Source organism: Uloborus diversus, chromosome 2 (genome assembly GCF_026930045.1).
Source record: "Uloborus diversus isolate 005 chromosome 2, Udiv.v.3.1, whole genome shotgun sequence".
Classification (NCBI taxonomy): domain Eukaryota; kingdom Metazoa; phylum Arthropoda; class Arachnida; order Araneae; family Uloboridae; genus Uloborus; species Uloborus diversus.
Window position 1 is genome coordinate 166,162,888 of NC_072732.1, and position 144,179 is coordinate 166,307,066.

Consider the following 144,179-nt stretch of genomic DNA (forward strand, 5'->3'; position numbering starts at 1 on the left):
AGTTCAGTAATTTTCTCCCCACCTATGGCAAAAGCATCGGAGCATATACTACTCCCATTTCCAGTTGCATCGCTTTAATGTTATGCTCATGCGTTGGGCGTTCTTCAGTCGCCCTTATGGCCACAGTTTTTCATTTTCTTAATGCCTTTCGGACTCATATTTCCCGAAAGAGCTTACCTTATATGAGTTCTAAGCACGTTTATCGTAAGGACCATTTCTGTTCGCACCGGAAGGAACTATTATCGGCTTTGTGCAATTTATTATGTGTATTCTATCCATTATACATCGCTTCTCATTTTTGAACTTTATCCTTTTTCTGTTTTTTTTTTTTTTTTTTTGTTATAAATGGTATGATTCGGTTTCGTATTCAGTTTCAAAATTATTTAAACTACTGAAGGTTTTTGATATTTTGCTTGTGATGTATTTGGCAGTTTATTTTAAGTTTCCAGGCTCTCCATTACGCTTGAACAATCGGTAATAAGCGAAAAAAGTTTAAAAAATTGCAATAAAATATTTTTGGAAAAAAAAAACACTTCCGATTTTAAAATTGCAGAAAAGAGTACGGATCAATACTGTACAGAAGTGCAGAATTGCCAAGACGGCTGTACGATAACTATTTTACAACAACGTTAGCGACTAAAAACGCCATATTTCATTACTAATCGATGAATACGCTTCAAAGATTGCTAAATATTTCCGTTAACTAGAATTAAACTTTACTCAAACTGCAATTTAACTTATGGTAACAGTGATTTCGAGAACTTACGGATTTAAGGAAGCAATTTTGTTTTCCAACTCAATTAAATATCTAATAAACTAAGGTGATAATATTGAAACTCTCGCACAATTCAATCTCAATGAAATAGGGAAATATTATTCTACTTCGAGCAATGCCCAATCAGAACTAGTTCGTAAGTATTAACTAGAATAGCAAGCTAAAAAAAAAAAAAATGTAAGCGTTCCCTAATTTAATATCTAAAATTTTCCCATTATCTCTCTTTCCGCGGTATAGTTATTTGTTATGCTCTATTGAGAAATATCTCCGGCACGAACTAGCGCACGTGAAATTCAACCTGGACCCTAAATATTTCAATTTCAAGTAATTTTAATTAAACAATACCAAATTGTAAGAGTAAAAATGATCTGAAGCTATTTCAAATTTAAGAAAAGTTTTTTCCCTACTAAATTACGACGAATCAAATGAGTTTCAGTAATAATCTAAAATGATGACAAAAATTATTCGTTATGCTCTATTGAGAACAATCTCCGGTATGAATTAACACACGTCGAATTCCCGCTATCCTAAACTGAACCTTAAATATTTCCATTTCAATCAATTTTGATTCAACAGTACCAAACTTTCAATAGTAACAATGATCTGAGACGATTTCAAATTTAAGAGAACAGTTTTTCTTTTCCTTACTCAATTAGGACGAATCAACCGAGTTTCTAATAAACTAACATGACAACATCGAAGTTCTCAGTTTTATTTAATCTCATTAGAATGAGATAGTGTTATTTTACTTCAATCAATGTCCATCCTGAGCCATCCCTGGTTACGTACATGAATAAATTACACGAAAATTACACATTGTGACTTTTTTTTCTTTCTCCGCCACACTTCTCTTAATTTTTACACACCATACGTGCACGATTTTCCTCTCGTTAAAATTTCGTTCGTAAATAGCAACTCCAAAAACGAAAAAGAAAAGAGTATTGCAAAGACATTTGAACTCTCACTTCACCCGCACCTTTTCCCTCGACACCAAGCTCTTATTCTTTCTATTCCTGACTTAGGCATATTCACAATAAAGTTCTTTATTTCTGTAAAGAAAACAGATTATAAGCAATGTTCGAAATCCGCCTTTTAATTGTTGCCAAAAACGATGAAAAATAACAGCAATTATAAAGTTAATTTTTTAATAAAATTTCACAAATTAATTTCAAGGCTGAATCTAAGCAACGTTGAATTAAGCTTTTAAACTTACTAAGACATGAATCAAAGGAATCTTTGAAAACCTGCATTATTTGAAAAGTTTAAAATGACCAAATTTCTGCTTGCTTACGTTCAGTTTTCAAATTAATTCATTAAATTTATAACCAGAACAAACTTTATAATTACTATTATTTTTCATTGTTTTTGGCAATAATTAAATAGCGGAAGTATTTTAACTTTAAATTTATTTTTGGCAACAATTAAAAAACAACTAAATCACTTCCGTCACGCAAAAAAGGTTCCAGATCAGAATTTCAAAGCCCTCGCATAAAAAGTTTCACTTCAATGGCGAACTTTAAATACAAACGTTCTACAATTTAATATCCAAGAACAAAGTTTTTCGCTCTCTCTCTCTCTGTGCGCTATAGTTATTAGTTATGCTCCATTGGAGAAATACCTCCACCACGAACTAACACACGTCAAATTCTCGTTATCCTAACCTGGAAACCTGCAATCACTTTTATACCACGCCCCGAGCTTAAAAATATGACCGAAGCCGTTACGATGACCGGCACTGACCTTGCACTTACTTCTGCCTCACCTTCAATTCACACGCAATTCTACACAAGCGTAACCTACTTCTCTCACTTTGACTACCGATCCCTCCTCCTCCTCCCCCTCCCCTCCTCCCTCCTCCTCCTTAGCGCATCCTTTCTACTTCTCAAGAGATGCATTCAGTGCCTGCCCTAGTTGCGTCACCTTTCTTCAATATCTCTTTACTATTACTTCACTTCACTTCTGGTGAAAGCACTATTTTTAGCAGCGAGAGTAAGTAGTTAGGTTAAATGTGCGATTCCTCCGACCGATGAACCTTGAAATGGATACTTGAATTTATTTATTTTTTTTTATCAACACTTTCTCGTCATAATGATAGGACAGGTGTGATTCAACATAAAAAATAATAAAAATAAATAAAAAAGGTTTTCTGTCTGATAACAGCGTGAGCTTCTCGTAACAGTCGCTAACGTGTCACCTGTGATGTCAAAATTTCTGGGCTTTAAGAATTTAATCATGAAACGAAAGATTACTATCCCCATTGCTACAGATGATAAGAATATGATGTGTTGTGCATGTCGGTAAGGCTTTAAATGATGAAAGTCTCTTTTGTATTTATGGTTGTTAGCGAAAAAGCTTTTTCTTAAAATTTGTTTTAAAAGTTAGTGTGATTAAAAGGCAAACTTTCATTAAAATTATTAAAACCTCAAGATTATTTTTGAAGTGAAACTTTTAATTCGAGGGCTTTGGAATTCTGATCTGCAAGCTTTTCGTATGACGGAAATTACGTAGTTGTTTTTTAATTGTTGCCAAAAACAGTGAAAAATTATAGTAATTTTAAAATTTACCTTTAAATACTTCCGATTTTTAATTGTTGCCAAGAACAGTGAAAAATAACAGTAATTACAAAGTTACTTTTGTTAGTAATTCTGATTTACAAGCTTTTTGTGTGACGGATATTACGTAGTTGTTTTTTAATTGTTGACAAAAACAATGAAAAACATTAGTAATTATAAAATTAAAATAGATCCAATTTTTAATTGTTGCCAAAAAATGAAAAATAGCAGTAATTATAAAGATAGTTTTGTTAGTAAATTTAATAATTAATTACAGAACTGGACTGTAAGCATTTATTATGGGAATTTTAAACTTTTCGAATAGTCAAGTCATCAGTTTAAAAGCGTAATCCAAATAATCTAAGTTCAGGCTTTAAATTAGTTTGTTAACTTTTATTAACGAAATCAACTTAATAATTACTATTATTTTTTTTATTGTTTTTAGCAACAAAAAGGGAATTTCGAGAGTTGTTTAGTTTTCTTATTGTTTATAATCTATTTTCTTCTTTAAAATATACAATTTTGTTGTGAATATGCCGAAGTCAGGCGCAGAAATAACAGGAGCGTAGCATGAGAGAAATCGCGCGGGTGAGGTGACGGTTCAGAATGTAAAATAAAAGAAAAGAAGGAAGATTCGCTTCCATCGTATGTCTTTACGACACACAAGCGAAACTTTTTTTGCGAGGGCTTTGACATTCTGATTCGCAACCCTATGGTGTGACCGAAGCAACGCAGTTGTTTTGTAACTGTTGCCAAAAAAAAACAATAAAAATTAATAGTAATTATAAAGGGAAATTATTTCCGTCCGATTTTCAATTGTTTCCAAAAACAATGAAAAGCAACAGTAAATAAAGTTAGTGTTGTTAATAAATTTAACAAATTAATTTTAAGCCTGACCTTAAGCAAGTATATGTTTGGATTTTTAGCATTTTAAACTTAATCCAGGTTTTTGAAGACTTCTTTGATTCAAGTCAAGTCATCAGTTTAAATACATAATATACATTGCTTAAGTTTAGCCAACAAAATCCTCATATATGTAATAGCCGGTGATCGAGTAGCGCGCATGTTTCAACAACGAAACTCGCGCCACTGCATGATAATTTGATGATATGTTTTGGTCATGTTTAACATTCAGGAAAAGGCTTTAGTGTGACAAGACTGAACTCGATCCGGTAACTTAACTGTTTTACTCGTAAAACCATTATTTCAGGGGAATGAAGAAACGAAAAAATTTTCAACAATGAACGTTACCTACTGCAGTTTAGGGTTCATCCACTAGAGTCAGGGTTAAAATTTCAGCTATCAAAATATCACCAAACAGGCAATGGCTTCGTTCAAATGTAGAAGCAATTTTCACCCGTCATATCTTCACAGACGATTTTCTAGTGACTTTATAATTAGTTATTTCTCATTGTTTCAGCAACAATTAAAAAGCAGATTTTCGAGTACTGTTCAGTTTTCTCGTTGTTTATGATACATTTTCTTTTTTAAAGTATACAATTTTGCTGCGAATATTCCTTAGTCAGGCTCAGAAATAGTAAGAGCGTGGCGTTAGAGAAAACGTGTGGTAAAAAAAGTGACAGTTCGGAATGTAAAATAATAATAATAATAACAGTAAAGATAAAAGTTTCAATCTTTACGACATATTTTTTTTTTTTTAATTTGGGTTACCTAAAACTAAAGGGACACTAAATTATTTCTAAAATCTAGAATGAGATGTTGTTATTTGTTGTGAGAAGATTCCTGCCTTGATTTACAATTTCACTCAAAATTCGTAAATTAGAACAAAATCTTTTTTAAAATAATTTTTTTCCTAATTTATGGTGTTTTTTTTTTTTTTTTTTTCAAGGTATTATTAGTGGAGCAGGTTGATACATGCTATGCAATTGGATTCTTTCACCCCATTTCGCATGTAGCACGTTTAATTCGCATATTTGTTCAGTCAGAGCACTGTAAAGCATAGTTGCTTTCCTGCATGGCTTGTAAATGTGAATTTCCTACCGTTGAACGAGGGAAAACGAAGAAAATTTCTATCGGGGAAACTTTTTATGTTTTAACATTCACTTGTTTTCGGTATTGCATTGATACTACCCAAGTCTTTCTCTAATCTGAAAATTAATAAATTCTTTGTTAGTCTCTGATTGAAAGTTTTTTGCAAAATATTTCATAATTTAATTTGCATAAATTAGTGAGAAACATTTTCATAAGGAATTTGTAATTTAAATTTGAGAAGGTAGAGAATCTCTTTATGATAATTAACTAATTGGTGAAGTGTTTGGCTCCACGCTGGAAGTTTTTAAGGTTTAATCTTTGAGTTCACTTTGAATTAATACTTAGCTTTTGATTTTTACTTCGGGAAATGAAGACAAGAAGACTTAGTTGCGACAATGTCAAGCATCTTCCTTCAGGTACTTGATATTTTTGACCTTCATAACTCATAAGTACGCTTGAAATCCTTAACATAAGTCTATCAGAATAGATTTTTTTTTTCTGTCGCCTAACGTACCGCACTTGGTATCTGCACCACTCAATCACTCCAACAATGATTTGAATTGGTGATCTGAATCTGGCCTTAACCGATGAAAATTATCTTCAAGCATGTAAACTAGTAAGCTTTACATCAGTAAAACTTTTGCGGTGGTAAATTTCAATGGATTTCGAGGTTTTTTTTTTTTTTTTATTATTATTATTATTTTTTTTATTTTTATTATTTTTTTTTTTTTTTTTGTACGTCCGAATAATTCTGAGAAAATAACGTAAACGTCTTTCCCTTATTTAAAACAAGGATGATCAAAATATTTTTTTTTTTTTCAAATCGTTGTTGATGACTCTCCTTTCCACGTGAATGAATTCGATTTTTTTCTTTTTATTTGTCTATAACTATTTTAGTTATTTATAGCTTTTTGCGCCAACGTCATCAAGAAATCCAACGATGTTTATAGCAAATTTGCAATGAAAATTCCTTGCGCGTGTTTTGGAATTCTAATTACTTCTATGAAAAATATCGATTCTGGGGAGAATGAATACTTCTATGAAACTATGCAAGAACTATGCAAACTACTTTTCAGAAATATAATAAGAAAATATGCAAATGCCAGAAAAATACAAAATTTTAAAAAACTAATAAAGAAACAGGTTAATTAAAAAAAAATGAAACCGAAAATGTAATAAAAACGGAAAAATAAATTGTAAGGAGCGTGGAATAGTACCCCGGGTGGGGATGTAATTAGGTCCTTTTCCAAAAGGGTCAAGTCCTGGCTTTAGCACCTCTGCCCTTCGAACCAATAAAAGAATGTTTCCCTCGACGAACTCCATGTCAACACCGCAAATTAACTTCAATCTCCCCCCCCCCCCTTCCCCGTTCAACTGAAATAGTAAATATTTCGGTTTGAAAGTAATTAGAACTTAAATTACAACAGTTTTAATTGTTTTCGATAAAATAACAATATACTTCTAAAATATCGCATAGACATTGATATGAGAAAAGCTTAATGAACGTATTCTTTCGCTCTTATTGTAGTAAGTTCAAATGTAAAAGGATATTTTAAATGATATATCGAAATGAATGTGGGCTGAACCAAAATGAATGGATTATTGCTTTGGAGCAGAATATTTAATTTTGATAAAGAAAATAATATAAGGAAATATTTATTTATTTTTTTTTTAAATTTAATTTTACCTTTAAAATTGTTTGTGTACAGATAATCAACACTGAAACTCACCCTAACTCCTTATCACTTATATAATTGGAAATTCCAATTCTTAATTTAAAAAAAAAATCATTTCCTAAACCAACATCAATAGTTAATTTTCAATATAGCTTTTGAAGCCGACATAAAAATTGTACACAAAACCATGTGCAACCGTAAATAAATTACAAGTTAAAATATAAATGGACTCAGAGTATTCAACTGTTCTTTTTTTGGTTAAACCAGACGATTTATTTATTTATTTATTTTTTAAAGAAAAGTAATCTGAAGCGCAATAAATGGTGAATGTGCACACACTCTGTGTGTGACACCCTTCAAAATCAAAATTATGAAATCTAGATATTAGAATTATAGCAGTAACTTTGGTGGTAGAAACTATAAAACTGCAAAGAAGAAAAAAAAAAAAAAGAAAAAAAAAGACAAATAGCCTTTCTCTTAAAAAAAATATTTTAAGCTCATTCAGGTGAAGATCTGAGGACTGGGCGAAGTTTTTCGTGGACAAGCGATTAATTAGAGTCTGTTAAATAAATTTAACTTTTTTTAATCGGAAAATTAAGCAATAACTCTTTTAAAAAAATAAGCATCAAACGATTAGGAAAACTGATGTAATTGTGAAAATTTTTAATGTTTTTTAAGAAATAGACAATTTTCCACTAATGAAAATAGAAAGAAAATGCCCTGTAGACTTAAAATTAACCAAAGCATGAGATTGATTTTGGACGATCGCTTTTTTTCACATCAAAGAACAGCAAACAATAACATTTTTTTAATATATGTATACATACGCAAAAGATTATTGAGATGTTTTTTTAAAATTTTGTTCTAAAGCTGTTTTTTGCTTGGTAACTATTTCAAGGTAATTTAAATTTTGTTTAAAAATAGGACTGTAATTTTAAAATCATCAGCTTTTATTTCAATAATTGATGATGATTGACTTTTTTTTAAACCTCACTTTCAATATTTTATGTTGAATGTATTTTTTGTTGTCAACTAATAATAAGAGTAAGCTAGAAATAATGAATTCGATAGTATCTATATCTTTTTTATATTAACTAGTTTTCGTTTTGCGTAAGATACTAATTTTGCTTTCATAAAATCGTCTTAGTTAGACTGTGTCTATTTAAAATAAATGAAGGAGTGCCCAAGTGCACTTTAGTTCTGTTGAGAAAACTTTTTGTTTCACTAATTAAATCACGAATACTCACTAACCAAATCTTTGCTTCTTCATACAAACCAAAGTTAGTCAAAGTATGAAAAATTGCATGAAAATATATCCTGCAGTTTGTTATTCTTGCTTTTTTATCACCATCTCGAAGCGACCTTAACTGAAAGGCAGATTGAAATGAAAAGAAAATTTCTTTTTGATGTATACCAAAATCATTACATAATCGATATACATTTCTAAAATCCAAATTCTCCTCTTTTCCTGCCAAAATCAAATTCGTGAATCACCAAAGCAAAAATCGTCTCTCTATCCCCGATGCATTGAGCTTCATCACTGGAAATGTTTCAAACTCATCTTCATAAAACCGATTGCAATTGAAATCGCTCACGATAGTTTTTCCCTACGCGGGGGAAAAAATCTTGCGCATAGGGAAAATGCGACAGGGAAAAGGAGTTTACCGGAAGTAAGCTTAATTTTACCACGTGACTTTGACTTCCTCCTACTTTCAGTTTTGCTATGGTGGATTGTTGATGACCTGAGACATAAATTTTATAGAAATTTCAGTCAAATCTTGGTCATAAAGTTTGCAAATTTTCCTTTTGGATCTCTTTTAAACTATTTCGCTTACAAAAAGTGTATGAAATGACGTACTTTTTGCGAAAATAAACGCTCATTCTTACGTAACTGGAATGATCTAAAATGCTACTTGGCTCAGGTGCATATTGATTTATGAGTCACTTTAACAGAAGTTTATGTAATACTCAAAAGCTATGGGCTTTATTTGCTTTGTAACTCCCTTCTTTCTCCTATACTATAATTGCTTTTCTTTGCACATTGCTTCAATTCCTTTTTAAATTCTATTTATATTTATCCTGGTTTTTTTCTTTCTTTCAGATCTATCGAACACCCTTTTAGTATGCTATCTCAAGTATTTTATCGACATGGGCGACTCTGTGCATCCCATCCATGGGAGGTCATCATCGCTTTCTTGACCTTAATTTCCTGGAAATTGTCGATGGGCTCATCCCAAATAGGCAATTCCAAAATGTATGAAAATTCAGAGGTAAGAAATATTCAGTACTTTCATTTAACCCATTGTTTTCTTCATTGGTTTATTTCTAGTTCACAGTCATGTGTGTACATTTGAAAAGAAAAAAAAATGCATTCCTTTGTGTTGCTTTTCATTGAATTATATAAAAAATGTTCATTGCTGACATCTTCACGTTTTAAAAACGAATCATCTTTTAACTTTGTGTTTTCAAAATATATCCAAGATTTGGGTATTTTATCAAAATGAGATTTTAATGGATATTTAATCTTCTGTGAAAATAATCACTTGTTAAAAAAAAAAATCGCTTAAACAACATCTTTGAATGTTTTTGAATTAAAAGCATATAAAACTGATAATTTCATAAATCATGTACCTGATCTGAATTGAAATGGCACCTTGATTTTTCATTGTGACAAAAACTCTTACCAAGTGTCATTGTGGCATCTAGATTAAATTCATTGATTGCAGCAAAACTCATTTGTCAGAAACATTCATTAAAGAAAAAAAAAGACATTTTTATACATATTTGCCCTTTATTTCTGAAATTTTAAACTTTTGCTTGTAATGTTGATGTATTCGAACATAAGGAACCATTAAGAACCCTATACAGTTGACTCCCGCTACAACACAATTCGACTTACGCAGAATAGCTATAACATCAGTTTTTTTACGAACAACGATTTTTAGAGCTAAAGCAAATTTCTCGCTCACAGTACGAAAATATTTAGAAAGGAATCGTGATACTAAGTGTTGGCTTCGTTATTGACTACTAAATGTTTTCGGGAATGTACTTTCATCATTTTAGCATCACTGACTTATGCAAGTTCCCACACACGGCATTAGTCTAAACATCGCTTTGTTACTGTGTACATATAACCACTCCTCATTTTTGTTTATTAACTCTAAATATGAAAGGTGATAAAATATTGTGGCATCTAGGTCCGCTGTTTCATCTAAAATTTGTGAAGATGGAAACAAAAAGCAAAAATTTGAGACAATTTAAGAAAAGGTAAAGATTCTTGATACGCTTGAACAACTAAAAGTGGATCAAAGGTCGTACAACAATTAAGTATGAGTGAATCTGTGAATCTTTCATACTTACAATTATAAGTCCAGTAGGCAATCTGTGTACGTTCAGAACTTAGTTTTAATATGAAGCTCGCAGAGAAGCAAAATGCAAACAGTATGAAATTGGAATCTGCTCTTGTTTAATATGCTCTCTAGGATTATAGAGACCCTGAAAGAGGTGTGTTACCATAGATGGAAATGTTATAAAAGTAAATGCGAAGTTACTGTGTTTGAAAATATATTAGAATAACAATCAGATTGAGCAGCATAAATCATCTTCAGTTTTTAGTCTATAAATGCAACTATAATTGTATCTACTGTACAATACTATTATTGTGCAGCCTTTTCTTATTACTACATACTGTACATACCATACTGTTTTATTTACGTCGCTCTCTCCCATTGATTTTGTGCATCGTAACAGTATTTTATGTTGAATATTGCAGCTTTTTTTAAAAACACGGTAAAAATTCAGCTCTTTATGTAAGAAACGGTGATGCATAATTAAAAAATGGTCTAAAATAGTTTGAAAGTGTATTTAAAAATGTCTAAAATAATTGGGTATGTTAATAAAAAAATCATATACACACCCCTTTTCCACAACGCAAAATTTCGACTTTCGAATTCGGCGAGGGGTCTTGGAAAGCATCCCTCATGTAACTCGGGATCCCACTGTACTATGAAGTATCAACTTTCAGCATAAGTACTGCAAAAGTAGTCATTGGTCAATTTAATATTTCAATATGATATATTGATCTTTAAATTTTATGTTTTTTCATTTTAGTTAGTTACAATGTTGAATATTTTATTAAAATTGTGACAGAAGTTGTTTTTGTAGTGCAGACCAACATACCTTGGGGCACGTTTGCCCAATTGCAAATTGAACATTTTCAAAAAAAATTTAGGTTGATGAGAAATATTTAATGAAACTTAAGGACGGTTGCAAATCAAACTGCACATTTAATTTTTTGATGAAATGAAAAGTGGAAAAGCAAACTAATGTGCCCAGACTCATCCTACACTGTATACTCTTCAAAACAAGTTTATTAGTCAATAAAAGTTAAAACTTTTACCGTATTGGATGGTATTTTAAAAAGGTACCTCATAAAATATTTCAACACTTTTCATTTACTGTTTTCCAAAGGAAAAGTGTTATTGTTCAAGAATAATGTGAATTAAGTACAACTTATGATTCTTGTTTGTTACTTTTCAAAAAATTTAGCAATTAAATTCTTATTTTAGGAAAATAAGGGAGTAGAGATGGTTCTTCTTTCAATAGCCAGATGTGTAGCAATATTGTTTTGCATACAGCAGTTCATGAAACTAAATAAATTAGGATCAACATATTTAGTTGGTAAGCTATTTATTATTTAAATTTCACTTTCAGTTGTTTTGCTAAAAAGATTTTTGAATAATATGTTGAAGCAATGACTTACATGAGGGGCATTCCACGGTATTTTTGACATTCATGTAGAGTTCGTAACGTGACCTTTTTTGCCATAACTTTTTAATTTACTGTTTGATTAGCATATTATTTTATTCTGATCTTTTCCTACCAACACACCAGCTCAAACTAAAATAATTTGCAAATCAAACAGTAAATTAAAAAGTTACGGCAAAAAAGGTCACCTTACGGACTCTACATAAATGTCAAAAATACCGTGGAATGCCCCATGATTAAGGTTTCCCTGTTTGATAAAAATGTATGTTTGTAAAGGTTTTTTTTTTCTTTTTAAATCATTCTGTGACTTATGTTTATTGTTAAATTCAGTTTTCGTTCTGTGTTTTGTCATACAATCCCAGTAGCTGTGTGACAAGCTTTGCAAAAGTCTGCTGACTAGTTTTCAACTGAAAATACAGATTTATACCGTGTTTTATGAAATAAGATTCTGCAAAGCTCATGCTTTGGAATGTTTTAAAAGGTTTTCAATTGTATCATTATATGCTTATTTGTTTTGTTTGTTTGTATGAAGATTCTAAAGATTTATGCTTACCCTCACAAGGTGGCTTATATCCCGGCAGTAATACAACCCAAATTCAAAATAATAGAATATCAGAACTGTTTGAACAAAACTCGTCCCTGAGGCGGGAAAAATTACCGCATGCAAATTAAAAAGAGTAAAACTCGTTATTCACGAATGGGTATATCAGTTTAAACAACTTTTGAGATATTATTTTTACAACTTATGGATCATTCAAATTCATTATGGACATTCAATGTGAATTTTAAAAAGTAGAGAAATATTTGCATACCTGTTAACTGATAGTTTGTCCCAAGTATGGAGCTTGGCGCAAGGATAATTTTACGTTCTTTTAAAAGCCTTTTATTGCTCAAAATATGTTACCAAGGTGATAAATAGTTAAAAAACAAAGTTGCATATTGTATCATTTCTAAAAGTTAGAAAATAATTATCCAACTCTATTCAAATGAACGTTTTACAATCTATGGTATGTAAGATTTTAAAGGAATATAGAAGGACTGACCATCTAAAAAGTAACCAAAGTAAACGAGGTACAAAATTGTAACATCTGACAAATAGATGAACCCAAATGAAAGTGAATCGTCCAAAATAATTGTTTTAAAATGCTTCTTTTGACTATAAGTGTTGGAAAAAACCTACAGTTATCGTGTCCATGCGAAGTACTCTTGGATGGTTGCATAAACTGCAGTTGCAATTACGGATCTACAAAGTAAGACCAAAGATAAACATAAAGCAGAAATGTGCCCTACTCTCCTGGAGCAAAGAGAAGCTCATACAGGGGGAACAAGGTTGGAGAAGGGTTATGTTCAGTGATGAAGCTTTTTTTTTTTTTTTTTTGAAATAGCTGTAAGCAAAAGGTGTTCGGGTTTTACGTTTAAAAAGATAACCGTATGAGAAATCTTGTGTAAGACATTCTCTCCAATTTGACACATCCTTTTTGGTTTGTGGGTACATAAAGGCTGCTGGATTGGGAAGTTAAATATATCTTTAAAAAAAAAAAAGTGACTTCCGCTGCTTATCAATAGTATTGCATTATACTTCATCTGGGGCACAGCAGTTACACATTTAGTGACACATTTTATTCTTTCAGCAAGATTCTACTCTGTATCATGTCTCTAAATTGACTCATATATTTTAAACAGAAAGAGGAATTTCGGCATTAAGCTGGTCAAGCAACTTTACCAATCTCAATTCTATCAAGAATTTGTGATACTGTCAAATCTAAAGAAAGCGGTTCAAGACCAGGTGTCTGCGAAAAAATTGAGCTCGTTGCCGCATTGAAGAGGGCATGGAAACTGTCAGAAACAATTAATGTAAACAGGTGGTGGAATCCTTGTGTGAAAAGATTAAAGCATTGAGTGAATCCAGCCACAAAATGACGCATTCTAGTATTGATATTCTTTCTTTTGAAAGTGTTTTTCCCCCTTTAGTTTGAATATTCTAATTTTTTGACTCAATGTAAACCTTCATCACTATAAACTTTTGGATTATTCTGTCTAAGATTAGTTTTAATTGAGTATATTTGAAATGAAATGCACACTTTAAGGTCTAAGAAAGGTGGCACGTTCATTTAAATACCTAATTTGCACTTATATTTGGTTAGAACAAACTTTTTCCCAAAAAGTGAGAAGTATTCTATAATTTTGAATTTGGGTTGTAGTGTAGCAAGTTTTTCAAAGTTTATTGACATATAAGGCAACACAAGAAAGATTTACAACACAAAGAGAGGAAATCACAGCCAGGGCATGGGTGTGGGAATCAAATCCACAACCTTCAGCTTAGAAAACTAAGCGTCGGAGAAAACGGAGGTCCCGATGCGTCTTATTATTACTCATCATATGACCTCCCGAGCAATGCAGTAAAAACTCACACATAATGTAAAATATCTTTGCATTCTTTACCAATGCACTTAGTACTTTGTGCTGTATAATAATCATAAAACGATAAGTAATATAAACAGAAAGGAGATGCTGTAAGACTGCACACAAATACGGTAAAATGCTAGAGTTACATGTGACAAGTGGCATTGAATAACATAAAAATATGCTAAGGAATACAATGTTCGCACAGCAAATGAAAGCTGAATGCAAATTTGTTTGAAGATTTTAATCAAAACAAAAAGTCTAGCATTGAAAACTTTAACTATAAAAGTTTAAAAATAACTTTTGAACTCAATTTTATCTTACAGTGACTTATTTGTGCAAAAAAGTAACTCGGCCCTTTTTTGGCAATTAAAATAATTTTAAAATAACCATTCTGAAGTGAGATTTTAAATAATTAATGTGAAACTTTTTTCATAAACAAACAAGTATTTAAAGAATTGTCAAGTATTAGCATTTTCTCTGTTTAATGTTTCTGGAGAAATCAATGTGTGAAGCAATTTTTACATCATTACAAAATTTATCTTACCACATAATCTGCTGCTGGGTGCACTTTCCAAATTTTTTGTAGGTCTATAGTTAGTAAAATGCACAAGTACATTATTCCTTAGATAGCTCAAATGAACAAGACCCAATTCAGAAAATTTAAGTCAGTTAGCAAGGCACACCTGCAGTAGTAGTGCATTCGACAAAAGCGCTGTAGAGTTGCAACTGTACACTTTTTTCTAATTGCATATGCTACAGGCAAGGGTACACATAGCAAAAAAATAGCTGTTTTAATGTTGAAAGCCACACTGCTATACACTTCATAACTCCTTATCACTATTAAACTTTATTACACAAAAATTAAAGCCATATTTTAGTACAAATTTCTATATAGTCAGTCATTTTTGGGAAACCCTAAGCCTTGCTTCATAGGTCTACAGGTAAAACAGGCCCTGCAAATAAGGAACTTGGAAGATAAATGTCTAATCCTAAAATTGAGATATTGGGAAGCTATGCAGATTCATGCCTTATTATTTCATGGCTCTGAAACTTAATACTTGGAAAAGTAAACTTCAGAGCAGAAAAGACAGAAAATTGTGAGATGACTTTTTCCCATGTGCTTCAAGAATGAATGCAAAATGTAAACCTTGCCATAGTTAAAATTATTTCAAAGAGTATTTTGTTCATGAAAAAATCCCCATGAGTTTTACGAAACAGCTGCTGAAATCATTGACAAGAAATCCATTGAAATGCCAATGTATGATTTCAAAGATATTAATTTCCTTTATACTTCATATCTTATTTGAAAATAAAGTAAGAAACTTTTTTATTTCTGCATGAACTGTGAGTGATTGAAAGTGTTTCAACAATATAATAATAAGATAAAAAAGATAAATAAATACCTTTGTGCTGAAAAGTAAAGTAAATAATATCAATGTCAGAAAGCACAAAGTGCAGATTACTGCAGACTGGTGTTTCGGCATTACAAGGAATGCTTTTTCATCTGTAAGCTAATTTCTTTTGCATTGAAAAAGTCCTTCCTTGTACGCCGAAACAGGTCTCTCCAGTAATCCACAATTTGTGCTTTCTGACGTTGTTATTTCTATCTTACTTTAATGTTGTTTTTATGTTTCAAAATCATAATATACTAAAAATATTATTAAATATTTAATGGTAAAATAATAATTCAATCAAATGATTGCCTTGAAATTTGCATGTATATGTTCCAAACTTTTTTTTCCTTTTTCTTTTTTTCAGGAATTGGAGTGCTTTTCACAGTCTTTTGTTTAGTGCCATGTTTTGTATTCAGTACTACTATATCGAACCTCTGGGAAGGAGATTTTACTGAGCTTAAGTAAGTTTTTAATTTTTGTTCATTTTGTAATGATATTAAGTCTAAAGTTAATTTTTAACTTTATATTTATGTCAGTACAGATGTTGTACACATCTAGATTAGACTTTTTTAATTAAAAAGAAATGTATGAATAACTAACAAATACCTTGTTTATATCATTGCGTTCCGTTTAGTTTGGTATTTTCAAATATGTTTTGAACAAACATCAATGTTTAATTCAAATACAATTTAAACAATATTGATTTTTTTTCCTTTCTTTCTTTCTTTCTTTTTTTTTTTTTGTATTGTGATTTTAAAAAAAATTCTTTTAAAACTGAGCTATTGCACTATTGGGCTAAAAAAATAATTTTATGTAAAATGTTGTTTCGCAGGTTCAGGGCAGTACAGCAATTTAAATCTCTGCCTGTCGTTCACCAGAACATCCAAAACCTTATCAACGCTGCATGTATATAGCGCATTCGGAATTTTCCTTCTGTGTGTATGAGGGAAGGGAGGGAGGGGGGACAGATTCAAACTACCATAGTTGGATGAGCAATATGTTAAAAAAGAGGGCTCTGGGAGGAGCTTAATCTCCCCAAAAATGTGCCATGCCAATATTGTGTAGATTATGCAAGTGTAAATTAACGCAAGGCTTAAAATTTATATTCTAATTGTGAATTTTTTTTAAAAATTACATTCAAAAAGAAATCAGTTCTGAACATTTATTGTGCAATGAAATTTTATTTGCTGTTCTTTTTAACACTCCAATATGTTTTACTATTTGAAACATTTTTTGTAACAACTTTCAAATAAATTTTGGTGGAACAAGTTTTCTTAAATAAGAATTTTGTTGCACTAATTTAAGGCAGGGGTTGCCAATCTTTTGCACGTCACTACTCCAAATCTTTTTTTTTTTTTTTTTTGCCAATTAAACAACCTACTACCCCATATGTGTAGGTACTCTAATATACATTACACATGTTTCAAAAGATAATTCAAGGTACTTCAGACATTTTATTAATGCATAATACAGATTATGCAATTTCTTAAAAGTGTCTTGCAGTATCTGTAAGCTAGGAAACCTCTGGTGCATAAATATTTTTTTATCTTTGTAAAAAGAAACAGCAGCTCTATACTTTTTCATGTTGAATTTCATTTCTAAATGTAATTAATTTCCTTTTTTAACTTGTGTGTGACAGTAACTCCAGCACTATATTTGTTCTCTAATATTTTTCTTTTTCAGAAAGGCATTGCCCTTTTTCTTCTTACTAATGGACTTAACCAAAGCTGGACTACTTGCACAATTTGCTCTGAGCTCTTCTACACAGGTACTAAGAATTTTCAATGAAGTTTTTTGCCTGATATAAATGCAAAAATGATGACATACAACAGGTCCTGGGCTTACCTAGGCTGATTTAAGTCAATTTAAGAATTTCATATGAAAGTCAAGAATTCTCTTAAAACTGTTAACCCTAAAGTAGAATCTGATTTCCCTTCCCAGTTGCAAAAAACTGTTAACCCTAAAGTAGAATCTGATTTCCCTTCCCCTAAAGTTTCCTTCTCAAGCAGATGTTCTGCCGTGCTAAGCACAAAAGTCATATCTGCAGCTGAATTCAAAAGGAGAAACTCATTTAAAGTTTTGCCCCTCCATACATTCGATTCAGATGAAACTTCTTCAGAATTTGGAAAAAAAAAACTTCCCATCCACAAATAACCGTTAAATGTTGTATTTAGGTGAAATATATGACAAAAACCACTTGGTGAGCGTAACTCAATTTTGACAAAAAGTACAGATATGACTTTTGTGCTTAGCATGGCAGTGCTTTCTATAAATCATTTCAAATACCTACAACCCAATTAAAGTTGTAATTTTTCTTGATTTCATGATTAGTTTGAGACTTGAAGATCTTGGTTTTGCCATCTCTTTGCCTGCTTGGTTGTGCATTATTTTAGCCCATTAACATTCTCTATTAACATTCATCTAAGTAACTGGATCATGTTCTCTGTCTCCTCCTTGCTCAAGACCATACATAGTTAGTTTTTGAAACTTGAAGTCGTAATCTAAAGCTTAATATTGAATTACTAACCAAGTAGCCCTTCTTTGAACCCCTTTTCAATAAGTTAATTTATTAGTAAAATAAGGGGACCGAAATGCAAATGCAGATACATATATTACTAGAGACGTACCGAGTACTCGGTAACTACTCGGTACACGGCCTACTCGGCCAATTTGCCGAGTACTCGGTAGTCGGCTAAATTCTGATCAGATACTTGGCCAATACCGAGTAGTTACAAAAAATTGAATATTGTCCAAGACAAATACTAAAATTTATATAAAAAAAGAGCAAGCATTATATTCTGCAATCATTTACAATTAAAATTTATAAGTCAAATTTAAATTTTGAGAATAATGAAGTTTGGAATGCTTCAATGGAATAAATCTTTATTTTAATGTCCCCAAAGTTAATAAAACTTATTTATTAAAAATTATGTAAAAGAGGTAAGTATAGAAAATATGGAATTTTTATATTAAAAATGGATTTTTGCTACAAACAAAAATTAGTTATAAAAAATGTAAAAATACCTTTGCTTAAAAAATAAAGGGAAATAAAACAACCTTAAAAGCACAGTGCAGGAACTCTGCAGACACGTGTTTTGGCATTACAAGGAATTCCTTTTTCAATGCACAAAATGGGGGCTCATAGATTTAAAGGCATCCGACAAAACTATAATTGATCGGGACTAGAACTATAATTGATTGGTATACAGTGAAATCCCTCCTAAAGGACACCCCTCAAAGGTGGACAATTTTTAATTCCCCAGTTTCAATGCAAATAACATTATTAAACCCCTGTCCTGCGGACACCTCTATATTGCAGACAAAAAATTTGTCCAGTTAGTGTCTGCATTAGAGGGATTTTACTGTAATTTATTTTAATTCCAACTTGATTAATCATACCTTTTATTTATTTATTTTTAATTTTAAACATTATTTTTTTGTAAAATTTTTGACACAAACAAAATTGTATATATAATGCGTAATTAAATTTCAGCAGGAATTTAGTTTTAAAAACTATTATATGGACAAGGAGGTCTATACTACTATTCCAATAAGTTCAAAATTCATCACCTGTGTGTCGGTGGTTCTTCTTAAAACATAATTGGTACTTGGTAACTCGGCCGAGTACTTGGTAGCTCGGTACTCGGTAGACTCGTCGAGTAGTGAAAGGCCGAGTACTAGGTACTCGGCCAAAGTGCTACTCGGTACGTCTCTATATATTACGCACAATTGCTGATTCAAATTTTGGGGGAGCAAAGCAAAATTAATGTTTCCGGAAACATTAACCTAATTAATGTACCCCCTCTAAGAGCAAGGGCCCAACCCCCTAATTACCATGAAGACCCCCAAAAGAAAGACCCCCCCCCAAAATGAGAAAAATACCCCTTAAAACAACCTTTCCTAAAAGTTTCAATGGCGCAGTCTGCGTCATGACCCCCCCCCCCCCCAGGTGGGCACCCCTGCCTTTTTGCATCCCATAACTCTTGAAAGAATTTAATGATATGTGTAGCTATCTTTCATTTTATTTTTAATATTGTCTCCTCAGAGCAACATTCCCAGAAATATCATTAAGATTTCCTACAGTTGCTCTGAGGCGATGATATGCATTACCAATTCTAATTTGAATGTGACACATTGATTGAACTGGAATTAAATCTAAGGTTACTTTGTTTTACTAATTTGCTGTTCATTTCAATATTTTATCTATTTTAATAAAGTAAAATAATATGTAGGTAATTGCAATATGAAAAAATTCCACCCATTCCTTGTTAAATCTTAGATTATCTGTTTCCTGTCGAACTGGACAATGCATTGGGCTATTATATTAAGAAATAAAATGATATTTTTTTTGTTTATAAGCAAGAAGTGGCATGTTTGTTTTTCGAGTGCATAAAGATTTAATCTGATTCTTTTATGTCAAAGATGTCCAGTATTAAAATAAATATATTATGCCATGTTTACTTTTTTGTTTTTGTAATTCATTCATTTATATCACTGTCAATATTTTTCAATGAAATGTTCCGATATCTTTTTGAACTTATCCATTACTTATCTGTCTCAAAATATTATGCATTAAAGGAAGAAATGGAAAAAAAAATCAGTTTGTTGAGGCAAATTTTATGGATCTCATTTTAAATCTGTTAGAAATTTTCAAGTTTTAATTAAATGTCAAGCTTAAATTAATGTTTTTTTAAAGTTATTTTCTATTTTCTATTCGCACACTATTTAACAAATTAAAACACTATTTAGGAAGAAGTTCGAGAAAATATTGCTCAAGGCATGTCAATTTTAGGTCCAACAATTACTTTGGATACCATTGTAGAAACTCTAGTCATTGGTGTTGGAACTTTATCAGGTCAGTACTTTTTCAATAAAAACCAAGTCCCTTTCTTTTGTAAATTTTATTTTGGGTTTCGACATTGTTCTGTGACGTAAAACAATATGTTATTGTTTTGAGTTGTCAAGTTGTAACTTATATAAAAATGGCTTTGAAATTTTACATAAAAAAGATTTAATATGTTTGAGGCATCATCATTCAGCTTGTTCATTTAAATGATACACTAGCTGCGTGCACGGCATTGCATAGGCTACCTAAAAAATGAAAGAAATGTCCATTTGATGTTTTTGTAGAACTCTGACATCAATTTCAAATGCGTTAAGATTGATTACATGAAACTTAGTGATATTTGTTAAGTCTTAACCCCTTGAGGACCAGCGCATGGAAAACGAAGCGCAGCTACGGGACCGAACGTTCCGAAATGGAACGGCGCCATCGGCCCGAGCATTTACAGCAGTTAAGCCTAACTGAACAAAAATATTCATATAAAATCAGCATATCAAAATAATGACTTGAAATTTTAAATTTGCTGTAACAATGTACTACTGATTACTAATCATTAATATAAAGACTATTGCATTATTAGAAGGGAGTGAAATAAGTAGAATACTAAAACTTTAACTATGTGCACAAAGTTAAATAATATGTGCACAAAAACAAAGTTAGAGTTAGACATCTTGAGTGTGCAATCAAAGAAAAAGAAATGTAGCAAAAAAATATGTAAATTTAATTAAAACAACTTAGGTCAACGAATTTAAAATAGTTCAATTCCCACGCAACAAATCTCAAAATTGCTTCATAATTCTCTCGAAAACATTCCCTTTCACTCACTTCGCTAACCATTTTTATTGCAATGTTCCAGTCTCCAAATGAAAAAGAATAAATAAAGAAGAACAATATCAGAAAGGATTCAAAAATAATCATAAACTTCAGTGCCGCTTGAAATCATTCCTGTACTCTCATCGAACGGGGAATCCCAAAAGTCTGGAACACATAAGCAAAAATATTTTAACCATCCTCCTCTCCCCCATAATTTATTCAGCTAGATGTATATCTCTTTCAATTACTCATAACAAAAAAAGAGAAGCAAAGATATAAACAAGAGCAATTGAGACCTCATAAAACATTCGCGCAGAGCAGTGATTCACTGATGTTTACATAAAAAAAAAATCTATCCCATTGAGAGGCCCAAATAAAAAACTAAAGCCTATACATGAAGGTCAAATACCATGTGACTCGAATAAGATCAAAGTTATAGCCATTTAGCGCCATCTATTATCGTTTAAATATTCATTTAATTCGTTCCATTTCGAGAAAGCGTATATGTGACGCTGGGACGTCAGCGTCGATCAGAGCGCGTAGCGGTTACGTGCCGCTGGGCTGATAAGAGAGGAATTGTTGCGTAGCGTCCGCGTGACGCTGGGTGCGAACGGGTTAAAGCATCAAGACTTGACAAATACCACTAAGCATTAATTTAATACAAAGTCATCAGATTCCAATTAAACTTTAGTTAAAATCATTAAAAGCAATTTTTTTGTTCAACTCTGTTTCCTTAATCCAAACAATCTTAATTTAATGTGTTCTTTTAATTAAACAGGAAGAAAAAGAAGAGTTTTAATTTGAAAACTCACTCATGTGAAGGGTCCAACAAAATAAACATAATCAGTCACACATTTAAAATTTACCGAAATATAAGACTGGTAATGATAAAAGCTTACATTACCACAAACAAACATAACTAAAGAAATAACTTTCATATGCTGAAAAGACTTAAGAACGTTGACTGTAAAAAAAAAAAAGGGCAGACGATAAATAAAGGTTATTTCCGAGTAAAGCAACTGATTATCCCGGTTGATTCTATTGATGACGTCAGTCTCACTTAAACAATTATGAAAATGTTATTCATTAGCAGAAATGTAAAATGGCAACAAGAAAGAAATAAAAATCTATTGCTTAGAATAAAAGAAAAACGAAGCTAATTTTTTTACAATAAATTTCTAAATAAAAAAAAATGCTTTAAAGAGTAGTTTTCAGATTTATATATCAGAATAAAAGAGAAAGTACTAATTTGAAAAAAAATTCTCGATGGAAACGTTTTAAGATTTGGACAGCAGCCAAAAAAATCCCTTTTAAAACCATTATTAGAATTTTATTATTTGCTCACCCATATGTAAAATGGCAACAGGAAAAAAATAAAAATTCCTGAATAACGTAATGTTAATTAATGTTTTAATTAATATCTCCGCTAATTAAAGTCTAACAATTAAGAGATTAGTCCTATTGTTTTCCTTTGAAAATTTTGAATTGATCGATATCTCCTTCGACTCGCGACTCGCAGCGATTCTTAACAAGATCTATCTTCAGTTGGACATACAGACAGATGGATGCAAACAGATTTAATAGTATGGATGGCCTTTTTGCGAATGAAACATCAATTGTTTACAAAAAAAAAAAAAAAACCTGTACTAATTCCTGCAATAAAAAGAAAGGGAAGACTTCAGGTTGGAGGAAGAGTTATTCCATTAAGGGGGTCCGGGACACATTTTGAAAATTTTTTTATTATGTACTTTAGAGTTTTGAAATTTTTTGAACTGATTCATCATTTATTTAATAAGCAAAATCATAACATAAATATGAAAAAAAATTATTTTATTATTTAAATTTAATTAGTTTTTTTCAAAAAAATGGGGTTGCTTTAAATTGCTATAACTCAAAATATTGTTGGTCAATTTTATAATTTTTTTTCAAAAAGTATGCACAAATATCTAAGCTTTAATTTTTATTCGGCGATTTTAAAAATATTGATTCAATAAAAAATAAAAAATATTTGAAGAAAAATTTCGAAAAATTCAAAGATACTTTTTTTTAAAAAAATCATAATTTTTGAAGTAAACGTTTTTTTCAAATTCGCCGAATAAAAATTAAAGTAAATTGCTTGAAAAAGATATGCTCCAAGTTTCATTACTTTATCTCTATCGGTTCCTGACTTATAAGAGTTTGAATGCAAGAAATCGGGAAAAATTGCATCATGGAGAAAAACGCGTTTAAAGTTTTAAAGTTATGTACACATTCGTTAGATGCATGCAACAAAAATAACTATAACTTTCGTTCTATTTAAGGTAGAAACAAGATTCAAACGTCCTCTTAAGCAGAAAAAGACGGAGCAATTTTTCAAATTATAAAAAAAAATTGCAAAATTTGAGGATTTTTGTGTCCCGGACCCCCTTAATAGCATTAAATTACTGAAGCTATTACAAATTTTAACGATATGAATTTGCTTTTTGACAAGTCACACTTTCTGATTAGAGAACTGTCTTCATTCTGCCCACTATCTAGTATGTTGAAGTACTGTCTGGCCCACTTGACCTGGGGTGCAGACTTGATGTGAATGGTTCTATACAATGAGTTGTCAAAGATTGATTTAAAGCATGCATGTTGACTTGCCAGAACCTGCTTAGAGACATCCTGGATATTAATGGGATACCTCCTTGGCTTGTTAATTGCACTGCCAATTAACTGGGCATTAGTGTCTGAAGTGGCATTTTGATTTGCTATACTTATCGTCCACATACAATTTTTACACAATTTTTTTGTTTCATCTGATAAATCAATGTTTCTCTAATTTTATCCTTTAGAAGTTGAGGTTAAGATCCTTTTTGGTACTTTTTTTTAGAATTCAGGTTCCTTTTTCCCTAGGGACTAACTTAACCCGTTCGCACCCAGCGTCACGCGGACGCTACACAACAATTCCTCTCTTATCAGCCCAGCGGCACATATCCGCTACGTGCTCTGATCGACGCTGACGTCCCAGCGTCACATATACGCTTTCTCGAAATGGAACGATTGAATTGAATATTTAAACGATAATAGATGGCGCTAAATGGCTATAACTTTGATGATATTCGAGTCACATGGTATTTGACCTTCATGTACACGCTTTAGTTTCTTATTTGGACCTCTCAATGGGATAGATTTTTTTTTATGTAAACAGCAGTGAATCACTGCTCTGTGCATACGATTTATGAGGTCCCAATTGCTCTTGTTTATATCTTTGCTTCTCTTTTTTTGTTATGAGTAATTGAAAGAGATATACATCTAGCTGAATAAATTATGGGGGAGGGGAGGAAGGTTAAAATATTTTTGCGTATGTGTTCCAGACTTTTGGGATTCCCCGTTCGATGAGAGTACAGGAAGGATTTCAAGCGGCACTGAAGTTTATGATTATTTTTGAATCCTTTCTGATATTGTTCTTCTTTATTTATTCTTTTTTATTTGGAGACTGGAACATTGCAATAAAAATGGTTAGCGAAGTGAATGAAAGGGAATGTTTTCGAAATAATTATGAAGCAATTTTGAGACTTGTTGCGTGGGAATTTAACTAGTTTAAATTGGTTGACCTAAGTTGTTTTAATTAAAATTACATAAGGAACATATTTTTTTGCTTCATTTCTTTTTCTTTGATTGCACGGTCACGATGTCTAACTCTAACTTTGTTTTTGTGCACATATTATTTAACTTTGAACATTGTTAAAGTTTTAGTATTCTACTTATTTCACTCCCTTCTAATAATGTAATAGTCTTTATATTACTAATTAATAATCAGTAGTACATTGTTTAAGCAAATTTAAAATTTCAAGTCATTATTTTGAAATGCTGATTTTATATGAATATTTTTGTTCAGTTAGGCTTAACTGTTGTAAATGCTCGGGCCCATGGCGGCGTTCCATTTCGGAACGTTCGGTCCCGTAGCTGCGCTTCGTTTTCCATGCGCTGGTCCTCAAGGGGTTAAAAATCTGTTGGACGCCCTGCATGTCTTGAAAAGTTCAAAGACAGTTATTAGGTGCTGGTGATGTGGGAGAGTTTTGAATCCTATATAAATACTGATCTAACTGGCAAACTTGCTTCGAACAAACTTTATTCAAGCTTACAATATCTTGAAGCATAAAGCAACATATTATCCTCCCAATCATAGCAACCTCCCAATGATTACATGTTTTGCTTCACCATCCCACCAACAATTTTTGCAAATCAATGATTTGTTCGTTGACTTGTGTATCCCTTTAATAGTGAGTTATTGTTTTAAGGTGCAACTGGCAATGAAATGTTGCACTTTAAACTCACAAAAGAAGGCGACTCTCACGCATGCAGTTCTCATTTTGGGTGTATGCATTTGAGAAAATAACCATCTTATGACCAAAAATAATGAGCTTTTTTTTTAAAAAAAATTAAGTTTTATAATATTTCTTTCAGGTGATAAATTTTCAGTTTTTGCTACTTCAAGGAAAATATAAATTTTTACTTTTGTTTTAGGGGTAAAGAGGTTGGAAGAGTTATGTCGATATGCTTGCATGTCTGCTGTTGTAAATTATTTCGTCTTCATGATATTTTTTCCTGCATGTTTATCTCTAATTCTTGAGGTAAGTGTTGATTGTAATATTATTTGGCTTATATTTGACCAGTTTTGTTTTTTTTTTTTCAAAATGTAACTATTAAGTATGCAGATTTTTCAGTTTTAAAAATAATACAAATTTAAAATTTTTTTTTAATAACAATTTGATTATCTTGATGAAATCACTCCATTTTTTAAAACAAAATAAAGCAATCTGTTTCAGACCCCAGATGATTGCTTTTTAAAACCTTTAAAAACAATAAATATACAGTACTATGCTAGAAATGGATAAATAAAAATTTAACTGCACTCTACTTGTACTGAGATGAGCTGATTCCATAAATGGAATGTGACGAGGAGAAAAAGGTATATTGATGTTAATGTTTGGAAGGGGTTTGGAACCTCCCATGAAAACATCAGACAACAGTCCTTTCTTTCAGGTTCTATTTCTTTTATCTGTCTTTTTTGTAAACTAGAAGAATCATGGGGTTCCTTCTGTCCTCCTTGATGGAAGGTCATGGAGGTCACTGTGACCATCCAAAAATATTTCATCTTTGCAAATGTTGACTAACATTTCGAAAACTTTGGACACTGTATTATTACAACATTGCAATTTTTGTTTCTTTATTTTAATTAACTTTTTAATTATGTTCATTGGCATCTCGATGGGAGCTCGCTGCTACCTTCCAAAATTGTTTTAGCTTGGCAGATTTGGAGAAAACTTTTTAATTGAAAAAGAAAGAAATATGTCCAATCTCTCTTTTTGTTGGATCAAGTTATATGCATGTGAGAAAACTAGAATTTTATTTAGTAAATTTAAAAATTCCTCCTCCCAAAAATTTCAGTTTAGGGCATCCCTGGTCCCTAGTCACCCTGTATGTGTATATTACTTAAGTTTGTGAAAAATATTCCCTTCTTTCTTTCTAAATTTTTTTTTATTAATTTATTTTATTTATTTATTTTTCCCTCAGTTATCAAGAGATAGGGATGAAGGAAGACCTGTATGGCATTTAAGCACACTAACAAGAATATTGCAGCAAGAAGAGGAGCAAAAGCCTAACCCAGTCTTACAAAGGGTCAAAGTTATAATGGTAATTTTCCTTTCAAATCTAATATGTTTCAAAGGAACAAGTGTTCAATTTAGAACAGTTTAGTTTTTGTATTAAGTGTGGAACATGTGTAATTTAATTAACATACTTGTATGCTTTGATATATATTTAATACCTGAATACAGAATCATTAGCAGAGTTTAAAATAATAATAATAGTAATCATCATCATCACATACCTGCCAACTCGACTGGTTTTTCCAGTAGTATCCTGGATTTTGAGCATTTCTCCCGGTCTCCCCAATTTTAATTAATAATCTACTGGATTTTATAAATCTTTGGCAAAATCCTTTTATTTAGAGAATTCTGTGGGGGAAAAAATCCTGTAAAATTGTGCTTGTAAAAGATTGTCCAGACATATGTACTCCATGGTTTGATAGCTTCCTGCTAAAAATCAAGCTTTATACATCAAAATCTAGCAACATTATCAATGGCTTATTAAGTTTGATCAAAAATAAGTTTTAACTGTATGTTGAGCATTATTTAACTATTTTTCTTCTGTTTCTTGTTTTAATTAATTAATTTATGCATACATAAAGTTAAAAACTTCCTTAAAAGAATGGTGGTAAAAAATCTACTGGATTTTTTCCTTAAAAGGTTGGCAGATATGGATTTCATCAGAAAACAAAATACAATTCAACATTAAAAGTGTTTTGTAAATGATTTGTTTGTAAGATTTATTGATATGCTTTTTTCTATGCATTTAACGACTTTCTTTTAGTCTGCAGGTCTTGTTTTAGTTCATGCTCACAGTCGGTGGCCTTTACTTGTGGCGAGTAAAGCTCTTCAACAAGCCAGCAAAGTAAATCCTGCTGATTCTATTGGTCAACATTCAAACTGGGATTTATATATGCAAAAGTAAACTATTATCTCCATTTGCTGAAAATGTTGTGCTAAAGAAAACTTTAAATATTGAGTTTTTACATTTTATCATTTTAATCTTTTAAATATAATTCACTCAAAAAATGTAACTTCTTGTTTTATTGTTAGTAAGTTTTTTAATTTTAAATCATAAAATACAATGAAACTGTAATGGTGTCAGAAGAAGGGCATTCACTACATAGTAACTCGGTTTTGGTTAGATTACTGTTTAATGTATGAAGTTACATGTTCACTCTTCCAGTGACATTCTTCCTTTGACTCCCAGTGCAGATTCTCAGTTAACCTTGAAGGAGTTCAAGTGTTTGTGCAATCGGGGTTTCCATAATTACACAATTGGAATTTCTCCTTTGCATGCACTGATCTCATGAATTTATGGGTTTCCCCCAATACGTTATGTATCCAGTATTAATTAACAGAAATTTCTTCTGGTAGTCTTTAACTTTCGTGCCCTCAAAATTACTGATGTCATTGAAAGAGAACAAATGAAACACCATCCTATCTTCTGTTCCTCTTTGTTTCTGAAAAACTTCCTTGCGAATGAGCTAATAAATATTCAATAGTTTCAGAAGGCAGACTATAAAAAATTGAACTGAGCTTTTCCTGATGTTTTTTGTAGATTGATGCCAAACGTTGGAATAAATTTCAAGGCAACAAATTGACTGAACTATTTCCAAAAGTATCAGTAATGCTGTAGAATTTTCGATTGTTAGTATTAATCACATGGGTCAGATTCTCATTATTTTCCCTAAAATTGCTTAAGTTTTAAGACTGCCGTAAAATTCCTAATTTTTTGGATTTTGTCCTAGATATCCTAAACTTAATGCATTTAATCACAACATACATTTTAAATTTTGCATTTAAACCTCCTACTTTTCCTTTAGTTAGCATTTTTAAAGATTTTTTTTTTTTTTTAACTTTTCACTTTTAAAAAAGGTAGGAGTGTGCAGTCTGCATTGATGTTGAGAAAAATGAAAGTATATGCTTAAAGTAGCAGTGTCTGTTTTTGTTGATAGTTGATGTTTGTTATTTTAAAATTTTATCAAAGTTGGGTCCTTATTTTTAAAAGCCCCCACTCCAACTCCTATAAACATTATTTTAAACTTCTTTTACTTTTACAGGTGGTTTGGTAGTGCAGAGCAAATGGTAATGATAGCATTTGCATGCACATTTGCTGTTATGTATCACTATTTAGAATCCAGAGAAGATCTCAGTGAACATTTGGCTTCTGCTGCAATTTCATCCCCATCAAAATGCCCATCAGGATATCGAAGCAGTTTGTCTCCTCAAACAGTACAATCAGCTTATGAAAGTTAGTTATCAAATTTAGTTCCTTTGCATGCTGAAATCATTTTCACTCATTGATCTCCTATTTTTGATCAAGTTATTTAAAGGTTTCTATTTAGTGTATTTTGGTGTGGAAAGTTTAGGAGTAGTTGACTTTTAATTTAATGATTTTTGAAAAGTTAATTTTTATAGTTAAAGCAAACCTAAGCAGGTAGCGTTGTAATGCTGGGATCAGGATTTGTGCTTCCTTCTCAATGCCGCCAGGTTAGGTTTGCCCTACCTATAAAAATTCTTAGCATTTCTACTTAGTCATTGATAGGAAAATTGAAAAAGTGAGGATTTTTTTTTTTTTTTGGTTTACTAAGTCTTGCACTGTAATTTCAAATAGCCATTGAGAATTTGAATTTTCGAAAAAGATGGACACAAAATGTGTACACAAACAAAGATTTTGAAAAAAAAAAAAAAATCGGGATTAAATTAATCAAGATTCAAGCAAAAATGAGTTTACCACTCAATTATGTTTTGCCGTTTGTAATTATTTCTCCTTGTCTGCATTCTACATTTCTAAAATTCAGTGTACTATATTGGCCATATTTAATAAATGCTGAAGTGAATTATAACTTTTGTAATCAAGTAAAAGCAGACTTAAAATCTGTTGGCTGAAAATTTGAGCATTAGATATTGTTAAAGATATAACCTCTCCTTTTCTCCTAGAAATTCAACTGTACTATATTTAAAATTAAAATATTTTTTCTAAATTTTTTTCATCCAAATTTTGCAAATTGGTTTAAAAAAAAAGTAACAATGCATTTCTTGTCATGAATTTCCTGTCATGAAAATAGAACTCATGACATGTTTGGGTAGAAAAGAATCAAAGAATCTCCTTTGAAACAATTTCTGACTGTGATCTGATATGGAAAGGATGTTGACTTCAGAAATAGTAAAAAGGGAGATCGTTGCTTAAATTAATTTTGATGTTTATAACAAAATTTTCTACAGTCACAATTATTAATAAATAAAACCCATGTGTCCAGGTTTCTTTACTTGTTATTATATCTTCCTCTTTTACGTTTATCAAATGGTAATTTTTTTTATTATCCTCTTATCTCCATCTTTTAAATTCCTTTTTTAATGTTTAAGTATTATACGCAGAGCCCAATACAGGTTTATATTGCTACCGTTTTTCGGTACCTTCACAAAAATCTTGTTTTGAAATCGTTACTTTCACAAAAATCAAGTAATAAAATTACTAACTTCACAAAACATCGAAAATTTCACAAAAATTTGCATTTTAAAATAGAAAATTTGTTTCTCTGTTTAAAACAAAATTTACTCATAAAATAAAATTCTAAGCAGGTTTATATGAACAATCTCTTATATAGAAACCTTTTTGTAGTATTTTAACTAATTTTTAGCTGTTTCTCGCCAAAGTGTATTCAGCAATATTATCGCAATCTTTCAACATCTGTTTTGGGAAACCATTTTTCTCATAATTTCCTATATTGTACACAGTACATAGCCCATTAAGCTGAAATTAGGATGGTATTTTTCGTACTTCTTAGCTTTTTAGCTCCCCCCCCCCCTCCCCAAAAAACAAAACCTGTTAAAAATAATATTAGATGGCATTTACACTTTTTGAACTAAAATTTCACTTGTTCTAATTCTCTTTTACAAAAATTAGGATGCCTCTAAAATTTCACAAAAACAATGCTGATAAAAAAAAAAGCTTTCAGAAAAATAGAATGATGCAATACTTTCACAAAAATAGGTAGCGAGAAAAAAAAATCCTGGATTGGCCCCTGATACTGCTCAAACGGATAGTCTACTGGCTTTAAAAAAATCATTATTATCACTTTGGTTTAGTTCAAAAATAGGTACCATTCTGCATATTAGTTTTTCATTTGCATCAATATGAAAATTTTAATTTCAATTGTTTTTCTTTTATGAAATTTTTTTGTATTAAATTCCATGTTTTCAAATTTAGGCCCATGTTGGAAACAAGATTCCATTTCAGCAAGAAAAATGATATCCTGCAGCCAAGATACTCATTCTGTGTCTTTTACAATGGGAGGAGAAGAAATAGATAGTATAAAACGTTCTTTAACCAGCTGTTTTGATAAAATCATACAGACAGATAGTGAAAAACCTTATGATGAAATTTCAGAAGCAGTGGCTGTGGCAGAACCTCGTAGTATCGAGGAATGCAAAGAAATCCTTAAGTCAGAAGTAAGATGCTATCAAAAGTATTTTTATTCCTATTGATGATTTTTATAGTATAAATAGTATTAGTTATCATAATCCTAGAAAATTCTTAAGCACTGGTATTGTTACAGCAATGTATTTCACTTGTAATGCTGCAAGAAATATTTTAAGTACAGGCTTCCCTCATATAACACAGTACTTGTACAATACGGTTTCAATATTACATGGTACAAAACTTACATTTAATTCTTCATGGTTTTGATATAACTCGAATGTTATATTTATACTAGATAGAATTTCATTTTTGTTTAATGCATTCTGCTAATGATTGATAACTCTAATAAGTTTTTACTCTGTTTTTATGAAACTTGATTTTGATATAACACGGTACACATCCTTCGATTAATATTATTTCTAAGTCTCGTATAACACGGTTTCGGTATAACACAATACATCTTAACCTGATTGTTCTCATGCACATACATAATTAGTATTAAAAATGTTATTTTTAAAAAAGTCTTATATAACACGGTTTCAGTACTACACAGAACGAATTAACCATGTTAAATGAGGGACACAACCTGTGTGTTGAATTTGCTTGTTCTGCCTCATTTGGGAAAGCTTCAATTAAAATATCAGTATCATGTTTCTTGCAGAATAATGATACATTAGTTGATTGTTATGAAAAGCCTTTTTTTCGTAATTTTTTCGAGTTTAGGTATTTTGTGTAACACAGAAAGTTGAAAAATATATTCAAGGGGGTCTAACTAGAATTTTCCACAGGGTCCTATTTTTGTGAATTCAAAAAACATTTTTCTGAAAAATCAAATATTTTTATGAAATTTCAAAATATAAACCAAAAGAGATGTATCAATTCATTTTTGCTTTCGGATATGAATACTGCTTTATCAATCATGAAAGGCCCGATTTGATCCATAGGAATTTTGTAAAAGGTCCATTTTGATTAATCAGAATTTTGTGAACAGTTTTTAAACAGACTCAAGTTTCTTCTGATGAAACCCTTGATTCATAATTTTTCAATATTTTATTTTACTGATCAAATGAAAAATTAATAATTTAAGAATGAACTATTAGGATAATTTTGTGAACTGAGGGATTTACGTCAAATCTTTCTTTAAAGATTACTTCTACTTTTCTCAATTATAGTATCCATTGAAAGCTTTTACTTTCAAATTTTTGCCAGATGAGAAGTATGGAGTATGTAACATTAACTGTAATATTACGCTCATTTACAAGTGCAATATATTACAAGAAAACTGAGAATCATCGTTTTTTAGGCTACATGTTGGTTCTCCTTTTTTGTTTTTAGCAGTTTTGTTATTCGCTTTGTTTTTGTAGAATGTCGCAGTTGTTATGCCATACTACCACAAACAAGTAAAACTGGAGCATGATTTACCAAATCATTGAGATTCTCTTTTACAAACTATTAATTTTTTACGCAAATTGTTACCATTCTGACATTTTTTGTGTAATATATTGATTTTTTTTCCCTATAGGTAGGTGGAGCGGGCTTAACTGATAATGAAGTTTTACTCCTAGCTGAAAAGAAAATTATACAATCCCATAAACTTGAGACAATTGTTCAGAATCCAAAAAGAGGAGTTGTTTTGCGGAGAAAATTGCTTTCAAAGCTTGCTAAACGTGGCCAAATTTTAGGATCATTGCCTTATTGCAATTATGATTACAAATTGGTGAGTTTTTGGCTTCCTGTTTTCTTCTATATAGGCTATTCAATAAGTAATAAGACTAATTTTACTGCCGCGAAACCACTTATCAGAGTGTTAATGTCTGTGGCATGAAAAATGTCGGTTGTCTGTATTAACAAAAGCTACCGATAGATGCCGCATACAGACCATGTTCCTGAGTATCACATAATTGAATTGAAGCTTATTGGCGGTGCCTGCAAGATACAGCCAGTTGTCAAAATGGGCACGTCCTAGGAACAAAGTTATACGATTAAAGTCTATTTTCTCTGAAAAAATCAGCATCCGAGATCTTTGATATGATACATGAACTTTTCAGTGATAAAGCAATGCGTAGAGTCACTATTTTTTGCTGGCATAAACTTTTAAGGAAGGCAGGCAGAATATGGAAGCTATTGAACGTGAGGGGCAACCCTCAACGTCTATCACAGAGACCATGATTAACACTGCTGCTATTCTTATAAACGGGAATCTCAGAATTATTTTATATCATTGAGTTCTGGCTGTTTCCTCAGTTTAAAAAACTATTACGAGGCAAACATTTTGAAAGCAACAAAGCATGTTTAAACTCTGTGGTTTTGAAATAACTCTCACAAACTTAACATTCACAAGTTTTTAAGAATTGGACAGAACATTGGAATGAATGCATTTAGGCCCACAGAAGTTATTCTTAAATAAACCATGTAAATTATAATGATTGAATTTGTTCTTTATTTTTTATAAATTTAGTCTTATTACTTATTAAACAGCCCTTGTATGTTATTTATTATTAATTTTTTTATTATGCTACCTAATAGTTGCATGCCCCATACAAATAGTTTAAATTTTCAAGGAGCAGTTTATTAATGGCTAGCAGAAATCATAAAACCTTGTCCTAGCAACACAGATCTGATTAGGTGCATGCATAATTAAAAGGTATTTTTAATGTATTTTAAAAGAGAAAAATTAACATTTGCATACCTGCCAACTCTACTGGATTTTCCGGGAGACTCCCGGATTTTTGACATTTCTCCCGGTCTCCCGATTTTTATTGAAAATCTCCCGGTTTTTATTAATCTCTAAAAAAAATCCTTCCATCTAGGGATTTTCTTGAAAATGAAAAAAATAAACCCCTTTAAAATAAATTTTTACATCGTTTTAGCGCTTTTACTCCATTGTTTGAAAGTTTCCTACTCAATTTCAAACTTTAGCACATTGGAATCTGGCAACATCAGTTCTTGTTTACGTTTGCGATCTCTTCGTGCACTCATCGCTAAGCCTATGTTGCACAACATTTCTTCTTGTACACAAAACGACCGCTATTATCGGGCACTTTGCGGCCGGAAAAAGTAGATTAAATCTTGAAGACCTGTAAAACTTGTCTATGATTGAATTTTTACAGATAATTGAAATTCTTTTTTTCCCTAAATAACTTTTCATTGAAAAAGTATTACTTTAACTTTTATTCTTCCATTTAATATTTTCATCAATTAAACTCTGTGTATATGACTCAAGGAACTTGCATGATTGTACTTTAAGAGATAATAAAAAATCCCTATTTTCCCCTCAATAACATGGAAAAAAGCAATATTGCGCTACATTGAAAAAATCTACTGGATTTTTTTCTTTGAATGTTGGCAGGTATGCATTTGATGAGTTATTAATGTATATAAAGCTTTATTCCTTATTTCTAATTTTTCAATAACTAAATTGTAAATAATTGCATTTATCTTGTCTGAAAAAGTGTTAGTTTTTTAGTTCTTAATATTTTTGTTTCATTTCTTTAGTTTCTTTCGAGTATTACATAAATTTATTTTAGACTATTTCTCAAGATATCTCATCACTGATTTTAGGGCTTCATTTCCACAAAGCTGTTCATGAATATTCATATAAAAAAATCCGAAATTCTATTTTAACTGAAAATTCAAATGGGGGGGGGGGGAGAAAAAACTATTTGAACTGAAGTTAAATGAATACTTTTGTGCTTGAAAAGTAAAATAATTAATAACATATAATAGCTCATACTGCAGATTACTGCAGACACTTGTTTTGGGGTTACAAGGAACCCTTTTTTCAATGAAAAATATGTGAGCTTCTGACAAAATACATCTGACAAAAGGATGTCTTTTTCATCCATACGCTCACTTATTTTGCATTGTAAAAGGGGTTCCCAAAATATGTGTCTGCAGTGATCTGCAATTTGTGTTATTATACGTTATTTCTTATTTTACTATTGGAACTGAGCTTGCATAGAAATTAAGTTCCAGCTGTTTGCTTAAAAATGTGAATCCATATTTAAGTGAAATGATGCAAAAACTTGTAAAGAATTTTAAATTTTTAGGTGATGGGATCTTGTTGTGAAAATGTTATAGGCTATGTTCCTATTCCTGTTGGAGTTGCAGGACCTCTTTTCTTAGATGGAGAAATGCTGTACGTTCCAATGGCAACTACTGAAGGTTGTCTTGTAGCAAGTACTAATAGAGGTTGTCGAGCCCTGGCTGTAAGTTTCTTTACTTTAATTATACAGTTGGTTCTCTGTTTCATGACTCTCTATTTTACGATTTTCTCTATTTAAAGATGACTTTTTATGGTCCCAGATGCTCAGTTGTGATTTTAGAAGTATTCTATTTAAGGACGATTTTTTGTGGTCCCTTGAAAGTTGTTAAAAAGAGAATCAACTGTATTTCATTTAAATTTTGCTTATTATTATCTTAATAAAATATTAAAGAAAAATAAATTCAAGTATAAGTAAAGTTGATAAACTTACTGATGATTTTTTCAGCTATCAGGTGGAGTTAGAAGTAGTTTATTGGGTGATGGCATGACACGAGGTCCAGTTGTAAGAATGCCATCTGAAGTAGAAGCTGGGTATGTTGAATTCATAGTATGAAAGCTATTTTCTCTGAATCACTTTTTAAAGCAAATAATTTTGTTTCAATAAATTATTTCACAAGAGTGACTTGTACGAATACTCATAAAATTTATTTTGAGGTGCAATTTGCTTTTTAAATTATTAAAAGCATTTCACTCTCAAAAAAGCAGTTCTCATAGAATGTATATTATGTTTTGTTCTGTTTAATGAAAGAATTATTTTTAAACTCTGCTAAATGTTTAAAATATTGTTGCTAAGCATAAAGGCTTTAAAAAAGATCTACTATTAATTTTAAAAGATATGTGTCACAAGAAAAGAAGTGTTTGATGTTGCCCAGCAGGTTTGTCGTTCTTAAAATAAAATAAAAGCATAGCAAAACTGCCAATTGCATTCATTAAGTATAGATAAGTTCTGTGTTTAAACTTGAAACTGATAACAAATATGGAATTTAAATTTTAGGCCTGTCAAATAGACTACAATAAATGATTACTGAATAAATGAGACAAAAAGAATAGTGTAACAAAGAACTACCTTTTTGCAAAAAATTAGAGAAAAATAATACAAATTTATATTTTTTGAAGTTTTTATTGAAAACTTATAACTTTGAAAAATGGAGACCTAACCATTGGAAACTTATAACTTGCAGAGACCTAACATCTGTCTGCAAATTTGTGCGATTTATCGTTGTGATATTTTCTTTAATGTTATTAAATTTCTTCGTTTGAACTGTAAAAAGTTTGTAGGTTTCTTCAATGCTATTTTATTTATCATGTAAAACATTCTGCTCTAATGTTAATTTATTAATTTGAAATTATTTCTAGAGAAGTAAAAAGATGGGTTGAAAAGAGAGAAAATTTTGAAATTTTAAAAGCTGCATTTGATTCGACAAGCAGGTACTTTGCCTTTTCTTTTGGTCTACATTTCTGACATTAAATTATTCATATATGTATGGGTTATGGAAATTGTGAACTCATTTGTACTATCTTAAAATTGTACAAATCATTTTCAAGCTGTGTCTATATATATTAAAAAAAAAAAAAAAACATTGCTTGAGTCAAGTTCATCTTCAAAATAAATATTTAAAATCTTTTATAATCTCTTCATTTCAGAATTTATAAGACACTTTTGCATTTTAAACAAAAAACTTTCATTTGTTAATCAATAAAGGAATTTGTGGCTAGATGATTTAAATAAAGAAGTGATTGGTAGCAATAGTTGTATCTTCAATGAACAAAACATGCATTACTTAGAAAATGCCTTTTATGTGATAATAATAATTTTTTATTGCAGGTTTGCACGATTACAAAGTGTTGAAGTACAAACTGCTGGACCATTAGCTTTTCTCAGGTTTAGAGCAGTTACTGGTGATGCCATGGGTATGAATATGTTGTCCAAAGTAAGTTTTATTTTCAAACAAACATTTTCCCCCCAAATGAAATACATTAACTCTTTTATTTTCTTCTTAGGTTCTGCTAAACTAACTGTCATTTTCTTACATAGGGATCTGATGTTGCACTCAATAAATTACGTGAAATATTTCCAAGTGTAGAAATCCTGAGTCTCAGTGGCAACTATTGTACAGATAAAAAGCCAGCTGCTCTTAATTGGTTAGTGTTATTTTTAGTTTTGTTCAGGGTTCGCCGAAAAAAAGCAGTCAAATATTTATTTTTTCAACTACAGTATTTTCAGTATAAAAATTATTAATCATGGTAATATTGTTTATTTATTATTAAAAATAACCAAAGATATATGTACTATATTTTTATGATGTATTAATACATCATTAATATAAAAAAAATTAATATAATATTCCATTTTTATTTTATATTCATAAAAATATTAGTAATGTAATAATTTTAATTCATATTAAAAGTGCCTAGTTACTAAACTACTAATTCGCAACTCCAACAAACTATAGGGGGCACTGCAGTCACTGTCTAATGGCGGACAAAAAAACTAAAATGCACGTGGTAACGAAGAAAATGCTAATAAGCCTAGTAAATTTTGTTCGTATGCATGATTTTTTCGCTTTATTCTTTTTATATTAATTTTCAAAGTCTTGTTGATATTCTGGCCCACGTAGAAAGAAATGAGAATTCAAGAAGCATTACTAAACGTCAAACATTAATGCAAACTACGTAGTTCGTAGTTCTAAGCAGCCATTTTCACGATGTTGAATTCTTCGATATTTATCAATTCTTGATAAAACTAAATAATAATTGTGGCCTGACAAGAATAACAATTAATGCTAGAAAATTTAATATGACATTACAAATTATTATCGAAAGAAGATGATACTTTTTTGCCTTGCTTGGCTAGTGCTTATTGTTTTGCATTTGTAGCCGAGTTATTTCTCTCGAATTCCCGAATCGGTTAATTTAAAATTTTTCTGTTTCGATTTTTCTAATTTCTGAGTTACGATTTAATTGTGTCATGTTATGCAAATCATCAACAAAATTCTCACGGATATATGGTGGTAGTTTTCTTTTCAGTTTGATTGACCATTATTTCTTTTTACTTATCGAATTCTGTAATCTTACCACCATTTTATTCCACTCATGATAAAAATTAAAAATGGTTTAACTAAAACCGCGAAATCTCACCAAGGTTACTTTGCTCGCACAATACTAAAACTATAACCCTAAACAAATTTGGCGAAACCTTTCAGCTGAGAATAAAAGGAATAAAGTAAATTCTTTCTCGGTTAAACATTTTTCATTTTGTTCTACGATAATATATTCAAGAAAATATTTTGCATACTGTCCATTCCAACTAAATGCTGCTGTAAAATATGGTTAGTTAAATTAATTTAAGATTAAAAAAACTTATATTCTTACAAATTCATACAAAACAATAAATTTTTTTACCTTGTATAACGTTATCCAAGTTTGTTAATCCAGAGTTTTCGCTTTCACCATTCATATTTTAGAAGGAAATAAGGAAAACTAACATTATTTTGAGAAGCTCGAGAATACTACTAAGAGACGAATTAATTTCTGTAGCTGAAAGCAAAAAGTGGCGGATTGGTTGAAAAAATCGGCCCTGGCATTACGAGATGTAGCGGCCCCATAGCTCTTATAGATATTAAATTTTACTTAATGATTGGGATATCACTTAAATATGAGGACTTAGCTTTCTGGCTTCTGGGAGTCATTAAAGTATTAGCAACATAAACTTAATGGAAAGATTAACATTGTCTGAAATAGGGGGGTCCGGGGGGCCTCTATAGCAAAAATTTTTGAAATTGTAGTCTTAAAAGCTCAGTTTTAGACAATATTTGGTGATGTTAGGGGAGCGTAGTTCAGGGTTTCTCCTGCTGCAATTTTTCGGAAGTGGAAATCCAAAAACAGAATTTTAAATTATATTCGAGTATATGGTATGAAGAGTGGTTCCGGGGGCTCTTCTCTGAAATTTTTAAAAAAGTATTAGCTCTGAAAATGCAGTTTTAGAAGATCTTTGGTGATTTTAAGTCGAGATAGATTCCGAGGCCACCCACGAGAAAATTTTCAAATTGAAGTCTTAAAAGCCTGTTTTGGTAAAGACTAGGGCGCCGGCAGTTACTCGAAAGTTAAGTTCCAAAAACGAAATTTTTGCTGACCTTCAGTGATGTTAGGAGAAGGAGTTTTCAGGAGGTTCACCCCGGAAAATTTTCGAAATTGAAGCACTAAAAATCAGATTTAAAACGTTCTTTATTGATAATGCCGAGAGAGAGGAGGGGATGGTGCACTTTCTCAGAAAATTTTTGATACTGTTAATTTAAAAAGACATTTTTAGACCATCTTTGGGAATGTCAAAAAAATGGGAGAGGTTCGAGTACTTTCCTCCAGCAAATTTTCAAAACTGGAATTCCATGTTAAGGCGGGAGTGGATTTGGCTGGTTTCTTATAAAGTTATTTAAAATTGAAGCCCAAAAATTTTAATTTTACACGATCTTCGATAATATTAGTAGGGGGGGGGGAGGTTCTGGGGACCACGGAATTCTTTCGACATTGGTTTTTATCAACTTATTTTCTTTTTAAACTGAGGGGCCCGAAACCGTGAGTTTGTACAGCATACAGAATACTTTATGTTTCGTCAAAAAATGTTTGAAACGCACAATTCGTTGGCCTCTGGCCTTTCATTTGATAATTTTAATAATCTAGAGTCTTACATGCTCCTCAATGGTATTTTAAGATTGCATTTTAAAAATAATTTTACGTAAAAAATTTTTTTTTCACTTTTATTCCAATTGTTATAAACAGGGTCGCTGAGAGCAAAAGCGAACCCAGGAAAAAATGACATAGGTAAAATTTTTTTCACAGACCCCCTTCTACACCTTTCACCATTAAGATATTTTACCCTCTGCACGAGTTCAATTCCGAGCCGGGCCCCTATTCTCCAACTAAGCTGACATGACCTCATGTCAGGGCTTGTTGTAAGTTGCATTTTATAGCAATTGTGAATTTTCATTTATAAATAGAAGCGTCAGAGACCAAAAGTATTTTAACTTTTTTACGATCGCTAAGGTTTCCCTGTTTTTTTTTAAATTTATTCATTTATTTTTTTATTACAACACTAATAACATATTGGCAGCCCCAAGGTCCGACTAACTAAAAGTGAGGCCCTAGGCCCACATTAATTTGGGGGCCCCCTGAAGACTATGCAGTGTTTGATTTACATTTTTAAAACACGGCATTTTTGAGGGCCTCTTTGTCTAATCAAACAACTATGTATAAATCACTTATGTACATTTATGAATCCCCTTTGGGCCCCCTCATAATCGTGACCAAGTGAATTCGTTACTGGCAGAATGATTAAAAATCCCCCTTTGAAGAAGTTTTTTCCCAATTAATAAATCATATTTTTTTATTTTTTAAAAAATACATGTATTTCTCATATTGTTGCAATGCTATGCATAATTCTTTAAAACATTTGGGGCCCCTTAGGAACATGGGGCCCAGACCTAGACCTAGTCAGCCTGTGTGGTAATCAGGCCCTGGGCAGCCCCATTTCAGAAATCCCCTCCCCCCTCTTGGTGACGGCCCTACCTCCCTCCACCCGCAAGCTTGCAAGCTTTAGCCCATGCGTAAAAATGAGCTGAGGCTGTGTTTTGCGAATTTGCGTTATTCTAAACACATGCGAGCAAAATTTATTTTGCTGTTAGTAGACAGGCCTGAAAGACTTTGCTGTTAGTTGATCGGCCCGAAGCATGATCGGCCCACCGGGTAAATGCCCGGCTGCCCGCCGGCTGTATCCGCCACTGAAAGCAAACTAGACACATAGATTTCATGAATAAATACTCAGAACAAACTGCCTGTGTCTACGTCAACAGACACAGTGAAACGCAACGTGGCAATGTTTTAGTTTCTTCGGCAGTTTTGTAAATCACCGCAAGGTAGCGTATTCGAGCGCTGGAGTTGCGAATACTAAATGTTGGTTGGAAAAAAAAGGAAATGTCTTATGACTGTGCACCAACTAATACATATTTTTTATTTCAGTGTAACAAAACTGTGTAAAAGTAGTTAACAGAATAAAAATGAGTAAAACAGCTAATGCTAAACTAACTCATTAAAATTGATTAAAATGTTAAATGAAATATTATATGTAAGTAATGAAAGAAACCTTAACTTTAAGTCTACATGTTGTAATAATAATATAAGGAAATAGAGTGATTTGAGGATGCATTTACTATTTTGAAGACTTTAGTTTCTGCTGATTGAAAATATCAAATATATATCAAACTATCAGATATTTTCAATATTTTTGAAAATATCATGATATTTTCAAACCCTTGATTTGTTGCTATGCCCTTTGTTTCATCTTTTTTAATCTAAAGAATAAATCAGTTTATTTATTTTTTTGTAAATGAAGGAATATGTGTTTACATCTTTCTGCATCAAATGCTTCTAATTTTAGCTATTCATTTGAAAATTTAAAAATTGAATGACTTCTTTCTGTTTGCATGCTGACATTTTAAATAATCCTGAATTCATTTCTTACTTTGTGTTTTAAATTAAACACATTGGAATGCATTAGATCTTTATATATGTTGAAATGTATTTGTTAAGAGCTCTCACTTTTTTTTTTTTTTTTTTTCAATTCCTTGCAAATTGTAATCGGCAAAAATCTCAAACATGCTATATTTGAACTAACATTTTCTGAAATTAAAAGTATTTCAAAAATCTGCATTTATATATGGTAAACGACTCAAAAAAAAAAAAAAAAATGTTTTCAATATTTTTTGAAGCTGATGATTAAAATGCAGATAATCACAGAAAATAATATATTTTTTGCTACCAAGCACAATATTTTTGATTTGGAAATATTTGAATTCTATCGTTATTACTTTGGCCTCATTTAAATACCATGTTAGCTTTAAAAGTGAAACCCATTTTTCCCATAATTTTCTAATGGAAATTAATCCAGCAATAATTGCTATTTTTGGAACAAAATAAAGTGGTGCTTAAATTATGGTTTCAGGCATATGAATGAATTTTATAATCAGCTTATAAGCATAGTTTTGTTTAATTCTGTAGATAACTGATTGAGGTATTAAATTTCCAACTTTCTAATTTGTATTATTAGCCAAAACAGACAAATGTGAAATTTCAGTTACATAATTGGTCTTTCAATACATTGATGGTATGTGCTGAAATTTCAATCAAATCAAATTCAAGTTTTAAAAAGTTCAAGTCTTGCTACTAAAGAGAGAAAAAAATAATTTTTTTTAACATGCAATTTTATTTTCAACAGAAATTAACTTTGCATTTTTTGTATAATGTGGCATAATGTTTGTTAATTTTCTCTTCCTCTGTATAGGATTCAAGGACGTGGCAAAGAAGTGGTTTGTGGAGCAAAAATTCCGGCTAAAGTAGTAAAAGAGGTAATTGCTTTACTGACGTACATTTTAAAAGTTGTTTTTGTATTTTTTAATAAATAAGGACAAAAAAGTGTCAATCATTAGAGCATAGCAAAGCATGTTTTTTGACACATAAATCATTTGCTCCACCCTTTTGGCTTCAGGCGAGAGCTTGAATATTTAGGAAGATACAGCAATTGTTGTGGAAGATTCCATTTGTTTATTTCCAGTTTACTGCACCAACATGAAGACATGATTTACCATGCTTGGTACATGATAGGGTTATTGCAAATTTCTTGAAGTTAATTCAGACAAGTTTTTTTAGTGTTGTATTGTAATATATATCTCATGTTACAAAACAGTACAGGGTTCGCACGGGTCATGGAAATCCTGGAAAGTCATGGAAAAAAAATAACAGAATTTCAAACCTGGAAAAGTCATGGAAAATTGAAATTTTCATTGAAAGTCATGGAAATTTATTTCAAGTCATGGAAAAATTTCCTGGACAAAGAGAAAAGAACAGCAGCTAAAGGAGCATTAGAAATCTTGAGTGATTTAACAGTATAGCACATAAAAGCTATTAAAAGTCGAAAATTGAACGATTCAAAAATCAAATCTGAATTTAGAAATCTCATTGCATCCACTCCTGTCGCAGCTGCTTGCAATTTTTTGCGATGTGATTTTACTGCCTGGAAATCACTTATTCTGAATTTACTGTTATTTTAAACACTTCTTATGTTTCATATTCTGTAGTAGCAAAATTTCACGTTCTTAGTTTTGCCACGCCCACTCAAAAAAAAAAAGCAATTCAATTGCATGCGAGTTCGATTCCATCACTCGTAAGGACTTTATTATTAAATTTATCAGAGTTTATCTTAATTTGTTGAATGTCTTAGAAAATAAAGATCTTAAGTCAGGCGATAGAATACAGAAAAAAAGGAATTCTAATGCTCTAAAACAGTAGTGCCCAACATACGGCACACAAAACTAATCCATACGACCCACTGCTACGTTCAATGTCGGGAATTAAACGTGTTCTGGAATTTCTGAACCTATTAATTTATATACATTTGAAAATATGCAAATTTGTAATTAAAACAAATATACTTCTGAATCAGAAGATTGATTCATTAATGAATGGTTTTTTCAAAAAAGTTCTAGTTTAGAAACATAAAGGACCAAACTATGTGGCTTTATTCAAAGAACCAAAATACTGTCAAGTTACGTGGATGATTAAAGGCACTGTTGACACTAAAAGGTAACTTTTGAAGCAAATTTATTGAAACTTAGTGATGACTCATTCAACCTTTGTCCCATTCGATTTCATTCTGCCTGTTTTTTAAAAAAAATATCAGACATTTAAGCATTGTCATATTCGCCTCGCTGCATTTTTACTTTACTTAAATTTATATGATGAAGACAAATAAGAATAGTTTAGGTTTTTAAGTGTGCACTTATATTTTTTCCATTACGAGTAAGTGCTTCAATGAGGCTGTGGCATTCATATAGACGTTTTGCTAATGTTCATTTCCAAATATTACCAAGTTTGAGATTAAATAGTGCTATTCTCTTCGTATAACGAGGTCATGAAAATTTTCATTGAAGTCATGAAAAAGTCTTGGAAAAGTCATGGAATTTTTTCATCCAAATAGAGTATGAACCCTGACAGTAGCAGAAGGTTGAAATTCTGTCTTTATATACAGGAATTGTACTGTGTACAGTTGTGCATCTCCGCTTTTGGTATAATTAAGATGTTCCATAAAGAATCTTTACTTGTCTTTTGTAGCAAATCAATGTTAATTTCAGTCATTTTTCCTATCAAGGTATTTTCTCGCAGGTGCCATAGTCATCTGATAAATATTTCACATCACTTTGTGAATATTGGCGACACATGCCTTTCAACATGTTTTTGTTACAATTCATGTAAAGCAGTATTTTAATCGCAATAAATTTTGGTTTTCAGACTTCAACAGCAATTGTACTTTAATTAGTAAAATGTATCCAAAGTTCTTTAATTGATATGTAAGGAAGTTATGTGGTCATGGTGTCCACTTTAGATTTAAAAAATCTTTGTTAGTTAAGTAGTTGTATGAAGTTTAAAAAAAGTAATTGTGTATTGTAGCTTGTATTATGGCTTTGTATTGTAACTGAATTGCTACGAATCTCAATGTCAAAAAAGTTTTCAAATTAAATATATGTACAAAAAGCATTGATTTGAAAACTAACATTTTTTTTATTACTAGGTTTTAAAAACAGATGTACAAACTTTAGTCAAGTTGAACATAGCAAAAAATTACATTGGATCTGCTATGGCAGGGAGCATTGGTGGATTCAATGCCCAAGCTGCAAATATTGTCACTGCCATTTATCTTGCAACTGGTCAAGTAAGTATAGATTCTAGTTTATAAGAAATTAAGACTATTCAACATTAAAGAATTTTGTGACCCCTAAATGTTTAATATCTTTGTTAACGATGGACTTCATGTAGGATCCTGCCCAAAATGTTACTAGTTCCAACTGTTTGACTCAACTAGAAGTCACTGGAGAAGATGACAAAGACCTATATATCACCTGTACAATGCCTTCTATAGAAGTAGGAACTGTAGGAGGAGGCACATTTCTTCCAGCACAGTCTTCTTGTTTAGAGGTAATTAGTGCATTATATCAAGAATAATTAACATGTCCTCTTGCATTTTCAGCTTGTAACTGTGTACTTCAGTTGTAGAATTGAGTTGTAAACGAGTCTTTGTTTATCAAATATAGATGATAAATGACAGTGATGAAAGCTTCATTGGTGATGTGTTAACTTCTAATGACAATAATGAATTTTGATTCAGTGCATTGATCGATAAAATGTGTTTTAAAAGGTTGATTTGAGATCAATTATGTATCACACAGAAATTGTTTTTTTTTTTTTTTTCAGTTGTTTCCCAAATAATAAGGATTCAAATCATTTTTGAGGATGAGTGCTATTTGAAATTTTAAAGTAGTTGTCTTATAAACACTACACAGATCTACTAAAAATAATTCTAGGATTGACCTTTTGGTCACCCCTGGATCATTATACATATTTGGCCGAGGAAAAAAAAGTCTTCCGAAAATTTATTCATGATTCCAATTCAAGGTTTTTTGATGTAAAAAAAAGAGGATATTTTTCTATGCATAAAACTTAATGATTTCGAACAAAATTTTGAATGTTGACTCAATGTTTGTTTTTCCCACTCGGTTGGGAGGATGGATTTTAAGGAAACTAACTCTTATCTTAAACTGAAATTGCACTTAAATTTAAAACATCTTTTAAAATTTATAAGCTCTTTTTGAGGGTAAAACAAATATTACTTTCTATGTAGCAGTAAGGCTTGTCAAATAAGTTAAATCAAAATTTATCCTAACACCTGTAACATTAGAACTATGATGGTTAATGTCATTTTTTTCAGCTTCTTGGAGTTAAGGGACCTTGTGATTCATGTCCTGGCAGAAATGCTTCAAAATTAGCAAAAATTGTTTGTGCAACAGTTCTTGCGGGTGAGCTTTCCCTTCTTTCTGCATTAGCAGAAGGACATCTTGTACGTTCCCATATGACACACAACAGGTATGTAAAAATTGTTAGTTTGAACAGCATATCCACCAGTTATTTTAAAAGTATTATTCATATATGAGGTAGTGAGATGCAAAAGGATGTAAGTGGCAAAATTACAAATTTGGAAGTAACTAGTACAAATGGTAGGTGAACCTCTTCCCTGTTTTGGGGCAGAGGATATTACTAGTAGCCATGGAAGATGCTGCAATACAGCATGATTTAGAAAAAAATTTCAATCAAAGCCTACCTAGGACTGCAACTTTAAACACTCAAAACAATTTGTTACTCAAAGCTTGAAAATGTCCACTTATATCAATTTGCTTCTCATTGCCTCATATTATCTTAACTAGATTGTGAGTACACATTCCCTTCCTCTTCTTTTCTTGTTATGAAAGACCAGAAAAATCATTTTAGGACATTTTTCATGAATTAGTCATAATAAACCATGATTTTTTTTTATGGAATCTTAAAAACATACATCAAAATAAAAACTGAAAGAAAATGCTCATTGGTTGAACATGTAACTGCAAAAAATTAATTGCAGTATAAATATTTGTAGCAATGCTCATATTCCTTTATTTTATTTTTTAGGTCAACTGTAAATGTTCAGTCTCAGTTGACGTCACTACCATCAGTAGATAATGCTTTAGTTAATGTGAATCCAACGTCATGAGCTGTTGTCCGATATTGAAATCTTCGAAGGCATATGAAGCAAAGAAAAAACATCTCTTCAACTCATTGCATTTTCAAAAGTGATCAAAGAATTTTTAGCCATGGGCATTACAGAGTTAAGGAAAGAAAAATCATTCAGCACTTCCAACTCAAGCAAATATCTTTAGCATGTATCAAGTTTTCACACATTTGATCTTGAAAATAGATGAATGCATTAAATCCTCCATTATTTCTACTTAAAAGATTTGTATGAGTTTCACTCCAGCCTTCACAAGCCTTTTGAAAAATTTTGCTACATATGAAAACATGTAAATAATAGGTTAATAAATTTAGAATTGTATATTACCTTTTAAATGGGACTTTTGATTTTATTTCACATAATGCTGCAGGTGTAAATCATACATGTGTAGTTTCTTGTTCATTTCTCTTAGTTGTGAAATATGTAGACCGAAGACAATTAGACTGAGATTAGGGCTACTTTTAAAGACCTGGAATTTTCTAATCGCAACAATGACTATTTGGCGAGCTGAATGGTCAATCTTTGAGTCTTAAGGTTAACAATGGTGTTTCTCACAGGATGTGTTTTAGAATTTGAAATTTTGTTTTACCTAACCAAGTTATAAAACTATAAGGGGAGTAATATTTGCTATGAATAAATATCGAACATGCTACAATAACAAATGATATATTTTATTTACATGCATAACTTATAAAGGATCACAAAGCTTTCTTAACCAGTCAGGATTGTAACCACTAAGGAACTTAAGTTGCTTTCTACCACTTTCTTCTTGAGCTGTAAATTAAACACATTTTGTTAAGTTTCAACGTTTATAACGCAAAATACATGCACTATAAAACGAAACAAAACACTTAAATTGAAAGACACTGGGCGGGACATGTTAATTTTTCAGTAGGGCAATTTCCAACTTATTAAAAATATTTGTAGAATTTTTCAAAGGTTCAGCACTAAAACCAGTAATGTTTTTCTCCAAATGACATAGGGTAACGGCACCAGTAACAGACATGCTTAAGACATCACTCTCAGGCTAACTCAATTTTCTGAGCCATTTAATGTATTTAGATTTTTAAAACTTTTATCTAATGCAACTACATCTCATCTAACGTTTGACTGTTTCTGGATCCTCTGAATTAATTAATTCTATTTTCATTTGCTCAATTTCGAAAAAGGTCTGACCCCCCAGTAACAGACACCAAAAATTCTGATGATACCCAGTAACAGATAGGATGAGTAATGGACAAAATTCCTCTTTTCTCTTCAAAATGTGCAAAAGTTCCTTTATTTTTAGACCTTAACCATTATTAAATTCAAATGCAGATGAAACACTGGCAGACCTCGTGTTGGCTGTTCGTAACCTTCGACCACTGCCTTGTAAATACCAACTGGGTGATAAAATTCACTGTGAATAACACTAGATGGTTGCACTGTATTCATGAGTCACAGCAACATCAGTTTTACTCACCTAAAATTCTTATTATTTAAATCCAAACTTATGAATATCTGTTACTGGACCCTTGTATGATACTGGTGCCGTTACCCTAATACATTGTCATGTTTATTTTAATTTTAGTTACAAGAAACTAAAATTTTGACCAAACAGTCACTCCTTTTGGCTTGTCACATTTCTGCCCCAATCTCTTCCATTGCTTTTCAGCAATATCCTACTTTGTAAAGCATTTACAAACCTTAGGAAGATACTTAATGCAGTAAGTCCCAAAAGAACCTTTGAGCTATTGGTAACTCGAGTTAACTTTTTCAAGAGTTTAGGATCTAACCAAAACTTTGAGATAAAAGAAAATTGTAGTTAAAAGACTTCAGTTTATAGAGAGTTGAATGGCAAGCAGGCCTCCTATCATTCCTATTTTATGACTTGCTGCATATTTTTAGTACTTTTTAAAATATTGACTAGTTTTAAAGAGTGTCCCAAAATTCATATTTTAACTTCTCACACAAAAAGTGATTTCTAGATTCCAAACTTTCTTATTGGGTGTAAGTACAGTTGAGCTCGTTTAAAGTAATTAATTTTAAATACACCAAACCATAGTAATTTTTATCACTTTGATCTGAGATAACCGAATATCCCACTTATGCAAATTAAAAGAATTCTCGGTGGCAAATTGGCTGTTCTACTACGCAGGCTTGACAGTATAAGTAATCTGTATAGATTTTCAATATTAATATTTATAGATTTTCATATTGCACTTTAGAAACTTGATATTTCTGATTTTTCCTCCCTTAAAAAAGGATTATAATTTCTGGGAAAAAATAAAATAGCTGATTATATTCTTTATTGAAGCTAAATATTGATTCATGATGCACTACATATTCCTTTACACTAAACTTTATACCAAAGGGTTGGCAAGTAAAGTAATAATTGAGGGTCCGTATAGTTTTGAAATTTGAGCTCACTAAATATTACCCACTAAGTCAGCACTACATATTAAAAACTCAACAGTCATGCAATTACATACAAAATATTAAAAAAATAATTATTAAATAAAAACAAAAAACCTGACTGTGTAAAAAAAAAAACTAAAAAGAAGAAAAAGATAAGACCAGTAGTTTAGAAAGTTATTAAGTACTACTGAATAACTACACCATTGAATAGCTTTATAAAAGATACACACATAAGACAAATCATAAATTCAAAAGCAGAATAGAAGGATCAACAGTCGGGGCCCATTCTTTTTTGACCAATCAAGAAACCTTGTAAAATTTGATTACATGTACTGTACATATAGTATACTAATTTATATACACATACACACATTAATATAAAATACCAAGGCAGGAAGATAAATGATTCCAAATAGTTGAAGAGCACAGGGAGGAAAGGCAAAATGTCAGTATTTCCAATGTTTGGGGAAATCATATTTGTAATTTCAAAACCTCAGTCTTTCTTTATTGTACAAGAAAACTTTTCGGCTGATTTTGACCTTGATATTTTCCCCTTATAACATGTTTAAATAGATCTACAAATTGCACTCAATAAACACTGTTGCCATATTAAACTCAACTCAAACAAAAAAAGAAAACATTTCACCAGTTGTTCTGTGCACCCTTCATTTACTCTCACAAGGTAAATAATGAAAAATTATATTTTGGCAATACATTTGAAAAACTATGTTCAAAAATTTAATGACTTTATAAATGACATTTAAAAGAGCTAAAGCAAAATTACCTTCCTGCGACTGAATCCAGAACCTATCTACGTAATAATCCAAAGTACTATCTGCTTCTTTTTCAGTGTAATTATCTGTCTGTATAGGTATAAATGGATCTAATACTTCAAAAGCCTAAAAAAATAATTAATCAAAATTATTTATTTCAAAACATAATTTCATTTTCATACTGTATTTTCAAGCTGTCTGCAATTTTCCAGCCATTAAAATCTTTGAGCTCCTCAATAAGAAATAAGCAAAAACAATGAAAAAAGTTACTTTCAGTATTGTCGTTTTATATTAAAAATGAACTCATTTTTAAATACTTTGAGAAAATGATTTTAATTAGAAATTTTCTCACAATATGAAAAACTGCAACAGACACTCAAAACAAAATTCATTGGAGAGTTGTTTACACTGAATTTGTTTTTTCATTTAGCATGTTGAACTTCATTCATATATATCAGGCCACTCACCGAGCAATATTCATTACAGAACTTCAAAAATAAACATTAGAAAATCATTGATAAAAACACAAGATTCAAACTCATGCTGGTTTTTTTTTTTAATTTGAAAGTTAGAGCAAATTTACTGTAAGACTTATCAGGATATGAGGTCACTGGCTCTCCAATGGAAATTACAAAACTCACAGCTGTTACTTGCATTTTTAAAGGTCTAGTTTAGAGACGGTAAAATAATGGCATGCATGCCACGGGTTGGCACACACAGGTTTTTTGACAGCATGCCACTAATACATGATGCATAGGCGTGCCAGATGTTCAACGGGGACATCAGAAATGGAACCCCCCCCCCCCCCCCCCAGTGTCGCAGGTATTCAGAAGAATGAACTTTTTTGGTTGGTTTTTAGAGTATTATTTTAGTGAGTAGTTTCTTCTCAATGCTATGAATAAATGGCTACTTATGAACCAAAACCCATGAAAAAAGCAAATAAAAATTTAAAAATTTTATTTCTCACTTAAGTATAGTGATGTAAAATACCCGGGTATTTATTTTTAGGGGTAAATACCCAAAATGGGTATTTATTTCAAAAATTTATATTCAACTAAAATACTTTTCTTTATGTATTCCACTATGTATATATATGAACAACCATATACAAAACAATAAATTTTTGCTCAAAAGTTGTATTTTGATCACGTATTTAAAGAACAATTGTGTGAAACAATTTAGCAATCTAATATGATATCCACATTAGATGTGTCGGATATGCCTAATCAATGTTGATAGCCAAATTTCAGATATAAAAAGCCATTCTACAAAAAGTAAAAAGCTTAACTGCTTACAAAAAAAGCAAACATCAATTTTTTAAGTTCCTTCTCTTTTATAACCCAGTAATATGTCCAGACATCAAAATGTAACAAAATGTCGCTCAATTTATTATTACTGCTTATTTTCCTATATATTTTGCAGAAATTTCCTCTAAACCTAGTTGAAGTGTTCAGGCGTATTCTGCATATATAATGGCAAGTAACAAAAAAGGAATTAAACATTTGAAAAAGGGGGAGGAATGAAAAAAAAAATATAAACAAACCCAAAGACAAAGAAAAGCTGCTATGAGATTGAACTCATCCAGCATTGGAAATCTCAAAGTTTTTTCGTACCAGGACTACAAAGCAACACAAATGGATAGTTAGGCAAATGCATTACAAATTCAAAAAATGCATACTTGGAAGCAGCAGCGAAATTTTGAAAAGATAAAAAATGGGGAGAGAATGTAATGAATATGTGTACAAATGCCTGGTGTGGAAATAATCATTTAACCACCGGCAAAGACAAATTCAGGAAAACTATATCAAAATTCTCTTTTAAATTTTCCTGTCATCCTATTTAAGTTTTAGAATAGTTCATTTTAAATTCTGACAATTTTTTTTTTAAATAAGATTTCACTAAACCTTTAATTGAAAAAAATTATAATATATAAATTTTTATATTTTTAATCTTCCATTTTATGGTTTATGTTTTTAAAAAAAATTCTTCACCTTTTGATACCATCTTTTTTTTTTTTTTTTTGCAAAATGCGCAATTACTAAGGGATTTATTTACCCTGCCTTCAGATAAATACCCAAAAAAATATTTACCTTCCCACCCTACATCACTAATTGCGTGAATTAAAAATAGTTTGAATCATGAAGTACTGGGGAGCAAGTGCAAATGAGCAAGGCAACAGAAAACAATATTTTGATTTGTTTTTGCTTATTAATGTGAAAACTTTCTATATTTGCCCATTATCACCTAAACAGCAATAAAATAAATAATATCATAGTCTTAATAACTTCTCAGTTTATTCTTCCAAACATCCCTCCTGCTTCCTTTGTTTTCATTTTGGATATAACTAAACTAGATTGTAATTTTGAAATCCTGGAGTTCATCATTGAATTGCTTATACTCCTCCAATTATGACATTGAAAAGAAAGATTCTTTTCACACGATATATTTCTTTCATAATTTCATCATGTCTTTCAATAAAAATGTTATAAACTGTGTAATACATATGTATGTTTCAGTTTTACCAATTATTTCATATTTATATTTTAAAAAAAAATCCCATTCACTTTTTGCATATTTTTGTAAAATACCCAGTTTTTGGGTATTTATCCAGGCCTTGGGTAAATATCCGGGTAAATACCCAAAAAATATTTACCTATTCACTGGGTATTTACCCGATCCACATCACTACTTAAGAGAAACTATTTGAATGAGGAATAAAAATTTGAAATATATTTCTATTGGCCAGAACTTTTTTCTTTTTTAATCTTGTAAAAATCTTCACAAGCTAATCCAATATTAATTTTTATGTTACTGTTACGAATGACAAATTAACTATCCTAATAATCCTCCAGTTTCTTATTTTTTGGTCTTATTTTTATCAAATTTATCATTTTCTGGGACATGAAGTAAACCGGCCAGAACACCGAAGTTTTGTCTGAAATTGGGACAGTTCCGGTCAAACCAAGACGTCTGGCAAACTTAATGATGCATTACTTTTACTTGTTGACATTTGCACTAAAATCATTTTAAATTTTTGAATAAAAAAGCAACTTGTTTCGAGACTAGCAACCAACAAAGGCAGGTTCGGAAATTAGCATTGTGGCACCACTTTGAGTTGTGAAAAAGGTTTGCCAAATTTTTTTTTCAAGGAAAAAGTGCACAATACTTTTCAGAACTTCATGGATACTGTTTGGACAGATGATTTTATGTTTTTCAAAGACATCAGTATTTTAAGGATGGAAATGAGTAATTGCATAAAAGACAACAAACTGAAAACCTATTGTTTATGATTATAAGATTCTTAGGGTTTAAACTTTATGCATTCTTTGAAGATATCAACATATATATATATATATATATATATATATATATATATACACACACACAGTAGAATGTCAAAAATCAAAACATGCTCCTTTAAAGCCAAAAATTGGCGATTTTTTGAAAATGAGTTTAAGTCAGTTTTTCCTTCCAGAAATTCATTCAACTTTCTTTGTAAAATTACTGTACAATACTTCTTCATGGAGTACACACAGTATTGTAAATATTTTTCATTTACCCTTTATGTTCAGCAAACAATGCAAGTTAATTTTTGATAAATTTTGCTAAACAATGAATTACATATTTTAGCATCAGGTAACGTATTGCATGTTATACACATACATACTGTATAACCATTTTATTTGAATAAATGACACTCTTTTCCTAAACCGTATATTTTTGGTTATTTTCAAAAATCTAAAAAGATTGAAAATCTGGCCTATGGTCCGAATTAGTTTGATTTTTGACATTCTTCTGTAAATAAATAGATACTTCAATTTTCTCAGAAGTCACTGGGAATCACCGTCAATTTATTCTAATAAATTATCTTCCAAAGATAGAAAAAGAGTTTAACAGCTGTTTGGCACATTTAAAAGGAAAGAAAGAAATACCACCGGCTTGATATTTTCAATTTTATAATTTGGAGAAAAGATTGCCTCACTTTGTTAAAAGGGGACAATTTTTTGAGCAGTTAAATATTGATAATTTGAAACTGGAAATTTTGAAATTTAAACTTCTATTTGTATACAAGTGAACAAACTTTCCAAACATGTTAAAAAAATAGAAAAACTGGAGTGTGCAGACTCAAAATATTGCATCAAAAAGTCAGGAAACTAACTCCGTAAATAATGAAACAATCTCCCACAAAAAGTTTGGGCCATGGAAAAATTTGAAATGATCTCAAAGGCTTATGAGCAGGTACTTCCATCAATAAACTCTAAAAAAGTAACCTACTTGGATCAGTTTTTCATAAATTTGTGCATTAGTACATAATAAGAAAATATGTTTTTGAAATAAAATGACATGTTAAATAAGTTAAAAAACATAACATTAAAATTTCAAAACTGGCAATAAGAACTGCAACTACTATTCCTATTTGTGCATTTTCATCTGTTATGTTTTTAACTACAGTATAACTTCAATTTAACGATACCAGATTCAACAATTTCCTCAATTTAATGATACATTTCACTGGTCTGGATTTGGCTGCGTTGAATGCCTATGTTCCTTGATTTAACAATAACTTTCCCCAGTCGCTTGAAAATCGTTAAATTGGGGCTACACTGTAATGGCTCAAAGGTGAACATAATATTTGTAATGGGCTTCAACATCAGGTGTTGCACTAAACGCAGTTAGATGCATGAAGTTTGTGGGAGTAAAGGAGCATTAGTTTTTAATATTAATTGAATGTTTTTTGGAAAGAAAAAAGTACATTAAGTAAAAAATAATAAAAGGAACACTGTCTATTTTTGAAGTGAAAAAGTAAAGGCAATGAATATGTTTTTGAATCATATTGTTACATCTAATTTTCATACAATGAAAACTAAACGCATTTTAACACTAAATATTTTTATTTAATTTTTTACTTTCATGTACCTTTTTTCAAACACTTTATCCTATTTTAATGTGAAACTGACATAATTTTAAAATGCTCTACATTCAATTTATATTTGATTCCCCAATAAGTCTACCTCCACTTGCTATACAAGTCCACTTTGCCACTGGATATTCTGTCACATTGACCATTTTTGAGAAGTTCTTGTTGAGGTTTCTTGGTCATCACAACACATATTTTCAAACATTGTGTGAGCAAAACTTTTCTCTCTCATAGACCTATCATCTCTTTTCAAAAACTATGAATTTTTCGATCACAAGGTATTTAAACTGAGATCTTTTTTTTTCATTTTGTTATGTACTTTATTAAAAAGAAAAGAAGGAAAGAAAGAAAAGGAAATTAATCTAATGGAATTGTTTTTTATAACATAAGCACTCGAAAATAAGCAAGACTGAAAAATTAAAATTATGGAACCTTGGTAAACTGGCACCCTGCAACTCGACATGTTCTTGTGTTCCCTTGGGAAGGCAAGATGTCAAAGTTCCACTGTTATATTCAACTCTGTTCCAAATAGCTTAAAAGTACTTTTTTTTTTTTGTTCTTTCAGAAAACATGAAAGGAACTGCATCTGCTGTTAAAACAGTTTTATTGGTCTTGAGTATTTTTTCTAGACAAAAATGCTACAAATTTAAGCAAGCATACGGGATTTCCTAAAAAAAATTGCATTTCAAACTGTTTTAACTTTTACAATCAGAATTAAAATTCTTAAAACTTTAAAATTAGCTAATTCAATAACCCTCTTTATATGCACAGCAACAAGAAAAAATTCCAATACATTTTTTATGAAAATATAATAACTGATCAATTTTAATGTAATATAAAAAACAAGATACCTCCTTTCCAAGTAAATATCTTGGGGTATAGGGATCCACCTTACAGGTTTCACGGTTATGGGGTACTGTGTCTACAGTTGTTAAAATAACAGCATTGTTCTGTAAAAAGATCACAAATGCAATAAAAATGTTAACATAAACTACAACTACTCAAGTACGAAAACAAGTTATAAAATGGAATCCAAATTGCAAACGTACAAAAGTTATTATTGGGTTTCCGAAAATTTAAAAGTTTTTTCCCCCCTGAAAGATCATGCTTAGAAACATAGGATTTAACCATTTTTTAAATAATTTGAAGTTTAATATTCTTTACCAATTATTTAAATCGGTGCACAGATTGAAATTATTTTTTTACTCTTCTGCAATGCCATTAGCACGCAGCGCAAATTATCATGACCTGACAACGTGGTTGACAGCAAAGTGTCAACATTAATAACGCCAAAGTACGTCACTTATGAGGTCATAAACACATCTTATTTCCAAAATCAGAAATTTAAAAAAAAAAAGGTTGGGGAAAACAAACTTTCTTTCTGGCTCCATATTATTTATTTTGTTAATTCTATCTATTTCAGAGACTAAAAGTAGTACCTTTGAGGGAAGCAACTCCATTGTTATTTTAAATTTCTATAACCCAAACACCATCAAAGTAGAGTTAATTCTGCATAAAGTAATACAGTTATTCAGGTAATTTTGAGCCACAACTTTGCAATTTTAAACTGCTCCACTCATATTTTAATAGTTTTACAGCATTTGTTGGTGTAAAATGGTAGAAACACTCAGTTATTATTGTATAGTTATCAAAAACAAAGCAATATTAATTATTTAATCTATTTGAAATAAATTAGCCTGCTGCAAAGCTATTTGGCCATTTAGGGTAACTTTGAGCCATGTGAGAAATGGGATGGGAAAAAAAAGCTTAACAAAAGTAGTGCATTTTCAATTCAATAAAATAAAATTTCTAACTGTTTTTAAAAATTCCCCACAACCATACCAAGATAATACAGACACACGTCAAAGGCAGATGTTGTACAGATATGGTTATAATTCGATAATCGTTAATTAATATTAATATTAAATAGTGGTTATCTTCAAATTTTGCAAGAAAATTAATGAAAAACTTACAGTCATAGAGACATGATTGAAAGCCCTAAGTCATCTTACTAGTCTTCGTTTCACTCCAATTTGGCACTGAAGGGAAAGCTAGGCGAACCGAATTGCAGCCATTGTCAAGGAAACAAGGTTACTCTGCATCAGGCGTGTGCCAGTGAGCGGCGCGACTTGCCGAATTTGGCAAAGGAAAAAATTTTTAAATATCAAGAACGAAACAACTATTATTTAATTTTTCAAAGAAATTAGTTTTGTCTCAAATATATTTCATCATATTTTTATTACAAATGCAAGGCTCTGAATGGGATTTCACCTTGCAACGGGTAGAGAGCTACAGGTGATCAAAGTAATTAACAAATAATTTTGAATGATTAAAAAATTCTGACAGATGCATACTCTGTCTCTGGTGATTTCTTCGTTCGCTAATAAAAAGCACTTGCCCACTTGTCAAAACACTGACCATCTAGGATATCTATTTCAAAAGAAAAGATGAGACGACGGAAGTTGATATAGGTAAGAAGAATGTTAGTACAATAGCTGCGAACATTTGCCATGATAATAACGGGAAACAAAGGCATCGAAAAGAACTGCATTCTTTCAGAAGTATAACAAATGAAAAACTACCAGGCATGTTTTTCAAAGCACATCTTCATTTTTCTACTGCAGATTATTTGAGTTCATCAACAAGCCGTTAGCGAAAAAAGAAATGTACATTTTCAGTCCTTGCCTGCAGGACTTGCCTCTGCCCTCTGCTGCCTTATTAGTTTGTTAAGAAGTGGATCTTTTACCCTGCCTCTGACATGGAAAGCTTACCTTTGTTACCTCTCACATCCTTTACTTCTGTTTTGAATAACTTCTCTTTAATTTTTCACATGTGCTTGATTTGCTCTGTAGCTGAGAAATGCATTCTAACTTTGTTTAAATCTTTGGAACAAAAAAAGGATCCCTTAATAGTTATGGAATATTTTTCATAATCCTTTTAATTTATAAATCTAAATGTGCGGACCATTACTTCGAAATTTGGAAAAGCTGCCATTATGTCTTTTTATAGATAGATATATGAATGAATCATTCAAGTACATTCGTGCAGAAAAGCAAAAGGAAATGTAACAACGTTAAATCGTACAAATTTAGAGAATTACAGACACCTGTTGTGAAGTTTCAAGGAGCCATTTTTTATCGCGGAAAAAAGCTTGTGCTCACTTTTCTGCTATAAAAATGGGTGTTCTTTGAAACTCCAAAACACGCGTCTGCAATTCTTGGCGATTTGTGTGACTCAACGTTGTTCTATTATTTAAAATGATATGCATCAGCCCTGTATAGGCGTTTTCCTTTTATACACCACAATAAGGGAAAAGATCAAAGATACAATCTCCAGTTTTGGAAAGAAAAAAAAAAGATTTCCTTCCCTTTTAAAAAAACTCTATTCAAGTAAAAAACTTAGAAACCTTTTGGAAACAATTAGCTATTACTCTACATTTTGGAGCTTCGAGAAGATATTTAAAAAACGATTTAATTTTAAGCTCAACTTATTTATGAAAGAAGTTAAAAATAATTAACAAAACTGCATTGAGGTTTGGGGAAGTAGAAAAGATATGGCTCTCAATTTTGCATATCTGTGAAAGTAAATGACTACCCCAAAACTCAATTTATTAAAAATTATTTTACTTACCTTAGTGTACTTAATGTAGCCTACTTTATATGTATACATTGGGAGTGAGTAAATTTACTTCCTATAAAAATTTAATTTAAGGCAGGGGTTTTAAACCTGAAGGGGGAGGCGTAAAATTTCGTATTTTGAGGGAGATGTGTATGTTTCAAAATATAAAATGAAAAAGTAAAACTTCTTCATCCAGCAGTTCATCGGTGTAAATTGGTAATACAGTGGCTGCCGCTTATATGAATCACATTTGTTCCAAGCAATTTTGATTCAATAAAGCGGCTAATTCAATAAAGCTGGATTTTATTCTGTTTTTGACAGTTTGATTCATTAAAGCGGCTAATTCAATTTACCACTGATTCAATTAACCAGCGTCCACTGTATATAAATGTGTCTGTACATACTTGAGAGCATTATTTTTTTTCTCCATAAACTTTTCAAACGATTAAAAAAAAAAAAAAAAAAAAAAAAACAAGGTTAACCTTGAAAACTCAAGTCTTCTTCAAGATAGAAGTCGAGTTACGGCGGTTTGATTTTCCTTCTGTAATAAAATACTTACAAATTAAATATGTTTAACACATAACAGTTTCAACTATATGTCTCAACCACACCCATTCTTGATTTTTTTCTCATCATTTGTCAATTTACACCCTTTTAAACCTCCAAATTAACGAGAACTACTTCTAAACTCAGAGTAGCACATCTCGTACCTTTTCCTTCAGTGCCAAGTTAGATTGAAACAGACTACAAATATTTTATCTACTCACTGTATATTGTCTTTATACCTGCAGACAGGTTTGAGTTGTGTGCACAGATATTTGATATTTATAATTAACTATGCCCACAATATAGTAAGATCAATGTTAATTTAAAATATCAATATTGCATAAAACATAAAAAAATTTATCAAGAGCACTTCCAACAACTTCAAAAATAGATTTCAAACAAAAACATAAAAAGTAGCTTTAATGAAATCATAAAACAATCTCTAAAAATATTAATAAAAAAGTAGATATCATTGAGCAGTTTAAACAATAATTAAATAAAAGGAGAGCTTTTATGTTGCAGAAAATACAATACATTCACCCATTTAGAACACAATTTCAATTAACATTAAGAAAGAGCAATTGTGTAAAAATATTTTTAATTGCAAAGAAAATATGCTTACCCAGTCATTTTTCAAAAGTTTCATAAAAGCATTAACAATAGTGACATCACAAGCAGGAGCCTATCATTTCAGCATGAAATTAAAGAAATTCAATTAGTTGCTTCAAACAATTCTTCAGTTAATTTAGATACTAAAAATACATAGCTAAATAGACTATTTTGTTTTTTATTATTCTTTATTATTTAGTATAATAGATGCATATCATATATACAAACACACACACACACAAAAAAAATCTTTTAAAAATCAAGTTTCATTCAAATAATTTCTTTGTGTACTTATTTAAATACAGAGCTTTAACCCATTAACCGCCGAAACTCGAAATCGTTATTTTTTTTTGGATAAAAATCATAAAAGTTATCATTCTGAACCTATATAATAGTAATATGCTTAAAAAAGAACAAAAATGCACTTACTTTTACAAATATAGGGTGTTGCGTTGACGCAACGTCAGCGGAAAAGGAGTATTAATGCTAAGTAGTTTTATCAGAAATTCTTCAGCAGTTTCAATGCTTTTTATACACAGGAAATTTTTATAATCTTAGTTATGGTTCTTAACTATGCCGAGCACTTTAGAAGAAACTGAAATTTATATAAAATAAGCACATAAATGCATTTTAGAAAATTTAAATTTTGAGGAAACATCGATTTTTTATAGTTACACATGAAAAGCTTCGCTGCAATCGTGATGAAGTGCAACCTTACACACATTACAGCGATAAATAGTTTGGCTGTGGCACTTCTTGCAGCGTAGTCTCTTATTGTCTGTCGACCTTACGATAAAATGTCCCTCAAATACAGGCATTAGTAACCTGAATTTGCTTGGCCGTCCTGCAGCTGAACTTTTTTTTTTTCATGTCACTATCATAAGGGGTCTGTAAAAGATGAAGTGCAACCTCTGGCCTAAAATCCAATAGTGACTTTCTCTTTTCTTCTTTCGATAATCTTGAAAAGTTTCCAAGCATTGGTTAATGCAACATCAATATAATTGGAGAATATTGGCCACCACCATTTTTTCCCTCTGACTCTAATTCTGTAATTTGAAACTAAATTGTCACACAAATCAACACCCCCCCCCCCCTTTTCATGTTGTATTGCTCAATTATACAAGGTTGAGGAACAGAAATCTTCTTCTTCTGGTTTCTGGAATAGCGAGAAACATTTTTGACAGGCTCAATTTTACCATAGGTTAAACACAAAGCCACAACAGCATTGTCATTCCATCATTTTTGCTGGGCATACAAATTTGTTTGTTCTACAAGATGCGATAAAACATCGGAATAAAAAAAAAGATTAAAACTATCAACACAAGCTTTATCTTCTAGAGTGTGTCTTACAGCTTGAATGGGGACCTATTCTTCATTTTTTGATTGATACCTATCAATTGGTTCCTGTTTTGTCCATCGCCAATCTTTTCAGTTTTTTTACTACGGGATTTGGAACAATTGAACTTCTTTTCTTTACATGGACTTCAACTTCGCCTGCAGTATCGCCCGGTAAAACTTCATTATCATTATTTAAAATGTTGTCATTGCCTCCTTCTTCATCACTAGCTTCTGTTATTTCTGGTGGTACAACAACAACATCTGTTTCTTCATTTTCATTATCATCATCATCTGAGTTTTGTTCGAAAAAACTGTTCCAATGCTTCTTCCAAAGTTAGATATCTTGTTCTGGGCATTTCGAAAGGCAGAGACGAAAAAAAAGCTTCCACAGTCAAAACGCGCAGAATAAAAATGAAATATAGTTCTACCCTAAAGCAATTAAGACAGACAGTCAGTCTACCCCTTTTTCACTGACGTTGCGTTAACACAACGCCAGTTTTTACTTCCCCCTCCTCCCCAGCAGAAGCAGTTTCTTTGAGGAATAATCTGATAAAAAGTGACCTTGACTAAAAGTATTTCATATCTAAACCAAAACTTTTTTTTATTTTTATTTTTTCTGACAGAAAACTGGATCACAAATTTAGTCAAAAAAAAAACCATGTGAGAGAAACAATTTTTATCATACATAAAAAAAGAAATTTAAAGCAATTTTTTTATTCAACATATTTCTACTAATATTCTTAAATTCAAATTAGCAATCGATAAAAAAATTAGATTTCTAGTTTAGTTTCTATGGATATTTATTATAACCGTTGCGTCAACGCAACACCAGCGGGTAATGGGTTAAGTGATCCAGGTAAAAATCAGCAGCTTCCAAAACATTGGTAGCTTCAAAGCATCATAAAAAAGAACAAAGCTACTGTTTTTCAGTTCAAAATATTTTAGTGAAGCTAACATCTTAGTGGGCTGAGCTATAAAAAATGAAGTGAAATTTATAAGCCTAAAAATACTTGGAGGAGACCTTTTCCTTTTTGCATTTTTGAATAATTTTTTAACCCAGTCAGTAAAATTAGGCAACTACACTTTACTATTACTCTGATACTCTCAAGTATTTTTGATAATGTTCCTAAACACCTTGATTCTTCGAATTTCCTAAAAACAGTGGAAGAAAATTTACAAGATTTATCGGACTTGGGTGAAAAGCAAATCAGTCAACTATTCTTTAGTGTGCTCCCTCCAAAGTACTTTTTTGCCTTTATGAGTTAAGAAATCTTTGTTAAACTAACCCGCTGTCATCCATATACAGAATTTTTTTACTGTAGAGAACACAGAGCTACAAAAAATCACCATTAAATACAGATTGTCCAATAAACAGTCTCTTTCAACAGAATTCACTGCACAGTAGAACCTGGATTATCTGAGTTAATTGGGACCGCTAGTGCCTTGGATGTCGAAAATCTCAGTTAACAGAAACTTTGTATAAAAAACGTGTCAGGACCAAAACTTTTAAAAATCTATTAATTAAAAATACAATAGAATATTTTTAAAAGATAAAAATAAACATGTAAGAAGTAAAGTTTTACAGCGAAAATACTAAATAGAAAATAACTTGTAGTAAGTCTTAAAAAGCCAATTGATTTTTTTTTTTTTTTTATAATGCCAAGTCAAATATTGAAACATTCTTTTTAAAAAAACAAACTTCCAGAAAATATTCCTGTTTTCAAATTAAAAACTCTGTATTCAATACTAAAGTTAATTAAAAAAAAAAAAAAAAAGACTTCTTTATTGACTTGGTTAACAGAGACCTCGGTTAATCGAGGCTCTATACTGTATGTAAAATACTTATGCCATCTTTGACTATTACAATGAATTCATTTATTTATAGTATTAAGGTACGACCTTTAAGCCAGGGCTTAGGCAGAACTACATGCAATATACCACACAGCCCGGTTATCACAGCTAGAGACTGCAGTTTTGTTCTTATTATAACTCTTCAGTCTGGCTTTGCCTTCAGTTCACAAGTCGAACCGCACCATGCTGTGGACGCTCGCTGGTGAGATGGATTCACTCTATCTACCAGTTTGTTGGCACCCCCAGCTTTAATGAGATAACATCTGCCTCCATCTCGGTTATTCACTATGCTAGACTGAAGAGTTTTAATAAGAATAAAACTGCTGTCTCTAGCTGTGATAACCGGGCTGTCTGGTATAATGCATGTAATTCATTTATTGTCATGTGTGAATTAGTTTGTCTGATTTTCAGTTTTTAGTTAATATTAAAAACTGCAATTTTCAGCAATCTCTACATATTTAAATGCAAGCAAATGCTGCTGCGATGCAGGGGTGCCCCCCTTCCCAAGGGAAAGGGTGAACCCCCCTCATATTGCAGAGACCACCCCCCCCCCCCCCGAAAAAAAACAAAAATACCTCTCAAAACACTCCCTACCGAAAAAATTTTAATGGCACAGTCTGCGCCATGACCCCTCCCTAGGTGGGCACACCTGTGAGATGGCTGCTGGCATTCAAGTACTTGCTTTTAGCGTTATTCTTTAAAACTCTTTTAAACTTTCTTAAATTTACAACCTTTTACCATAGAAATTTCTTTTTTTTTTAACTAAATTCAGAAAATAAGTATAAGAAAGGGTATACATGACATGACATGACTCCCCGAAGTCCCCGGCGCCTACCTTTTTTACGGTTCATCTGTTTTAGATGTCCGGGAGTTCCCCCGACAAATGGAACTTCAGGGACAAGAAGGGGTATACAAAACAACTATACAGTCGACTCCCGCTACAACGCGATTTGACTTACGCGAAATGGCTATAACGCGAATTTTTCACGAGTAACGAATTTAAAAGCTAACGCGAATTTTTTTGGAAGGAAGTATCAACTTTGTTATTGGCTGCTAAATATATATTTTGTGAATGTTATTACATCCCTTTAAGCATCACTAACAGCCAAAGTTTCCACACCAAACTACTCTAGTGCATCAAATAACCACTCAGCATCTTTCATTTATTTATTTTTTTCATTCTAAATATAAAAGTTGATGAAATATAATGGCACCTTAGTGTCATCTTCATCTAAAGTTTGTGAAGATGGGAAGAAAAAAAAAGTTTCTGATAAAAAATTTAAAAAAGGCTAAGATTCTCGATATGCTTGAACAACTATAAAACTTTGACGGTAGCCCGACAATAAGTATGAGTGAATCTTCCTTACATACAATTAAAAGTCAAAACAAAAAGATATCCGTAAAAGTTCAGAACTTAGATTCAATATTGAAGATTGCAGAGCAGTCTAGCAAAGTAAATATTATGAAAATGGAAGCTGCTCTTGTATTGTGGATTAATAAAGAGATCAGGAAGGGGAGATGTTGCCACAAATGAAAACGTTATGCAAGAAAAGGCAAAGCAACCGTATTTAAAAATGTATTAGATAAGAATAACGATTTGATCATGGAGCATAAATCATCACTATCTTCATTTTTTAACTCTTAAATATTGTTACTGAATCTACTGTAAAGTACTATTATAGTGCATCAATTTAATTTTAAAACATGCTGTGCGTACCATGTTGTTTTATTTTTTGGCTTTCATTCCCATTGGTCATTCATTTTGTGCATCTTAAATTATTTCATGCTGAATAAGTTTTTTATTTTTTAAATACAGTAAAAATTCAGTTATTTCTGCCAGAAACTGTAATGTATGGTTGAGAAATTCTTTAGAGCAGTTTGAGGGGTGTTTATAAGTGTTTAAAAGTATTTGGTATGCTTTGAAAAATTTGTATGCATACATTTTTCCACAACGCGAAATTTCGACTTACGCGAGGAGTCTTGGAATGCATCCCTTGTGTAAGTCGGGACCGACTGTAATTATATAAGGAAAGAGGCAATGAGACTGATTGCTTCTTGCTCTGCATTGTCTCAAAATATGAAATTAGATAAAACTTACCAAAGTTCTGTCAGATCGCTTTATATTTGTCTTAGAATAAAAGGCATTCATTCCATCAATAACCACCATTGTTTTGAATCTAAAAGAGCAAAGAAAAAATAATTGATAATAAATTACATAAAGTATATTCCCATCATAAGTAATAAGTTTTACTTTTTACTAAATTAAAATTTCATTTCTTATTTTCCAGATTAATTCAATACAATTTATGAGAAAAAACATTTAAGACTAGAACGATAAAAACATTAAGCATTTAAACATTAACATTAGATTCATACAGAAATTCAGTAAAAAACTCATTAAAAATATCTGCACTTCGTCACCATTTAAAAAACCAAAACTTTCAGTAATTTCGTGAATGCTCAAAATAAATTTGTAAAGGGGTTTCTATTTATAAGGACAAAAGTAAAAAAGTTATGAAGACGAAACATTTATGCAAGAAGGAAGACAATTGCTACGATTATGCATGCAACAAATTACTAGTGCCATTATTTTTAACAATTAAGAAATGAGCATGGAAGGCTATGGTAAGTAAGAGTTTAGAGATTAAAACATATATATATATATATATATAATAATATACAGTAAAGAACTTGATCCAGAAAATTAGGAAAACTTTGCTTGATTTTCCCCAGAATCTAAAGTTAGGTTGTTTTTTCTCTTAATAACTATAAAAAGGCTACAAGGTATTAAAAAGCAAAATTTTATCAATAATTTTTTTTTCTTTAAAGCTGTAATCGCAAAAAGGAAATCTTTACAAAAATTGTTAAAATTATGAACTTTTTCATATATTAGAGGAAAAAAAAGCACATTTCTTTATATAAATATATTTTGCGCATTCCACATTGGTTTGCAAAAACTTTTATTACTGAAAAGTGCAATTTTTTTTTTCTTTTTTGGGTTAGTGAACGTTTTAAAATTTAAGGCATTCAAATGATTCTTTCTTTTAATACTTCTAAATTTATGAATACTTCTTTACCGTTTTCTCTTATTTTGAAATGCATTACTATTTATTGCCGTGATCTAGGTTTTATAAGTAAAAGGAAATTTTAGCGATCTAGAAAACCAGGAAATTTAGATATGCGGGATGGCGATAGTCCCTAGCATTCCGAATAATTGGACAAGTATGAAAAGTTTTTGTCATAAACAGAAATGATATAATTACTATAAACTTCTAAATAAAATTTTCTCTTTCCAAGGATAGTCATGGCTACTGCAAAGTTAATAGGATTGTCAAGAATAAGGCAAATATATCAGCAGAAAATGCATGAAAGACCATGTCATTTGACCAAATGCAGTTGACAATTACCACTGGAATTACGGCAATCTTTTCATACCTAGAAGCACGGTGGGGGTCATTTTGACCCCTGAGAAGAAATTTGCACAATTCCCTACATATTAAATATTTGTAAAAATTAGTTTAAAATACAGGCCCGTGTCCAGATTTTCATAAAGGGAGGGGTTTTAAAGCTACCAAATTTTTACTCGAGGGGGGGGGGGGGGGGAGTTCAATTCTTCAATCCCTCACAAACTTTAGTTTCACGTAAAATTACGTAATCTCAGTATGGCATTTCTATTCCTGTAAGGACTGCTGTGCCCTCTCCCTACTCCCCCCCCCCCCCCCCCCCGAAAGATAATTCTGGCTGCACAAGTGACCGCAATATACCTTCATTTTACTGCTTCTTTTTAATCAAACATTTTTTGTTTCGAAAAAACCATGCTTCTTTTTAATGATAACTGGTTACTCTGTGGTATATTGCAATTAGTATTACAAAAAGTCCACAGATTCTTTTATAATTCAGCATGGCATCATAATGTATATAAGTTTCATATTCTGAAATAATGCTTAATAAACGTTAAACGAAACAAGAAATAACTTATTGCAGATGCAAGTTACATTACCAAACACAATCACTAATGCATCTTCATAGCTGCAACATAAGCTAAATCCTTCATAACCTCCTTAAGTAATATTAACTTTGGCAAGCAATTTTGGCTTTATACTGACAAATCATTGTGCGCTTCTTCCACCACAGTTTTTCCGAAATATTGTTCCAGTTGGTAAAGCTCTAACAGTCGTATATTGCAGATTTTTTTTCTTTATTTTTCCCTTTTTTAAAGAAACGCTGCACACAAACTTTTACTTTAAAACTAGTCAAATGTACATTTTCCTAATTTGGCTTATTATTTTTACCCTAATGGGAGGGGTTTAACCCCTAAAACCCTCCCCTTGGACACGGCCCTGTTAAAATAAACATATTTGAATTAAATGCAATTAATTTAAAGAATACACAGATTTTCAGGGTACATAATGAAACATTTAAACAAAGTTTAAAATGCTCTTCAAAAAACTAACGCAGTTTCAGTTGCATTTCAGAAGCTAGCGGCTAATTTTTCCTATTCTGTACAAAAACATTGTAAATGCTTCAAGTTCTTAAAATGATATGTTCTTAGAGACATTTTTGAGTTTCTGCCCTTTTCAACTTCAGTGAATATATTTGCAGTACTTTTTTTCTCAAAAGGATCAAAATGACACTGCCTGCATTTTTAGTTGTAACCCTTTAGTTTGGTTTTAAAATAATTACAATTTTCTTGAAAACTTTTGATTATTACACAGCACAATGATTTAGGAAAAGTCAAGGAAGGATTGAGCATTTTATGAAAATACAGAGGATTAGTTAGCAAAAAAAAAGTTTGCTTGGGGTCAAAATGATCCCTCACATAATGCTAGTGTTAATGGAGTTTGAAAAGGGGTCCATTCCCCCTTGGACAAACAGCTGCATCATCAAAGGAACATAGCTGACGATTGTGGTTTTAGTGGATTTATTTCGATGAAAAGGGAGTGGTAGAGGATGATGTTCGCTGAGAGAACAATTGACAAGGGACGTTTCTGGGAAAAGTACTAAGAAAATATTGATATCTTTGAAATGGTACAGATGATTGCATAATTACAAGCAATGGAAATTACACTAATGACATAGAGTTTTTAGTTTGGACCATTTAGAAGGTTCGCTACAGTCAAGGGATTGTTATATATCGGGTTTGCTACAGTGGGGTCCGAATGTATTGGTTTACTTTTTTTTATTAAGGAGAAGCTCCCCAAGACTGGCAAACCTTCAAGTAACCCATTTGCTTACTTTTAGTCTATATTTTTGCTTAAGAGAGTATAGGCAATTCTTTCCTTCCATTGTACAACAGGGTTGGGTTTTGGACTGTCCAAAACTGATTTCGGGCAGGACAGGTTGTTTTTACTGCCCAAAACTGTCCAAAAGTATGCTAAAGCTAAAGAGATGTAATCTAATCAATTCATATTTTCTGCAATATTTGTAATGCAAAAATATAGATATCAATGAGGTTTAATTAATGAGCATTTAATAATATTTTTCTCAAAATGTTCATTTAAAAAATATTTTAATTAAAAAAATAGTAACAGTTGGTAGAGTTATGAAAGGAAATTCAAATTACCAAGACAACTAATTTTAGTTCCATTTAATAACTCAAAGGAAAGCCATTAAATGTATAATATTTAGGTGCAAAAAAACAAAAAGCTTAATTTTTTTAATGCTTTTTGCAAATTACGTGATGTTTTAGCAAAAATTATTTTTTAAATTATAGATTAAAAACAAGAAATTGAAGATTAAACACTTTTATTTTATAACTTGTGCTATTCTTTTTTCAGTTCATATTTTTAACATAACATATTCTGTAACTACATAAAATTGTAATTTATTGCATTTAAGTCAATTATTGCCCTATATTTTGAACACTTTCTTTTGCACATATGCATAAATGTCAAAAAATTTGATCTATGGAAAAAACCACAGGCATACAAATTGAAAATTTTAATGAAGAATTTAATTTGTACATAATTAGATTAAAATCAGTTGTACAAATAAGTTACACATATATTTGTACTTGAATTTTTAAATTGAATAAATACATTAAATAGTACAAAAAAACAACTTAATTTTGACACTTTTTTTCTGCTTTTGATATTTTCTCACAAAATATAGTTTCTTAAAAATAGTTTTGGACACGAGGGTTTTGAACGGGATGGTAAAAACCAAGCCAACCATGCTTTTATTTGCACACATGCATAAACAGAGAGAAATTTCGTTACTATTATTAAAAAAGAGTTAAAACTCATACTTTTAATCAAGAATTCAACTTGTATGTAACTAGATTAAAATCAGCTGCATAAATAAGTTGAATGTTTACAATGAATAAATGTTCAATATAAAACATTACTTTGATAAATTTCACTCTGTTTTTGATGTTTTCTCACAAAATACAATTTCTTTAAAAATATAGTTTGACACAAGGGTTTTGGACAGGACGGTAAAAACCCTGGTTTTTACCGTATTGTACAAAACCTTGCCAATCCTGCTGTACAAGGAAGTAAAAGGGCAAATCCTTGTGTCGTCTTGGTGCCGTAAAATTTTTATTGCTAAGTTTTTACGGATAATCCGAATTTTCAGTAATAACCTCAGATTTTTCCACTTTAGAGACTCCACTTTAGCTTAAATAATCAATTTTTGATTTTTACTGCCTTAATAAGATCGTCTGCAATTAAAAATATGTTTTGGAAAAGCCAAGAACTTATTTAAATATACACATAGAAAATTAAAAGAGATTGGTTCTTACTTGCCAAGATGTGATTGCTGTTTTATTTCCTTTAGAAGAACTGCTACACAGTCAGATGAATGGCGCACCCTTTTTAAGCCCTAAAGGAAAAAAGGTTGAAGTGAAAATAAGTACTATATTATAAGGTAAAACAATGAGTACTTGATTTTTATTTGTATGATATTTGATGACATGAATTAGGCAACCATGTTAATAAAACAAAGATATTAAAAGTAAAATGCCTCAAAATAAAAGTTACAATTACAGGAAGAACTTACACTATTATTTATTATGATGGGTTGAATGAGAACAAATGAAGCTACTCACTAAAAACTTTCAAAAAACGTACTGTATTTTTAGAAGCTCTATATGCTTATGAAAAAAAAGTGGTATCTAAGGATTATATGGAAAATGCAATTTCTTTCATGAACCAGTTTTTCCTTTCAAAGGAAACTTTGCACATGCTATTCATGTGATTGAACTAGGTTGAAGTCAATCAATATTTTCCAGGAAACATCAGCAATAAATTTTCTCCTAGCAGTGGAATCTATTGGTTTGGCTGAATCAAATATGTAGCCAAGGTAGCATAACCATTTGTTACATTCCACAACTTTTAAGTAACATTGGAATGAAAAAAAAAATGGCGGGGGGGGGGGGAGGGACCTAATTATTTCCTCTTACAGACGCTACATATGAAATTTCAACCTTTCACAGTAGTCCTCCCCCCTCCCCGTGCCTTATGCAAGATATGCACAGACATAAGTACATACAGATATCACAAGACAATTAATTCAGGGTTGATCACAAAGGATATTTTGGCTGTCAATACGATTGCAGAAATATATGCTCATATAGTTGTGCTAAAAAGTATACTTTTGGGGGTGAGCAAAATGGAATTGCAGGCCAAACTTTGAAATAAAATATTTTGGTGATTAAAATACTTCCTGTACTTTGTTCAAGAAAGTAAACATAAGTTGCAGTTCTCATAAATGCATAAAGAATCTACATTAACTTATGCATGAGTGATGAAACACATGGATGAAAAAAACAAAAAGTTTTGAAAACCAACCTTTATAAAGATTTTTAAACATGAACCACTAAAAAATTTTGCATTATGATAAAACAAATACTGAAACAATTAGATCAGATTGACTTATTTAAAATTTAAATTAAAAAAAAGAAAAGAAAAACATCTAAAATAATAATTGAATATAATCTTACATGTTCAACAACTTCCATTAGGGGTGCATCTTTTTCTGTAATTTCACGTTTGCTCCAAGTGTATTCCTTAGATGTTTTCAACTACAAGAGAGAAATAAAATTATCAAATTTAAATTTCATATCTACAATTAAAAGACATATAAGACAGTGAGAAGCAAAGGGATTTAAGTGCCAAAATACAAAATTTGAAGATAACCAGTACAAAAAGAAAGTGAATTTTTTCTCAGTTTTGGGGCAAGAGATAGTACTAGTATCTCCAATGGGTGCTGTTACATAGCATGATTTAGAAAAAAAAAAAAAAAATCAATGAAAGCCTACCAAGAACCACAACTTTAAATGCGTTTTACTCAAAACTTTAAAATGTCTAACAACATCTCTTCGTTTCTCACTGCCTTATATGATCCATCAAAAGTAAAAAACTCAAATCATCTATTCAAATCTCAAAAAAAAAAAAAAAAAAAATTAAATAATATACTATTTTTAAGAACAACAACTCATCAATCAATGCACTCAGAAGTTTTAGAGCAGACATGGAAAGTGGAAATCAGAATACAATTTATAAATCAAACATATTTATTGCATGCTTGATAGTGTTCAAATGTAAATGGGGAAGTGAATAGGCTAAACATTTCAAATGGGTTACATCTTCATTGAAAAGCAATTGCTCATAGTTTTAATAAAGCCACGAGCAAAATTTCAAAAGAAAACAAAATGTGTGTCCATTGCACTCTTGACAGATATAGTGATGTGGATTGGATAAATACCCAGCGGGTAGGTAAATATTTTTTGGGTATTTACCCAAGACCTGGGTAAATACCCAAAAACTGGGTATTTTACCAATAAATGCAAAAAGTGAATGCGAATTTCTTTTTTTTAAATCTAAATATGAAATAATTGATAAAACTGATACATACATATGTATTACATAGTTAATAATATGTAATACATATAATAATAAAAAATGTGTGTCCATTGCACTCTTGACAGATACAGAATACAGATAACATGGAGTTTCTGTTTGATATTTTGATAAAAAGTTCATCATGGTTACATACTATCAACTTTTGGAAATAGGCATCATTAAAACTTGTGTGAATACCTCTCATCTGAATGAAAGTTTGCTTAAATTAAATAAAGATTGCACAAAATAAGAATGATATATAAGTATGAATGTTTTGGATTAAAAAGGTTAAATTAATTGCTATGATCGCCAACATTTTAAGGAAGGATAAAAAGAAAGAAAGAATATGCATGAATTACTGAATTTCAGTAACTTGCACTGACTTACCAATTTTTGCATAATTTTACCAAAATACCTACTCCCCATTTTTGATACTCTACCACGTTAAAAATCTTTAATCAATTTTTAAACTGGTTTTATTACCAAGCATCTTAATAAACCCTAAGACAAACATTGATAAAAAATTACACTCAAGCTTTAACAGGTGATTTACTTGAACCACACACACAAAACTCGGATGCAACTATGCAAGAGGATCAAAATTTTAGAAGCGAGGGGGAAATGATGAGCAAGCAAGCACTCTCCTACAAGAAGTTTAAAAATAATGGAAAATAAAAAAAAATAGTAATGTTCATGCTGTAGAATCACTCAGTGCACAAAAAAGGGTGAGTTTTACAGAAGTAAGTTTTTTTAATACAAGTAGATTAAAAAAAAAAAGAGAAAATCAAGAATGATGTGTAAAGCAGGAATGTTATGCAAAATATTTTCTGAAGTTAGTATTTAGAACTGTTATATGCTCACAGATGAAATTGAGTGCTCGGAGTATTTTCTGCTATCCTATATCTATATGTTTCGCATATGTTTAACAAATATATTTATTATACAGATACTTATTTATACATTATAAATTCTAGATTATCTTTAAAAATAAATTTCATAAGCAGAGAACATTTTGAATAACATGGAACAGTCCCACATGCATATTTTATTTCTACAATATATTTTATTTCCTTTAAGCATTCTTTATCTGCATTATTAAGCATAATATGATGAAGCAACATACGTGCTCCATAAAACTAAAATAAGTTGAACTTTAGCTATTATTATTACAAGAAAGGTTTGTGCAACAGTAATATAAACACTTACACTTGAATGCTGCATTTGCAATGTTTTGTTCCCAAGTTCATAACAATGAAATTATACACATTTAGAATACAATGTAAGGATAATCAATAATTTTAAGCTAGTGTAGTTTTTCTAATGAATTTGAAAATCATTTGAATGAGAAATGATTTTGTGCAATTTATGAGAGTTTTCAGTATTAAAAAAAGGAAAATGGTATTACAAAAAAATTTTGGCATGAAAGCAGATCTTTTCAATGCTTAACTAAGTGATGAACCTGATGATCACTGCTGGTGCGTGTGTGACTTGAGCATTGTAATAAAATTTTAGCTTCAGTAACCAGAAAACACCATAAACACTCATTAAAAAATGAATTCAGTTTTCTTTAGGGAGTTCCATGGATTCAGTTCAAGTACTATCATCAATGCTAATAGATTTTCAAGTAAAATGAAAGCATACTTACATCTAGCTCTTTCATTAATTCTGAATTCTGTAATTTAAAATGCTGAAGCCACAAGGCAGATTCTACAGGTAGATCAATGCGGCCTTCCTTAAACTGTGAGTTGACTATCTCTTTCGGCCGTTTTGTCCAATTTGATACTAATTTAGATGAAAAAATACAACAAAAACCATTAGAAATTAAAAAGATTAATACTTAAAAATTACTGAAAACTGTAATACAAGATTTGTAAACTAAAATGTGATTTTTTTTTCTTTTTAATAGAGAGAGAGATGTATCCCATGATTTGTAAAAATTTGGCCTTGGAATACATGTTCTCTTATCAATAAAATTTTTAAAAAAAAAAGGCTTTATATATTATCCTATAATCAGTTAAATATACACATAAAACTCTTTTCTTTGATCAGGCCCCGATCTATAAGTTTTGGGCCCCTTCCCCCCCCCTGCAAAAAATTCTGTAGGGCTCCTCCCCAGAGGCCAGCAGTGTGCATTTGCAGTGTTAATAAGTCTTAGTGCTAATTTTTTTATTGTTTTTTCATCAATTTCTTGAGTTATCAGGCCCCTCAAGGACGTGAGGCCTCCTGCACTGCGGGGTCTGTGGGTACGCAGATTCGAGCCTGCTATGATATTCTACTTTGACATTTTTTCAAAACATACCAAATAAAATTAACATATTGATCTGAAGAAAAAAAAATCTAGTTAAAACAATTCACTGCCCTAAAATTGTAGAAAACACTTTGGAAATTAGAATAAAGCATTGAGTGTACTACTAACTTCCAAAACACTATAAGTTCTTTTATTTTAAAAGATTAAAATTTATTTGCAATAATTGCACTACAATCTATACTAATAATATAAAGCAGTAGAGTTTGTTTTTTTGAACCCGGGAACTACTGGTTCGAATTGAAAAATTCTTTTTGTGTTGAATAATCCATTCATTGAGAAAGCCTATAGGCTATATAACATCACGCTATGACTAATTCGCAACTCCAGAGCTTGAATACGCCACCTTGCGGTGATTAACAATACTAAAGAAAAAAGTAAAACATTCCGTTCCACGTGTTTTCTTTGGAGAAAATCAGGCTTCAGAGAGTTTGTGGCATAATATAATTTCAGAGGAGTAGAAAAGAAAATTTCCCACAAGCACGATGAAATATTATTGTCATTCATTAAGCTTCAAAGCAAGTTATAAGTTACGGCATCTGTTTGTTTTACCTTTTTCATCCACCATTAGACAGTGGCTGCAGTACCCCCTATAGTTTATTGGAGTTGCGAATAGGAGTAGAGCAGTAATAAAAAATGTTATGAAAACGGAAAAATTTACATTATAATATAAAATGCTTGGAATGCAGAATATTCGTAGCCACGGTGGCTCGATCTGAACGCTCTAGCTTCACGATCCAGTGGGCGTAGGTTTGAGTCAACCATGAGGCAGATCTCGAGGCTACTTTTCAAGGAAAATCCTAAACGATGCTAAAAATGATTTGTAAAAAAAATATGTGTATATTCATACCATCGTCTTATTTTTCTTCTTAATTAACTAATAATATAATTAACTAATAACATAAAGCTGAAGATTTTGTTTGAACGTGCTAATATCAGGAACAACTGTTTCAAATTGAAAAATTCTTTTTGTGTTAAAAAGCCCATTCATTGGCAAAGGCTATAGGTTATATAACATCACGCTATGACTAATCGGAGAGCAGTAGCAATGAAAAATGTTGTGAAAATGGGAACATTTATATCTATACTAATATTACGAAGTTGAAGAGTGTTTGTTTGAACACGCTAATCTCAGGAACTACTAGTTCGAATTGAAAAATTCTTTTTGTGCTCAATATTCCATTTACTGAGTTAGGCTATAGGCTATTTTTTTAAATCTGACTGACCAAAATATTTGTAATTGCAAATTAAATGTTTAATTAATTGTTTAGTTCTATGAATTCCTAATAGATGGCGAAGTAAGTTAACTCTTCGAGAGGGTGCTGGCCGGCAGTGTCGATAGCGGCAAGGAACCATGCCCATGCTACGCTGTAGTAATCAGAGTATATTTCTGAATGCCTTTTTTGCGATGCTCAGGTACATAATTTGAATTTGTAGGATTTTTCTATTGGGTTTTGTTTTAATTATTTCTTCAATGTTTGTTTTGTTCTTATAGTTGAAGATAGCTACTTATCTAAGCAAATAATTTGATTTGATGTATTATTCAATTGTAATTGTTCATTATAACATTTTTGTTATATAGCATTGTTTATTTGGCACAACACTTTAAATTGCAGGGGGAAAAACACTTCACTCGCTAATGGGCAGGGTTACGATAGCGTGGTTGCTTGGCGTGTTAAGCGATGAACTATGTAGTTGAAGGATTACTTTGAGTTTTAAAGCTGCTGTTATATTTTATGTGTTTTGGCGAGTAGTTTTAAATTTCAAAGAGCCTTTAATAGGTCTTTGAAAAAGGAGTGTACGAATTTTAATTGAAGAAAAATTATCCCCTTGCATCAGAAGTGGGCGGGGGGAGGGGGCATGTATTTCTTCTGCTCAAAGGACATCCTTTAATTTCTTAGCACGGGCATCGCCGTGCGGGTACTGCTAGTTTTAATAATAATATAATTCATGAAGTATAGATGATAAGGAAACGAAGTATTAGGTAAACATAAAAGCAGTAATTCTATTTTTTTTTCCATATGAACAAATTTTATCTCCAATTCTAACATCAGCATTAATAGCAAAAATGAGAAAATTAATAAAAATTCTAACAAAGAGTAATTTTTATAAAATGAATGACAAAAATAATTACATTCAGCAAAGTCAGGTCAAAAAAAGCAAACTGAAAAAGCAACTACAAAAACAACAAATTTTTCAGGTTAAAAATTATCAAAGCATATAGTTAAACAATATCAACTTACCCCAAGGAAGATGAAGTAAAAGATGCTTTGAATGATACCCATAATGTACTAAATGAATTAAACTTGATGTCTTTCCTGTGCCATATTTTCCATCTTGATAAAAATATTAAAGAATAATGAACATTTATGTTTCTAGCTGACCCAAACAAAGAATTTGTGTGCAACAGTAAAAGTTTACAAACTGGTTTTTTAATTTTAATTTTTGAAACAAAAGCCAAAAGTTTACTTGATTGCTTAGTTTTTGCTTTATTAGAAGTGAAAAAAAATCTTTAAATTACGATACCTTACAGAAGTTTGATGAAGTATTATGGAAGTTACGGCATACTCAAAAAAATACCCTTGAGAAATAATACATGTAATACTGCTATTTACCATCTCAGGATGCCATGCAGTAAAGCAATGCTTAGTAACAAAAAATGCAAAGTAACAAATAAATTGAAAATGATACCTCTCTTGTTTATTTATTTATTTATTTATTTTAAGCTATACTGCGATTTATCACGCTAAAATTAAAGTTTGGTTCCAGATTTTAACAGAAACAGAGCTGTAATTTAGAATAATGTGTTTTATAATTACATTAGAGGAAAAAATCTTAAATTGAAAGAGAAAACTTTCCAAATAATAAGTGTATGAGTTTCAGTATGAGTTCTTGTATTTCACATACTGTCAGAAACTTTAAAATATTTGTCAATAACATCAGTAAAAATAGAATAATACTTTCATAAATAAAAATGATATAAAATAACAAAAATCTGAGTCTAATATCAGAAAACATAGAATAGATTGTTATTTACTGCAATATAAGTATAAGTGATTGCAAGTATGAATGCAAAAGTTTGAAGACCAGAAGTTTAATAAGACCTTATATAGAGCATTCAGCTCAATTTTGGTTACCATCAGCACATAAGTTCCTAAAATAATTATAACTAAAGCTTACAGTATAAAATATTCAAATTTAGATCATTGAATGCAATTGAAAGTAAAACATAATATAATTTCATTATATAACAATAGAATACAGGTTTTCACTGGGTTTAGCTTAAAAGGATACATAAAACAAATCGTACAGCAGGCTGGGAGTAATTAATTTTCTTTAGGATGGAGATAATTTCAACAGATGGCTTCCTTATCATTACACAAGACTCATTAAAACTTTCCATCTGGGGAAATATATATATATATGTTGCAATGAAATTTAGCTTAAATGTTACAATAAAATTGAACGCAGATAATGAAAATCAAAATTTACAGCTAATAGGGAAAAAAATGTATGCACAATGAATAATAAACCGCATGAATCAAAGATTTCAAAAAATTTCAAACTTTTATAGGATGACTGCAGTACGTAAGAGAGGAAATTAGCTGTCATTTCATTAATATTTGACACAAAAGCACTACTAAGCAACAAAATATGCAATGGCAATCTCACATGTAGTAATTAAACAATTGCTAGAAATTTAAGATTTGTGACACAATAAACTAATTTAACAGTAAAATGTTAAAATAACACTGGCAGGCTACCATATAGGTGTTACTGGTTACTGGTAAATTAGATCACACATTAAACTGTCTCAGATCCAAAAATCCTGAAAAATGCTACATGGACACAGAAATTAGGACAGAACTGGCACATATTTTTAAAAGAATCAAAGAACATAGTTGCTCCCTTTCCTCTCTCCAAGTAGAAGTTGTTAGTACTTATTCATATTCTGCAACACAAGTAGCACACAATAGTGCAACACAAAAAAAAAATTCGTGTCAAATTTTTTGGGGAAAACACACACACATTTTAAAATATAGCTACTGGAAAAAATATTCATTTATAATACAGTAAAACCTGTAAAGTTGACCACCCTTGTAAGTTGACCGCCTGTCTAAGTTGACCGCTATTTTGAGGCACAGTATCAGATCTATATCATATAATTCAACTTCTATAAGTTGACCACCTGCTTAAGTTGACCGCTAAAGTAGTGCACCAAAAGTGGTCAACTTACACAGGTTTCACTTATAACCATACAGCAAAGTATTGAATTTCATTTTTACAAGTGGCTCCATGGATTTCTATTAATCTCTAAGTATGACAAATAATTCCTAAGTATTTCTTCCGCAAATTTCAGTATTCATTAATTAAAAGAACCCCAGAGTTCCAAGATTTGTGAATTTAAGAAAAACTGATTTGTGGGCCCCTCCCCCCCCCCTTTTTTATTTTATGGATGGCACATTACATGCATGCAACATAACCACATTATTGTAAATAAACTAAATATACCAATCTTAAAATAAAAATAAAGATCTTTCTAAAACTAAGGGTACAATACTGATTTAAATGCATATGGTTTTCCTAATTGCCAGAACCAAGAAACAAATGTTTTGGAAGTTCATATAATTTTGTGTAGCATAGAAGCTATTTGATTGAGACAAATGTCCCGAGATGATGGATTTAGACAAATCTAATGTATTGAGATGAACACATTTCATGTTCATGAAATCACGGGTGCAGAATATGTCCGATCCGGCGATCTAGGATTGGGGGAAATTTGAACCATCTAGGGAAATTTTGCAGATTCAATGTTTTTTTATTTCTAATTTTCCGATTTTTTTCGCAAGTGTCTTTTGAATGCATTTTCTTTTGCATCACAACTCTTTTTATTTTCATTAACTATTTGTTGGATAATAATTTACATTTTATAACAAATATTAGATAGGAGATTTTAATTAAAACTTGCATGTATTTACTTAATTTACTACTACAAGTTACCAGTTCATTCTATTAGATTCAAAGATGCAATCCCCCCCCCCCCCAAATTATCTATACCTATAGAAATAGGAATGAATTTTTATCTGAAACATATTGTAAAATGTTGGGGAAATGTTGGCAGTAAAAACATTTTCTGCACCCCTGCATGAAATGTGGTTTGAATGACTTTCAAAATGATCTGTGCACTGTGCAACTAAACAAATATACACACAAGCTTCCTGCCACATACCTCATGCAACTACAGTTAAACCCTTGTTTATTATGGTCAATACATTCCAGACTCTACCCAAATAAGTGAATTTCTGCAAAGTAGGATTCTTTATTTATAAATTGAATGTTTTCTTAGTTAGAGCTTAAAACCACATTCACCATCTCCTAAATAAGTTTTTAAATAGAATTATATTCCTCTAGACATGAAATTAAATAACACCCTTTAGTTACCATTACACTTATATTGTTCAAAATATGAGGAAAAAAGAACATGCTTGACAAAACTATAAATACTGGTATTATTGTACCCTAAACTACACAGCTTTAATAACACACTATTGCTAACCTATTAAATAGTACCCAGTGCTCTTTCCCTAGTAAAGGTAATGCTTACTACATTAGACCCTTGTTTTACGTGAGGGTTAAGTTCAGCAGAAATATCGCTCAAATTAAGCCTGAATATTAGTGCTAAAATAGGGGTTAGTTTCCATCTATTAAAAATATGCTTCATTCTAGCAATAGATATATATACAGTAAAACCCCTAATAACGGACACCCCTCTTATGAGGACAATTTTTAATTCCCCGATTCCAAGGCAAATAACATTATTAAACCCGTCCTGAGGACACCCCTCTATTGCGGACAATTTTTTTTTGTCCCGTTAGTGTCTGCATTAGAAGGGTTTCAGTTTATAATAAATTTAACGTGTACATATTCCGATATATAAGCACAACATGCATAAATAACACATGAATCAATCTATTTTTTACAAATAAAGCTGGTTATGATAGTCTTTCGGCAGTCATTTATTATTTTTCTCCCCAGTTCTTTGTGCAGCATTAAAGCATTCCTTGATCACTCGCATCACTTCCGTGACCAGATCTTAATTCGCTAACAAATCAGAATGGTCATTTTCCAATGTCAAAGAATGGCTTGAATTTATTTAGTGTGAAAACTTTTGGTAGTGTGTCATTGATGTTGGTATCCTCATTGGTTTCAGTCTTCTTTGTCACTTTTAAAACTTCTTGTTCAAGTGAGCTATGAGTTGTGTTAGTTTGATAATTTTACTTCTGGAAAGAGCTCTGGAATCAATGACAAAAAATGTCTCCAGTGACCCAATCTCGCTTATTAGCACGCAAAAAAAAATAAATAAATTAATGCATGTTATCTGCACTCTCAGGAGTTTGGATTATGAAAGAAGAAATTTTTTTAAACGTTTGCAATGCCACATTCGCATAAAATAAAATAAAGGTGCCAAATCCCCAACCGCGTATAATCAAATAAGAGTAAAATAAACCCCTATAAAATGAGGGTCTACTGTATTTGAAAACAAGTAGTTGAAGACCATTTACAAATGAATTTATCCTTTTGCAATAATTCCAGTGGCGCAATTACAGCAGGTTTAAAGCCCGTCACAATTCAATTTTTGTGGCCCTTAAGGATTCAATTTTATCTTCTCATTCTTAGCAAGAAATCCTCAATACAAATCATTTCAATAGAAATCAAAATAAGAAAGCTGAAGTTTGCTTCACTAGGAATAATATTCATAATCATCCTATTTTTAACTTCTTATAATGTACAGCACAACCTCGATATCTCGATCCTCTCGGGAAGAGAGAAACATTTGAGACATCAAGTTTTCAAGTTACCAAGGTTTTTAAAAAATTACATTAGTAACTCTCATTATTACACACACGTATGTATGTACATTTTTAATGCCTAATATACAACCACTTTACATAACAATTACATTTTACTGGATTTGATGTTTATTTATACAGTTGGACCCCCATTTAACGAATTCATCAGGACCAAAACTTATATACGTTAAATCGGGATTATTCATAATATCGGGGTGTGAAAAAAATTGCACTTACTTTATCTAAAAGCACTAATAAGCAACTGCAATTAAATATCCAAAAAAAGAAAGTGCACACTATTTGTTCAGCATTCCATGAATTATTAACCACTAGTTAATTTGAAATTTTAAAGAACTGAGTAATAAACATTTAACAATTTCCTTGATACTTGACTCAAAATAGTTCTCTTTTGACTTTATGGAGAGAAGAAAATAGTAGGTCATTTACAGCCTGCTGCATGAAGCATGAGATATGCTTTTAGTTTCTAGGAAAGTAACAATTTTAAAGGGAGTTTCATTATCGCTTTCTGCATCAGAATCGCTATTCATGGTTGCCCGCTTAGCCTGAAAAAACTGCAGATTCCAATACAGTTCTTTTTCTGCTTCAGACGATATGGAGTTTGAAAAGAGTCCAATATTTTGAAACAGACATTTCGAAAAGAATCCAATGTTTCCTAACTCAAATTAACAACAGCAAAAAATTTTGGCTTTTCAAATAATTCGTTAGTTTGAGGTTTATTATTCGTTCAATAGAGGTTTTTGCCTTCATTTTAGTTGGGGAAAAATAAAAATTTTCAAAATGCGCTAAATAGAGGTTCGTTAAACCGGAGTTGGGCTGTATTTCTGTTTTGATACGATGCAGTAAGATCTAGAATTGAATTAGTAGAGTGGTTACTAGAATTTGTTAAACTGGATTGCAAGCTGCTTCTGATTAAGCATACTACCTACTTTTCATTTTTAAATTTTTTTCATCATGGTTTTTCCAAACCACTTGATTGTCTTTTATTCGTGTGAAAAGTGTATTGGAAAGGTTTTAGAAATAACAGCGATCTCAACTTTCTTTTTTGATTGACAAATTAAAAAATCCTAACCTTATCTTCAATCACTAGCACACTCAAAAGCTTTTGGCTTGAAAACTGACACAAAATCCACCCCTTGTCCTTAAAGTCAAAAGTTGGGGAATTTCTGCTTTTACTGCATAAAAGTTGGCAGCTAAGTCACATGAAATAAAGTAATATTCAAGAATATTCTCAAACAAAATCTTACACAAGAAACATTTTTCATAGAAGTAGTTAAAATGTTTAAAAAAAAAAAAAAAAATCTATGTACTTGAAATGAAAGAAGTACAAACTTCTAATGCACAATTTCTAAAAAGCAAAAAAAAAAAAAAAGAGAGAAACAGAAAATAAGAATTTAAAGCACTTATAATGGCAAAATATAAATTTACATGAAATGAATTTCTGAGAGTTTTTAAGGCTTGGAATTCATACACTTGAATATCCGCACCAACCTTTCACTTTTACAAATAAATTGATCTTCACTTGAGTTCTTTTTCATTCTAAGAACAAAATTCATACACTTTCTGATGCATAAAGAAACAAAATTTAAGAATTGTAAATCTTTTGTAGGGTAACAGCACCAGTAACAGACAAGAGTTCAGTAACAGACAGTCATAACTTTGGATTTAAATAATAAGAATTTTAGGCGGGTAAAACTGATGTTGGTGTGACCCATGAATACAGTGCAACCGTCTGCCGCATCTAGTGTTATCGAAGTGAGATGTCTTAAGCATGTCTGTTACTGGTGCCGTTACCCTATAACATATATGCTAACAAAAAAAAATGTCATCTTAAAAAATTTAGTTTGATACAACAAATAAAATAATTACCAGCATCATCAATGATTTAGGAATACCTCCACTGGAGAAAAGTTTCTTGACTTCATTTGGTGGAATAAGGTAAAATTTTCCAATATGATCCTCTGTGTGCAGGAGCTTAAATTACAGGGCAAATTAAAAATTGTTTCTGTTAGTTCTCTGTACTGATAAATTAAAATTATGACAAAAATACATTGAATATTTAAAGTCGATTAATTTCAAGTTCATTTGTTTTTTGATATATGTTATAAATGTATTCATTTACTTATAGAACATGAAAGCAAAATAATAAGTCCATAAAATATGAAATATATTTATTACAGATGTTGGCAAATCTTACCTAACTTAGAGTCTTAAAAACAACTATTCTAAAGATTCAAAAAATTTATAGATGTATTTTTTCTTAAAACTTGGAAATTGCACAAAAATTGAAATACTGAGCAGTATAAGGATTGCCAGGGTTCATACTCTATTTGGATGAAAAAATTCCATGACTTTTCCAAGACTTTTTCATGACTTCAATGAAAATTTTCATGACCTCGTTATACGAAGAGAATAGCACTATTTAATCTCAAACTTGGTAATATTTGGAAATGAACATTAGCAAAACGTCTATATGAATGCCACAGCCTCATTGAAGCACTTACTTGTAATGGAAAAAATATAAGTGCACACTTAAAAACCTAAACTATTCTTATTTGTCTTCATCATATAAATTTAAGTAAAGTAAAAATGCAGCGAGGCGAATATGACAATGCTTAAATGTCTGATATTTTTTTTAAAAAACAGGCAGAATGAAATCGAATGGGACAAAGGTTGAATGAGTCATCACTAAGTTTCAATAAATTTGCTTCAAAAGTTACCTTTTAGTGTCAACAGTGCCTTTAATCATCCACGTAACTTGACAGTATTTTGGTTCTTTGAATAAAGCCACATAGTTTGGTCCTTTATGTTTCTAAACTAGAACTTTTTTGAAAAAACCATTCATTAATGAATCAATCTTCTGATTCAGAAGTATATTTGTTTTAATTACAAATTTGCATATTTTCAAATGTATATAAATTAATAGGTTCAGAAATTCCAGAACACGTTTAATTCCCAACATTGAAGGTAGCAGTGGGTCGTATGGATTAGTTTTGTGTGCCGTATGTTGGGCACTACTGTTTTAGAGCATTAGAATTCCTTTTTTTCTGTATTCTATCGCCTGACTTAAGATCTTTATTTTCTAAGACATTCAACAAATTAAGATAAACTCTGATAAATTTAATAATAAAGTCCTTACGAGTGATGGAATCGAACTCGCATGCAATTGAATTGCTTTTTTTTTTTGAGTGGGCGTGGCAAAACTAAGAACGTGAAATTTTGCTACTACAGAATATGAAACATAAGAAGTGTTTAAAATAACAGTAAATTCAAAATAAGTGATTTCCAGGCAGTAAAATCACATCGCAAAAAATTGCAAGCAGCTGCGACAGGAGTGGATGCAATGAGATTTCTAAATTCAGATTTGATTTTTGAATCGTTCAATTTTCGACTTTTAATAGCTTTTATGTGCTATACTGTTAAATCACTCAAGATTTCTAATGCTCCTTTAGCTGCTGTTCTTTTCTCTTTGTCCAGGAAATTTTTCCATGACTTGAAATAAATTTCCATGACTTTCAATGAAAATTTCAATTTTCCATGACTTTTCCAGGTTTGAAATTCTGTTATTTTTTTTCCATGACTTTCCAGGATTTCCATGACCCGTGCGAACCCTGTACTGTTTTGTAACATGAGATATATATTACAATACAACACTAAAAAAACTTGTCTGAATTAACTTCAAGAAATTTGCAATAACCCTATCATGTACCAAGCATGGTAAATCATGTCTTCATGTTGGTGCAGTAAACTGGAAATAAACAAATGGAATCTTCCACAACAATTGCTGTATCTTCCTAAATATTCAAGCTCTCGCCTGAAGCCAAAAGGGTGGAGCAAATGATTTATGTGTCAAAAAACATGCTTCGCTATGCTCTAATGATTGACACTTTTTTGTCCTTATTTATTAAAAAATACAAAAACAAGGATGTAAGTCCTACTGATTTCCTTAGGACTCTTACGCCATTTCTGAACTTATCAATTCAAATATTATAGCACAATCGAGATTAGTGTATCAATTTTATGAAGTTCTAATAAAATATATTTTGTAAAAATAGTAAACACTTGTAAAAGTAAAATCATCTGAAATAAATTAAATGATTGTAAACTTTTTTGATAGTGAAAAAAAAAAGGATACACATACAAACAAATATATTTCTTAATAATTTTATACAGTGAAACTTCTGTTACTCAACATACGGATAACTCATCTACCTCGGTAACTTGAGGTTTATTTTTCTTATGGTTGGTCCAATGCTAATTTCAATGTGCACAAACCTCTCTAACTTGAGACACATTTGCAGGAACCCTAAAAAGTGGACCTCCAACTGCTATTTTAATCCAATTTTTGCTGCCAACATTCTTTCATTGACCTTTTCTTAGAATTTTACACCAGCTCTTGGTCAGTCAATACTTTTCTGGAAAACTCTTTTGGAGAGTTCCAGTTTTTATCCACGAGAGTCAGCCACCACACTACTCTGTGGTGTTAGTGCAATTCTAAAAGGCTAGGAAGGGTAGGATAACTGTACCTAGGGGAGTCCTCTAGATAGAAGTCACCATCAAATGTTTTTCAAACAAGCTTAAGCAGAGCTTTTTATCTTTAACGTACTTGACTGACAAGAAGCTTTTTATCTCTTTTCAAAAATTATAGATTTATTCCTCACAAGGTATTCAAATATTAGTGGTTGTGTACTATTCAAAAAAGCAAACAAAAAGAAAATCCATTTACTGTGAAATTAATTTTCATAATTTGAGTGTTAAGCAGTAGTAAGTATGTGATACAGAAACTCCTTAGGACCTAAAATTATGGAGTAAGTTGACATCCACCTAAGTCGATGCGTTTTCTCCGTTCCCATGGGATATCAAGTTATTGAGGTTTCACTATTTATTTGAAAGCACATATGATACTACAAGAAGTTTCAGTAGAGTTTTAATCATCATACTAAACTAAAACTGAAAACATAAATGTTAAATAGGAAACTTGAACCAAAACAGAAAAGCAGATTTAAATTTACATTAATGTCATGATAAGTAGTTTAATTTCCCCGTAACATCATTTCAAATAATACAAATTTGTTACTTCACCAAATGATTATCTCTGTTTTTAATTTTATCAAACCTATTGATTGGCAATAGAACTACTCTATGACAGGTAACACATTAAAATTTACTGCAAATGTACATTTTATAATATAGTTATTAAATGCATTACAATGTAAGATCAGGGGTCTGTCCAGGAATTTTCACAGGGTCCGTTTTTTGTGAAAAATCAAATAATTTTGTGAAAAATGAATTAATTTTGTGAAAAATCAAAAAAATTTGCAAAAAAAAAAATTTTTTGTTGAAACGAAATTTTAGATTTTAGAGATTGCACAAACTGCATCAATTAAACTTAAAGTTGAGTGTTTTCCTCTTCTACGTCGAGAAAATCATTCTGGATTTTTTTTCTGATACTTGGCGGTTGGGGGGGGGGCATCGCTCTTTCAAGTATCAATATTTATCTACCATTCTACATTATGTTAAATTATACTAGATATATTTCTGTACAGTACTTAAAATAATTGTAACAAAAATATAAATAAATAAAATAAAATTCAGAATAGGGTTCAGCATTCAACTTTTTCATCCAAGACTCTCTTAAAAAGCACAGAATTTCGTTTAAAACTTATAAATTCCGTGATTTTAACAAAAATAAAAAGATATTTCAATTGTTTACCTCTTAACAAAGCGTAATAATCATTAAAAATTCGAAAAATCGGATTCCCATAGCGGATGCAAAGAGATCGCAATTCTCAAAGTGAAGGCATCAAAAGTATAAAAACGGCTTGTAAAAGAAATATTTTTGATAAAATTATTTTAAAATTGCATTTTAGAGTCCTATGATAAACATATCATTAATATCTGTGGACACAGTCGACCCAAAAAATAGAATAAAATAAACCATCTATTTAGCGTTTTAATTTTTGACTCATAACAGAAAATGGAATTTTGCTTTAAAAACTTGAAATGAGAGTTCTAACAGAAATAAAGAGACTTTTCATTTATTTGAATCCTAATAAAGCGAAGTTAGCTTGAAAAAAGGAACAAAATATGATTCTCATATCGGATGTTAAAAGATTGCATTTTTCAAAATGCAGACATCTAAAGAAAAAAAACTGTAATTAAAAGAGTTTATTTAAAGTTAATCATCCTTGTTAGCATCGAAAAATCAAAACCCATATAATTTTCTCCCAAAATAACAATTAAGCATCGCACCGCACCGCACCATAAAAACGCAAATATTGACAAGCTAGCAAAATGATGAGAATATTTTCTAATCAAGTCATTATAAAGGTTCAACGCCAGACGCTAAGTGGTGATAATTTTAAAGTTGGTAACACTATCTGAAGCGATCATATTTTTTCCTCACCCTTACTATCCCTTTGCAGTTCTAAGTTCATTTTGCAGATATATATTATTATTGTTTATTAAATCATGAGCGGAGAAAAGTGCTAACCAATGCCTTTTGAGAAAAGTTTACAAAAACACCGCTGCTAATTAGCTGTGATAAAACAAACAACCATTATATTTATTTGGCAGTAGCAATTATTTATCGCTTGCAGGAGCATCCCAAGTGTGCCGATTTTTTTTTTTTTTTTCAAAATTATCCTATTTTGTATAAGCTGATCCCTCTAATTTGACTTAAAAAAAGGTTCCAAAAATTATTGGTTTATACACAGAAATATGCGTCATTTTGGTTTCAGATTTGCTCTTTCAATAAACAATTTGACAGATCCGATCTTGTTTATCAGAATTTTGTGAAGGGTCCGTTTTGTTTGATCGGGATTTTGTGAAAGGTCCGTTTTGTTTGATCGGGATTTTGTGAAAGGTCCGTTTTGGCTGATCGGATTTTTGTGAAGGGTCCGTTAACGACCCAAATATCCTCTGGCCAGACCCCTGAAGATAGATATTTATTTTATATAGGGGAGAGTGGTAATGAATGGGCCATGGGGATTAATGGGCCACTAACAAAATATGAAAAAGGATTTGCATGAAATTATTTTAGATGCCATTAATACATGGAGCTATTTGTTCTTCTAAACTCATCCAATTTTCAATTGTTTGAGAGAAGCCATTTTTCTACTAGAGTAGGATGATCAAGAATCTGAGTGAAAAGTAATTTTTTCCCTTTTCAGTAAAACAATTACTAGTTAAATAGTATCTATTCTTTCATTGCACATATGTTTGTTTGCAAGTCTTTCCACATCTGTAAACTAATTTTAAGATGCATTTTAATGTTGTTTGAATTTCATGTATTAAAAAAACCTGAATAATTTCAGAAGTATAGGTGGGGCTCTATATCATGGTTATGGATAGGCCACCAAAATATGGGTTTTTCTTCATTTTTTTCTGATTTTCTCTTTAATATTAAACATAACTGGCTGTCTGAGATTCGGATTATTGCCTTGTTAGAATAGGTTTATTGTAATTTCTAAAATTTGCACATTTTAACCCTAAGAAACATTAGCTATGCATTAGAAACACAAGTGAAATTCTATAAACGATTAAGATGAATTTTCCAATTATTGACCAGTATCCGTAGTTCACCATTTGGATTTGATAAAAATGATTTCATCCAGCATTTAATAAATATATTGGAATAGAATAGTGTGCTTTTGCTTTGTTGATTTTTGAAAATGTCCTATTGTGTGCTTTTGTAGGTTGGTGCATATATTTAAGTATATTTTTTTAATTACTTATCTGTTTGAAAATCTAAATAATAATTCTTATTTATTATTAACACTTTAAGTAATAATATTGAATTTTACCAAAATCAATTAAAGTTTTAATTATTAAGAAATATATAAAATTTAAAAGTACAGTTGTAATGAATTGTTAAATATTTTTGATTGTATTTTTATTTATTTAAGACTTTTTTAAAAGATTAATTCCAAATGTTTTCATTGAATTCCATTCAGTGACCCGTTCATTGTCTTCAATAGCCCATTCAACCCCATGGGTGGGGATGAATGGGCCAAATTGCTATGTTTTTATTTTCTACTACCATCAGGGTTGGCTTTCTGCCAGCAGAAACAAGTTTTTGCCCTGCCAGTGGCAGAAACTGGTTATAACCGGTAAAATCCGGCAGAAACTGGCAAAAACTTAAAAATGTCTTTAATAACTCAAGTAATTAGTAAATGATGTTTGTTTAAGTAAACTAAAAAATTAAACATCATTTCATCATTTAAAAAATAAAATCCCATGCTAGTGCCCTTGATTTCGGAAAGGGAACTTTCCAATTGCAGAGGCTCGTAGTATTTGGATTAATTTAACAAAGGATAAACAATCATATGGGGGTGCTTAGGAACGAGGAGTGACATACAGAATTAAACAGGCATTACTGATTGTAATTTGCTCACTTATATGCTTCCTCTAAATTGTTCGTGATTGAAATTATCATGTCATGTGCTTCAAGAAGAAAGTGCCAGAATTTTACTTGCCTAAATTTTGTACCTAATGTCACAGCTTTGCAAAACTTAATTTTCCAGTCAAATTTTTACCACAACCCCAGTTACTGCAGGGTGGACCAGTTATACAATAGATGAAAGTTTCACGAACATTGCTTGCTCCTTGTCTGCTAGCTCTTCTGTTTTAAGAATATTCTAAAACTTCTCATTTGTCCGTAGTAAATTGAGAGCCTGTTTAGATTTTTGAAACCACCTTTTCCAAGAGGCAATTGCAGGGTCCAAACAATGTAAAATTTGATTTTGAATTGTGATAATTTTGTAATAAAATTACAGTACTTTGGTTTACAATTAATTATTTTTTCCATGCATTTTCTGTTGTATATCAAAAATTAATTTTTCATTTTGTGAGTTTTTGCCAGTTTCTGCCGCAAAGTGGCAGAAAGTGGTTTTTGCCATGCTGGTTTTAATCGGTTTCTACCAGCGGTTTTAACCGCCTCAGCAGAAACTTGCCAACCCCGTTTACCATTCATAATAGACAGTTTCTAATCCAACTTATATGACTCTTTTATGTAACTACATAAGTAAAGTAACTAAAGAGACAATTCTGAGCTAAAAAAAAGTATTAGGAAAAATTACAAAAAATAAAAACCAAAAATTGTCCCATTCATTACCACTCTCCTCTTGAAAAAGCTCCTAAATGAACCAACCTTTTTCTTTTTTCATTTTCACTTAACATGTTTCATATAAAAAAAAGTATAAACAATATAATGAGTATTTTGATGTAAAAATGTTGTTTGAATGGGAAGAAGTCAATACATTTGTTAAGTTCTACATTCTTTTAATCAAGCGTTTTTACTTTAAATAAAGTGAACTAAATTCCATTTTGTTCTGGACATTTTTTTCATAATGGAAACAAAAGACAACCCTACAAATAAGTAGCATAAAATCAAGATATATTAATGCATATAAGCAATAAGAAATTAGTATGACAAGCTTGAGATTTAAAAAAAAGAAAGTTTAAACCATACAGCTTTAAATTTTTGGTTTATTTATGTTATTGCTAGTTTTGCTTTTACATGAACATAAATAACTAAATAAAACATAGATACACATTGTAATATGCAAAAACAAAATAATAATGACACCAAGAAAGAAAACCTAAATAGCACTCAGCAATTTTCTTTTTCTTTTACAATTCAAACTTCAAATGATAATATTTCATAGCACTTACTGGATTATTTTCCAATGTCCTAAACCGATGAGACACATTTTGCACAGCTGATAAGGGTGCAGTTGAATAGGCAATAAGTTTCTGATAATTATAGCATTTAGAGAAAAGTAATGAAAGTGACTTAACCCCACCTAAAATAAATAAATGATGTTAGTACTATTGTCCAACTAAGTGAGAACAGTGTGTAACTTAATTACTTTCTTATAATAATAAATCTTTGAAATTATTTGTGATTTTTGATCTTCTTTTACTTTGACAAAGACTTGGCAAGATGAGGTTCTTTGATTATATAATAGAAGGGAGAATGAGGATAGACGGTCAGGGAATATATAGTAATTATGTGAAAAAATAACACTAAGTATAAATATCAAGTTTGTGCGGAAAATACGTATAAATAAGTCTGGGTGACATATTCAGGGGTCATAGCGCATTTTGAAGGTCAAAAAGTAGGAAATTTGTGCAAAATAGTAGGAAAAGTAGGACACTTTTACCAAGAAGTAGGAAAATGTAGGACCAGTATTTTAATGCAAAAATAGGAAATTTTCAAAACAATTAAAAAGTAATTGAACAATATTTTTCATGAAAAACTTCCTTTCATATTTTTAACTTGCCAGTACATATCTTACATGCAAAATATATAAATAAATGAACAAACAATATGAACAAACATAATTATACTTAACTGGAGTACTAATACACTTTTTAGGTCAACTCAACTTCTTATTCGAGTTATTAAAAATTACATTTCTTTGAAGGTTTTTTTTTTTTTTTTCAAAATATCATTTGTAAGCATGAAATCAAAAAACGTGTACAATACTGATGAGGAAGCATTATTAGATTGTTGACTGCAAAAACTTCAAATTATAAGTAAAACTTACAACTTTTTAGAGCTGTTGGTGCATAAAGCTTTGTTATTTTAATTTTACTATTTTTTAAAATTCTAATAAAACATCATTCATAAGCATGGAATCAAAAAACATGTCCAATATGTATGTCGAAGCAATATTAGATTGTTGACCCCAGAAACTTGTAACGCTTTAGAGCTGTTAGTACATAAGGCTTTGCTATTTAAATTTATTATTGGAACTGATGTGAAATACCCCACCCTTGGCGACTTTTTCCTGTTGGCGCCAAGAAAGCAGGGGCGCCGACTTGCAAAAATTATTGGGGGGGCTGGACATCACCGGGGGTTTAGGGTGTTATGTAATCCCTCGGAGGTCCCCCACTCCAAATAAAGGTCAGATTTTTGTGCCTTGAAAATGCCATATTTTCTAGTGTGTATAATTTTAACAAATAAACAGTATGTGACACGGCGTTTTCGAAGTAAAAGAATCTAAAAATTGGTTTACAAATTTTCTGGTTTAACTTTTAAAGCATATCACTTGTTTTAGTAAGAGATTTTTTTGTTCTATTTTATGGGGAGCCGTGCAGTGCCGTAGCTAAGCATTGATATTATAAGGTAGGAAGGACACTAGACTTGAATGGAAAGGCATTCCCAGAGACGCAGACTTTTTAAAAAATGGGGGGAAGGGGGGGGGTAACCGGGGGAAATTTTCTAAATTTGAGATGAAAAATAGTGAGTTTTAAAGTTTTTTTAAAGCATTTTAAAGTCATATAATCAACATTAGAACCCAAAAAATTCGACAAGCCTGACACATATTTTTTGGCTTTGAAAAAAGGAAAAAATAAATACAAATACGCACAGTATTTTCGTAAAAAGGTAATTTAATTTATGCATGTTTTTTTAAGACCAGTTTTTTCATTAGTTATACCGGCTAACATATTCAAGTGTAAACGCACTCTCTCAATGTCTAGGTTATTTTTGAAAACTCAATTGATTTTTCAAAATTTGTTTCACCTCTGTTTAATAAAAGCAAGCACTCTTGTTCAACTGCAATGATCTGTGCGAGACAAGTTGATGTAAACCGCCCAATAATGCAAGATTGCACCATTTCACAAACCTCAATGTAAAGTGCCTTTGGGATTTTGAAAGCATGCGGTGAGCTGGCTTCGTTGTTTTCATACTTCGGTATACGTCGATTCCGAGGAAGCGAAGGATCATCATTTTGTGAAGGTTTTTCTTTTAAACACAATTCCCAAAAGTACTCAAAACTATCACGCCTCCCATTTAATATACAAATCAAATCCTCATATAATTTTTCCAGATCAGCAACACTTAGATGAGCTCGCCGCAGCGCTGCCCACCGGCAACGGATTTGACCCGTAAGTTCGCGCACTGGGACAAATTTTAAGTGTGCTTGCAGCACTATAACACCATCATTATTCACACTACTCCTTTTCAGTTAACCTGCTTACTACCGTAATAATTATTTGTTTTAACTCATTACTGAATGTATTTTACAAGGTAAACTATTTTCAAACAAGGAAAATAAAAGATAAATTTATGAGTTTAGAAAACATAATATAACTAATACTTTTCTTGATTTATTGGGGGGGCTCTGCCCCCTCAAAAATACTTTTGAGGGGGCTCGGGCCCCCTCAGGCCCCATGGAGTCGGCGCCACTGCAAGAAAGTGTCGCCAAGAAAACGATGTATGACGACATATGTCATACATCGTTCTTAGCAATGCTTTTTTAGCGCCAACAGGAAAAAATCAGATAAGAAAGCATGATCAAAGCACTTCAGAACACAATATATATAAAAACAACATAAAAGCACAACAAAAAGCATCACGAATATATGCTTCAAAAATGTATAGGGCCGGGGTTTTTTGTAAATATATTAAAATACAATGAAATAAATTATTAAATTAATTACAAGTCGAAATTAATGCATTAATTTTTTTTTCATCATTTCTCCGGGATACGAGCCCTTGGTCTCATAGTACTTTCGTAATGAGACCTCGGCTCGCCGGCCCTGCCTCGGTCTCATTACGAAAGTACTATGAGACCTCTGGCTCACCAGGACCTTGCTTCGCTCGGTCCGTTATCCCTCCGACTGTTAATATACATTACAGTCGGAGTATGATCACAGTTATGTATACTACAAGAACCCCTCAAGGATTTGTAAAAACAAAGAATTTTGGAAGTGAGAGGGTTTTTTTGAATTCTAAAATAAAGAACTTACCTTTTTATATGGTATAAATATTCACACTCAGTCTAAAACAATACATCATATGACAATGGCACGTTACAGATACACACCACGTTGGAGTTAACTTTTAATTAACCTTCAAGTTTGAAGAAACTGGCATTTTTTAATGTTTTTACTTCAAAACACAACTACTGAATTTAAACTAACACAAAATAAGCATTCCTGTAAGGTATATTGCACGAAACAACACCACGTCGTAAAATCCCCCTAAGAGCGGAACATATGTACACCTACCTCCACAGACACACGTGCGAAAAGAATTAGTTCACATCTGTACTTCCCAGGTATATTCTGCAGAGTTACTAGGGCTACCGGAAAAAGTTTTATCGCCAACGTGGGCGATTTTCGAAATGAGCTAAAAATTCTATCCTCGCCAAGGGCGGGGGGGTATATCACATCTGTACCTTATTATTTTTAAAGGCTGCATCCTTAGTTGAATGAAGTATCCTAGAGGTCAGTTACATTTCCTCTAAAATTATTCTTTTAAATGCAATTTTTATTAATTTTAAATTGTAAATTTCTTTTTTTAAATACTAATATGTAATTTTAACTAAATACTTCTAAAATGCTAGCTAAAAGCATGCAAGTAATTTATTTTAAAAAAATAGAAGAAGAAGAAATATAACAGTTTTTCCACTGTAATAGGAAATTTGAGTTTATTGCTTCAAAGCAATTGCGTATTACCGGTAGAATTTGATATGAAAAATATTATTATCCAGTATTGCAGGTGCTCAGGCAGTATCTTGAACATAATATGAACAAATATGTAAAGTTATATCACTGAGCAAGAGCAAATAAGACATGGGTGCCCCGCTGTAAAATTAAGAGCGCACCACCCTAAATATCACAAAAACCCTACATAGGAAGCCCCAAAAAACAAATACCCCTTAAAACATACCCCCCCCCCAAAAAAAAAAAAAAAAATTCAACAACACAATCTGTGCCATGACCCCTCTAGGTGAACACCCATGATTAAGAATAAATACTTGAACCAAATGTTATTCTACTTCTCAGAACCCACTCCCTCCCCCCCCCCTTTTTTTGAGACTTAGTTCAATACACTAGTAGCAACATTAAATCAAAGATAGTTTTTGCTGCAACACTTCTAGAAAAGTTTTTTAAGTCAACAAGAATTTTTTCACTCAAGAATTTGCGGGTCATTCAATGTAAAATGAATACAATTTTCTACTAAAACTTATGCAGGGTGGCGACAGGAACTGTGAAAAAAAGTTCCCTGACTTTTCCCTGATTTCCCTGATTAAGTTCACCAAATTTCCCTGATTTACGTTACCAATAATAATGGTTTTCTTTCCTTGCTCTAATTGAAATCCATTGTATTTTTGCATAAAATGCAGTATTTTAAACGTTTTAAGTTGTGTAAAGTTGTTAAAATAAAGACATATTTTTAAAAGATGCTACTTTTTTAATAAAATGGTTAAAAAAAGACAATTTGGGGGGGGGGGGACCTACAAAACAGTATATTAAATTTTTGTACATTGGAAAGATTATAGAAAATTAAAAAAAAATACTTTACTTCCAGAAACCACTTAGCATAAGAATTTTAAGAAATTATTAAAATTACTCTTAAAAATATATGTGTATTTATGATAGAACTAAAAAGTAATTGAAATTATTTTGAACTATGTTTTCAAACAGTATAATTATTGTTGCAAGAATAACAAGTAATAGTGAAAGAATAGAAGTAATGTAGTTATTCTTATATAACTAATTGACATATTTATGCAAAACAGATGAAACCATTTGACATCCATTTATAGGGAGCTTTTCTCTAATCAAGAACATAGGTTTTATTGAATGAATACAGCATTTTAACAATAAAAAAATAAAGATATTTACTTAAGTACACAAGCTAATTCTATTTCAAATGATTTCAGTATGTAACGAAAAAAAAAATCTTAGATTGCTTTTGTAACAAACAACTTTGAAATGCAAGGAAAACAAAAGCAATTAGTTAATATCAAAATACATAAAAGAAGAATACAACTTGGTTATAAAATTAAAAAATTACTTTAGTCTGAAGAAAAGAAAACCTTTATAAACTGCGGTGACCACAAATAGAATAACGGCAGAAAAACAAAGTTTTTTTAAATTAAAAGTTCAATTTTAGCAATTAAATTAAAACCCGAAGAAGTAATAACTTTTGAGCTTTTATAGTATTAATTTAAAAACCAAAGATTTCTTCTTGAAATCGTGATTACAGTACTTAATTACTTCGAGACAATGGAATAAAGGCAAAGGAGCTAAGGCATTAATGAATGCTTCCTCTTTGCCTGTATGGTTGTTTATTTTACGTAGCATTGAAAGCGTAAATGGAAATTTCAAGCTACGTAAAATAAACAATCTAACAGACACAGAAGCAATCTTAGGAAGTTCATCTTCTGGTTAATAAGTAAGGTTCAATAATTTGACTTTGAGGAAAAAAGATGCACAAATATGCGGCAGTGTATAATCACACCTTATTAATTTTACTTTTTTTAAACTGATAATTGGCGGAAAATGCTTAGGGAATTAGATTACTCAATTTTGTAAAGCAAAAAAAAAATTTTTTTTACTTCATAAAATTAATTTTCCCTGATTTTTTGTTATTTTTTCAAAATTCCCTGATATTTCCCTAATTAATAAAGTTCCCTGACTTTTCCCTGATCTCCCTGATTTCCCTGATCTGTCGCCACCCTGTTATGTTACCATTTAGGGTTTAAATGAAATTGGTGCAGGGGTGACATATTCAAAGAAAGCTTCTTCTTTTTTTAACGTTTTAATATGAGCCCCATTATGATGTATGCCATTTCAATACATACATTTTTTTTTTAAATTTCTGAAGAGTTGCATTTTGGAAAAAAAAAGATTTTATTTTAAATTTTAATTTCAAGAACAGTTTGTAGAACAGTTTGTATATTAAGCCTTCAAAGTTAATTGAATTTTTTGGATTTTTACGTTGCTGTGCTTTCAAAATGGATGAATACTTTGAGATGTTTTTAAAGACTTTTTATGTGTTATCGATATCATCCTCTATACTTAATTTAATCAAAAAATGCTATTGGGCAGCTAAGTGAAGAGTGCTCTAGTGGGAGGTCACTGTGGTTTTCCAAAAATTTCTCTATCCTGCAAATTTGGGACATAACTGCAATTTTTTGATACCCAAGTGTCTCTTTTTATTAACACACTTTTATTAACTTTACGTGTATGTATCTTGTAACGGAATCTTGCAACTCAAATTTCGCCCACTTCCTGCGCTCCCACAGCATTTGAAATTTGGCGTGCGACCTCAGACCCAATTACAATGCAATATTCTATAATCAAATCAATTAATTAACTATTAATTGTTATTTTATTCCAATTTTAATCAATATTTCGGCATAAATCTAACAATGTGAAGAAGAAAAATTTAAAATATATACATTTGAAAATATATAAAAACCTTGGATTTTTCTGCATCAGACAATGTTTGTTCCAATGTTTTAAGGTAATTAGAACATGAGTTATGATTGTTTTTAATTAATTTCATGCGAAAATTTAGATGAGCCTTCAATTGGCATTTCATTTTTGATCAGGCCATTGTCGAACAATACTTTTATTAAAATATATCTCAAATTTTCAAAGTAATATAAATATGATTTCCGCACAGGTACATTGCTGACTGAGATGGATTAGCTGGATTAGACAATTACTCCACAGGCAATTTATCGGCACAGTTGAATGTTTTTAGAGCTCGGCTATTACACTTTAAGGAGTATAATTATTCTTTTTGGAGTTCAAGAGACTGCGTTTGGAATGCTGCCCGAGACCTATAGGCACTTTTTTTGGGCAAATTTCATGAATATAAAAGATTTTGAAAAATGTTGAAATGAATATTTTTTTGTTAAACAGGTTAAACTAAAAAAAAAAGCAGAAGAAGAAGAAACAGAAAGAAAAAGAAAATAGTAGTTAACAAAAAAAAAAAAAAACACGCTAACACACTTTTGTAGCAAAATAAACTGAAAAGTAAAAAAAAAACTTTAGATGATAAAATTCATTTTGCTACAAAAGGGTGTTTTTTTTTTTTTTTTTTTTTTGAAGTTTTTTAAACTACTATTTTACTATAAGTTACATTTATATATTGATACCTGTAGTTTATCATTCACCAAATTCAGAATTTCTGCCATTCAAAAATTAAAACCCCTGAGCCAAGCTATTGTCAGCGGCAAGAGCGTTTAAAGAAATTATGATACAATTTAGATAAAATTCTAGAACATTTTTAGGACAATCAAAATAAAGTTCCAACAATATTGAATAATAAACATTGCGGAATTATTATCTTATTGCAAAGCGCCAGCTTCAAAATCAATGTTGATTCAGGAAGGAGGATTTTTCTTGGTTTCTTGCAAGAGAGGTACTGGGTACATGATAACCATTTAGCAGCATTTTATTGTGCTTTAAATGTTACTATATCTAAAGACCTATCTATTTAAAGAAAGCAAAAAGTTTGAGCTAATTGTGCTCAGTACTTTGTATGTAATAAAAGATTTTAGGCCAGAAATAACATGAAATTTATTTAAAACTTTTTGACATAAAAAGAAAGTTTTATTTCTCTGATTTAACTGAACTTCATTCTACCATACTGAAAATTATATCTATTTTACAAAACTCTTGAATTTTACAGAAAAATGACTGAAACAAAAAAAAAGGTGGGGGAGGGTTCAGTTTTTTTGACTATAGTTCAAACTGAAATTCAAATATAATAACTAACATTACATGCTAGCAAAAAAAAAAAAAAAAAGAATAACATACATAATCAAGTATAATTATCAAAAGTTTGTACTTATATAGATGGATTTTTTTTACTATATACTTTTTAAAAACCAAAGTTTTTTCTTAACACAAGCAGTAGAATTCAGAAGAAATTGCAAGCATGTATAACTTTGTGAAATAAATTCAATATTATATATTTACAATTAACAAATTTTCATTTTCTGAATGCAAATTTTTTGAAATCACATCAATTTCAAAGTCTTTTGAAGGAATTTCAAGTCAACTAAAGGAAAATCATGCTAAAAAATAGGAGAAGTAAGAATTTTTTGCTGAAAAGTAGGAAAAGAAGGAATTTTTGCTGAAAAGTAAGACAATTCCTACTTAAGTAAGAAATAGTAGGAAAAGTAGGAGGAAAATGAGCCCTGCATATTACAGCGTCATGGAGGCGCCACCAGGGGGCACTTCCACAGTAGACAATCCCCTGCTCAGTTCGAGTCAGAGTGCCAATAAGTACGAGTGTGCAGCTGCCTGTTGAAATTCACCCTTTTTCACCAGCCGTCGGCATGGAGCTTCCTCTGATTGAGGTACAGCACATCAACATCAAGTTTCTTGCAAAGCTAAGCAAGAATGGACGTGAGATTTTTGAGTGTTTGAAACAAGTTTACAGAGACAATTCTTTGAAGGAACCAACAGTGAATAAGTGGTTAAAAAGGTTCCAGGAAGGCTGAGAAGACTTGAAAGGAGATACTCACCCAGGACACGTCTCAACATCGAGTTCTGATGAAAATATTGAACAAATTTGGGCTTGTGTTCTTAAAGACCTTACATTGACAGTCAGAATGATAGCTGACGAGCTGTCAATCCTCAAAACAATTGTTCACAAAATTCTGACACAAAAACTTGAAATGAAGAAATACATCTGATCACTCTTCGCTCGTTGTGCATGAGCTCTTGGCCCGAAGTTCAGTCACCGTGAAGGACTACCACCTTTATTCAACCAAGTTAGCACCATGGGACTTCTTCCTGTTCCAGAAATGCAAAATGGTGCTTTAGGAGTGGCACTTGGGAGATGTGGAAGCCATCTAGGCAGAAACGACATGGCAACTGAACTGCATCACAATTGAAGACTTTCAGAACTGTTAACAGTGAAAACGGCATTAGCAGAGTGCATCTTGTCTCAGAGAGAGTACTTTGAAGGAGACCACATTGTAATGCCTGAATAATTGCACAATAAAATTATTCGGAACTGATGTGATATACCTCACCCTTGGCGACTTTTTCCTGTTGGCACCAAGAAAGCGTCGCCAAGAAAACGATGTATGACGACATATGTCATACATCGTTCTTAGCGATGCTTTTTTAGCGCCAACAGGAAAAAATAAGATAAAAAAACATGATCAAAGCACTTCAGAACACAATATATATTAAAAACAACATAAAAGCACAACAAAAAACATCACGAATCTATGCTTCAAAAATGTACAGGGCCGGGGTTTTTTGTAAACATATTAAAATACAATGAAATAAATTATTGTATTAATTACAAGTCGAAATTAATGCATTAATTTTTTTTCATCATTTCTCCGGGATACGAGCCCTCGGTCTCATAGTACTTTCGTAATGAGACCTCGGCTCGCCGGCCCTGCCTCGGTCTCATTACGAAAGTACTATGAGACCTCGGGCTCGCCAGGACCTCGCTCCGCTCGGTCCGTTATCCCTCCGACTGTTAATATACATTACAGTCGGAGTATGGTCACAGTTATGTACAATACTTAAAAGTAAGTGCACTTACCTCTTTTTTAAATTCTATTCCATCCACCCCCGCATCAGGCCGTGCACATATGTCCCACTCTTATGGAAATTATCCTCTTTTTTATTGTTATTATTACGTTAAAATTATTAAACTGTGTTAGTTTTGACAAAAAAAAATCCTTATTTTTGATTAATTTGATATTCTGCCCAATTAACGTCACGTACTATTTCTAAAAATTTTATAAACATGTCCTCATTTTTATACTCACAATTCTTTTTAAACAAATAATACGCTAAATAACACTGAAAATCCCCCCCTCTGTTATATGCTGGTAGACTACTTTTTACGTGCCTCCATGTGGATTCAATCGTGTTTGTGTGGCAGCCAGTAACAGGATCAACAAAATGCAATTTGTGATTCACTGTTAAATGATTGTATCCCTCTTCCCCTAATGTATCATAAGCCCTCCAACAATCTGAGTAAACTGTAGTACCTGGTAATATCCACTGTTTTATGGCTTGAAATAAAGTTTCCCTCCCCCTTTCCGCAACAGCAACCAAAAAAATTCTGCCCGAACCCCGTTCAACCCCCCCAAAAACCCATTGTCCCTCAACTGCGTGACCCCGATTATATTTCCGCTTTCCAAATTTTGATTCATCTACTTCAATAATTTTCCCATCCCCCCCTATTTTTTCGGATTTTAATTCTACATAATTTAATATTTCTTCGTTTATATAATTTCTCCAATCTGCTAAAGTATGAGATGAAAAAAAATATTGCTTTTCAATATCTGCACTCTTTGTTCCTATTATTATTTCATATGTCAACAAAAATATCTCTTCTAATTTTAATTTGCTTAAACTGAACCATGAACCCCACCTAATTGTTGTTTCTTTACCACAAACTTTCCCCCTGATAACCTTTTTGCAAACAAACACAAACCCATCTGAACATCTTTTTGTTGCTTTAATTTTCATTACGGAATTACATCTAGAACATAACATTTCATTTTGAATTAACCCAATTTCCCTCAAAAATTCTAAAAAAACATCCTTATTTTCAATTAATTTGTAAATAAAAAATCTGTTTAGCACTCCGGTACGTCCAAAGGTTGGACGACCTGACGAAAAATTAAAAGATGACTCATTCATAAATTTCAATTAATATTTTTCAATAACACTGCAAACAGAACTCATTTTAAATTATAAAGCACAACTAAATTAACAGAAAAAAGTAACAATAAGAAGAATACTCTAAAATAAAGTTTAAATTGAAACTATTTTAGAGTATTCAACTTAAAAATACTTCAAATTAAAATCCCCCTAAGAGCGGAACATATGTGCACCTACCTCCACGGACACACGTGCGAAAAGAATTAGTTCACATCTGTACTTCCCAGGTGTATTCTGCAGGGTTACTAGAGCTACCGGAAAAAGTTTTATCGCCAACGTTGGCGATTTTCGAAATGAGCTAAAAATTCTATCCTCGCCAAGGGGGGGGGGGGTATATCACATCTGTACCAATTATTCAATTTTTATACATATTTTCCGAAAAAACCTTGTGTGTTGCATTTCTTAAAGTCTGGAGATGCTACTGCTTTCTCCCAAATGTTAAAAATGACAGCTCTGCATGAGAAACTAGAAGAGTTAAATGTCTCTACCACCCTATCTTTCAAATATGATAAAGCTTAGAACGTAAGATTTTCTTTTCTTTTCTGAACGTTAAAAAATAAATAAATAAATAAAAATAAATCTTATCGAAAATCATAATAAAAAATATACAGCTAAACTTATCAACATCTGATGTCCTACATCTTGGAAAGGGGCACCCTGAACTTAATATTTAGGGAAGGAGAAAATTTGCAATTTTTACTAAATGAAACTTTAAATTTTGCCAAATAATAAGATATTAGCCTCTAACATCATAATATATTTTTTTTAATTTCAATTTTGCAATACTGTTGCCAAATTTTCCAAACCTGCAGACAGAATTTGCCAAATAAAGATTTTTTTGGAGGCTATTTTGACCTCCCATTGGTCTGTTATTTCACGGTTTTATCAAAGCATTTGGTTTTTGGTTTTTTTTTTTTTTCATTTGCCATGATGAAACTACATTGAGTGAGTAATAGAGTTATTATTTCAGGAATATTTTCATTATTTCATGTTCTCAGCACAGCACAGGTGACTATCTCTGTTCAGTCTAGTATTTATCCTAATTGAAAAAAGTACTATAGCCTTTAAAGTAGAAAGGCCACTACAGCTGGGCTGCAGAGCAGAGGGCCAGCATATCAACATACTTGATTTTCTTATAGTTTAGTTCACGTAATACAGAGGTGATCATTACCCAACAGTGTTCGCGCTCAACTATCCGTAACCTGAGTCCCAGGGACCCATTAATGAAACAGATTTGGGTCCTTTGGTGGAAAAAATGAGTCTTTTAAATTTTAAACAGAAAATCTTACCATATAAATGAATAATATAAAAAGGTTAATACTTGGGGGGGAAAAACTATCCACATAGTGATTTAAAAAAGTTACGAAATAAACTAAATTGGTGTTATTTTTTCTGATTATCATTGTAAAATTATTTTGAAATAATACACTTGCAAGAGTTAGTTATGTGAGAAACTATTTGGTCAGTTAAATGAGATAATCACACTCAAAATTTACTTTTAAAAAAAGTTGGATTTTACCATCAAATACTAAACAAGTGCCTCTGATTGATCAAGCAGAAAGCACTTCCTTTACCTTTATTTTCCTGGAATTTTTTCTAGATGAAAGTACCAAAAAGCTCCCTCCCCCCTATCCAGCATGAATTATCATCAATTATCATTGGGAATTACACAGAAATAGAAGAAAAAAATCGCAAGCGAATGAACCCAACGCAAAAATCGCGATCGCAAAAACCGAACCATTCTCTCACATGAGTGTGAAAACTACTCATTTGCAATCTTAAATCAGTACATTTGACTTTATTTTGACTTTTTCAAAATATCTGTTTTGGCTTCCGTGCTATTTTTAAAATCGCGCCATTTTCAAAATGGTGCGGTCGATTAATACCTGACTTTTGCAAGTCTAAATAAAAAAAAACCCCATCAGAAAGAGATGAATTACTAGAAAGAAGACAAGCTTAAAGTGCTTTTGTATAAAGTTTAAGTATTCATAAGCAATTTAAGAAGAAAAATGTGTGAAGTTCAGAACTTTGTGTTCAGCGTGATCGGGAAAATGTTCGCCATTTTTTTTTCTCCTATCCTGTTATTGGGGATGCATGATTTTCAAAAATAATTGTGGTTACATGAGTGCAAAATAGGTATGCTTTTACTGTACAGTTGTCTTGTATTAATCCTGAAGATTACATTGAAACCACTCTTACTTTTAGTCTTGATTGCTGTTTTCAGGAAAGATAAAAGTTGAGGGAGAGCTTGTTCTTAGAATACAGTTTACAGTACAATAGACTATTTATGTACCTGCAATATTTTGTTCCCTGAGCTCAGCCCAGGAGGTCACTGTAAGTTCCAGTCTTATTACTAATAAAACTCCATTGACTGGTCAACAATAGGGGTGTGTTTGAATAGCTGATAAAGAGATAGGGTCATTTTAATTCCTTTCTGCTGATTCTCTTGATTATTGAAGCTTAAAAGCAATTACTAAATGGATCTTCAGCATTTTCCACAACTTTTTCTTTGTTTCTTATCTTTTGGGTTTTCCGGGTCCCCAGGACCCGAATTTTCGCGGAAGTTGCGTCCCCTTTCCGCGAATTTGCGTAAAAAACCCACTATAGCGCGTAAACGCGAACCCTGCCCAAGATCAATGACCTAAACCTTCAAACTTCAAACATCACAAAGATCCACCCAAATCTAAAAATTATCACTAGTTACCTAACATATTCAATGTAAGACAAAAGTTTCTTCAGGTATGTATTCACATAATGCTTAAGGAAAGCTCTTACCCATAGACATGGAAACCGGTTCGCTCGCGCTCTCTTAACTAGATGGATCATCCTGTGGTAGAAAAGTGATTCCTTTTCAACCTGCGATCGTCCGCCATTGGTAGGGCAAGAACTTTACACCGCGCATCACATAAGCTTACTATCGGTTCGTTTTCCGCAATTTTCTGGGATTTTTCTGTTTTAAAATAGTACTTTCAGTGAAAGATTTTTTTTTTTTTTTTCAATTTGAAAAAAAAAAAATCCTCAAAATAATTTTTCTGTTCGAAATTAACTATTGGAGGTAATTTCAAAACAGAAAATAGATTTCGCATCTTCTTAATTTGTAACTCATTCGTCATTCGGAATTATGCAAAACATTAAAGTATACTTTTGTCTTTTAACGAAAAATTAATTTTTGGGTAACGGATAAGTCAGTTTTAATCACTACGAGGATTTTTTACGCTGCATCTCGTATTTTGTGTGAATTCTCGCATATTTTCAAATAAAGGGATTTTAAATTAACTCGGATATATCTGTGAAGTTTACTGCATAAAATTTGCAATTTATGGGTAAATTTATATGTACTTTTGGTTGGTAATAAATTATAAATTTAAGAAATCAAAATTGATATTGAATGGCTTTTAAAGTCATGATAACATGTTTAATTACTCGTAATCAGAATATGTACTTTAAATTGCAAGAAGTAAAATTTACAAAATATTTTTATTGAACAAAAATGGCATAAGGTACATAGATTTGTAAATCTCACATCCACTTTCGGATCAGAATCAATAACAAATATTATGAAATAAAATAATATGTAACACTTGCAACTAAATTGTTGATAAAACACGAAAATTTGCTATTAATTCTCTATTACGTGCAGGTTTTAATGGTGACAACTTTTCAACGCTATTTTTTGATTGATCTAAAAGTTTTTTGTCCTTAAAAATACAAAAGACTTTAGTTTTCGAGCGGTATCTGCCTGCATGCGTGTGAAAAATGTTATCCATTTCTCACTGAAACTTGCTAAATTTAAACTTTTCTTAAAATTACGAGAGAACTACAAACTTCATATTTCGGTTACGGGGACACGAAGGCAAAAAATTTAAGAATCTAGACACATGATGTACTTAGCTCTTTCCATTGCTACTAAATCATCAATATTTTTCGTTATTACACTATCGTATTGTTTCCTAGTATCTTTCAAACTTAAAGTTGAAGCATTAGTTATCGTTATATTGTTCTAAAAGCTAGTAAATTGCATAAAACTATACGTAATCAGCTTATATGTTAACTTAGTAATTGTTCATGTTTTACTTCAAGCAAAATTAAAATAAAATGCTGTTTGGTATAAGTTTATTTATGCTATTTTACACTTAACGCATAATTTAATCGTTATTAAAGAGTTTTTGTTAATTTTTGTCTGATTCTACTACGCTTACAATTGAGATTCTTAGAAATATGGTGACATCTAGTTTTAACATATTGGTTTGCAAGTAATTTTATTAGTTGAAGTGTATGCTCCCTATCTTTATCATCATTGCCATGATTGATCTCTTTAAATAATGAAATGCAAGTAAAATTGGCTACCACTAAATTGACAATTTTGGTTCTTATTTTGACCACACACATTTTTGGTAAACCTTTGTTAATATACTTACGGATACACTTTTCTGTTTCTGAGCAAATTTTAACACTATCCTTAGTCGGTTTCGTCAGCCCTCCTTTATTTTTCCTATCAAATAGTAGTATGCGTTACAATATTTTTACTCCTGTTGATTATTTAACCTTATAGTAGCTCAAACTAAATTCTACGCTTCTAAATACAAACTCACTCTTATCTGTAGAAAGATACATTGCTTCCTTTCTTTGCTCTATTCGTACACTTAAATGCTGAACACGAAGTCGGCATGATTGAGTTTCATCCACCTGAAAAAAGCTGAGAAATGAAGCAAATGGTGTTCAACCACCAATATACAGTAGTACCTCCTCTATGGGACACCTCCAAATAAGGGACACCTCTATTTAAGGGACATTTTTTCTGGTCATTGGGAGCTTCATGTATTTGCCTCTGAATAAGGGACACTCTATTTAAGGGACAGTTACAGAGAAAACATGCAAAAATTAATGCATACAAAGTATTGAATTTACTGGAATTTGAGTCTTTAACTCAATTGGAGAAAGGTTGACATGAACGTATACTGACGTATTCTAAAAGTCTTGCTAAAATTTATATGCCTGTTCATTTTCTCTCTGAGCACTTTATTCAAGTAGGCTAACAGCCGATGGATAGTCAACGGCCCACGAATAGCTTTGTGAAAAAAACTTGAGGTGTGAACACTGATTGAAATTTATACTGTATTGAATTTTAAATTGCATGAAATCAAATAAATTCATGTAAGAAATTACTTCAAAATAGTTCATGTATCTTCCAAAACTTTAGGATAATCAAATTTTTGATTAAATTTTAATTATTTAAAGAATAAATTTTGAAATTTGAATGGTTTTGAATTTATTCAGTATACATAAATCATTTTATCATTTTATCTTAAATGTTAATAGTTCATGTTTATTACGAAATTATTCTGAATTAATATCTAATCATTTCATATACCTCCGAAGAAGGGACATCTCTATTTAAGGGTGAAAATTTTCGGTCCCCTTAGTGTCCCTTATTGAGAGGTTCTACTGTATTTGCCCTCACAATGTCTGCCGCGTCTACTCCTAGGGAGAATCATTTTCCCCTCCGAACTTCGGTAGGCTGATCCATCTAGTTAAGTGAGCGAGAGCGAACCGGTTCCCATGTCTATGCTCTTACCCCATGGATGCACTTCCTTCACTTTACATTTACCACTTTTTCACAACAGAGTACTCAAAACCCAGTTGTCACTACTCCCCCCCCCCCCATCTAAAAATAAAATAAAAAACAAAAAAATGCAATTTTCTTTTGTTTGATTGAATGTAGTTTCAACCTGACATTTTTTTGAGAGAACTACACCCTGACCTCTTTCAGGCAACTTTCGATGTGCATGCCCAATTTTTTTTTTCTTTTTTTGCATTTCCCCATGGCATCCTTGCCCTTACAAAATATATTAAAACTTGATCACAAAAGCGAAAATCCTTGCTCAAGGAATAAAGGATGCTCCGGCATAGCAATGAAATGTAACTCTCTTGTTCCCCTTGTCAACTTGAATGGGTGTGGGCAGATTATATTACAAAACTTCAAACGTTTTTACTGTAAAATTCTTTTGAGAAATGCCCTTTTATGGGAAACACCTTGCCGCTTGTTGGATTTAGAGGAAGCACTATGATGTTGCTAATGCATCCCGGTATGCATGCCAAAATAAACTTGATCAGCATGAAACTTATATTGAAGATTAATTAAAACATTAAATTTGTAATGATTATTAATATCTCTCCTGAATAACTGTTCAGCAATTTAACTCAAAAATTGTAGGGAAATTTATCATGTATATCTATTTTGAAACTAAATGTTTATGAAGATTAATTCTTAATTCTTCTTGTTTCACTTACTACCTGATCCGTACATCGTAAAACATCTTCAATTTTTAATTAATACAAACCACAGACAAACAGCAATTTCAGAACAATAACACTACACTGAATTGCTGCTAGCGTTCGTCATTTTCTCTTCAAATGCTGATATATGCTTGAAATATAACTAAATTTAGAAATAAAAAGTTTTTAAACTTACGGCTGATTGACGCCATGTTCTAAACAGTGATTTTAACAGTTATAGGTTAATCCAACGAAACCGCAGTTGTAAAAAAATTAAAAACAAAAGTTGATAAATTTAATGTATCTCAATAGAAAACAGACTATAAAAATAGCGATAACATTATTCTTGGAAGCAATGAATTATCTAGGATTTTGAATATTTCTTTTAATTTCTCTTTTCATTTTTACATCTAAACTTTCTCCTTGGCGCGAAAAATGACGTAATGACATGTTTGATATTTGATTGTGACAGTAGTAAATAAAGTCTTCAAAATTTCTACCGTGAACGTATCAAGTTTGGTTTAATTTATTGTGTATCACAAGTTAGGAGATATTTTTATGAAAAACTTTCTCACATGGCTTCCTTTTTTGATTTGGTTTCTCTGCTTGTCGGTCCCAACGAGAATGCATGTAATGATACGGAGATATTATTTCGAGATAAAGAAAAAGAATTTCTGTTAAATTTCATGGGCTCCGATGACTGTTTACCTTATCCGAGTTTGTTTATTTATGGCCATACTTCAACAGGGAAAACAATGCTAGTTACTCGAATCATGCAAGGTTTCAATTTGTCCCATGTATGGATAAACTGTCATGTTGCGTGCAGTTCACAATTGGTGTTAAAAGCGATAGTTCGAGAACTTTCTGATGGTGATTCAAAAATAAAAGCTCTGACGTTCTGTGACTTAGTGCAATTTTTGAAAAGAACCCTCAAAGATAGATCTGAAACTACATATTTCATTTTTGATGATGTTGATGTTTTAAGGAAGGAAGATGCTTTCCTTCTAACATCTTTATTGAAACTCCAAGATTTGACAGGAGTCAATGTTTGTTCTATCTTTATATCTCAGTTACCCTGGGAAAAATTTAGAAATCAGATTATATCATTTCATCCTATTTGCCTTTACTTCCCAAATTATACCAAAGAACAAATATGTGAAATATTGAGTCAAGATTGCCCTCCTGACTATCAAAAGAATTTCTACAATGGATACATCAGTGTCATAATGAAAACTTTCTATACGGTTACTAGGAATCTTAGCGAATTGCGGCATCTAGCTCAAACATACTTTGGAAAATATTGTGAGCCCATATCCCAAGATCCTGACTATGAAATTAGTAGTCTAAAGTTATGGAAAAATATTGAACCAACTCTTAGAGAAGCAATGCATTCTGTGTATCTTAGAGAGATTTCTGGTACTACTTCTAACTGCAAATCTTCGAGTGTAAAGCAAGTAACGACTATAGGAACCGAAAAAGCATCTTCCACGATGTATTGTGTCACCAGGCAACTACCATTTTATTCTAAATTTTTGCTCATAGCCTCATATTTTGCATCTTATAATCCACCTAAAACAGATCTAAAACATTTTGTGAGAAACCAGGGAAAACAAAGAAAGAAGAAAGTTTCGAGGAAAATTGTAAAAAGTCGTCATTTATTAGGACCAAACTCTTTTACGTTAGATAGGATGTTGTCGATATTTTTTTCAATAGTAGGAGAAAGAGTTTTGCCTTCTGCTTTACTGTATTCTCAGATATCGTCTTTGGTCAGTATGCGCTTGTTGTGTCGTGTGTCAACTGACGAGCATTTAGATTGTCCGAAGTATAAATGTCTTGCGGAGTTGGATCTTGTAACTAAAATTGCAAAAACTGTCAGCATAGATGTTATGGGTTATCTTGATGATTTCTTATGAGAAAAATAAAATTGCGAAAAGTTAAATGCAAAATAAATTGTCTTCTTAGAAATAATAATTTTTTTTAATTAAATAAGATTGTTTTATATTTATTATATAAATGCCAAGAAATTAGTTATTAACTTCAGCAAAATTTAAATCAATGAAAACTATTGAAGAGTTAAATGTGTACTTGTAAAGTGTATTATGGAATAGATATTTACAAAACATATTTCTGTACTGGAAAGGGTTAAAAGGGGGGCTACTAGATTAGTAAGGGGACTTTCAGATTTAGATTATAATACCAGACTTAAAAAGCTTAATATGTATAGCCTGGAGCAGTGGAGAATCAGAGAGGACATGATTCAGTTGTTTAAATTTATCAAAACGAAAGATGTTAACAGATTAAAATTTTGCACAGAAAGCAGGAAGAGATGTCATTATCGTCTTAAATTATTCAAATCTCAGGCTAACCTGAAAATTAGGAAAAATTACTTGGTCGTGGGCCAGGGTTTCCGCTACGGTCGCATTTTTCGCATAATGCGAAAACACTATCTGAATTGCGAAAATAAAGAAATGCATTTTCGCTTTTTTGCTCAAATAAAAAATAAACTAGTTTTTTAAATAAAGAAGAAATGTATGATCCTAGAGAGGAAGCGTGCATGGCGATAATCACCTTAATCTTTTTTAAATCTTAGCTAAGATGTTTAAACTACAATTAAGTTCAATAATTATTAGTCTTATCCAGCATTATGTCCTCCCAAAAACAGCTTTATTAGGAGGAGGGAACTGCAACATTCTAAACACCAATCATGTTTTCTTTTTTTATTTAATGTTTTAAAAAAATTGCTGTTGTACTTATTTCTTCAAGGATGTCACAAATGAAATATGAATTTTATTTTCAACTGGAGATGAAACACATTGAGGCATATATAAATATATGAGAATGTGTAACATTTTAGCATTTTGCTAACATTTTTCTATCAATTTTAGCTTTTATGCTAAAGAACTTTTGAACTCAGCTTAAACCCTGTCGTGGGCACTTGGAACTGCTTACTGGTAGCAGCTGTAATGAGCAAGAGGGTGGATAGCTTTAAGAGAGCCATTGATCTTCATTGGGGACGAATAAACTGGCTAGGATCAATCAGCCTAGCTGGGCCCAGAGCCTTTTGCTGGTCGTCACATTATTTAAAAGTGATTGGAGAAATATCTTTTATTATAAAATAACCTTGGTTTAGTCCTGGATTAAAAGGTGCGGACCACTTACAGATATGAGCATAAGATGCAATAAATAAGGGAATTAATCTTAAAATTTAAAGTGAAGAGGGAATGATTGTACATATAATTTTATAAGGATTAGATTCACTGGGTAAAATTTGGCATAGTGTAAGATCTCCACCAAAATTTCTTATATTGCCTGCTTGAAAATAACATGAAAGGTAGAATTTCATTTTAAAAAAAAGCTATCTTCAACCTACTTTTTTATTTTGCTTCCAGCAACCATAAATTTTGAAATTACTTTTTATATTAGTTAGAATTTTGTTTTTAAAGTACGAAAAATTATGATTCTTTAAAATGGCTGTTTATTTATTTTCGCAGTTTGAACATGGATGTGCCCATTCTTTCTCCTAAACTTTCCTTGTGTTAATGTGTTGTGCTCTGAATGTTTGCATACTCTATAAACGGGTCCTTATGACATGTGTGCATGGATGCCCATATGCAAAATGTTAAGGGGAGGAGGGCTCAGATATTTAGCCCCCCCCCCCCCATATGGGCACCCATCAGGGTTCGCTGATATATCAATCGATATGTATCATGATATGCAGTAGACCCTCGTTTTACGCAGGGTTTACATTCCACGGAAATGCTGCATAAATCGATACCACGGAAATCGAGACCTAATAGTAGTGTTAAAATAGGGGTCTGGTTCAGTAGATTAAAAATTGCTTCCTTCTAGTGATGACTAATTGTAGAATAAGTTTAATGTGTACTTATAACGATTTTTATGTACAACATGTATAAAGAAAACAAAGTAATTTCGTGTTTTGTTTATAAAGAAGAGCTGGCTATGATAGTCTTTTGGAAGTCATTAAGAATTTTTCTCTGTAATTCTTTGAAGTGCATTAACGCATCCATGATCAGTTGTCTCATTTCCATGATAGAAGCTTCTTTCACTAACAAATCAGAAAGATCATTTGTCTAGGAATGGCTCAAAATTTTCAATGTAAACGTTTTTTGGGTGTTTGTCATCAAAGTTAGTATCCTCATTGGTTTTGGCTTCCTTTGTCTCTCCTAAAAGCTCTCTTCTTCCAATGAGTTCTGAACTGTGTGAGTTTAATAATTTTACTTCTAGAAAGAGCTGTGAAACCAATCGCATAAAATGTCTCCAGGGGCCAGGGATGGCAAGTTTCTGCCAAGGCGGTTAAAACCACTGGTAGAAACCGGCATGGCAAAAACCGGTATGAAAAAAAAATCATTATTGAGACACAGTAGAAAATAAATGGAAAAAATAATTTGTTAACTAAAGCACAATCAATTGTTACATTGCAACAAATGTTACATTGTTTGGACTCTGCTGTTGCACTTTGAAAAAGGTGGTTTGAAAAATCCAAATAGTTTTCTCAATTTAATGTGCACGAATGAGGAACTTAAGACTATTCTTGATCTAAACAGATGATTCTTAACAGATGACAAAGTATTGTCGCAGATTTTGATAGGAGGAGGGGGTCATGACCCCCATGATCCCCCCCCCCCCTCCTCCTTGTATACACTTCTTACAGTTTCAATCAAGTTTTTAATTTTTTTCGAGCAAACATTCAAATACTGTTACGGGTTGGGGGGGGGGGGGGGGGTTATGATCCCCTTGACCCCATCACTTTTATCCGCCACTGTGTCTACCCCCAACAAGCCGTCCCTCAATTACTCACTATTTGTGTTTAATTATATAGCACTAACAGTACAAAACATATTTCTGGCTCTTCATAATAATTGTCAGAATTAATTTTGTACTTTTAATTAGTGATGTAAAATACCCGGGTATTTATTTTTAGGGGTAAATACCCAAGGTATATACCCGGGTAAATACCTAAAATGGGTATTTACCCGGGTATTTATATCAAAAATTTATATTCAACTAAAATACTTTTCTGTATGTATTCCACTATGTATATATATAACCAACCATATATAAAACAATAAATTTTTGCCCAAAAATTGTATTTTGATCACATATTTAAAGAATTATTGTGTGAAACAACTTAGCAATCTAATATGATATTCACATTATAGGTGTTGGATAAGCCTGATCAATGTTGATAGCCAAATTTCAGATATAAAAAGCCATTCTACAGAAAGTATAAAGCTTAACTGGTTACAAAAGAAGAAAAAAAAAAGATCAATTTTTTAAGGTCCTAGTCTTTTATAACCCAGTAATATGTCTCTGCATGACATCAAAATGTAATGAAATGTCGCTCAATTTATTAACCTGTATCTTTTGCAGAAATTTCCTCCAAACCTAGTTCAAGTGTTCAGGCGTATTCTGCATCTCATTATATATTTAAATTATAAATAAATTACATATATATATATATATATATATATATATATATATATATATATATATATATATATATATATATATATATACACATTTACCTGCAATACACAAAATATTTACCTTCCCACCCTACATCACTAATTGTGTGTATTAAAAATAAATTGAATAAATTTTCATCATCAAGTACCGGGGAGCAAATGCAAATGAGCAAGGCAACAGAAAACAATATTTTGATTCTTTTTTTTTTCTTTTTTTTGGCTTATTAATAAGACAACTGTTTCTATATTTGCCACCTTATCACTTAAACAGCAATAAAATAAATAAATAACATCATAGTCTTTATAACTTCTCAGTTTATTCTTCCAAACAACCATCATGCTTCTTTCTTTCACACACACAGATTGAGGTTTCTGCTATTCCACTAGAGAAGCTTATACCTCTATTAATCCAGAATGTTTCCAGGATTTTGTTTTTTCAGGACAGCACAAAGACAACACTATAGATGGTGTTGCCATCTATGGACAGTTCGAGAGACAATTTAGAACCAGGCCAGGAGCCGAATAACTTCCTAGTCTGGCACCCCCAGAGGTATCGTTTCACTTGGAGGACAAAGTGACCACGAGCATATTTAACGTCGCCCAGTCACCATTAATGACGACGGTGGGACTTCGACCAGTGAGGATCGAACCCGAGACCCTCCGGTCCCGAGTCCAATGCCTTACCGATCAGGCTACCACGGCCCATCATGCTTCCTTCTTTTATTTTTTTCATTTTGGATATGACTAACCTAGATTGTGATTTTGAAATCCTGAAGTCAATCATTGAATTGCTTCTACTTCTCCAATTATGACATTGAAAAGAAAGATTCTTTGGTTCACGATAGGATGTTTCTTTCATAATTTCATTAAGTCTTTCAATCAAAAATGTTATAAACTGTGTAATACATATATATGTATCAGTTTTACCAATTATTTCATATTTAGATTTAAAAAAAAATAAATTCCCATTCACTTTTTGCATTTTTTGGTAAAATACCCAGTTTTTGGGTATTTACCCAGGCATTGGGTAAATACCCAAAAAATATTTACCTACCCGCTGGGTATTTATCCGATCCACATCACTACTTTTAATATAATTTGCACTACTCTTTCTCATCATACAACTGACTGTAAGTTCTATGATATATTTTTTCGCAGATTTAACTTGTTTGTATTAATTGTTGCATGTCTTATTATTTTTTGTCTTCTTATAATACCAAGATGTTGCGAAATTATTCCTATTAAATTGTATCATGATTTGCAGTTCAGTATTTTCAATATATTCGTGGGGTTCGTATTTTGTATTGCTTGAATTAGACGCAATGCCAAACGAATTCCCTGACCCATTAAGAAACATTTGTTAGAAAAAGGTGGTTTCAAAAATCCAAACAGTTTTTTCAATTTAATGTGCACAAATGAGGAACTTAAGACTATTCATGCAACAGAAGAGCTAGCAGGCAATGCATCAAAGAACAAGCAATATTTGTGAAACTTTCATCTGTTGTACAGTGGATTATCAAAAATCCGCCACCTTGAACGCCAACATCCAAAATCCGCTTCGATTTTCTTCAAAACTTAATTTTTTAAATGATGAGGATGAAGGAGAGGCAGAATCTAAAAAAAAATTCTAATGTCCGAGGGTGTGCAGGTAGGAAAACACTACCTGGAATTTTTAAAACAACAAGATATTGTGTCGGAGCAAGAACTCCTAATGCTGTACAGCAGAGGTTCCCAACCGGTGGTTCGCGAACCCCCAGGGGTTCGTCGTGCAGGAAGGGGGTTCGCGAAAATTTCGGTGCAATGGCGGATTTTTCCTAGTTTGGTAAAAAATTATAAAATATTCAATTTGCACACATAGTTACTAAATTTTTTTTTTAATTTGAAAACGCGCCAGACTCTTGTATTAAGCTCAAAAAAAAGAAAAAAAAATCTTTCAGCGGTTTTATAATCTTGGTTAAAAAGAAATTTTCTCATTTTTTTTTTCGATAGGCAACAAAAAGAGATATCCTTCCTTCTTTATTGCGAGGCGCCATGCAGAAACGTTGTATTAAGCTGTGGCGGGGATCACGATGACCTTAAAAAGGCGCCATCGCGTGGAGTCAATCAAACAATATGCATAATATACATATGTCGAAAAAAATAAAGAATTCTCAAACAATGCATCATAGGGGTGTTATTTCTAATCTGGTTGAAATATAACTCGGGAATTTCCGTCGAATTCAGTCATCGAATAGCAGACATGACAGCAAAAGGCTCCAAACTTAAAATTTATTACTGGATTTTACCCATCTGTTCGTTTTCAAAAATATATAACATCAGCATGCTCATAGTTCTGGGAAAATAGTTGTTAACAGACGTATTTAGAGATACTTTAGAGATGCTTGAAAACAAGTGATTTTGTTTGCAATTGGTTTTGCTACGTGAACTTGCTACTCTGTTTGTGAAGTTATAATCGTGTTGGTAATTTTTATGATTTAATAACTTTCTGCTGTTATCCCTACTAGCAAAATTTCTTGCATCAACCTTGACAGATCTTGATATTATACTGACGGCGTCAATATTGACGTGTTTCATACTGCATAAAGCTTGCATAAAGATTAAAAAGCAATATTACAATAACAACACGTATGCAACATTGCATTCATCTTAAAATATCAATATTGATATTACCTTACAATAACAACATTGCATACATGTTGACGCCGTCAAGATGATATTGATTTCATGCTGTCGCCGTCAAGGTAATTAGTACACAATAGAACAGGTGGACCTTCGTTAATACTTGCGCATGCGCACAGTTCTTTCTACCCAGCGTCCCTCACTTTGCTGGCACATCTTTCTCCTTCGACCTCCGATTCAGTCGGTTAGGAGTTGCACGTGGCGTTGCATTTCTTTAGGCTTCGTTAAGTTGGTTGCTTAGTTATTAGTGTGGAATCGTATTGTTTTAGGAATAACTTATGAATGACTGATTTATTAATATAGTACTAAACAAGTCATATCGCAAACGATGTGCGATCAATGTTAAAAATGGCCGAAAATAACTTTTTCGTCCCTAGACTTTGAAACAAAGGACATGAAGCCCAGAATTTCGTATTATCACTTCAATCTCATGAGTAAGATTAATTTTATTCAATGGTTATTTATGTTATTCTTTAAGATAAATTCATGTGTTTTGTCAATGGGATATTTTCAATGCTGACATCCATTTGGAAATGTACTTTATTGTATTTATTTAACTTATTTATTATTTTGCTTTCTTTACTCCTAAATGCGTTATAAAAACTTCCGCAATTATTCCTAACTAGGCATTTTATGTCTTCATAATACAATTAGAAGCATGAATTTAAAAAATTAGTCAAGTATGCAAAACGAAGAAACTTTCATTTTTTACATTGAATTGCGAGTACTATTAATACCTTTATATGAATTTCCAATCAGATGTCAGCTTTAAGAAAATATTCTTAGGCTAGAAAACTATCTTGAAGAATAACAGAAATAATTAAAGAATGAAATTTAATTCTCGAGTTTAAAGTGAAAATAACACAAATAAATAAATAGATAAAACACCTTGCAAACGTGCTGATTTCATACTGTCATGTCAATGTATCCTGACATTTTCCTGTCATATCAATACGTATGCAATATTACAAAAGCAAGATCATCTTGCATAGACCTTGATTTCATGCTGTCATGACAACATCTTGATATTATCCTGTCATATCAATACGTATGCAAGATTACAAAAGCAAGATCATCTTGCCTAGACCTTGATTTCATGCTGTCATGACAACATCTTGATATTATCCTGTCATATCAATACGTATGCAATATTACAAAAGCAGCCTACCTTGATATTTTCCTGATATTATGCTGCATACACCTTGTCAGTCAGTATTGTGGCAGCCTGCTGACAGCATAAATGGAGTAACATAACAACATTGAGGCAGCATTAATGCAATATGATTTTTCTTGCATGTCAACCTTTATGCAATACTGAGGCAAGATATTTTGCTTACTGGGATGGATCGATGGTTGAAAACTGGTAGTTTGGTTGAGCGACAAATGGACAAGCAGTCAATCGATCAACCCTCAACATCAGCAGTAACTTTCGAATCAACACAGGATATTGAAATAGATAGCTGTAATGAACTGCCGCCTCCCCCGACTAAAGAGAAAAGTGAACTAGGGGAGAAAAAAGGAAAAAAGCGAAAATATGACAGTGACTATTTACAAATGGGCTTTTATTTTACTGGAGAAGAGTCTGAACCTAGACCGCTTTGTCTTCTCTGCAACGAAGTTCTAGCGAACAGCAGTTTGAAACCGTCACTTCTGAGAAGACACCCTCGAATCATCCGACACACAAGGACAAACCTATCGAATATTTTAAAAGAAAATTGGAATATAATAAAAAGTGTAGCGTCTCTACGTTCCTGTTAGAATCCAACGAAGATAGTAAAATGGCCCTTGAAGCTTCATATCGAGTCAGTTATAGAATTGCAAGATCTGGACAGCCACATACAATTGCAGAAAATTTAATTGGACCGTGTGATAAAGATATTGTTAAGTGTATGCTGGGAGAAAAGTCAGCAAAAAAAAATTGACCTGGTTCCGCTATCAAACAACACAGTATCACGCAGAATTACTGATTTGGCAAGTAATGTGGAGAAAGAACTTGTGAATAGAATAAAAGAGAATAATTTTGCGATCCAGCTTGATGAGTCGACTGATGTAGCAAACGCTGCAATATTACTTGTCTATGTTAGGTATATTTTTAACGATACAATTAAAGAAGATGTACTATTTGCAAAACCTTTGAAAACCAACAAAACTGGAGAAGCAATTTTCGAACTGATCAACAGTTACTTTGAAGAAAATGGAATAGATTGGTCTTTGTGTGTGGGTGTGTGCACGGATGGTGCAAAATCAATGACAGGAAAATTTGTTGGCTTTGTGGTGCGAGTAAAGAAGATCAATGAGAAAATTGAATGGACTCATTGCTGCATTCATAGACAAGCATTAGCATGTAAGCGTATTCCCGCGGAATTATCCGCTACTTTGAATGATGCGGTGAAAATTGTAAATTTCATAAAATCAAGTGCCACAAACTGCCGTCTATTTCACGCGCTTTGTGAGGAATTGAGAAGCCTTCATGTTACTTTACTTCTTCACACAGAAGTTAGATGGCTTTCCCGTGGCAAAATTTTGACACGCTTATTTGAATTGAAGTCAGAAGTCCAAGCATTTTTTGTTGATCATCCATTTCACTTGTCCACTTGCATATTCGATCCTCTTTGGATGCAAAGGCTTGCATATTTAGCTGACATCTTTTCAAAATTAAATGAATTAAATCTATCCTTGCAAGGTGCAGTTGTTAAGCAAAATTTCTTGCATCAACCTTGACAGATCTTGATATTATACTGACGGCGTCAATATTGACGTGTTTCATACTGCATAAAGCTTGCATAAAGATTAAAAAGCAGTATTACAATAACAACACGTATGCAACATTGCATTCATCTTAAAAAATCAATATTGATATTACCTTACAATAACAACATTGCATACATGTTGTCGCCGTCAAGGTGATATTGATTTCATGCTGTCGCCGTCAAGGTAATTAGTACACAATAGAACAGGTGGACCTTCGTTGATACTTGCGCATGCGCACAGTTCTTTCTACCCACCGTCCCTCGCATTGCTGGCACATTCTTCCTGCTTTGACCTCAATCGGTTCAGAGGTGCTGCACGTGGCGTTGTATTCTTTTAGGCTTCGTTAAGTTGGTTGCTTAGTTATTAGTGTGGAATAGTATTGTTTTAGGAAAAACTTATGAATGACTGATAACTGCATTTGTTTATTAATATAGTACTAAACAAGTCATATCGCAGACGATGTGCGATCAATGTTAGAAATGGCCGAAAATAACTTTTTTCGTCCCTAGACTTTGAAACAAAGGGCATGAAGCCAAGAATTTCGTATTATCACTTCAATCTCACGTAAGATTAATTTTATTCAATGGTATTTATGTTATTCTTTAAGATAAATTCATATGTTTTGTCCATGGGATATTTTCAATGCTGACATCCATTTGAAAATGTACTTTATTGTATTTATTTATTTATTTATTATTTTGCTACCTTTACTCTTAAATGTGCCATAAAAACTTCCGCAGTTATTCCTAACTAGGCATTTTATGTCTTTATAATACAATTAGAAGCATGAATTTAAAAAATAAGTCAAGTATTACGCAAAACGAAGAAACTTTCATTTATAAAATTAAATTGCGAGTACTATTAATATCTTTATCTGAATTTCCGATCAGATGTCAGCTTTAAGAAAATATTCTCAGGCTAGAAAACTATCTTGAAGAATAAGAGAAATAATTAAAGAATGAAATTTAATTCTCGAGTTTGAAGTGAAAATAATACAAATAAATAAATGGATAAAACACCTTGCAAACGTGCTGATTTCATACTGTCATGTCAATGTATCCTGACATTTTCCTGTCATATCAATACGTATGCAATATTACAAAAGCAAGATCATCTTGCCTAGACCTTGATTTCATGCTGTCATGACAACATCTTGATATTATACTGTCATATCAATACGTATGCAATATTACAAAAGTAAGATCATCTTGCCTAGACCTTGATTTCATGCTGTCATGACAACATCTTGATATTATCCTGTCATATCAATACGTATGCAATGTTACAAAAGCAGCCTACCTTGATATTTTCCTGATATTATGCTGCATACACCTTGTCAGTCAATATTGTGGCAGCCTGCTGACAGCATAAAGGGAGTAACATAACAACATTGAGGCAGTATTAATGCAAGATGATTTTTCTTGCATGTCAACCTTTATGCAATACTGAGGCAAGATATTTTGCTTACTATTTTCGTTGTATATGATAAAATTGAAGTTATGGTAAAAAAAATTGAATTTCTGGATCCAATGCCTGGAAATGGGTGAGTTTTCTTGTTTCACTTCTCTTAGTAGTTTTTTATCAGAAAACTCAATGAAACTTGATGAAAGCATTAAAAGAAATGTATGTGAACATCTGCAACATCTTGAACTAACTTTTGACGAGTATTTTCCTAATAGGCGTAACGTCCCTCTCTCAAACAACTGGATACGCAATCCTTTTGAAGGGAATCCATGCTTAGAGAACACCCTGACATTACCTGAAAAGGAAATGCTCATCGAGTTATCCTGTGATAATTCATTGAAAACTACCTTTAAAGAGCTCTCGTTAATTGACTTCTGGCTCAGTGTAAGAAATGACTATACCGTTTTGTCCAAAAAAGCAATTTGAATTTTATTACCATTTTGTACAACATATCTGTGTGAGAAAGGATTTTCCTCCTATACTTATCTCAAAGATAAATACCGAAGCAGATTGAATGCAGAGCCTGATTTAAGACTCAAACTGTCAGACATTGAACCAAACTTTCAGTTTCTTTGTTCCGTCAAACAGCCACAAATATCGCATTAAGGATTTTTTCCCCAATTTAAAGTATGCTTAAAAAAAATAGTTGGTTTATAAAACTTCTTGTTTATAATTTTTCTTGTAGATGTAGTTTTAACTTTTTATTCATGTTTGCACTTAATGATATTTTACAATTATATTTTTGTTTATTGCGATCAAATGCTGCAAAAAATGGAAAGCAAACATGCTGTTTTTTTTATTGTTTCTTACATGTTACTAATTTCAACATCAGGGGGGTTCGCGAACTTTTTTGTCTGTTCCAAGGCGTTCGCAAAGTGAAAAAGGTTGGGAACCGCTGCTGTACAGCATACAAAAAAGACAAGCTTAAACTATCAAAAAATATGAAACAAGCTACAATTTCTGAAATGTTTTCAAAATGTAAATAGCTAATGATTTTTAAACTTGTATGCATTAAATAATGTAAATAACTGTAACTATTATATTTTTATTCCTTGTTTTTATTTTTCCAATTTAAAGGTACAACTCCCACCTATTTCCTTAGTGACCTGAAATCCGCAAAATCAAAAATCCGCACAACCACTTCTCGCAATTTGTGCGGATTTTTGATGCTCCACTGTATATTTTTTCAAACTGGTCCACCATCTAGTAACTGGGAAAGTGGTAGAAATTTAACTGGAAAAAATAGGTTTCGAGAAATGCGGCCAATTTGTTTTGCAAAGCTGTGACATTAGGTACATACAAAATCTAGGTTAATATTGGCAAGTAAAGTTCTGACACTTTCTTCTTGAAGCATGTGATAATTTCAATCACAAGCAATTTAGATGAAGCATATAAAGCGAGCAAATTACAATTGGTAATTTCCTGTTTTTAGTTCTGTATGTCACTGCTCTTGCCTAAGAACCCATCTGTTTTTTGTCCTTTGTTAGATTAATGCAAATATTATGAGCATCTACAATTGAAAAGTTCCCTTTCCGAACTAAATCAAGGGCAGGATTTTATTTTTTTAAATGATGATATGAAGTTTGATATATCAGTTTATTTAAACGAATATCATTTAGTAATTACTTTAAAAGTTAAGTAAAGTTAAAGTTATTAAAGACACTTTTAAGTTTTTGCCGGTTTTTAACGGTTATAACCTGTTTCTGCCACTGGCAAGGCAAAAACTAGTTTCTGCCAGCAGAAAGCCAACTCTGCCTGGGGACCAAGTTTGGTTATTAGCACGCCAAAATGTAGTTTATTACATGTAATCTGCAATCTTTAGGAGTTTGGATTTTGAAAGAGAGGAAAATGTTACTTATATGCATTGCCGCATTCGCGTAAAATAAACTAGTCAAATCTTAAACTGCGTAAAAAAAACCCACGTTAAACGAGGGTCTATTGTATATCACGATATGTATCCGATATTTATTTTGAAAATATGATATTTTGATAGGTATTTTCAATATTTATTTTTGCAACTAAATATTTTCAATATAAAAATTACATTAATCATAGTAAAGTTGTTAATTTATTATTAAAAATAACGAAAAAGTTATGAACTATATTTTTATGAGGTATTAATATGCCATTAATGCAGCAAAGTAACGTAATATTCCTTTTTTTTATTTTTTATTCATAAAATTATTAGTAAAGTAATAATTTTAATTCATATTAAAAGTACCTAATTAAATATTAAACGTCGGTCAGAAAATAAGAAAATGACTTATACGATTGTGCAGCGAGTAATGCATATTTTCTGAATCATAACTGTAAAAGTAGCAAACAGAAGAAAAATGAGTAAAACAGCTAATGTTAAATTAACTCCATAAAAATTGATAAAAATGTAAAATGAAATATTAGATTTAAATAATAAAAAGGAACCTTAATTTTAAATCTACTCTACATATTGTAATAATAATATTAGAAATTAAAGTGATTTGAGGATGCATTTACTATTTTGAAGACTTTAGTTTGTGCTGATTGAAAATATCGGATATATATCAAAATTGCCGATATATATCAAAATATAGGATATTTTCGAACCCTGGCACCTGCGCATGTGTGTAATGTAGAAGTCAGACTTCACACCAAATTTCAGTACAGTTGGAAAAGTGAAGCAGCACACCTCAAATTGCCAGCTTGGCTGGCACAAGACAACAAGGGCAACACTTATTTATTCATTAATTTTAAATAATTTCTTGCCTGAGTGAAAGGAAGTTCCAAGAAAGAGATAATAAGCACATTGTTTGCTGTTTATATATCATTCTTATTAAAAAAAATATATATACTTTGTATGTGGCCAAATGCCCTGATTTTACCAGGATTGTCCTGATTTTTAGAAGCTTCCTCCAATTCTGAAAATGTCTCGGTTTTATCCAGAAATTCAAGTTTTCTTCTTGATTTATCATAAACTTTTGGGTTATCAAGTTAAAAGTACCATTTCGGCCCTGTAAGGTGGAATGTATCCTATTATAATCAGCTTTTCAATCTATTTGTCTATTGAAATAATAAATGTTATCTTGAGAATGAGAACAGTTTTTTTTTTAAACCTCCTGATTTTGTATTGGAGGTATCTGAGTTCCCTATATATATTACATTATAATATAACAGTAAATTTTGGTTTATTTTTAAATGCAGAGAAATAAATGTGGTTTTGAAGAATTAGAATGGGATTATTTGGAACAAGTCAAAACTTCTTTTTTCTGACTCGTTGTGATTGAAACTTGTGAGATAAATTAGTGTATATATTAATGTATAACTCTAAAGATAAATTAGTGTAACTTTTGTCTGCAATCAATTATGTTTTTGTCAAAATTCATTTTCTTCTGTATATTACACAATGGGGTATTTATTTTCCATTTAACTCTATTTGCACAAAATATTTGCATTCAGGAGCGTGCACAGAAATTTTGGGGCCTGTCACGAATGACTTTTGTGAGCCATCCATATTGTTTACCCCAATGTCCTTACATATATTTTACTCCTCATTTTAAAAATCTCGGGCCTTCTACAGGCTCGATCCCGGGCCAACGGGTGTGTCCCCCCCCCCCGCCCGTGAACTGCACACCCCTGCCTGCAGGTTACAATGTGTATATAGTACTAGTGGAACCCGCGCGCCTTTGTTTGTAGTGGAATATGAAATGGTCATTTGATTCCCCTAAGTATTTTTTTTTAAAGATCTCTTCATATTTTTGACAGATTTGTATTAGCACGTAACTTAACAGAAACCAGCAAAATCCTTAGAGATATTTTTAAAGAGGAAGGAAGTTTCCTTTCTTTGCTTAAAATAAATAAGACATTTTCCCCAAAATTAAAAACAATAGAAAGGACGTTGTAATAGCAATATTTTTATAATTTACTGAACATAATTCCATAAAGACTAAGAAAAAAAAAAGCAGATGACTTTTTCTTAACAGGTAAAATATTTTAATTTGAAACCTTTTCAATAAAAGAAAAGAATTGATCGCCAAATTAAGCATGTTTTTAAAAATTATTTTAAACAAAACAAAAAGGGGGGGGGTAATGAAAACAACCAAAGGGAGTAAAAGACGTAACCCTGGTTACATGCATAGTTAATTTCCGCATCGAAAACAATTTCCATTTATCTTTAATTTTTGATTTTAGTCTCAAGCTTAATCATTTAGAATCGTTTGCAGGGTTCGTACGCTCCGGAAAAACCTGGAATTGCCAGGGAAAATGACATAGTTAAAAATATCAGGGAATTTTCCAATTTTGCCCCCCAAATGTTTTTTTTTTTTGCAAAATTTTCCCATGGAATTAGGTATCATGAGATCTAATATTCGTTTTTATCGTTGTTTCCTGCAAAAAAATTTTAGGCAAAATGACACTGGCAAGAAAAAAGTGGTGCTATCCCCCCCCCCCCAAAAAAAAAGCTTCCGCAGCCATTTTTGCCCCACAACAGTTCTCAAGAAAAAAAAATCCTCGGGTGAACAGGAATTATGCATAAGTTCAAAAGTGGAAATGACAATTTACTGCTTCAGAAGCACAAGCCTGAGGATGGGAGGGTCGATCGGGGAAAAGCGTTTTTTGGTTGGAAAGTGGGAAAGTCTTCAGCTACATGTGAAACGTAGTCGCCATTTTTGGTGATTTACAAGATGGAAGTAGATATGATGCTTAAACTCCTAAGTTTCCGAAAATAAAGTTGACTTGGATGTTTTCTTTATTTGCAAACAAATGAAAATAACGCAAAATGTGCTGCATTTTTTTTTTTTTAACTATGTAATTTTCTTTTAAAAATTTGTTCTTATATTATATAACATTTTTCTTATTGCCTTAGACGCAAATGTGCTAAAAACTTTTGAACTAAATTTTAGTTTCACGAAGAGTTATTATTTTAAAATTGTTTTCATGCTCCAAATTAAAAAACTGTATTCCTTAATTTTTGGCGTTGCCGCCATATTTGGTCATTCCCAAAGTGGAAGTACACAAGACTTTTTAAGTGCCTAAGTTTCCGAAAACGCCATTGGATGTTTATTGCAGTGCAAACTATTGAAAACAACAGAAAATGTGCCCTTTTTTCAGATGATTCGTAATTATTTTCGGGAAAAATGCAGAATTTTATCTTCAGAACGTTTTTTTTTTCAATTATTTGTAAATATTAATATGCTACAAATTTAAAAATATACTTATTATCTTAAAATTTTCACTTAGTTGCCATATTTTGGTCGATTGCAAGATGGAAGTAGACGTAAATTTCGAAAAACAGAATTCGATGTTTATCTCAATCTGTCGAAAGTAACATAAAATGTGCAAAAAATTATGAATTTTAAGAAAATAATTATTTATAGAAAACAAAAATTTTAATTTTAAAGTAAGCATCCTTTAACATGTGGGAAAAAAAAAAAAAAAAAAAAAAACAGATGATTATTGACATCGGCCTGTGATCGGCAAATACTAATTTTTTTTATTATGCATGTTATGGCATGCCGATCAATACAACAAGTTAATCATATTTTTTTGAAAAAAAGCTTTGTATTTTGCTAAATTTGTTTTGTGTTATATATTCATAAGAAAATAAAGAAGTATTGTACTTCAATGTTGAGAGAAAAAAGAAAAATTCCACAGGATTAAAAAAATAAATAAATAAATAAATAATTCTGTTCTTGCCCATTGCTACTTAAACAATTTTAATTATTTTGAAAATATTGCTATTTAAACTTAATTTTGAATGAAGCGAGTAACCTGGAATTTTCTATAAAAAAAACAACCAGGAAAAGTCAGGGAATTTTTTTTAACCACAAGTGTATGAACCTTGCGTTTGGCTTGCTGAAGATAAGCCTTGGATGTTAATTTTCTCTAAACAATTCCTACAGCTTTTCAACTTCAGAAAATTTTCATCTTAAGCAGAAAATTCGGAGCTTTTGAATGACCTAAAACTTAAAAATGTGATGAATATTTCTCCCCTATTTTATCAAAAATTAATAACTAAAAATGAAATAGAAAAAGAACAAAACCGAATTTTCGAAAAATCGCTTCGAGGAACTCACCCCTACGTTATGAACTAATTTTGTGCCAAATTTCATGAAAATCGGTTGAACAGTCTAGGCGTTATGTGTGTAACAGATATCCAGAAACACAGACTTTCAACTTTACAATTAATAACTAGCGGTACCCACACAGCTTATCCCGTAGTAGAAAATTAAAAGGTCATTTGGTCAGTGGCGGCGCTAGGCGTCGGCAACTGCCGACGGCCTCGCGCAGATAGGGCCTCGCAAAATTCTCAGAAGTTTTAAGATATTTCCATGTTTTTAATTGAAGCTCTTATTAAATACAACAAACGCAAAAGTAATCAAAATAGTGTGTGCAGGGGAGACTGCACAGAGCCCAGCCTTAGCAAAATTCTGCCGGGGCCTAAGTTAAAAATATTCAGTGGCAACAGCTTATTGATCAGCTAACTCTATTCGCTCTATTCCCCCCACCCCCTTCTTTTTGTTCTTCTTTTCACTTCTTTTCTTTTTTCTCTTGTTTTCCAAGTTCATCTAAAAGTAAGAAAATATTCAAAATGTTGCTCCTCCGAACTCCCTCCTCTCCCCCCTCACCACAGACACCGAAAACATTATGGAGCAATTGAATTTTTTTTCCCAGATCTTAAATTTCGCGATATTTCCAGCTTAAAGTCCCCAAATACTCAACAACATCGAAAATCGCTTAAAATTGCGTTTTATTAGCTTGAATTTCAAAAATTACCGAACCTAATATTACAAAAAATGGCCCTACAATCGCATTTTTAAGGCTTGAATTTCAGAAAATATTCGGGCAAGGGTCCCCATACCGTCTTTTTTAAATATCATAAGCAATTAGGCTTTTTAAACTGCATTAACAAAAAGTTTAAGTGGAATGACTTCTGAATATAAAATATTGATAAAGTTTTTAGTACCATAATCCAAAAAAAATTTTCCAGGGGAAGAGCTCCCTTCCTTCCCGTAAAATCTTCAAAGTAAGTCTAAAATTCCGTTTTTAAAACTTCAATTTCGAGAATTTGCAGGAGATTGATTTTAACCTTTTTTTTTTTTTAAAAAAAGAATCGATCTGGGACAGTCTCTGACCCTAAAGTCAATAAATATGGCCTATACTTGCGATTTTAAGGATTCAATTTCTAGAAATTTCCACCGAGACCCCCTGCACCTTTTTCCCCTTATAACATCAGCAAAGAAAGCCTAAAAAGGCGTCTTTAAAACTATAAATTTTAAAAATTTTCCGTGGGAGAACCCCCCGACCCCTTTCTATCAGGTTATTTTTTCCCCGTGAATCCTGCCCCACCCCCACTACCAAAAAAACTTCTTTTTGACTGCGCTACTAATCACGAAATGTCCTAGCAATTAAGTGAATTGGGAAACCTAAGTGCCAATAGTTAGTACAAAAATTAATTCCATGAATTCAATTATTTGTCTGAGAATATTTTATGATTAAAATGGCCTCGCAAAACTGCATCGCCGATGTCTACTTTTGCTCTCAGCGCCGCCACTGCATTTGGTTCGCTTGTATATTTACAAATAATGATAAATTTCTCGCCAATATGTTATTTTAATTTGCTCGTCCAAGTTATGGTAATTCGCTCGGTATTGCTACAGAGGAATTAAATCCACCAATGGTGGCTTGAATTGGAATAGAAAAAGTATAAAATCGAATTTTCGAAAAATCGCTTCGAGGTGCTCACCCTTGTGCTACGAACTAATTTTGCGCCAAATTTCTTGAAAATCGACCGAAAAATCTGGGCGCTATGAGCGTAACAGACATCCGGAAACAGACTTTCAGCTTTATTATTAGTAAAGAAAGTTAAGGAAAAGAAGATTATTTAATCCTTGAATTTTGGCTGTGATGGCTCATGAAACAACCGACATTTCTCATGAAAAGGACAGAGATCCGACAAGAATTTCGACATTTTTTTTTTTTTTTAATGACAATAATTTCATTTTGCAAATGCAGTTTAAAAACATTTGCAAAATTTTATAAGTTATATAAATTTTTTAATTTTTTTTCACAGAACACATTCATTTAGAAATTTAGACAATTCTTGTGAAAAATGTGAAATAAATTAACTAGAGTTTTAATGTCGTAAGTTGAGTAGTTTTAAATAAATCTTCCTAACTTGTATTGAAACTAGTATTTAATTTGGTTCAATTTATTTCGTCTATACCACATCCTTGATTTATGCAATCAATAGTGCTTAGAGCTGCTTGATTCATACTCTGCAAATCGTGTGCGCACAGATATAAGTGCTAATGCAACAAACATTGAAAACTGTCCAGTTCTTTGCCGACCACATATCAAATTTCAAAATATCTTTAATCATATTGTTGTTAATTGAAACAATCAACTAGATAATTTGTATCCTCTTGAAAGGAACAATGTTTGAAAACAATGAGAAATATCTATTGTTGGAAAATTCTCCCTAAAATCTTCAGAATTGCTTTTACTTTTCGAAACTTAATAAGCCTAATGGCTATTTTTCCTGTCAGCCACTTTGCTTTCATTTTGTTAGTCTCATGCACTGTTGTACCACCTAATTATGGAAAATGCTTATGGGACTTCATTTCTGAAGGTAAGAACAGATGCTAAGAAAAAATTAGGGAAACCTCGGTTTTACATTTCTCAAAAGGACTGGGTTAAAAGAAAAAGAAGGAAAATACGGGAAATACAACATAGAAAGCAAAAATGAAATAGAAAAAAAAAAAAGAAGTTGTAATGTTGATTTTTAAATGGTACGAAAAGTATCAATATGTTTCGAAAAGACCCCCTTTAGATCATTACCCTTTTAGATCATTTTAACACATTTAGTTGTGAATCCAGGCGTGGAGATAGAAAATAGTCCCTAATAAAAGTCTAAGAAGGTTCTTCTGCTTTTATGTAGGAGTTTAGTAAGACCCCATTTGTAGTATGCTGTACAGTTAGGTCGCTTGATCTGAAGAAAGATATTTCTATATTGGAAAAGGTTCAAAGAAAGGTAACTTGACTAGTAAGGGGTTTTGGTCTTTCAGATTTAGATTATGATACCAGACTTAATTGACTTAATATGTATAGCCTGGAGCAAAGGAAGGTCAGAGGGGACATGATTCAGTTGTTTTAATTTACCAAAATAAATGATGTTATGGTTTAAATTTTTGCACGGAAAGCAGGACGGGGGGGCGGGCATTGTTTTAAGCTATTCAAATCTCAGGCTAACCTGGAAATAAGGAAAAAACTACTACTTTAGTAAAGTTGTGGGCACTTGGAACAGCTTTCGAAAGAGGTGGTGATGAGCAAGGGGGTGGATAGCTTTAAGACGGCCATTGATCTTCATTGAGATCTAATAAATTGACTAGGACCAGCCTAGATGGGCCAAGAGCCTGTTGCTGGTCGTCACATTTGTTTGTGGATTGTTTTTTAGCCATCGAGTTCAAAGTAAATACAGCATCTTCCAAGATTGAAATACTTTGCAAGTTTTTTTTCCCTGGTCTTTATGAAAAGTCTTTCCCTATTTGTAAGCTCTTCAAAGCAATATTGAAAAAAGAAACGGACTTTGCTTCTCTGCTTCTTCTTGTTTATCTTCATTTGCGGGTGAAAAGTCCAGAAGGTCGGCTATGGATAGAGCAGTAGCATTTCTGTTTTCATAGATTGTTTTCCAACAACTTTAAAAAGGCAATATATTGCTTACTTTAGAAAATTTTCTTACTTCCCATGGAAAACGTAAAATGCGGAAAACTCATAAATAAAAAACTTTCCATTCGGGACAAATTAACATTATTATCATACGGAAAAACTGGAACCTGATAAAAAATAGAATAAAAAAGGGAAATTTAAACACAACGTAGATTCGGGGGACGTAAAATCGGGGTTTCACTGGAATCAAAAACTTACATTAATCTTCTCATTAAATATGTTGATAAACTGTCTGAAATTTTGTTGAAAAGTTCAAAGTTCAACGCAGTTGGTGAATTCGTCTATTTTCCAGAACCGGAATGTCAATCGAATCCTGAGTCGTGATCAATTGAATGTGAAGTGCAGATTTTTTTTTTCGAGGAAAGTAGTACCGAAGAGGGTTTCCGACACCAAATCACCTCTGGTACAGTACTTTCATGCTCTAGGAACTTCACCTGGCACATTTTAAATCTTGGCGATTATTTTTCATTTCATTTATAGCGTGTTTGGTCAAAGTTTCATGGAAACAACTTGTTTGGCGATATCATACGTAAGTTTGTCTTTTTAATCAACTTTTGATCAAAACAAGCTATTAAAGAGGACTAAAACTTACATTAAAGTAAAAAAAATAACTGTAACTTGATACGCTTTACTTACGAAAACAGAAAAATATCGTTTACGTCACAGCCGTATTTGCTCCTCATTCGTTAAATTTAGTTCTTAATGTAACTTTTCAACTTTATTTAATGATTTGAAATATTTATTTGGCACGCATTATTTGAAATTTTAATAGGTTTTTCAATACAATTTAATGGTACTTGTTTTATTTAATTTGTTAAAAATGTGTTGTTTAAAATAATGTGTTGCATAGCCAAATGAGTCGTTTTCACTTAAGTTTGACCAAACAAGACGACAAATACTAATTAAGGTGTTGTTCAGTTGTAGAATGTCTCGAACTAAAAACCCGTTACTTGCCAATAGCAATAAAGCCATTACATCTTTAATGTAAACCTATTCCACACTTCTGCCAAAAAAAAAAAAAAAAAAAAAAAAATTAATGTATTTTCACTTTTCATGCTTTCGTTATGAGTCCTAATGTTCAGACGTTCCCTCGAAAAATAATTCTAAATTAACTTATTAGCACTAATTTATTAGCACAAAAATTTATAATTGCATTCAAAGAAAAAAAAATGCGCCACGTCTACAAACAAGATGTGTCATAACAATTAATAAAAGGATGAAAAGTAAAACTACATCTATGTCTTTAAATGTAAATTTTAATGCCTTATTTCTATGGCAGTGCCGTTTTCAGGGACAGACTGGGTATCGCAAGAGGGTGCCAACCTTGGCGTCTAAAGGGCGCAAAAAAAAAAGGTGCAAAAAATAATTTTTGAGTAAAGTACTTTCATGTTTTTTCTGTAGAAAAATGAGTTAGAATAGAGCGAGAGGGAGAAAAGAAACAATCCCTAATGCTCAAAAAAGAGAAAAATTTTGTGTATTGGCGTACCTAAGAGGAATGAGGGACGGCTTTCCGTCCTGAATGATCCATCTTTTTCGAAAAAGGGGTGAAATCTTAACTCTCGATATGTAAAAAAAATATTTTGATTCATTTTACAAATAAGATACAACATATTATCAATTACTATTTGAAAGGAGATAAAAATCCTCTCAGTTATTACTAAAGATCAAAAATTGCAATTTTAAAGCAACCAACTTCAAATATTTCCGAGTAAGCGTCTCCTGCTCTCTTGAAGACAACAATTAAAATCGTCTAAGATTCTGATTTCAATTTTGAAACTTTTCTGAGGGAGAGTCCCCACTTCTCCTCCTAAAATCATTGAACGCGAGGCTATAATTACGGTTTTGAAGCTTCAGTGTCGAAAAGTTTCCCGAGAGGGTCTTGAATCTCTCCTCCCACTAACATCATCTAAATTCGTTTAAAACTCCGTCTTTCGAACTATAATTTAAGAAAATTTTCGGGGGATACCCGTATCCACCCCTCTTTTCCCTTCTCCCGATAATAGTCACTTAATAAATATTAAAACAACTAGCTAGTCTTGTCCTCTCGTCCTCATGGTGATGACGATTCAGAACAACATTAACTTTGGTCAAGTGAGGATAATAAGCAATCCGCGGTTGCTCAAAAATGAGTAAAGAATAAGTTCTTACCGAAATAATTTTTGTGTTGTTTCATGAGTATTTTTTTTTTTTTTCAAATGGTTAGCGTATTACGAAAACCAAAAGATAGAATCAAAAGAAGTAACAGCTCCGAAGGTTTCAAATGTAGTTATTGAGATGTGCCAAGCAAAGGAAGAGAATAAAATACCAAAGGAAAAAGAAAAATGTGAGGCAAAAGTAAGTTAAAAGTCGAATTTATTTTTACATGAATAATTTTTTGAAATGCTTTTAGTAAACTAGATTTTTGTTCTAGAACCTTACATGTTCGGATTTCGTTATTAACACATTAGCTGCTCACTACAAATTTCTCTAACTGTTTCCTTAAATAAAACACAGTTTGTAAATTAGAGGAAAATGTTTCTGCTCGAGTGCCAACCAAAGTAGGGGCAACTTGCTCTGCCATCTTGGATTCAGGTGCGTTTTTTCAGTTTTCCTTTCATTCAAAAATCCTTGCGAGTAAAATCCTTCACTGATAAATAAACAAGAAGTTCCATCCAGAATTAAACCAGCCTACTTTCTCGTTATATCAACATCGTCTTCCTAGTATGCAATCAATATTATCTTTATTAGCTAAGACTGCAAATTATGTCAAACATACTTTTTCAACAGTTTAAGATGTTTTCTAGAAACAAGATATATGCCTCGATTATTTGATGAAACAGACACTGATTTTGTGAATATAATACTTCTTTTACTTTGTAGTAAAAGGAAGTAAAACTTGTAAATTTTGATGAAAATAGCTTCACTACAATTACATAATATGCAGAAGGATTCAAAAAGATAGTCACAATTACAATTTGCTAGTTTTCTTGAACTATATATTGTACTTGAATTCCTCAAACTGCATATGATTATACATACATGAAAGTTTACTAATGTAACAATGTGCCCTCATCCGTGTGCACGGATAACATAGCTAGGCGGTAGCCTAGTTCATCCGACACTCGATGACGAACGCCTTGCGTCACTGAGTTCACCACCGCCGTGATACGGTTTCGTAGGTCCTTCAAATCAGCAGAAAAAAGTGGTACGTAAACAGCATCTTTCAAGAACTCTCACAAGAAAAAATCGCAGACTTGTTTCTATTTAATGCAAAAAATCTAGTGTAGCCATGTCGCTTTCAACTGATGCAGTTCAATTCAACAACCAGTGGCGGCGACTCGCGGGGGGTGGGGGAAGCGAGGGCGACGACACCCGCACTTTTTTCATCATCAAAGATTGCCTGAACGTTTTCAAGATTTTAGTTTGAAAAAAATTCTGGAGAGATCACCCGAGCATCATCAACGATAGATTAAAATTTCAATTTTTAGACTTCGGTTTCGAAAATTTTCCAGGGGAAGACCCATAAACACGCTCCCTCCTTCTTGTAAGTTCAAAGAAGGCCTAAATTTGTGTTATTAAGATTAGAATTTCAGAAATTCTTTCTAGGATCAGAACCCATATGCTTCACCCTTCTTACATCAGTGAAAATATGTAAAAATGCTTTTTTAAGACCCACAATTGCGGAACAAAGTCGGGGGTATACTTCTGAATTTTCCTTTAAAGTCACCAAAGGAAGTCTAAAATAGAGTTTTCTGGGTTGTTCGGTTCCAAAGAAAAACCTCCGAACTTATTGTTTCCTTATCAAGTCATTTAAAGATACCCTGAAATAGCGCTTTTGAAGCGGTTCAACTTTGCAAAATTTTCGAAGGGGAACTCCAGCACGACTTGCCCTCAATTGCTAAAGAAATCTTAAATTTTGCCCTTTTAAGCTACCAGTTTCGAGATTTTTTTCGGGAAGTTAACTTATTTATATCACTAAAGACAGCCTAAAACGTTTCTTTCAATACTTCAGCTTCGAAAAGATTTTGGGTAGAGCTCCGAAATCTGAAGTCACCCAAAGATAGCCAAAAGTCAAGTCTTCAACTTCCAAAATCTTTTTTTTTTTTTTTTGCCCCCTCACTTATAATCTCGAATTGCCGCCACTGTCAGCAACTGTCACTAGTGCGGTTCTGGAGAACTCTGGATGTAGTACTCAAAACTTTAAAATATCCCTTTTCAAATATACCTGGAGCTGGAAATGACAGAATTCAAGTACAACGTACACTGTACAGAGCTGATCCTAGGGTGTCGGCCGCCCGTGTGCAAAGACCTAATGTGCCGACCCTCAAGAGTAATTTGCATATTTTGACTAATCTTTAACGTCTATATAAATCTTTCTTTAAATTTCTATGCCAAGTTCGAATTTAAAAAAGGGGGGTGGGGACAGAAGAATGATCTTATAAAAAGGAAGAATTTTTTTATAGTAAGAAACTCCTTAGGTACAATTTATATCTTTGAAGAAAAGTAATAGATACCAAAATTTACTAGTAAAAACGTATTTTATGGTCTTTCTTCGGTGACATCAGAGAAGGGACGGAGGAAGGGGAAGCGTGGGGGGGGGAGGTGTCAGGGGTTCAGGGGAGGAGGATTTTGCTCCAAGAAAATTATCGAAATTGGCGTATGAAAAATATTTTTAGTTAATCTTTAGTTGTGTTTGGTTGCAAGGACAAAAGAGTCAAATATATTCAAGGTGGAGAAATTTTTGAAATTGACGTCAAATATCGCAATTTTAGGAACTTTTTCGAGACTTTAGGTGAAAGTAATGTTGCAATTCTTTCCTAAAATTCTTTCAAAATCGAAATAAATTTGAAACTATTTTTTAAGACCGTAGCGTAGGAAGTATCGGCGTTCTTCCCGAAAAATCTCCGAAACTGAAATTTTAAACCCGCAATTTTGGGTTACCTTTGTTGACGTTGAAGAGGAAGGGAGATTCAATCGTCTCCCATCGAAAGGTTTCGAATGTAAGTTTAAAACGCAAATTTAAGCCGTCTTTGGTGACGGTAGGGGATCTGGCGGCTATCCTCCGGTAATTTCTCGGCGCTATTTTTTTTCAAAAACCCGTTTTTGGCTAGATTTGAAAACAATAGGAGAAACGTGAAAATATTCCGAACCAAAATATTTTTCGGAACTGAAATGCATTATAGGCTATTTTTGGGAAGGAAAGGTTTTGGAACTCTTAAGCGGGTATTTCTGAAATCGCAATTTTATATTTTCTTTGGTGACGTTAACAAAACTAGGAAGCTTCTACGGATCTTTCGGATATTTTTCAACATTAATATCTGAATAATATAACTATAGACTTTTGTCCACACCTCACGTTGATGATTGATGGATATGCCCAGCGCCGTGAAAAGTTGCATAAGCCTTGCAGTTCTCGCAGTTCTCCTCCGGAATTTTTTAGAAATATAACTCCCAAAATCGTATTTTAAGCATTGTTTGATAACGATGGGACTAAGAGCGGGCGGGGGTTCAGTCGGTGTGCTATCCCGAACTGTGTTTTTGAAACTGAAGTCAATTTCAGGCTAGTTTAGGCAGGAAGCTGTGGCTCCACGGAACCGTCTAAAAACGAAATTTTCAGGTATAGTGAATGCGTTGGAGAAAAGGGGGGGATCCGGGGTCAATCAGATGACCAATCAGATATCAGCGAGTGCTGAGGCACTCGCTGACAAAATATGACGTATTCTAACATGTAAAATTGAATTAGATTGGAGAAAAATGCGGAACAGCAAAAGACTCATTGCAAAGATTATTTAAGTTTTTATGAATGTAAAAGGATTTCAGAAAATCTAATTCACCTACTGTTGTAGGTCTGCAAATGATCTTGGCCTCCGAAAAGACAAAATTGTGCCCTGTGTCCCCAACAATGTTTAGCAATTGAAGGTTTGTTCAGTTCCTGTTTTTTAACGTGGTTTTTCATGTTCTTTCAAACGAAATTTAAGTGAACGCCTTGTCTGTCCCACGTAACCATTGACAAGGAATGTGATATATGCCCCACTGATCAAGTGGTTGAATTGGGTCCTTCAGTTTGGAAAAAGAAAGTTTATTTATGGGTCTGTAAATTACGCGAAAATCAAATTTACTGAGAATTCTAGAAATACGAAAAGAAATGTGTGGATAAAACGGTAAAACCACAAAATTTGTAGAAGAAAAATCCGTTTAAATTTCGTTTGAAAGAACATGAAAACCACGTTAAAAAACAGGAACTGAACAAATTTTCAGTTGCTAAACATTGTTGGGATACAGGGCACAAATTTGTCTTTTCGGAGGCCAAGATCATTTGCAGACCTACAACAGTAGGTGAATTAGATTTTCTGGAATCCTTTTACATTCATAAAAACTTAAATAATCTTTGCAATGAGTCTTTTGCTGTTCCGCATTTTTCTCCAATCTTATTCAATTTTACATTTTAGAATACGTCATATTTTGCCTCAGCACTCGCTGATATCTAATTGGTCAATGCTTTTCCGGTTACGCATTTAAAACTCTCCCTTGACCTTGATTCATCCATTTGTTCATTTCGCACTGAGGAAGGAGGCTATTGCCTCCGAAACATGTCTGCGTTTTTAAAAACTTTTTATCCTTTTTGTGCTTTTAAACGTTGTTCCATTTTTATCTAATTTACCTTGCACAAAACTATCGCTTTTCAACTTTGGTAGTAATGTTTGCGAATGGATTTCGGGTCCTCCACAGCAAAAGTTTCGAAAAATGCCCAAAGCAAGTTTATACGACGTTTGATGATAGGAAGGGCTGTCGTCTGAAAATATGTTTTGGGATTTTAGAGCCAACATTTTTAGGCTATGTTTGATTAAGTTAATGTGGAAAAGGTGAATCAGAGACTTAATTGGGTCCTTAAGATCGATGGTTCAACTCGCGAAATTTTCCGAAAGTAAAGTCCTAGAAACGCAATTCTAAGCCTTCTTTAGTTTCGTCAAGGAGGTCATGGCATCCTTTTGGATCTTCGTTTTGGAGCTACATTTAAATTTGATTCCCGGGGCAAGGGCCCTGTCCTCCTACCTGATCTGAAACCGGGCAGTTCATTCAAGATTTTAATCAGAAAAATTGTCGTAAAGGGGGTAAGGTACAGCATTTTAGTTCGTCAATCATATATGTTAACCCATATTTTACTATCGTCCTGTATATAGGACAGATCATATTTATTGCATTTTTGGCAAGAGTTATCATATTTTTAGTTTCTAATTTGGTATTTTTATAAGCCCTACGTTTGAAAAGTACTGTAGACAAAATTTTAGAGTTCAATTATAAATATTTTTATTTTATTTTTATTTTTGAATTTGACAATTTCTTGCAGTTTTATAATGCATAATTTAATAATTGATTAAAATTATTGTGTAGAAAATGTGCCAAAATCCTCTTTCTATTTTATCATTACTAATCATATACATTAGTACTGATCAAAATTTGAAAAGATAAAACTACATTTAAATAGGTTTTATGATGGTTTTATTAGCCGTCCTGTAAATAGGACGATGGTAAAATCCCCTGCTATGCGCGCTCCATACAAAAGTAGCTGAGCTGTTTGAAAATGGAGTGGAAAACTTGATTGTTCTCTTTCAAAACTCAATACTACAAAGTTTTCTTACAACAAGATTTGAAAGAGCAGGTTTTCGGGGGTCGTAGGGAGTTTTTTGACTAATTTATCAGCCGCACTTAATACGTTGTGATGCTACCTTCTGGATTGAGTAAAAATATTTGCTGTTTAAAGTATGAACGCTGATCACAGAAGCAAATAAATTAAAGAAAGAGTACATGAGGCATATTGAATAAGAAATTAACAACTGAACTAGCTACAGAATATGTAATATCATAGTACGATGAACCCATGAGAGTGGCCTTGACTTGAAAATATTGCCTTCTGATCCAGGTATAGTCACTGATGATGATTCTAGCATTCTGTATAGTTACGCTGATTTTGACGAAAAACTTCTAGACTCCTTGAGTAATAAACATTTCAAAACGAATCAACACTAATGAATGAGAAAATGTCCCTTAGAACCATCCAAAATCTTGAAAATTATGAGATTTAAACATCCGATAGGAAATTTCACATGAAGCACAAGATCACAGCTGTTTGTTAAAATGATTGCAAAGAAGTATTACTCATCAGCAATTTTGAAAAAACGAAGTTTTTCAAAAAAAAAAAAAAAAAAAGCATAGAATAATGAAGAATTGAAACAAAAAGGAAAAATATTTCATTTTGTACTAGTGTGAAAATGGTGTGGACTTACACGAAAATCATATAGAAATATTATGCACATATGTAAATACATACATATGTAATACAAAATAGTAACGACCGACCATAATTTCGAAATGCCTTTGAAGCTGCTTGGAAAATATCGAAGCTGTTTGCTTCAGAAGAAGCCTTAATATGTATTGAAGTCTGTAGAAAAGTTACTGCTGTTTACATGGGTTTGTGTGTACTTCTAAACATTGCTAAAAAGCAACTGTTTGCTTATCAAAACAAGACTCGAACCATACAGAAGAGCCTTTTGAAGCTGAAGACTGAAAACGTTTTAGTAAAAACCTCGAACTGAAAACAACTCAATAAATTGAAGCATTGTACTAAGAAAAACAGTGGCAGTTCGTGAAAAATATTATTTAATACTTTGCATAGAGTGTTTTCTTCCATTTCACACGCACCAGAAAGCTTGAGTGAAAAACCAAGTATACAGTAGTGGATTGTACCGTCGTCCTATATATAGGACAGCTTGTAAAATGGAAACAAATACATATTTGGTAATGTTTAAAATTTTATGTGTATTCCTGAGGTCTCCTTAGTCTGTAATAATAATTTTTATGAAAAATATTTAAGTTTTTCATAATGTGGTAAAATATGGGTTCAAGGGAGTCGCAATTTTCCACTTTCTCTCCACGCATCCCCGATTGTTAAACACAGAGTTTGTTACATAGTTTGTTGTTTGAAATGCTTGCGAGAGTATCTAATCAGTATAGCTTTTTTTTCAATAATTAAAATATGTCTTCATTGTTTAGGTCTATAAAAGCTTGGGGGGTAAACATTAGTGGCCACCCTCGGTGCTCCTTTTAGACGGCACCATTTCATGCTTCAAAAAGGGGCCTTTCCCCGCCCCTGTATCCATGCCTAATTACCGGTTCTGTCACAAACTTTGCAACCAAATGAAGCATGTGTGTTAAGAGTAGATATTAATGGACAATGAACCAACACAATGTTCCCTAAAATTCTATTTCTCTTAAACTATGCTATACTGTCGGGAAATCGACACGTACTTTGACAATTGAACATTTAAAAATCACCATATTTATTCTACTTATTATAAGTTATCTTGTGAGAAATTCTTGAGGAATTTTGCTTGATTATAAGAACTATTTGATGCGGCCTGCGGCCGCCCCTTGCTTTTTCCGCCCTTGTTCGGCACACACTCTGCACACCTGCTAGAATCGGCCCTGACAATGTATATTCCTCCTCATTTAAAAACGTCAGACCACTAGATATCAAACGTCTCCCTTATGTTTTAATTCTTATAGGAACATCAAGCAACGGATTCCATGTCCATGAAAGTCGTCCCAATACTTCAAACACGTGGAGCAAAAGATATTCCTTTGCCAACTCTCACAGTCTCAACCAAGAATGAGGGATATACGAAACGAACTGACAACCCAAACCAGTCATCAGACACTGACTACCATTTTGTCTCTGCAATCAGCACTTTATGGGGTGTAATATCATTGCAACATTTTAACCTTTCTCTACAGCAATCTGATCTCATCTTCTTGAGGAATTCAACAATAATCGGTTTGATCACTATACTGTTAGTTATGTTTGGAATGTACATTTCTGTGAGTATCGATTTTATGTGTTTTTTAGTCTTATTAGTAAAATCAAAAAATGTACTAACTTCCCAATACGGAGTAATTATTTTTTAATTTTTTTTTTACACATGCATCCGACATTTACGGAAAAGGAGAGAGCTATAGCTCTCTGACAATTGATTTTGTTTTTGTGTTGTGACCAGAAACTCTGGTCTGAGCTACAGTTGTGGAGGTTAAGGCGTATGCTTGTTTTACAGTTCTTAAAGTATTTTATGATACGACTGTAAGCAGTTGCACCGTTATAACGTTGGATCAAAAAGCTTTCGTTTCTTTCGAAATTTCAAAATTTCCATGGGGGTATTAAAGGGTAAACTCAATGCATGTTATGTCAAAAAAAAAGAAGAGATATTCCAAAATATATGAAAATACAGATTTCTCGAAGCCGGGGGGGGGGGGGGGCACGTGCAATTCCCTCCACGTGACCCACTTAAATGACGGGCCTGAACTGTTCTTCAGTATGATTTTCCGAAGCATGGTTACAAAAGAGCCTGTGTCGCTTATGTGAAGCGGATATAATGATTAAAACGCTGATAAAGCTTGAAACAAGTTATCTTCTAAAACTGGAAATTTCTTACTTTGGGTGAAGCGTTTTTTCTTAACTCCTTAATAATAGTTTGCTGAATGAATTTCAGAGCAATGTAATAAAATGCATGGAACTGTTAAAGTTTTAATACTTATGTCTAAGTGCCCATCTGAGCCGTGGGGGGGGGGGGGGGACATGGCGCACACTGCGCCATTGACAGTTTTAGGGGGTTGTACTTAGAGGGTTTTTTTTTCTTTTTTATAGGGCTCTCGCTTTTGAGGGGCCTTAACGCTATTTGGAGGGGTGCGCTCTTGCTCCTAGTGAGGGAATGGACAGCTCTCTTTATGTAAAAATAATGTGCATGTGAATTTTTGCCCAAAACATAGCACTTTCGATAAAAATGATGCACATTTAAGTAACAGTACGTATTTTTTAAAATTATCGGCACATAACCAGGCATCAGCAGCCAACCAAGGGCGCTCGCTGTAAACTTTCAAAAATATCCTTATTCGGCAAATTTTGTAGTATGATTCAGCAAAGTTATTATCATTCAGCGAAATTTGGAGTTCCATTTGGAAAAGTGAGAACTTCATCCCTTCCAAAAATTTAAGTTTGGTGTGCCCGCGCAGGCAACAAGAAAAAAAGTTAAACAAAGTGATAAAGAGAACTATTTTGCTCACCTGCAAACGGGTTATAAAATTATTTCATGCAGAAGCAAGAGGGAGAAAATGGTCCAATTCGAATAACTAAATAAGTTAGTAAAACTAGTTCTTTGCTTGCCTGCAAATTTACTGTCGAAGTATTATTTGCAAGAAGTATAATAATTATGCTTTGCGGAAGGAAAAGTTGAACGATCCATTTTAAAGCCCTACCAAGGGGGAACTTACCTTTAAAAAAGCATTAAAGTACAGGGTTTTTAAAAAGTTTTGCATTGATAAAAAAATTCAATTAAAAAAAACCCTTCACATTTAAACAATTTTTTACATTTAATTTTGACCTTTACCTCAAACAGCACCCCTCCCCCCCAATGTTAACAAACTTCTACAGATACACATTTAAAAAAATAGTTTTGGGAAGATTTAAAATCTTTTCATCGTTGTAGCAGATACTATCATAGTTTTTCTCTCATTGACGCTATTTTTAGTTCTCGATGTTAGCTCCACCTACGTATGTTTTAATGAACTTTTGCGACTTCGTTTAAAAGAGGGGCGACTGTATGTGTATATATGTATAAGTTTTGTTTGTGTGTCAGTGCATTTGAAAGTTTATCAGGAATTAACAACCTTATATTGTGCACCACTAGGGTGGTTCAAAGATACATGTAAAAAGTTTTTTTAGATTTCAGGACACCCCTTAATATTTTTAGACTTGTGGATAGTAATATACTGGACGAATTTTAACTTCGTTTTTCATCTGAAAGGGGGTGCTCAACCCCCCCCCAAATTCAAACGTATGGGGTGGGAGATTAAAAAAATACATTGAACTGAAAAAAAAAACAATGCTACTTATTATTATGTACACTAATAATATGCGTATACATTGCAATAAAATAATTATTTACAAAAAAAAAAAAAATGATTTGAATTTTGACATCTGGAATTCAAATTATGTTTTTTGCTATCACGAGTGTGTGTATGTGGGTATGTAGGCTTGTGTGTTTGTGTGTGTGTGCAGGCATGAGTGTAAGTGTATTTGTGTGCAGGCATGAGTGTGTGTGTGCAGGTGTGTGTATGTTGGATATAGACGCAACCTGGGAACCTGTAGGCTTTGCTCGCTAGAGGAGCAGCATAGGGAGGGGCCGGTCGACGGTGGTGCTGCAGAGGGAGGCGGGAGGGGGGGGGGGGAATAAATCATAGGACATCAAAACTGCCAAGTGAGAACAATAAGCAATGTGATTGCTCAAAAAAAAAAAAAAAAAAAAACAGCCTGGGAAATTAAATATTCCTAAATTTTTGGCATTTTCTATACTACGGCTAATGTTAAATTAAGGGGGCATTGAGCACTCTCTTAAAGTTTGAGTAAGAAGCTAAAGTTTTTACTGAATAATACTATTAGTAAGTCTAAAAAAAGGGGGGTGTCCTGGACTCTAGCTGAAAAAAAAAAAGTTTTTTTGAACCACCCTAGTGCATCACATTTCTAAACCTTTCCCTTTCGTACTACTGACACTTTTTTGTCTTTCTTTCTTTCTTTTTTTTTCCAGGAATTGCGTAAGACAAGGAGTAACCGAAACGTTTTTCCACATGAGAGTTCAGAACAGGTATCTATACACTTAAATTGCACCTGCTGAGTAAATTGAGAAAGACAAAAAATTGCAGGCACGTGTTTCGAGGTTTCACGGTACAGCGTGATCTTTTAGATGTACGGTGATTTGAAGAAAGATAAACTCACACCTTTCTGCACTGAAAAAGTGTTTCCTCGAAACTCCGAAATACGTGTCATCATTTTTTTACAAGGCAAATTTGTAGGTTTAATTTTGTTTTCTTGCATTCGACAAAGGTTTTTGTTTAGTATTTCTTACTAACCGTCGAATCTCCTAATATTAAACGTAAAAGTAAATCTGAAGTTGTTCTATTGATAATGTTTGGGAAACATTTTCCCCACACTACAATTTTTCCGTACATTATTATTCGGCGATATTCTAAGTGGACTGTATTTTTGCTCAAATGAAGACTAATTGCGATTTAGAAAAATTCTTTATACACTATATACACAATTTATACAAGATGATTCCAATAATCATTGTTAGCTGACCAATATAGTTGTTCAAATTTAAAGACCAATACCCTATTGTAAGAAGATAGCAATGCTACCAAAATCAAATCATCCTTATGTGAAACACGAGCCTTGCATGTACTATTTTACTATTTCTCTCTTAAGTAAAATACGAAGCCATCAATACCTTTAATTGTGGCTAACAATGTTGTGCCGGGTGTATGCTAACTCTATTGACTGTTAAAATAGTTCGGCAGTAATTTTTAATATTCTAACAGTTTTTATCAAGTCATTCAAACTTGCAGGAAATATTAAAGCTGCGATATTTTTCTGAATTTAGTCATTATAATTCTGTTTTGAAACTGCTTCAGTTTTCTTTAAATTTTTTTTTGAATAATAGGGTAATTTCAATTAGGGGGGGGGGGGAAATCATGGCTCAGCGTAAGCTATTGATTTTTCCCCCCATGGGGCGTTAAGAGTTATTTTGGGGGTTTTGATTTAAATTTTGGTGATGATTTAGCTCTTGGTTGCACTCCGTAGTATATGAGGGGGTTGGGCCGTTGGCTTTGTGTGTGCGGGGGGGGGGGGAGAGATGGACGCCCTGGTAATTTTAATTATTCGAGAATTCGAATCGACTTTATTTAACCTGCTTGTTGATTCCATTGGTCTCAGCTTCTGAAACGTTAATAATTTATACAAAAAATCACATTTAATTTTAGATCAATTTTATTCTTTTTTTTCCAGCAAATTCAAGAAATTAGCAATTCAGTTGAAGACAGCGAAACGGTGGAAGTACGTATTTGTTTCCTTCTTTCTCATTCATTTCATATTGCAGTTTTGAAATTTGTTATTTCATTTAAATGAAAAATTTATCGTTAAATTATGCAGTGTTCTTCTTCTTCATTATACTCTGTAGTTGATTTTGTGCATATATTGTATTCGCTTATGCAGTATAAGATGGTAAGTTTTCTTATAGTTCAAAGAAATTATAATTAACTTTAAAAACCTTTTAAAAATACTTGCATGTCTTAAAAAACAGATACTTTAAGTTCATTTTGCTATATTACACTATTACACGGAGCTCAAAATTATGTATACATGAAAAACTGAACAAATACAAAGAAACATTCGTGATTATTGAAAATTCCCAGAAAAATTTTAGAAACGATACATTATTTTATTACTATTGAAGATTTTTTTTTTTTTTTTGCGTGTATTCAATG

At 31.9% G+C, this 144,179-nt stretch overlaps 3 protein-coding genes across 3 annotated transcripts; 2 read left to right on the top strand and 1 right to left on the bottom strand.

The window, feature by feature from the left end:
- Window positions 1–8,711: 8,711 nt before the first annotated feature.
- LOC129217472 (3-hydroxy-3-methylglutaryl-coenzyme A reductase-like) lies at window positions 8,712–47,283 on the top strand. Its single transcript, XM_054851778.1, has 22 exons — window positions 8,712–8,917; window positions 9,097–9,265; window positions 11,564–11,675; window positions 15,927–16,023; window positions 17,246–17,330; window positions 20,312–20,417; window positions 25,710–25,816; window positions 26,760–26,879; window positions 27,618–27,754; window positions 28,897–29,087; window positions 31,047–31,288; window positions 32,782–32,976; window positions 35,309–35,467; window positions 35,750–35,835; window positions 36,661–36,732; window positions 37,130–37,235; window positions 37,340–37,446; window positions 42,638–42,701; window positions 44,921–45,061; window positions 45,166–45,324; window positions 46,115–46,269; window positions 46,849–47,283. Exons 2-22 carry the CDS (start codon window positions 9,119–9,121, stop codon window positions 46,928–46,930), a joined length of 2,670 nt encoding a protein of 889 aa, XP_054707753.1. The 5' UTR covers window positions 8,712–8,917; window positions 9,097–9,118; the 3' UTR covers window positions 46,931–47,283.
- A 315-nt stretch (window positions 47,284–47,598) lies between these two features.
- On the bottom strand, window positions 47,599–108,051 carry LOC129217473 (28S ribosomal protein S29, mitochondrial-like). Its single transcript, XM_054851779.1, has 13 exons — window positions 107,951–108,051; window positions 90,691–90,821; window positions 82,885–82,989; window positions 77,441–77,549; window positions 76,390–76,482; window positions 73,487–73,623; window positions 70,941–71,021; window positions 69,741–69,820; window positions 65,097–65,175; window positions 59,823–59,882; window positions 55,888–55,986; window positions 50,130–50,244; window positions 47,599–47,722 (listed from the first exon to the last, which is right to left on the bottom strand). The coding sequence occupies exons 1-13, from the start codon at window positions 107,964–107,966 to the stop codon at window positions 47,637–47,639; spliced, it is 1,191 nt and encodes a 396-aa protein (XP_054707754.1). The 5' UTR covers window positions 107,967–108,051; the 3' UTR covers window positions 47,599–47,636.
- A 183-nt stretch (window positions 108,052–108,234) lies between these two features.
- On the top strand, window positions 108,235–109,677 carry LOC129217475 (origin recognition complex subunit 5-like). Its single transcript, XM_054851780.1, has one exon. It carries the CDS (start codon window positions 108,330–108,332, stop codon window positions 109,665–109,667), a length of 1,338 nt encoding a protein of 445 aa, XP_054707755.1. The 5' UTR covers window positions 108,235–108,329; the 3' UTR covers window positions 109,668–109,677.
- The last annotated feature ends 34,502 nt before the right edge of the window (window positions 109,678–144,179 follow it).

Bases quoted from the DNA above. Each gene is read 5' to 3' on its own strand.
- LOC129217472 (XM_054851778.1), top strand. From the start codon at position 9,119: ATGCTATCTCAAGTATTTTATCGACATGGGCGACTCTGTGCATCCCAT. The intron at 29,088-31,046 runs GTTAGTTATCAA...TTTCAAATTTAG, and splicing joins AGTACAATCAGCTTATGAAA to GCCCATGTTGGAAACAAGAT. The intron at 36,733-37,129 runs GTACTTTGCCTT...TTTTTATTGCAG, and splicing joins GCATTTGATTCGACAAGCAG to GTTTGCACGATTACAAAGTG.
- LOC129217475 (XM_054851780.1), top strand. From the start codon at position 108,330: ATGGCTTCCTTTTTTGATTTGGTTTCTCTGCTTGTCGGTCCCAACGAG.
- LOC129217473 (XM_054851779.1), bottom strand. The intron at 77,550-82,884 runs GTAATTATTTTA...ATATTTCCCCAG, and splicing joins CTAAATCATTGATGATGCTG to ATGGAAAGTTTTAATGAGTC. The intron at 50,245-55,887 runs GTATCTTGTTTT...TTATTTTTTTAG, and splicing joins GATATTTACTTGGAAAGGAG to GCTTTTGAAGTATTAGATCC.